The sequence below is a fragment of the Watersipora subatra genome, chromosome 1 (assembly GCF_963576615.1).
Source record: "Watersipora subatra chromosome 1, tzWatSuba1.1, whole genome shotgun sequence".
NCBI classification, from domain to species: domain Eukaryota; kingdom Metazoa; phylum Bryozoa; class Gymnolaemata; order Cheilostomatida; family Watersiporidae; genus Watersipora; species Watersipora subatra.
This window is the reverse complement of record NC_088708.1, coordinates 49,932,760-50,063,884: the sequence shown is the minus strand read 5'-3', so window position 1 is coordinate 50,063,884 and position 131,125 is coordinate 49,932,760. Positions and strand designations below refer to the sequence as shown.

Genomic DNA, 131,125 nt, shown 5'->3' with positions numbered 1-131,125 from the left:
AAACACTCCCCAAAAGTAAGTATACTTCACTACAGTGTTCTGGTCAGGATTCTCTGCCACGAAGATGTTGTAGCGCTGGCGAATGTTGTATTGAAAACTGAGGTACTTTCGGTCAGGTGCACCTAAAAATAGAACAGGGAAAGGTATAATCCATTTCCAGTAAATTCTATACCAGAGGTTCTTTACAAAGCAAAAAACCTTGAAAAATAGAAGGCAAAATTATAACCTATTCACGTTAATTTTACTAACCTTTTCTTCGATAGTATAATGGCTAGCCTGACATGTCAGCTTAGATAAGAAGTTTCCACACCATTGCTTCTGCTCTGCATATTTATGCTCTTGGCGAGCACCTTTTCTTAACTTTGGACTGCTGTGTCCATGTTCGGAGTCATACTTTGTAAGGTTAGTCACTCTATCTTTCTTCACAGCTAAAAGTATGATACAATCGCTACATGGTGGGTTTCTGTGTAGGTAGTCTATGCATCAACAAGCATACAAAAGCAAGATAAGGAAGTTGTAGATTATAGAAAGAAGGGTTATTATTTCTGGATTTGAACATACCTAGTACAGAAAGAAAAGCATCTTTGCATACAGGTACTTTGGTGTTTTCATATTTCCTCCGCAGGTTGAACCTTGTAGAGACTTCTGTTTCTTTTACGTTTATTCTCTGGAGTACAAGAATGTCTCTGCGTTTTGGTTATAGTAAGCAACAATGTTATGTGGTTATCTTAGTCTAATAATTAGGTCGACTTTGTCATTAAACTTGTACAAAAAATTAAAGTTATGCTCTATAACTACCACAGTCAGCTTGCTAGCATGGCATACTCCTGTTGCTTTTGTCTTGTGGGCACATGACAGAGTAGCTACTTTGTCAGCAGCTGAGTCCAGAAATCGTATTTTTCTTGTTTTAGAGTGTTCTACAAAAAAAACATTAGGCTTACCGCTGTATTAAAAGTTTAATTGTCCTTAAGTAGTCTATCTTTCAAGTTTTAAAAACAGCTCTGTCTGTTTTTAAAAACAACTGTCTGCTGACAGCCCGTGTCTACCAGTGCCTTGAGATGTTTGTAAGATTGTTGACTGCATATGTAAATGAATGGGAGCACCTTGTCAACCACTGCTGTTCTGAAAAAGCACCCAGTGCTAAGGATTCCTTTTTCCTTGCACGATATCACCTTTAGGGCGGTCTCTCGCAATGTTATCCAACTCATTACACTTGACATATTGTCAGATGTTTCTGTTGTGAGGCCTACCTCTGTTTGATGGTTTGGGACATTCCTGGCCATAAGAGAGGTCGATCCACTGTTGAAGCATTTCATCTTTGCCCCTGATACTTTATACTTTGCTGATAACATCCTAGCTCTTGATGCACGTGCACTCAGTGTAAGCTTTTCGACAGCAGCCATTGATTTCAACTTGATTGCAGTCTCAGTTGGCCAACCGGCCATAAACATGCAAAAATGGTTCAGTAGAAGTTCGTCCCATGAGGGTGACCAGCCTTCTCAGGTCTGCCAAGTTTATGTCAACAGTTTTCCCATTCTGAAGCTTTCATCTCTAAAGTTGCTCAATTACCACAACAATTCACCCCAAAAGCAGACAGCAGCGCTGCTTTTAATTTCTTTTAATTTTTTAAGATTTTCGTTTTCTTCATCACTGAGCTGTTTATATACTGCAAAGGCTGGCCCCTGGAAGAATAATGGCAGAAATTATGGCAAATCGTTCACCTTTGTGTGTGTACTTCATGTGAGCCTCCTGGAAGGTTTTCACTAGCAACACCCTCTCTGAGGAGGTCTTTAATGTGCACGTCATCACCTCGCAATAGGGGATATAACTCTTTAGCTCTGTGGTAGCTGTTGCAATTTCTCTTCATGCAGGATTTGTAGTTCTGCTCCATTTACTTGACTAGCTCCGTGTCTGAGGCATTCAGTATGAGCATTTTTAGATCAACGGGTATGTCTGATCTTAAACAGTGACCCTGAAGTAGTTCAGCTAGTGAATAATCATTCTGTATAAGGGAGCTGCTCTATGTCAGTATGTAGTGATCTATACAGGTCAGGAAATTTGTATAACAGATTCTTAAAGCACATCAATTACATACATACTTTTATCATATATTTCAGTCCATCAGAGTCTTGGCCTTCGAATGAGCCTATATTCAATATACAAAGAATAATAGAATTATGAAAAACAGGGTGTCAAAAGTATAACCTGCAATAAAAAAACACTTGGTTGTGGTTCCCACAATGTGATGTCATAATTATCATTTAGCCTTAGGTCGTCGATCCCTTTTGCTGTCATTGAGGCTGCGCTTTTCTGTGACAATCGAAGCTCTTAAACCCAGAGAGCGCTAATAATAAACTTGCATTCTAGATAATCAACAATGCTCAGGGATGGTTTTAACGCCCGACCAATACAAACACATGTTCTGGGTTAATAGATTTCGGGTGATTGTTAGAGTTTACTTTTTTATCCTTTTGTTCGTTTTAAACATTTATAGTAATTATTATCACGTCGTTTTATATGATGGCTTGGTTTTTCTCATACAGAAATGATTAATAACTTGATTAATAACTAATTAGTAATCAAATATCAAAAACAAAAAAATATAAAGGTTACAATATTTATATTATATTTGAATAAATTACAGTATATGGAAAATAGATAACAGGTGTATTGGACAGCTATATTAATCACTTTGTGTATTATACCAGCTTATAGGCAGATTAAGTTATTTACAGTAGGCTTCTCTATTTTGAACAATCCCAAAGTGCAGTGAGTCAATCCCAACGATTAATTTAATTCAATTGACTTCTACAACAAAATTAAACAAAAACAGAAATGACTACTAACAACATACCTGGTTGTTAACCATCCATGGTGGTTAAGGTAATGAAATCACATTGATTAAATTGTGACCTGCAGTGGTGTCGCCCTAGGACTTATTGTAAATTGCACTCTTGCGAGATCACGCAATGCTTGAAATTAATTAGCCTTAGTCGTGCCCCTCAACATCACAATAAAAAAAGGGCTAGTGCATAATATCATCGGGAAAATATAGTATGTTGTTTGGAATCTGAGTTATTTATCATAAAAATAATCTGCACATGGAGAGCTAATGACACTGATTCCTTTGTCATCTTCATTGGTTCTCTGTAATTGTCCTACCTTCGCCTGCCACAAGCGTCATTATAGTAGTTGATAAATATAATCGGTAAGCGATAAAAATAAGCGGTAAGAGCACACAACACCGAATATGAAAATTGTGATATAGTTTCCGAGCCTATACCATCGAACATTTCTGCGGTAGAGCTATTGGGAAATCCTATAAACACCAACCAATGTCTGTCTCACTATGTCAAACAATGGCTCATTTGAAAACCAAGATATTGAAGAACCTGAATAAGCTGAAACAGTACTTATGTAGTTGATGTGCTTTAACTGTGTGCACGGTACGCTCCACTTTACCATTAGTTTGTAGAAGTTTAGGTGAGCTGGTTCTTACTGATGAAATTGTATTCTTCAGCAAACTTCTTGTACTGTTGACTGACATAATGCAGGCCTTTGTCAGATATGACAGATTGTGGAATACCATGACGAGTGAATATGGACTTCAGTGTGGTAATCACAGTGTCACTATCAGTTTGATAAAGTTTCATCAGCTCTATATACCTAGAATAATATTCAAAAACTAGTATATCGTTCTTCTTTGTTATTAAAACATGTCTGTGGCTGCACATTGCCATGGGCAGTCAGGAATGTTGATGGTTGAAATGGTTTAGTCGGTTTGCTTGATTATGCTAGGCACATTTTACGTCATTTTACCATTTCAAAATCCCGGAAGAAATGCCTGGTCTCCAGACTGACTGATGGGCTCTTTCTCAGCATTTTTGATGCCTTGATGACCACAATACAATCTAGAAAGGATGTCTGCGCGCATTGAAAGAGGTATTTCTCAACGGCTCACGTATATGAGAACATTGTCCACCAGACTTAGATCACCTTGAACCTCCTAATATGGTTTAAGGTTTGTTTGCAAGTCTGATAAGTAAAACAGCCATCCAGATTGCACGTATTGCCTGGCTTTATTACATGATGTATCCTCCTGTTGTGCATGTTTTATCTCATTAAGCCTGCAGTCTGTTGCTGGTAGTTGCAATAAAGACGATATAGTGTACACTTCGATTTTTTTTTAAAGCTTTTTGTCCTTTACTTCTGGTTTACCTACTGGTTGGCGTGAAAGCAGATCTGCTAAACTGTAACTGCTGTTTGACTTTTCGGGTACAAGTTTAGTCTCAAATGTGTACTTCAATGCACGTAACCTTTGTCTCTTACTTTATCGTGTACTGTCTCTGAATTGAATATGGACACTAGCTGCTTGTGATCAGTTTCGACTGTCACGATTGATGGCCAAAAATGTACTTATCAAACTTAGCTCATGACCATGTATGCTATGCCTAGTGCCTCTTTCTCTGTAGTCAACCAACTTTGTTTGGTTTTAGTTAGAGATTGAGCCTTAGATGCTACAAGCCTTCAGAAGCCATCATATTGCACCGGTAGTAAAACTGCTCCTAGACCCTCATTGGAAGCGTCGCACACTATGATTATCGATTTGTCAATGCTATACCGTGCTAAACACGAAGCTTTAGACAATCCATGCTCAATGTCAGATTTAGCTTGCTTTTTGATAACATCATACACCCGATGTGGCGATTTAAGTACAGTACGATGTGGTATCGTCAATTTAGTGATGCGTGGCGAGAACTTTCCTGACCATTTTACGGTACCTAAAAACGTTTGTACCATGGTTACGTTTGTCAGGTTAGGTAAATTTTTTTATGTTTCCAATTTGATCAGGGTCGGGCTTCACACCTTCTACGAATACTGAATATCTTAAAAACTGGGTGGTCTGTGGTTCGAAGCAATATTTCTTAGCGTTAAGGGTCATACCGGCTGCCCTTAGGTGTTGAAGTATTTTACAAACACGATCATCATGCTTCTGTTTGCTAATAGTGCTGTATACTAGTATGTCATCCATATGACAGACTACACTGTCTATACCTTCGAGGATGTTGTATATACACTATTGAAAGATACCCCCAGTGCTGACGAGTTCAAATGAAACTCTATTATGCCAAAAATAAGTAATGACTGTCGTGAGTAGTCTAGATTAATCAGAGAGCGGAATCTGATATTAGCAAGCAAGCTGTGTTTGCATCAAGCTTGTTCCTAAATTTTGCACCTGATATTTTAGCAAATAAGATATCAACTGATGTACTAGCATGTGTGTCACATCGTACAGCCTTGTACAAGTTTATGAAGTCGGCACAAATTCGAATTTGGTTCTGGTCTGCTTTCAGAACTTATACCTTGCTATTGTTGCCTTGGGCAAGCTTATTAAACTGCACGTTCTACTACTGTATTAGTACGAACTCCAAAGTATGTGTCAAAAGCATTGCTTAGATTGTCATGCATCCTCAGGGATAGCTTTGGCTAATTTATTATCCTCAGCTTGAGGACCTTCGCATGAACAAAAGTGTTAATTTGTTTTTTTGTTCACTTAATCTACTAGCCTCACGATATTTGAGACATCTGGCTTTCTATCTAGTCAACCGACCTGGGTCATTCAAATTGAACTTGTCCAGTGGATTAAGTCTTGGAATAGAGTAATGTCTGTGTACTACAGGAATGGTATCTTCTCCATTACTGTCTCCCATAACATCGTTTAAGACCTCCTTTCGCTGCCACCATGTAGTAGTACTGTTTGAGTGCGGTCAAAATGCCAGAAATCTAAATGTTTAAATTATGGTAACAATCTCGTGAACATTCTTGACAGGAAGCGAAAGACTAATATATTTCCACATAAAACCTAGTATAAGATCGTACTATGTTAAAGCAGAAGGGTGTCAGGGTGGCTTAGTGGTATCATCTTTGATTGTTAATCATGGGGTTGGTGGTTCGAGCCCTGCTAAATGCCAATCTGACAAAAAGCTCTCAGCAAGCTTTCAACCCTAAATTGCTGGGTCTTTTGGATCTAGACCTTAACTTGGAGGCCCTGTGTACCACACTAACAACGTGGGAACGTTAAAGATCCACCTCTGTTCCTCGCACATTGGACAAGTGAAATGGCTACCTGGCTCTGTCAGACTGGGCGTGTTGCAAAAAATGTATCCCTTCAGGTTAATCTGACAGTTCCAGAAAAAGCCCTTGATAAGTGTTAGGACCGCCCAAGGTAGCTTATAAAAAAACCTAGTCCTGGCGGTGTGTTTCTCTACTAGAGAACACTACCAAGCATTGTCACTACATGACAGAAGCATGCCATTATTCATTATTATGTTAAAGCGAATGTAATACAACCAAGGGAAGACAACTACTACAACTGTTGTCACAGTATTTTTGGGTGGCCACCATGGTGACACCTTGAACATTTTGTCGTTCTGCTTAAGTTGTTATGTTGAGCGTCCTGGCAGATTAGTTCAATTTTGTTTAAGCTCATGTATCTACTGAAAGATCAATTCTGTTCCTGAGGGACTCATATATTTTATAATGAAATACCTGATGATGCACAGATTCATCTTCCGACAGACATGAACACATCGGAGCGTACACCATGCCCAGTCGATATCTGTGAAGACCCTGGCGACAGTGTCTAGTGAGCATAAATCTTAACAATCAGATGTGCTTCAGGTTTGCATGGATATTGATTCTGTTTCCATATAGGTGGTCAGGTAATATTAAATGTATCAGACCATCAGAACCAGTGTGCATTTTAGAACAAGTTTCCAGTTTAGAACAATTGTCATTCAGTAGTTTTATAATTTTTCAAGACTTGATGTTTTAAAGTTTTTTGTTAAATCATCTATTTTGTGATTTTTATTTATTAGCTTATTTATATCACATATAAATAACCTTTGTAAGGTTAACTTATGCGTAAAATGTAACTCCTCAGTGCTCACCAGCAGATGTGCGGTAGAATTAATAATTTGGTATCATCTAGACAATCCTTTTTGTAAGAAGGTCACACTTATGACAACTCATTCAACTTGAATACAAGAACAACACCAAATACGTGAAGTCATTCAGAACATTCACAGTAATTGACCAAGGAACTGCTACTACACTAACAAGTCTGAACAAGCCCAATTCACTAACTAACGCGTCCCTGATCTGTAAGATCACAGATAAAACTAACAGAAAACCAGATACTGTAAAACTATTTGAACGCCAAGGCTCTCTACTTTTCAACCCTTACTCTATAGTGGCATTTTGTTAGAGGTGGCATTCAAATAGAGGTATTGCTGTATTTTTTTAATAGCTCATCCATCAGTATTTTGGTAAAATCAATTTAACCCTTTTACCGTTGAAGCGAATGTCGCATATATTTGGAACTCTTCTTCGAACGGAGGGACATTAATCCTTGTAGATTTAACAATTTTGCTATAACTTCTCTTTAATTTGTCGTAGATCTTTAAATAAATATGCATTAGGAAGCTGAGAAATACTCTATCCGTTGATATATATTGCTTGCAATTAACCTATGATGATCTTATAGCATGCGTTGCAATTTTTTGAGGCTTTCAAATTTTTGTTGCATTATTTTTAATTTAAGGCATATTTTTATTTTATAACTATATTGAAAGTGTTGTATAAAAGCTCATTGCACTCATTGATATGTTTGCTACAGTTTGCAGCTAAAACTGGCTTTTTATGTGCACTAGAAGATGAGCCATGACCGTCGATCCAACGATGGAGTCAAGTTTAGATAATGGCAATGATGCTGTCAAATAATATTGCTATAAATCTGCAAATTTATAAGTTATATCATAATAATCTATCAAATGTTACAAATCTATTTAAGAACAAGTTACATGAACAAACCATATTAATAATACATGCAGAAACGAAAATTAACGTGTTTGAAATGAAAATATTTGCTCGGCTAGTTGCATTCAGATTGTTGCTTTCGTTTAGAACCATTTCATCTTCTGTCTGTTCAATACCTTCCACAGTGTCTGCTGACCGCAACTTTTCTGCACTGCTGAACTAGACGATATTAGTATCCAAACAATGTTTTTAGCTGAGCAAAATTTATGAAGAATACGTCAACTTCTAACATGTGCAATCTATGACTATTAGCTGATTGTACACAGTGTTTTAATATAAGCCAACTAGTTTACAAAAAAGTCTGCCAGCCGACACGGTGGTCGTCGATCACACACAAGCACTTCTTGAGCTTTGTTATAGGTAATTGTTATATTGTCATTGTTGAAAATCATACTCGAAACAATTTATTCAACTTGAATGCAAAAACAACACGATATTCGCGAAGTCATTCAGCACATTTACAGTGATTGACCAATTAAATGCTTTTGCACTAACAGGTCATAGCAAGCCCAGTTCACTCACTACACCCTTCGTTATCACGGATAGCAGGCGTGTTCCGTCTTATCATCTCTTGTTGGTGTAGTTACTAATAAGTAACGATCGTTACACCTCAGGGTATTATTGCTCACCAAGAGAGTCACTAGATATTTTAGACTCCATCCCATTCACCTGATCTCTGGTGTTGTTCAGCCCTACATTCAAACAGCTCTCCACACTGATCAATGGGCGCTGTCTTTTGCTGGTCGTAACCACTTCAAAAGCAATGGATCAGTCAATCTCATTAAACCTCACATTTTTTCTTTTTGGTGATAATGCGTCTCCTGAGTATGCACTATGTAGACATCACCACAATGTTTGCTTACAATTAAGGTTTACTGCCAAAAACTCTCTATAACCATAATATATACATAGAACATTCAAAGCTGCAGCTGTATCAAGATGGCATTCTAACCTTGACCCAGCAACTATTTTCAACCTCATGTCTAGTTTGCTCCTCTTTTAACTAGTTTTAGCAAAAGAAAATCTTCATAGCTTTCACTTCCTATGCTGATTTGTTAACATTTTTTTTTCTTTCATCTCTTAGCAGAATAGGTTTTTCCTCTGTAGCTCACGCAATCATTGTCAAAAGTAGGACAGCTTCCCTCGGAGTGATTTTCCTCTCAAATTCTGTAATCTTTCACATACCTAAAGCTACATTTATTCCGCCTAGCTTGCACTTGTGACCCATATGCCACCTTGTGAACAAAGTTATCCTTTCAGGTATCCTTTTGCTGCCTCAAACTTTTTAGCTAGGATCCTATTTGTCTCTCAACTACAAGCTTTCATAAACAACTTGTCCTTTGGTGACCTGTCATAGTTATCTTTGACATCTTCATAGTCATTAATTGATTAGGATACAATGCTATACCTTCCTCTGTGGCTGTTGCTAGAGGGCTGGAGTTAATAATGGCTGTAATTTCATAAGTAGGTTCTAAGACCACTTGTATATAGGTAGACTCCCACCATGACTTTTTAAGAAAACTGAGAGAACATTTCTTGATGTTCTTATCATACGATCATAGGCACCACCCTCGTGGCTAGCTCAAGGATATTTCAGGTTGAACTCACATGTGCTTTTTTCTGTGAGTTTTGGTATAACGCTGGTTTTCCTGATGGGTCCTCTGACAGCAACCAAAATGCGAATAGCAATGATCAATGCTGATGTGGTCATATCTCCTTGTAACTAAATATGCACTCAGTCGACTAGCACAAATAACCATCAAACCATAGTGTTTGATCTCAGTCTGTCTTTATCTAAAAAATTTTTAAAGCAGTCCATCTCACAATAAGCGAATGCAGGTGATTTGCTATACTTTTTGTGGAAGACATGAAATTTGAGAACTGACTGGTTTTACCATGTGTAGCCAGCAGGTGACACATGAATAAGTGAGGTGACAAAGGTTCTTGCTCTAATAATCCAGAAACCAGTAGTGTAATATATTGATGTAGCAGATGTTGGCGGGCTAATATGTTAGAATATTTATTAGGTGTGTTGAAGCCATCTGCCTTAGCCTTAAAAAATCGCCCAAGTAAAAGATATATATATATAATTTAATATATATATATATATCTAGTGTAAGTAACAAATACTACAAATGGAAGCAAGTAGCTTTAATATACTGAACACGTTACAAGAGAATCTCATTTTAGCCAGAGTAAGACATTGACCTTGATGAGCAGATTGCTCATAAAAGTGTCTACATAAGATTTCTGTGAAGTGACCAAACTTGAAGGATTATAAGGTGTTTTTCTGTATAGTTTAGAAAAAAATTATTTCAAGTCAACTCCAACTCTCACGCCTCCATTCTCATTGAGAAATGGATATATCCTTGAAGAGGTCACTCTTTGTATCAATGCTTTTGCCATTTACCAAAGATTATACTTCCGGAAAGTGTTTTTTCTTGTTACACTTTGTATTCTTTCTGGATATACTTTATAAGATTGTGGTGGCAGAGTTTGAGTTTTGTTTAGACTTGTCTAGTTTTTGAGCACAATCAAAAATGCCTTTGCCACTTTGACAACTTGGCTTCAAAAAAGTAAGCAATGAATCTGTTGGTAGGGGTTATGTGGGTCAGGACAGTTTTGAGAAGAGACCAGCGATCATCAGTTCAGTGATCATCTGAACCAATTTGAGATATTTCCTGTTGAGGGATAACTAGCGGTTCATGTCATAGAAAGCCTGGATCACTGAGTCACTTACATGAAAATTCTACACGCTGTCTTACTGACAAACCTCTAGAGGCATAGTCAGCAGGGTTTATGGTATTAGGTACATAAAACCTATTTTCTTCAGTGAGTTTTATGATCTGTTAAATTCCATTGATAATATAAGCATGGAATTTTTTAGAAGTTGTTTTAGATATCACAAAATAACTTGGAAATCTGCCTAAAATACTTCTTTAGCCTTTATAACTAGCTCTGTTTTGATTAGATTGGCTGTCTAAGCTGTTGTTACTGCTTCCTGTGGCTCTAAATAAGGAACAATAGTAGGTTTATGGCTAATAATAGCTACAAGAGATTTGTGAATGAAAAGCGAGCAATAGACCTTGCCAATTGTGTTCATAAGGCGCAGGTAGCTTATTGAGCGGTAGCCAGAAGTACTTCCATCACAGACGTGATGAATTGCATTTTTTATTGCTCTAAAGTTGGCTGGTTTGTGGGTCTAATATTTTTTACAGTTGAGAGGCATGGTAATGAGGACTTTAAATTCTCTCACGGAGTTAGTATTTCATCATTTAAAGGGCTGTCCCATAATGCTGATATCTTGTTTTTGAGAGTGTTCTTTCCATCGAGAATGAATGGTGATGGAAAAACAAAGTAGGTCATAAATAGATGCTATATTAAATAAAACACTCCTACATGTATTGGTATTGGCTTTCAGTTCTGAGCTGAACGCTATCAGCTTTCAGAGGCCATATGAGTCCCAGGGTTCACTCAAAAGGTTAGGTAGATACATCTGTTTTAAGTAACTGAATGTCCTGTATATTTCTCTCAGACTCTGAAAAAGACTGGAGAAAAGTAGCAGAGTTTGAGGTGAACTTGTGCAACCTCAAATTTCCTTCTTTTTCGATCGCTATGGCATCATGTACTATTGACTTGGCCGCTTTCATGGCTGGTGCACTAGCAAGGCCATCATATACATAGAAGTCATTTTTGATGAAGTTTTTAGCTGAGTCATTTGTGGTTAGACTCATATTGCATGAAGCCCTCAGGCCAAATGTGGCACAAGTTGGAAAAGATGTAGTACCGAAGAGATGCATCTTCATTCTGTGAGCTACAACGTCATTTTGAAAATCAAACTACAAAAACCTTTAAAAGTTTCTGTGGCTATCATCTACACTGAACTAATGAATCATTCGACTCTTGTTGCATGCTAATCTTGCATGTTCTTTACGAAACCTCAAGAGAGTGCTCACCAGTCTATTTAGCTGATTAGGTCTTTGAAGTAGACGATCATTTAGACACAGGCTTCCCATTTTGGATGAACCATCAAAACAGTTCACATCTTACCAGGTTTCTTCGAATGATAAACAGCGAATTGAGGAATGTTCCATGACTTATGTTTCTCTACTTCAAATTTAGGAACCAACTCTTCTTGGTTTTGTGCAATGTCGTTTTTATGAAAGCATAATCATGTTTTTGAATATTGGGAATTGTGCACTTCTTTTGAAGTAACTCAAATTGATTGATAGCCATAAATTTTTGAGTTGCTTTGCCCGCTAGGTTAATGGTATGGCATAGTCTTAATTATCTTAGTCTTAGTACCAATTATCTTAATGGTAATGGCATAGTGATGGAGCCATCACTGTTTTTGCGAATTTCTTCTTTCATTGTTTTGTGGAAACTGATATCATCAATTGAGAGTGTTTTAGTTTATTCTGCAATTATGTTATTAAAGTTTTAACATTTAAGTATTCTTTATTTAAGACAGTCATGTGTTTCAGGTTTCACCTTGAATGCAATATTTGATCTGCTCAATGTAGCGGCTGCCACCATTCGTTACAACATCTACATGAGTAGCTAGGACCTTTTGGTTGGTTTCTGATGTGGTATTTGCCCATGAATATCCATCCCAAGTCAGTCAGCCTTTCAAAAGGCTCGTCATCACCCGTTGCAATGTCTTGCCTAAAAATGAACACTTGAAGCAGATTGTTATCAGTCAAAAGCCAAGATACTAACTTTTTGCCTTTTCTACCGATATCAGATCCTTAGCAAAGTGTTGGAAATAAGGCCAGTCTTGAACTAACGTAACTGTAGTGAACTGAAGATATTTTACTGGATTACTGTGCTCAATCGTTATTACTCAAACATTGTAATTTTTCAATTAACCAAATAACTGCCAAAACTGAAATAAACACACGCAAAATATAAAAATGAAAGCCACAAAGGTAATCCTAATTGCAATGACTTCAGATTACAATATATTTTGCGTGTGTATGTAATTAAATTAAAAAAGAAAGAAATAGATAATGTTGTTAAGAAAGAAACAAACCCATTAGCTCTGCAAAAACAATTCATTCATATCCACTGTTTGTGATGTTATGACACTTCATAACCATAACCATTCTTTTTTAATATTTCTCTTGATAGCAGTAAAAGAGTCAAAGCTGTAGTATATGCTCAGACGATAAAACATCGTGTTGAACGCAAGGCCGTCACTGGCAATTTGCTAGCACACGCACGCCATAGCATTTCACTTTGGGCATGGTCACTTGTACCATAGTATTTCACTGCAGTAGCATATATTTTAGATTGACTGATGCCTGTTGGTAACTTAAAAACCTTTAAACTGCAATAACCACGTGCCATGAGCTCAGGTGCAGTGTCTTTTACAAACTTTATTCCTTCTGTGTTTGTTAGTATATTTATGTTCATATTTAGTGTAGCTGTTTTTTATTCAACTTATTGAGAGTGCTTCAAATGATAAAAGTACGGCTAGATCCTAAGTCTAGCAGGGCATTAACTAGGACTTCATCCTGAGGATTATCTGATGTGGAGATTTAAACAGATATCATTCATGAAATGACTTGTGTTGTGCTGCTTTGTGCAGTGCAACAGTGCAATGTCGTGCAGTAGACTTCTTTTCATTCCTAATTTTGCATTGCATTTTTGAATTGCTTTGGTCACTCGAAGCTTGGTTTTTCTTTATGGCACAGATTTAGTTGCATCATTGGTTTTTATGTATTGCTCGTAAAACATTGTGAGGTGTTGCTTTTCACAGTTTTTCTTTTTGCATTTTTCATGTTATGAAAGAATCATAGTAGCCAAGTAGTTGAAAAAAATAGTGGGAGATTGATGGTAAATGTAGTAGGTGGCCCACCCCAAGGCGAGTAGTGCCTTCCCGCGCCGCGTAGCGGCAACAAAAACAGTTGGAGATTTGGGGGCGCTGTAAGCCCCTCAATGGGGTACGGGGTAGAGCTTTAGCCGCCAAAGCCTTCAAGTTATAAGAAGCCGAAAACGACAATAGAAGAGGTCTATTCCTGCAACAATAATACAATGAAATGTGTGAGATTGTCTAAGGATGTAAAATGTTTTGTGTGATGCAATCCAACATCCAAGATCAAATCTGAGAATACCCACATCGACCACGGCCTGCAAAATACAAAATAAGTCATCATTCTAATACATGATCTGCCTGAAAAAATGACAATGTTCCTTATCAGTTAGGGAATCATGAAATAATAGACAATCACAGGTGTTAGCTCACTAAACCAAAAACAGATAAGGTTAGGAAAGAAGATAAATGTGTTATTGCAATTGAAGATATAGTATATTAATCTTTACACTACAGATCTACCCAGACTCTGCTACTACCATCTACCATACTTACATATTGTAATTCACATACAAACCATACTACAAACTGTAAACAGTAAGATTATATTAAGATTGTATCATATATAACTCAATCTACTAAAACCTTTACTTCATTTGAGGCACTAGATGTGGAGCTTGTGTGCTTGTGTGCTTGTCGTTGTACGAAGCAGCTGCTCTTTTTAGCTTTTTAGTGGTGACAGTGTCAAAATTTCTGTTTACGCAACACAACTCATCATTTATCTTTACATGGAGTAGTGCCTTGATACAACTCATCATTTATCTTTATATGGAGTAGTGCCTTGATACAACTCATCATTTGTCTTTACATGGAGTAGTGCCTTGATTGTGTCATGTGCTAGCAGGGACCTGCTAGCAGTAACCATTTTTTTAGCATGGAAAATACTCGCTCACTGCTAGCATTGCTGTGAGGGACACACAAAAGCACTCTCATGAGGGTCGTGAGGCTGGGAAATGCAGCTTTCGTTTTCTCACTGCACCAAAACTCAGTTGGGCTATTTTGGCCTTCTATCTCTTCTAGCTGATATTCCACCCACTCTGAGAAAACTCTGTCAATGAATGACGGCTCATAGGAGAAGGAAGAAGCCAACTCACTGATCTGAGCAGCAGTAAAGTGCTCTCTCAGAGCAGGCTTAGCTGCTAGTGCCAACCTCAATGTCTTAGATGCCAGCGGGAATGTAGCCAACCTCTTCTTCACTTCTGCTTCATAAAAATCCCGCAGAGCTAAAAAATAAATGACTGTACAGCCACAAGCACTTGACCCGCTTAACATCAAAAGTCTCAGTAATTTTTTCACCTCATAAAATGAGAAATCTATCGTGATGTTAGCTCCTCTTCTAGTGATATGAGGGTCAACCGACACTGACTACCAATATTGACCTCCTCATCTGAAAGCTGTGTTTCTCTTTTGTTGTATGTTAGTTTTGTTAGATCATTTGATCACTTTTATTTCACTTATCGGCAGAAAAAAGCCCATAATCTGCTTGATCAGCTGCTCCATAGACTGGCAGAGGTCTACCACTAGCACTTCATCAGACTAAAAAGAAAGTAATGGAGCATTGCTTAGGGTAAAAAATCATTCATTTTTTCTCTCGCAACACTGAGGTGCAGGTGAACATCATAAACTAGCATAATCACCTAATACTTCACATTGAACATGTACATGTAGAATGGCTCAAGTGCAAAGGTGAGAAAGTGTAGCCAAGCTTCTGTAAGTGGGTCGTTAAGCTGGTCAGATATTAGTTTCATTTTCAGTTTCTCCTTCTCCACATCATTATGGAATATATTAAGTATGATTTCAGAGCTGGTAGCTGGCTGTTGAGCCTAGCTATACTCCTAGGACTCAGCCACCTAGTAGGACAGTTTTTAAGAATCTTTTCTTTCTCCGCGCCAGTAAACTTTTGGAATTCTTTCAAAGTCTAACAGCGCTTAGTACTAGAAGATATGAAGATATTAGTTAGTCACTAGCTAGTAACATGTACATGTATGTTATAAAGTGAGTGTCAAATGCCATGCCTTCTTCCTTGTATATTTCTTTAGGATAATTGATGGAAGAGTATACTAAGCAAGGAATTAAAAATGAGGACTTAAATGTTGAGACTACACACCTTAATGAAAAATGATTGAAGATATAGATAAACTCATCAATAGGGAGAGGGATGAATTTCGGCGTTTTACCAACAGCTAGGTTTGCTAGGTGGCATAAACAACCAACATCTATGATGTTTGGTGACACACTTCTCATCTTAGCTATCAAACCAGTCCTCTCGCCTTTCATCACATTGTAGTTGTCGGAGTTGAATGCAAAAACGTTCGTCAATGGTATTTCTTTAGAGCTGCAAATATATATATAGGATCGTTAAAGGTAAAATGCTTTGTTCCATCACTTAAATACAAATTACCATATAAGTATATTGCCATAGCATATCTTTTTTTAAATGAGAGCATTTTTACTGTATTCATAAGCAACATAATTTTCAGTCAAATGTCATGGTTCTGTAATATAAATGACCTGAATGATTGATCAATAGTTGTGAAGATGTCCTCTGCAGTAGAAAGATTACATATTGGCATATCTACAAACATCATCTTAATGTTGTTGTTATCATACACTCTGACCAAGATCACAAGCATCTCGTCAGTATTCCCATCTGTACTTTCATCCACTAGCAATGCAAATTTGGCATTTCTAAGCAAATTGATCACTTTGTCATCCTAGTGTGGACCTAGAACCTTTACAAAATTGTATTGTATTTATCACAAAAGAATTAAATTGTGCGAAATGTATACTACCATCTGTGTTAGGATTGTCATGTCCCTCGTACTATACCATGCCCCACAGTTCATTAAACATAAATCAGGTGAGGTCTGTGATTTGCGACATCCTACCTTTGATCATGGCTGATGATTTGGTTCACCCAGAACCATAGGCTTTGGCTATCTGGCTGTCAGGAAACAAGCGAGGCACCAGCAAAGAGAAATGATCAACAACATTGAATGGGATATTATGCTTTGCTATAAACTTATAGACTTATTTGTCAGGTTTTGCAACTTGACATCATCTGAAACATAACTTGACCCAGCAATAATGGTTCTTGGCGAAAACGGCTTAACTGGCTTAATACTTCTACACTCCTTAACAGGCTCAAGCTTGCTTTTGCATAACACATTTACAATAGCAAATAATTTTAGCTGCTTCCTCTCAGTTATGCCCAAAAAGTTTATTCTCAATCTTTTCACCACATGAATTTCAGCATCCACATGCCTGTGTTTACTTTCCAAATGAACTATTACACTTTCAACCACTTTTAACTCACTACCATCAGCAATTTCTAAAACTGTCGACAGTTTCTTTAACCGTAGGTTCAACTTATTGGCAGTTGCCTCGGTTACTATTGACACCTCGGCCCCAGTATCAAACGTAAACTCCACATTTACTCCATTAACTTCTAAATTCTGCACAATTCTCTGGCCTAGTCATTGATCTTCACCATATTTATCTCTAGAGCCAGCAAATCTTGCATTTCTACTCGTGCTACTGTCACTGTACCTTTTATCATGCCTATCCATATTTCGCTTCTCATACTGACTGTCTCTCATACCTGTTCATACTGTATTCTCTGAGTCGACTCCACTTATCCCTTACATCATGAGGACTTTTTCTGCCCCAACACCTCTCCCTACTGCTATCCCGACTGCCATACCTTACTTCTCTACCCTTATCTCCACAATATTGAAATACATGTCCTCGTCGCCCACAAGAAAAGCATTTAATGGAGGGACAACTCCGAATCTCGTGGCCACTACACCTGCAATTGTAGTAAACTCTATCCCTCAACCCGTTAACTGCCACTATGAGAGCAAACCTTACTCTATCATCATTATTCGCTACCTCGGCATACCTGCTCAAACTCTCTACCCGTTGTAAGTACTCTCTATCACTTTTCCCAAGTGCCTGCCTAGCTGTCAGAAACTTATGTCCTTTTACAAACATACTCTCTTGCCTACCATAGTAACCCTGCAAAATCTCCACTGCCTCTTCATAAGTAGAATTTGCACCATCTGCATCGAACACTGCACCTCTTAGTACTTCTCTACCACTGTGCCCAATAGCTCTCAATAACGGCCTCAACTTAGCTCTACCTCTCATAATAAGACGTCTATTACCACCTTCACTTTCATAACCTCTTCTTTCAACTGCACTCTCAATACACAAATTCATTTCTTCTATAAATTTCTCCCACGAACCATCACCGTGCTCACCAAACAACAGCTTCGGATAGCCGATCTTCAACACGACACAACACAATATAATTGTTTACCGCCACAAATTCACTCTACCCCTCTCGTATAAATTTTTAGTAATTTTCATCTTCTCCGAACACTTAATAAATATCTCTACCTCTCCAACACCGATACTTCAACACCTCACAACCTCACAACTCGTCTGCATGACACTACCCTACCACATGTCACCTCACCTGCACACCCGTTACAGGGTCCTATCAAACGTTAAACTTAGACCAAAACCATAAAATTATCGCTAACAATCCTTCATTTTTTTGGGACGCCATTGTATCGTTGTCGGCCATCTTTATAGACAATTTTATCGTTAGAAACACGAAGCTTTTGCAAGGATAATTTGAAAACGATGGTTTTTTTGCAATTTTTTTATTATAGTATCAAAACAACACTTAAAAGTACTAATAAATCAAAGAAAAACTATCGTTTTCTACAAATATGGCGGCTTTTTCGTGAACGAGCGCATGTGCAAACGACTTGATGACGTCAAAGAAAAACGATAAACAAACACCTTGATTTAAAAGTTACAATGATAAATTTCGATGTTGAATATGTGGATTAAAAGCAAATTTTCTGCTCTGCACAAAAACCTCTTTATTACCCATGCAACGCTGGGTATCTAGCTAGTATACTGTATATATTTATACGTATATAGATATTCGTATATATATATATACGTATATAAATATACGTATATTTATATAAACCTTGCTTCGGTTTGGAGAGTTCTAACTTTTTTAGTTTAATTAATATTTTTATTGCAGAATGTCTGGTAATGTAGTCAAGGTGTTTTATCGGAAAGATCCCAAGTACAATTGTTGGGTTGAAGATAATTTTATGCAAACATGGCCAAGATATCAACAGAAGGAAGAAACAGCAACACAATGACAAAGTGCAAGTGAGTGAAAGCGTATTTTCGTGTATAAGGGATGACGTACTGCACTCATCATAGATATCAACAACATTGCTAATCTTTTACATGTATCAGACTAGTCTGTTTTTACTTACTAAAATTATAATATGCAGTTTGTTTATTTAGGTAATGAATTGGTACGCTTTGTTGTTTCTGCTTGATGTTTGTATCTGCTTCACTCAGAAATGAGAAAATAGCAAGTTTTATTTAATTATCGAAACACCCCCTGACATGTGGTATTTTATTATTCATAGTAAATGGTCAAATCACCGAGAAAATATTTTGATGATGATGAAAGGAATATTTATAAATAATTTGATTTTCATATTTTCTGTTAACAAGCCAACATATGTTCATTTTAGCTATTCTGCACATGTTGAAGGCCTCGCGTTGACATCAATTTGGACTCATCTGGTAGAGAGATGGTGTTGTGTGGCAGTTGCAACGAGTGGTTTTATCGTCGGTGCATCATTATGAAACCTACAGATTTAAACCCTTTCGCTAGTGCTCTGGATCAAAAATGGCAATATAGAAGATGTGATCCTCTAGGTTAGGCTTTTTTTTATTTACATACATGATGCAAGATTTACGTTTGGCAAATTTATAAAAATGTGTATAAGCTTGTTTTATAAGGTCATGATGAAGTTTTTAAATCTGCTTGTACCAACAGGTATTGTTTCTGTTTATGTTTTGTAATGTGTCATTTGTATGATGAGGGAGGTACTTTTTTCTGTTTTCATTATAGTTAATTAGCACCACAAGCCATCAGGGTGGTATGTTTAATATGTCTTTCATGTGTTTCTAGCATATGCATGTGCGTGTACATGTTCAAAGATAGTCGAATACTTGTTTATAGGTATTGTAGTTTATTTTGAGCTTTCCATGAGTGAGGTAGTGAATGAGGCCTTTCTCTTGATATCAAAGACAATGTGATTATAACACAGATCTTGTGTCAGTTAGGCTGGCTGAACATGCATATTATATTTGAAAGCATTTGATTTTGCAGATGTGCAAACAAAAAAGAGACAAAGTTAACTTGTAGATACTGTACAGTAAGAAGATTTGGTTGTTGATAATGATATCATACGTGTCGGTCCCTGGTGCTCACTCAATCTATTATTCGGCTCATGGGCCATAATATCTCATTTGTAACCTTTGAGGAGCACAATTCTGACCCTTCTTTTGATTGTGAATCTAGCAGAGCAATCCATCTTTATAGTGTCCTGAACCATATTTCGCAGGTTTACCAACGATGAGATGATCAGAATTAATCTCTTTCTACAACTCAGTTAAACAGATATTTCGTATGACACAACAAGCATGAATTTACTGAGTGAAGCAAATACAAGGATTACGTTGAAACAACATAAGGAGCAAAAATCTATAAAATTCCATATATATAAATGTCTAGACATCTGTACTTCCATTTGTCGAGCTATAGCGATAAAGTCTAAATAATGAGATATCTGCTGCAAACAGGATTTGAACTCACAACCTCTAGTTATGCGGGCATCCATTTATTCAATACACTACACTGTCCAACTGACTATACCATGGAATAATTTTTGCACATGCTTGGAATACATGAAAATCTTTCATGGCTTCATGTTAACCGCTGCAGCTAACAGGATGCATAGAACCTTACCGGAAGAAAATCCGTAAAGCCTCACCAGAAGAAAAATGCATGACCATAAGTGAAGAAAAATTCTTAAACTCATATAGCCAACAAGACTATTGCAATCAGTATAGATCTGTAGTAGGCACTGCAGCCGGTACGATATGAATGAATGAATGAAACTTTTTTGTTACTCGTGGTACGCCGGGCATCCAGATCATTACCGATATTAACAAAATACATATTGTAATATTGGCAAGGAAAAAGCAGACTAGTCTGATACATATAGAAAAATAGCATCGCTATTGACATCTATCGTGAGTGCAGTACGTCATCCCCTTATACACGAAGATGCCCTGTCACTCACTTCCAATTTGTGTTGCTGTTTCTTACTTCTGTTAAAATCTTGGCCATCTTTGCCTAACATTATCTTCAAACCAACGATCATACTTGGGATTTTTCCGATGAAACGCCTTGACTTTTTTGCAAGACTCTCTGCAATAAAAAGATAAATTAAACAAAAAAAATTAGAGGTTCTCAAACAGAATCGAAGTTTATCCCACGAGCAAACGAGCGGAGCGATGTGTGGGAGTTTTTATGATAAATGCATGTGCACACAACTTACGAAAATTATTCATCAACAATGAGACGAACCCTTGGCTAGAAATTTCATCAAGAAATTTAAGCATTGGAATGTAAAGTCGTTAAAGTATCATAACGATACAGAACACATTTAAACCTATTTAAATATGTTACCAAGTCTTTGTAAATTATCGGTATTATCTTTAAACTTACCCATCTGATCGGATTATACACAAATAGACAGATTTATTTGAACGAAAATTGCCACAAAAAGCTTGAAAAGCTCGGTTTAATAAAAGTTAAGACCGAAAATTGAAACGCCAATAAAGCCGTGCGACCGATTGTAGAACTATTTAGTAGTGCGTATTTCACGAAAAAACCGTGTTCATTTTACCAGTCTATGGTGCTGTTTACTTGTAATCGAATTTATTCGAATGTTTTTGTAATAAACGTAGACCGTTTGAGGCGTAGACCGATTTACAGGTACGAAATTGTGGTACACCGTTTATCAGCCTATGTTTTTTGTCCAATCACCGAAGGTTTCAGTATTTAAAACGTTAGCCGAAATTCTTTACAACTTACGTACAAGCTAAGGCCAAACTTTAACGCCCCTTCATGACGAGAACATTTTTTATTTTGCTACATTTTTATGCGAGTGAATGCTCCTACCCGCTTTTTGTTAAAGATCGCTTATCAAAACCATTCTACATTTAACGCAACCAACTTTCAAACTGTGTATAGTACACAGTAGCTTGCCATTTTACTTCTAATTTTGCATTTCAGAGTTATAATAAACATATTTCTTTATTGTTGTTGAATTACATACATTACAGTAAATTGGGCCTACAGCTTTATAACACTTTTATAACAGCTTTTATTTTGCTGCAGTTTGCAGAAATCTTCGAGACGCAATAACGCTCATAGGTTTTCTATTATTGCTGTATTACTATATTAACAATATTGGTTATTTTAATAATATCAGTGCATTTTACTTATAATATTGGCCAACATTGCATTTCTCCTATTGCAAGGGAGAGATATAAACGTGTAATATTTTCCTTTCATTGTTGTTGTTTGTCATGACCAAACACTTTTTAAATAAATTTTCTAAAAACCTATATAAATACCACAACTTCTCGATATTGCTACCTATGACGTTTTGAAATGTAAACAAAATTGTGTATTGGTTTTCTATTATTACTATATTAATAAAATTGATTATTCTAAGAATATCAGTGCATTTTACTTCTAATATTGGCCAATATTGCATTTCTCCTGTTGCAGGGGGAAAATATAAACATATTTTCCATTCATTATTGCTTATTGTTGTATATAATAACACCCACACCCAGTACATTACAGCTACCATTGCAGTTATCCTATTGCACTGCAGAGCCATTTGATTGCCAATATTGCATTTCTCAACCATTAGTACCCTTTATTTTTTTGCCAATATCTCTGGCCATCTCTTTGGTCGTGGGCTGTATGACAGTGGAATTTCTAGTATATATATATATCTATACTTGGCGTAATCTTTCAAGGGTTCAATGATCCATACACTATTAGAAACTAAACTGAAAATCCTAGTGCAATATCACAGAACAAAAACAGAAAGCTGATCAATTACACTTGCTACACATGCAATAAAATTTGTCACTCACTAGTCACTGCTAGCCCAGGTTGGCCTGATTGAATATATATACATACATGTGTGTATACAAGTTTAAACTTGTAAGTAACCACAATTTCAAAGCATACCGGCATTCAATAGAGCGGTAAAGCTCTTGTCTTGCAGCTTGATCACACATTTTAGGGTGTGTCTCATCTCATATTTTCTTATATGTAGTCTTAGAGATGCCGAATGCTTGTGCAGTATATATGGTGATGGAGTAGCCACCATTTTTAAGCTGCAAACAAACAGCATGGGTACTGTAACAGTAGTTTAGGAACTAAGAAACGTCTAGGCCTACTGCATATGTACTGACTCATGCCATCTTGTTCTAAAGGGTGACGCTGACAAGAAAAAAGGCCCAACTGCAGTAAATTAGTAATGTTGTACAGGGTATAAAAAATTATACATGTATTGATTTTGGCTAGGTTATATTATTCCTTGCTATTGGCTAGGCCTGTCTTGATTATCGATTGATTGAGATTTACGTTAACCTTCAGTTCTAATAAATCTAGGCAGTCTCAATCAACAGTCTGCAATCACAATCAACCTCTCACACAACAAATGATAATATCAACAGAGAGATAAATGGTTGGTGGTTCGGGGTATAAACGCAAATATTTCGTTATATAATAATTCTTGTGATAGACAGGTCTAATAAACAAGAAGAACACCCAGAAAAAACCAGTCCTTTAGGAAGGAGAACACGAAGTTCAATTACAGTTGTTGCTTAACTTTGTGTTCGCTTTTTGATGAACTATCCTGTATGGGGCCTGTATGCAAGCATAGCAAGGTTTTATATACAGGCTAGTGATGCTCTGGTTGTTGGTGTTTCATCAATTTGCAACATGACTCAGCTCGGGCTGGTAGCGAAATGAAGATGATGAACTATTCTAAATAAATCATAATTATATATACTATTTTCTCAACCAAGTACATACACGCAAGATGGGCGTGAGAATGATTAAAGCGGATTGTTGCGAAATGGGAATGGGCCAAGTTTTTTCTCCGATTAGAACGAATGCGGTATTTTCTCTACCGTATATATTATATCGTATACGGTGTCTGCACGACTTCTCTGACCGGGAGTTCGGAACTATATTTTACCGTATTACTCTGCCTGCGAGCGCAGGCAGAGCACTGGACTTCTGGGCGACAGTCACTAGGGCGACAGACATTTAGGCGACACTTTCGGTTGGAAAAGCGACAACTTCAGACAAAAAGGCGACACGGAAGACAAACCGGCGACAATTCCAGACTGAAAGGCAACAAATTGGTTTGCTGTTTTGTTGAAGGCAAGGTAATGTACTGACAAACTATAAGAAGCTGTCGTCGTGTGCAATGCTTACGTATATTTTTGAAACGTAGCCTTGACAGTGTTTTTTTTACCGACGTTTTTATAAATCGAAATAGCAACACGTGTTTTTAAACGCCATTGGTGGGATTTCTCTGATTATGCTAGCCCAGATAATTAACAAAATATTAAAGCTTTTTTTCTAAAAATGCATTTAGCTTATTCAATTAAAACACCAAAAGTTGTTTTTGTATCAGCATGTTTGTTCAAAACTTCGAAAAGTCACGTTCTCGGCTGAATTGTCGACAATCTTGTCTCTGATTGTTGAAACATTAGAGTTATCTTACCTCGAGAAAAAATAGTTGTATGGTTTCGATCGTCGAAATTCACAGTAGCTCGGAGAAGAGTTTGCTCTTTGTGTGAGATGAAAAGACAATTCCCTATTATTATGATTTCTCATTTGTGGAAATAATGATTTCCTCGTTTCTTTACAATTATGATAATAATTCAATGTCATTATAATGCAGACTCAATAGGCTAAATTAAGGTTCACACTGATCTATGTTTGTTGAGATTTTATTTGAATATGAAGAATGAAGGCTTTTTCTGACATAGGTGTCTAAGATATACCCATAGAGTTATCTCCCCCTAGAGTGATAACTGTGCATTCAACAACACGAGCGTTTCCGGTGCCAACAAGGAGCGTTTAGGCCACGCCCCTTTATTGTGCAAGTCAAACGTACTGATCGACAGAACAATAACGTCAGCCATGAGAATGATCATGAATTTCCAGTTAAGATAGTAATTATTGCTCATATTAAAGAAATGATGATTATAGTTTATTACTCTAATATATGCTTATTATTTAAAGCAATTCAATACCTACATAGACTTTTTATTACTTTATTTATTAAATAAAGTAATAAAAATTAGCTATGATTACAATAATTTTTTATTGTTATCGTAGCTAAACAGATTATATTTAGCATTACTTGCTAATTATTTTACATTTAAACACATTTGCAGTTTCATTTTTCTTCTTAATTCATTTTAACAAAAAACTTCTTTCATGATATGAAGTTTAAAAGTGGTAGTTGTTTGAAAAAGCTTGAAAACATTTACAGTTGTTCTTATTTTCTCTCTTTTCATTTATTTCAATTACACAAAACACTTTTCATAATATGTAGTTTGAAAGTTAAAGTGGTAAATGTTGTTAAATGTTAAATAAAAATAAATTATACTTAATTCTACTAACTAAAATTATATAAAAATAACATAGACTTTTTTATTATCTTATTTATTAAATAATTTTTCATTGTAATCATAGCTAAACAGATTATATTTAGCCATTACTTGCTAATCATTTTACATTTAAACACATTTACAGTTTTATTTTTTCCTAATTTATTTCAACAAAACACTTCTTTCATGATATGAAATTTAAAAGTTGTAGTTGTTTGAAAAAGCTTGTAAACCTTTAGAGTTGTTTTCTTTTTCCTCTTAATTCATTTAAAATGCTTAAAAATATTTTCTCATGATATAAAGTTTAAAAGTTAGAATAGTAAATGTTATATAAAAATAAATTTTCTGTCCAAATACTTTTTTATTACTCGGGCAACACCGGGTAGTACAGCTCATAGTTGATGGCAGTTGATTAGCTTCCCATCACACCAATGTAATACAACCCCAGTATGACTATGTATGTTATCTATGAGTAACTGCTTGCGTTACCTTCACTTTCACTCACTATCTATTCAGTGCCTTGGCAAGTCATGTAGGTATCAGGGATTACGTGTATGTCACAATATCCATTTTCATAATTCATTTCCATATTATTTCCATTTCCATAATATTTCCATAATTCATTTCCGTATTATTTCCATTTCCATAAAAGTTCCATAATTCATTTCCATATTAATTCCATTTCCATAAATCATTTCCATATTATTTCCATTTCCATGTTATTTCTATTTCCATAATTCATTTCCATATTAATTCCATTTTCATAATTCATTTCCATATTATTTCCATTTCCATATTATTTCCATTTCCATAATTCATTTCCATATTATTTCCATAATTCATTTCCATATTATTTCCATTTCCATAAAAGTTCCATAATTCATTTTCATATTAATTCCATTTCCATAATTCATTTCCATATTATTTCCATTTCCATAATTCATTTTCATATTATTTCCATTTTCATACCATTTCCATACTTGTAAAATAAAATTTCCGTATCCATTTCCCTAAAATTATGGAAATATTTATGTTTATGGAAATGAAAAAGTAAACATTTCCATAATATGTTTAGCAATCCCTGGTAGGTATTGAATTGCTTTAAATAATAAGCATATATTAGAGTAATAAACTATAATCATCATTTCTTTAATATGAGCATTAATTACTATCTCAACTGGAATTCATGATCCTTGTTTAACCCTTCTCATGGGTGATGTTATTGATCTAGTCAATCACTACGACTGACTAGCACAAAAAAGAGGCGTAGCCTAAACGCTCCTTGTTGGCACCGGAAACGCTCGTGTAGTTATCACTCTAGGGGGAGATAACTCTATGGATATACCCTATCCATATTTTACTAATTTTTGCAGCTTATTGCAAGAAAACTAAACAGCATCACAGAAAGCTTATGGAAAAATGATCCATTCCAAAGCATAGAAATCAACCGATCCTGATGCCATGTTACTTTTAGAGTCACTTGAGATATTTGACCGAATTACCCTTGTCACAGAGCCTGATGGCACACACAATCTGTAGTTTGAGACAATGAGGAGTGATCAACACCTTAAAGACCTTTGTGATATATACTCAGTTGCAGGTTAATGCTGCCACGTGCCACATCATATACTATACTTTGCATTTTAACATGCACTAAGAATTTTTTTATACACGTCTATTTTAACAAATGACAGACTTCAGAAAAGATGGGAAGATATTACATAGACAGCCATCGGCTTGAACTTTAATGGCAACTTTATTAAATAGTGGTGTAGGGAATTTCCTGCAATTATTTTGTGTATGATTGAAAGTGCAAGTGCATTCGAGTACCTGCGAGTCACTGTGTATAATTATACTCCTGTAATTCAAATTATCTTTTCATTTAAGTTTTAGAATTAGCAGAAAGTAATATTCAGTTGCCAACTTATAACCGTGAACCTGATCTCGTCATTCTAGATAGGAAAGAGAAGTTCTATCGCTAGATGGGTTTATCTACATAGTATCAATCAGAAGTGATTGTAAAGTCAATCATAAAGTCATTGTAAAAAAATCAATGCTGCAAACTATTGATATACGTATTTCTGAAAGTTATATATGATAAAAATCAGCTTTACTGTTTGTATAAATATACCAAAAAGCAAATTTATTAAAATGTATCAAGCTAAACTCATATGTATGTATTTATTTTCATACTGCAATCAGAACAAAATATACATTAATTTGTGAGCTACTACTGAGGGTCCTAATACATGATACATGAGCCAAAGATAGTATGATGACTCATCAACAGCGGTATGCTAGTGATTCAAGAATGCATCGCTTCAAAGGGGTTAAAAAAGTTGGTACCTCTATGATGTCATAAATTAGGCGGTAAGGAATCTCAGATTCTTGCCACACTGATAAGCAACTTGCCAGTTTTTCAAGCATTTAAGGAAGGAAGTGAAAAAGAAAATAGTGACTGGCTAAATGACTTCTGAGTGTGTGGAGTTGACAGACTCTAGGGTTAAATTTGTGGACAAGGATGAACAGAAGAATAGTTGGACGATTAAAGACAGATTAATCTCAGCAGTTTTTTAATAATAACCATCTCAATTAAATAAATAATGGGTACATTCATTAATACAATATGAAATTCTACTGTGTGTAAAAGAATAATGTAATCAGATTAATGAAGATATAAGCAGGTAATAGATGCCAAGGAAATAAGGTGGAGCAATGCGTGAAAAATATACTAATGCAAGATTTCCGATCTGGGCATCAATAAAGTAGGCGTATTATTAGTGTTCACTACTAATTCACAACAACATAACAGGCCATAACAGGACTCAATGTTTCGAATTAATCCTGCCCTCAGAATTGTCGCCTCAATGTCCAGAATTGTCGCCTGTTTGTTCGCTGTGTCGCCTTTCCGTCTGGATTTGTCGCCTTTCGAACCGAAAGTGTCGCCTAAGTGTCTGTCGCCCTATTGACTGTCGCCCAACCGTCCATAATTCGTTGCTAATTAACCTTCACTTACGATTGGCCTTCAAGTCCGAGATCATTCAAAGTGCACACGTAAGTTTGGGTTATACATAACGTACACGCACTTCGAAGCATAACTCCTTACGGGTCTCAGGTTATTTTTCATTCAGGTGGTGCAACAGTTCGTTATTTGCTTCCCTAAGTTTATGGACGATATTATTTCTAAATGAATATTGAATACCGACCACGTTATTGACAGTTATATTTAAACATTGTATACCATTTAGCAGTGCTTTTGAGAAATATTCAGATTGTCGTTTCAAACGTCAACACAACGCTCAGCGCGAGTCTCGCAAAATTCAAGTGCTTTTGTGAGTTTAACTGCTATTTTATGTTTATTTGACAGGCTAAATTCTTTCACATTTTGTTGAAGTATAAATTGATGCTATGCTACCAGTAAATTATATTGCTATCGTGTGCACTGTTAAAATTAAACATAACTATATTAAAAGATTTTGTTTGACATTCAACCAGAGGTCGAAAGCAGCACACAATGTACTTTGGTCTGCTCAAATTATTCTAAAGCTAGAAATGCATAGACAGAAATGTTATAAGGCTAAATTTATAAGTGCCAAAAAGCATAGACTGCTCCATAGCTCTGTTCGCCGATAATACTCTTCTCTATCACGACGTCTCATCCAGCCTAGACGTTACAGTATTCCAGCAAAACCTATCTAAACTTAGAACATAAGCAGTAAAATGGACAGTGGAATTCAATATTAACAGAAGCAAAATCTTAATGTTTAACAGTTCCACCAAGGATTCTATGCTAATATACAAGCTCAATAGCAAAGTACTGCAGCAAGTAGCAGAAAGTCGGTACCTAAGGGTGACACTACAATAGAATTTGTGAGTCAACAAGCATATACAGTCTAAAATTGTAACAGCAAAGAGGCAACTAGGTATGATCAAGCGTGCACTTCACTGGACGCCTCATCAGAGGGCTAAGATCTTAGCATATAAATCTCTTTGCTTCGTCTTGAGTAACAGAGAAAAACATTAACAAGGGAAAATTAGCTACATTAAAGCAGGTTCAAAACCAAGCATTAAGCTTTGTAGCATGATTCAAAGGCACTAGAGAAATTACCCATACCATGGAAAAACTTGATATTATCCCGTTTTAACACCGATGGTATAAAGGGGAAAGTGCCTCATAGGGTATATGATTTGAGACAGTATGAAACAACAGTACAGCACGCTATCGAGGTTATTCTTAAAGATTTGTTTCCCTAATCTTTATATTTCTAACACTGCTTGGGAGAAAGCTGTAATAATACACAAGGTTGGATGCATATATGGAAGTTGGTTCATCCCTTGTTGCTGAATTGGTGGTTGTGCTGTTTTTGTCTTTACCAGTTCTTCATATGCTAAGGAGAGAGTGTTATGTCTATCTTCATCAGAAAGTATTCTCATCAGTAAGGCTGTTCGGTGTGATTTACATTTATCACTTAGTGATGACAGCTGTAGTTGAGCTTGCGCTTCTGTCAGACTGTGATGACCTTTGATGTGTTTGATAAAATGAACAGCTTTGTTTTGCACGGATTCTAGCAATTCAGCAGTGGTTTGGTCTGCAGGGTCCCTTAGAGTGTCTCCTTTTTTTAAGAGTAGATCTGCATAGACTGGTGTATGCTAACCGCTTGTACTTTTTGGTACTTCGTGGAGGAACTATTTGATACAACCTAAAATTTTTGATATATAGCCAATCTTCTTTTCTATGTGTTTGTCAAATCTCAGATTTGGTTGCATTTGAATACCAAGATATCTGGCCTCTGTTACCACACAGGGTGCCGACCTCTCCTAAGTATAAGCTGGCCTACCGGTTGGGTCTGTGCAAAAAACTTAACTTCACATTTACCAATATTGAAGTGCATTTTTCATCTGACGAACCGTTCATAGAGCTGATCAATGTAATTTTGAAAGTGTTGCGATTCTCTGTCATTGTTGACTTCAAAATATAAAAATATCATGTGCATACAGACTGACTTTATACGACACAGCGTTTGGGAGTTCATTTATGTATATGAGAAACCATGTTGGCCCCAGGAACTTCAGAAGTCTCTGCCGTGCTATGAAAAAGTGCCCCTTTAATAGCCACTTTTTGACTTTTATCTGTAAGAAAACTCTATCCATTTGCACATGTTCTGGTCTATACCATCAATTTGTCTAATTTCTTGGATGAGAAGGCTATGTGGGACCTTTTCAAAGGCCTTTTTGAAATCAAGAATTACACTGAAAGGTTGGACCTTTTTTTAATCTTTTTGCTCGATTATATACTAAGTGATGCACAGTTTGGTTTCACAACTAAAACCGCTTCTGGATCCATGTTGCCTGTTATATAGTGCAGCATCTATGGTTTGGTTGAGATAGTGGAGAACAATATGATCTAGCATTTTGCATGGGATACTCGTTAAAGAGATAGGTATATAGTTACACGGATCTTCTCTATTTCCTTTGTGTGTATAGGATTAACGGCAGATTTCCAACGATGAGATAACACCCTGCTGTCCATAGATGCTTGTTCTATATATGCTAAATATTCAGTTTTCTGTGTAGGATCTATTAGGTGTTTGCATTTTCTTTTCCAGTCAGGTTCGAGAGATTGGTTATTTTGGATGTCATGCATGAGTTTGACAATAACATCTGGGTCGATCTCTGAAGAGCTGTTGTCAGTGGAACGTGGCATGTGAAATAAACGTTTTCTTCTGGCTGCTCAATACTTTCCACAATGTCTTCTGACCTCAACTCTATAACCTCAACCGGTACTGCTGAGCGAGTCGATATTAGTGTCCAAACAATTTTTTAGCGGAGCAAAACTTTCAAGTGTTGAATTTCACACAAATGCTGCGTGTAAAAGTTTGCCTCGCTAAGCACAACCTTTAGCTAACATATGGTCGTTCATATACCATTGTAAATATAATCGTTTTTCACATATGTCAAAGTATCAAGACCGCGTTGAACAAAGAACTACTATTAGCCTGATACAGTTATTTGTTATTGCTAAGGTGTTGCTTTCAAAATTTTAATGAAAAGGCCAGAATCTTTGAAGTTGAAAAACGCACTTCGATACAAACAGCAATCACAAAATAATTAATTGTTATTGATGTAATCTAGTCATTATTAGTACTATTTTGTGGACACTTCTACTGATCACTTGCTATTATAGATTCGTAAAGATCAAAGAATGTTAAAGCTCATCGATTACATAATTTTTTTATTATATGTTTCAATACATCAGAGTCTTGGCTTCCGAATGAGCCATTGTTTGACATGGTGAGACAGATGTTGGTTGGTGTTTATAGGACTTCTCCAGAGCTCTACCACTGAAATGTTCACTGACATAGACTCGTAATTGTGACATCACGATTTTCATATGCGGCGTTGTGTGCTCTTACCACTTATTTTATTGCTTACCGCTTATATTTATCAACTACGATAATGATGCTAGTGTCAGGCGAAGGTAGGACAACTCCAGAGAACCAATAAAGATGACAAAGGAATCAGTGTCATTAGTTTTCCATGTACAGATTATTTCTATGATAAATAACTCAAATTCCAAGCACCATACTATGTTTTCCCGATGATATTATGCACTAGCCCTCTCATTTTATTGTGATGTTGAGGGTCGCGACTGAGACTAATTAATTTCAAGCATTGCATGATCTCATGAAAGTGTGATTGACATATAGTCCTAGGGCCACGCAACCCGCAGGTCACAATTTAATCGATGCGGTTTCATCACCTTTATCAATGACAGTATACTTATTGAAGCATAATTAGTTAACCCAGAACATGTGTTCGTATTGGTCAGGCATTAGCATGATCCTCGGGCATTGTTGATTATTTAGAATCCTAGTTTATTATTAGCGCTCTCTGGGTTTAACAGCACCGATTGTCACAGAAAAGTGCAGCCTCAATGGCAGCGAAAGGGATCGACTACCTAAGGCTAAATGATAATTGTGACATCACATTGTGGGAACCGCCACCAAGTGTTTTTTTTATTGCAGGACATACTTTTGACACCCTGTTTTTCATAGTTCTATTATTCTTTGTGTATTGAATATAGGCTCATTCAAAAGCCAAGACTCTGATGTATTGAACTATATAATAAGAAAATTATGCAATTTATGTGCTTTAAAGTAGCGGTCAAATAAAGGTGGCGTTCAATTAAAGGTTGGCGCTCTATTTTTAACCTTTCTCTTATGGTGACAGTCAAATATAGGTTGCGTTCAAATAAAGGTGGCGTTCAATTTGAGGTTTTACCGTACCTTGAATTGTTGCAGCAGTTTAACTTATTTCTTTCGCAATATTTTTAATGGCGAAAAATAATAAATTCTAAAGCACCATGAAAGTTATATAAAGATCAGTAGTTTGAGTAACTCCATTTACAAAAATGATTATTTGTACTATTATTACCAGTATGACTCTCTATACTGGTGGTGATCAGCCCAAGGCTATTCACAAGCTCTGAAGTTTTTACCATGACACGGTTTAACTTTTGTGAACATTTTATTACATTAAGGTAATGCTTAGTAAATGGAAGATCGTATTTGTCAATTTGTAGATACATCATATTGAAAAATTCAAATTGATTTGAATCTGGCAATTATAATACACTTTTAAGACTAGCCAAGGCTGATTGGTTTCTCCGTTGGCTTGTCAGGAAGTATGCTTTATTACATTAGCTCTTGGAGCTGCGGTTTTATGTCTCACCAATCAGAGCCTAAGTTTAATGCCTTTTATTCCCATTTCCAATTTGACTATCAGTTTTCACACGATCCTTTGAAATGTAGGGTTCGAACACTGTTAGTTCATTGTCCAGTTGACCTGAGCAATGTGAAATTTTTTATATGTTGTCAAATGGCTGGTCAAAACCATTGTTTTTAGCCATGGTCAAATACGGATCTGCATTTGAGCCAGTTATAATAAAACTAACATTTCAAATTGCATAGCACTTTCGGATTCTATGTAAAAGGTTAAAGGTTGACTTGCAACAAAATTCACAGTGCAGTTATTTGGTATCAAAAGATTCACCATGTCTTACTATGCTGTGTTGTCGGTGCAAAATATGTGGAAATGCGATTACAAGCTCTTAAAAGCTCAAAAACGAACAGTTATTCGCCGCCATCATGAAACTGCTGTAGATCGGAATCAGTTTATTTCTTTGATGTAGTCATTACATTCGGTTATTGTTTTGTCACGTGATGTTCTCATGTAAATTGAAAGGCCAAGAAAAGGCTCAATATAAAACTTCTCGTAGCACTAGTTTATGACAAACACTTCTGGTTTTACCGAAGACCCGTATCAAATATAGATGCTAGCTACTTTACAGTTTTGTTTTAGCTTGGTCTAATTGTCTAGTCGTAATCTGGTCATGTGATCCATATTTTGTGAATGATTTCTGCAGTATTTTTCGATTATCACAAGTGACCCACAGGCTCGCCGTGTTTATCAGACAATAATATATACTCCTTGAAGCCAAGGTTGAAAAATTAAACAAATTTTTACGGTAGGTTTTGAGATATCAGTGCTGAAAATGACAGCATTACAATGACGATAAAATAGATGTGTAAGAACAATAGACATGGTTTGATTGAATGCGTGAAGTATATTTGTGAAAATATTTCGACGAATGAGATTGCGTGAAAGTGTAAACAGAAGCCATCTTGTACAACTACCCCCCATTTGAGCCATTTTGAAAAGATATTCTAATCTACGGCGGTTTTGTGATGGCTGCAATTAACTATTCCTTTTTAAGCTTTTAAGAGCTTGTAATCACATATTTTGCTCCTACAACACAGCAGAGTAAGACATGGTGAATCTTTTGCTATCAAATAACTGTAATGTGAATTTTGTTGCAAGTCAACCTTTAACAGATAGTTTTGCATGAGCATTGCCCAAGAGGATTTTTGATGGTCTTCCGACAAATGGTTGCATCGGACAAACATTGTCTGGACAATATTAAGTCTGGACAATTGAAAGATTTGAACATCCCTAGTTTTGGAGAAGTGGTCCTAAAAAGTGGGTGTGGACTGTACTGGCTTTCTCACCTTTTAGGATTCACAAATGACCGTGGCACTCCTACATTTTTTGTTTAAAAAGCGCAAAAGACCTGTAATCAGCAGCTGCTGTTTCTTTGCTCATGCCATTTTTTTAGAAAACGTAGATATAGCACATAGTTGGATCAGCAAAATAATAGGACATTATTTTGCTGGGTGGTCTGGCTGGGGCGAAATAGACTATTTTGATGCCTTGGCAGTTGCCCAATTTTTGTCTTACAAACTGCAAATGTTTTAATACAGAGACAGTAGCTTAATTGTTTTGTTAATATTATTTTACTATTTGTCGCTCTGTAAAGAATGCTGTTAGTTTGCTCTGGTTTTAGAATTCTAGTTGGTTGTTTGTCGTTAAATGTGTCTCTTAAATCATCACTCTCTGATTCATTCATATCACATCTTTTCAGAGGTCCTGCTTAAAGAATTATTTATTTGAAGTGGATTATGACATCCACAGAAAAAAGCAACTTTCTTACTGATGGAGCAGCTCATCCCGCTTTGGTAGGCTCTCTCATATACGTTCACTGTATCATATACATTATGGAAATGTTATATGGCAATTTTTACTTCATATGCTCTTCAAGACGATGTTTAATGACTTTTATGTGTTATAGCTGTAGTAATATTATTTGAGTCACATGGTAGATGTGATGTAACCAGTGTCACATCTTATGCGCACCACCTGCCAGCATACTAATCATGGCTAATTATGTTTGCTAGGAGCGGCTACTAGACAGGAAGTTGGTTGGAGACACAGAGTTCCTGCCTTTCCAACCCATCCCTCCAGCAGACATGGAAGAGGCCAGGGTTGACTGGCTCACTTCATCAGAGATAATACTTTACGATGTAGAAGAGCTTCTTCGTCAGCCTTGTCATATTTTCTGGAGTAATCTTATTTTTTCTGATTCACTCAGGGCTAATCTCGACAGCTTCTTGACGTTGTCTCCGCGGTAATTGGCTTTTCACGTACTGTACAGTGCACCCTCAGGATACGATTTTTATTCGTTCCTGAGTTGGCATCGTATGGTGAAAAAATCGTATGTAGGGATATAGAAACCATAGTCATTATATAATGCAAACATCCACTGGTAAAAATTGTCAAAATTTCAAGTGCTGTACATATTAAAAATTAGTAAGAAAATAGTATACCTATTAACTTTAGCAACTATAGTTACCTAGAGTAACTTCAGTTTATTTAGTGGTTATGATCTGCAATAAAATAATAAAATATAAGATTGCAATGTATGTTGGGGAGTTCTTACCTTCACGACAGACATACATAGAACATAAACTTTGAATTCACTTCAAATAAGGCTTTCTAAACACATACACTTGAAGTTGTTTTAGTATGTAGGCATATTTTTAACTATTTTACTGAACTTCAACTTTTTATCACTAAAATTTGATCACTTATCAGTTTTTGTTTTCGCTTTCAATATAACTTTTAGCGGACCTGTTTAAAAACTTTTTCAATCTAGTTCAACAAGAAAGCCTAAGTGATGCTGTTATTGTAATGAAGCAGATTTTTGTTAGCAGGTTAAAAGAAGTTGTCTGACCAACAGACCTTCTGTTGGAAGGGATCACAACTCCAACTGTGTTGCTGGTTTCAAGGAGAAAATATTGCTGTTTTACGCATGAAAATTGCTGAACTGAGAGAAATCGGTCATCATGTCTCTTTCAGGCGTTGTGAAAATATTTTCGGCGAACAGCATTTTGATGTCTTTGTTATTTTGACTTATGTAATACTTCAATTTAAATTAAAGTTAAAATTAAATAAAATTCGAATACGCAAATTTAAGCTCGTGTGAAAATTTTGTTGAATTCGTATTGTGAAATAAGATTTGTATGGTGAAATAAGATTCATATGATGAGGTGAAAAAATCATCATGTTCCCTTATAACAGGGTAATTGTATCCTGAGGGTGCACTGTATTTGGTTTTGCGCCTATAGTTTATGATGTAGATTTACCATATTAGGCTGCGGTCTTGCATATGGGCAACCATCAAGTGAGTTCTCACAAGAACTAAAAAATACTTTTTTAGAGAATTCGATGGATGCCAAGGCGATGAAGAGCTGGTAGATCAGTTGAGAACACTTTACAGAACCTACCTTAGGGTCTTCATGCGCATGACTTCTTGCAAAGAGTCTGTAGAGTATCGTTTCACTGATGGAGTCTATGGCAGTATACTCTACGATAACTACATATTAGATATTCCTAAACTCATAGACATATGTACCCTATTCGGAGGAGCAAACCATGATCTTATAGTTAAAATGATAGCTAATGTGTTTAATTATCAGCCATTATATCTAAAGGATGTGAAGCAAGCCGTTCCTACACTCATCAAGGTAAAACTATACTATGATAATTAGTGTGAGGCTCAATTTTCATAATTAATATGGTTAAATTTTAGTTTATACAAGTCAGCTTTTAAGACAGTCGAATTGACAAAGGTTACATGCCTGGGTTGAGAAGTTTTAGCTGGAGCAGAATTAATTATTAATGCACTTCGTAGACCCTGGCAGTGAGTTGGGAGTCTGTCACGATTCTGCAGTCTAACTCATCCCATCACAATAGCTCAGTTTGCCATTAATCATTTTGTTGATGGTAAAAATATATTCCTATACAATTTAAATTTAAAATCCGAGGTGAGCTCATTTGGCTGCTTGACCAGGGGGATAACTTCACAAAGCTTTATAGATGGCACTTATATGTTGACACGTAGTATTAAAGTCCTATATGTTTACACGTAGTATTAAAGTCTTGTATGTTTACACGTAGTATTAAAGTCTTGTATGTTTACACGTAGTATTAAAGTCTTATATGTTTACACGTAGTATTAGAGTCTTATATGTTTACACGTAGTATTAAAGTCTTATATGTTTACACATAGTATTAAAGTCTTATATGTTTACACGTAGTATTAAAGTCTTATATATGTTTATACGTAGTATTAAAGTCTTATATATGTTGACACGTACTATTAAAGTCTTATATGTTTACACGTAGTATTAGAGTCTTATATGTTTACATGTAGTATTAAAGTCTTATATGTTTACACGTAGTATTAAAGTCTTATATGTTTACACGTAGTATTAAAGTCTTATATATGTTTACACGTAGTATTAAAGTCTTATATGTTTACACGTAGTATTAAAGTCTTATATGTTTACACGTAGTATTAAAGTCTTATATATGTTGACACGTAGTATTAAAGTCATATGTTTGCAGGTAGTATTAGAGTCTTATATGTTTACACGTAGTATTGAAGTCTTATATGTTTATACGTAGTATTAAAGTCTTATATATGTTGACACGTACTATTAAAGTCTTATATGTTTACACATACTATTAAAGTCTTATATGTTTACACGTAGTATTAGAGTCTTATATGTTTACACGTAGTATTAAAGTCTTATATGTTTACACGTAGTATTAAAGTTTTATATGATTACACGTAGTATTAAAGTCTTATATATGTTGACACGTAGTATTAAAGTCTTATATGTTTACATGTAGTATTAAAGTCTTATATGTTTACACGTAGTATTAAAGTCTTATATGTTTACACGTAGTATTCAATAAAATGAGTCATAAAAGCTATGCAAAAACTAAGTTATTTATAAAAAAATTAAGACAATCAATTGATATTCAATAAAAAGAGGTTTATTCGTTACTTAGTGACCTGCTAATGAAAGTTTAGTATATGTAATATGGAGGTTTGTAGGTAGAGATAGTGACAATGATTTGTGGTATAATTTTCTCCCATTTTAATTAACTAAAGTTTTAACTAACATAGTTTTTCTATTATTATTTTGATAATTCATGCATTTCATTTGTAGTTTTCACCTGTGTTGTTGCATTTAAATAGGAAACTGAAATATTTTGGAAAACTTTAAATGTTTGCTGAAATCATTGGAGTAGAGTCTAACATTTCTTCACACTTCACATCATTCTGTAGGCAATTCTTAAGTTGAGGCGATCGAAATAGAGCTTTTGCTGAATTCTTATTGGTTGTTCACTTAATAGCTTGGACGGTGAAGTGCTTTGGATGGGTGAATTTGTGAAAGAAAATCACCCTGCAAGTAAAACACTTTGATTATCACCAACATCTGCGCTAGTAGCTTTCACTGATACCAAGCATCCACCAAAAGGATTATTGAGATGGAGTTGTGAATAAATACGTAGAACTATTATTATTAATATAAGATAGTAAAACTATTTATTAGAGGAGCGACATAGGAGACCTCATTGACTATGCCTCGTTATTTCCAATAGTTATTCAAAGACCTCGTGGAGAAATTATCTGATGACAAATTGATAGAGCCAAGAGATTTATCGATATCAGAACATCGCTCTGCTGATGGTGACTTGTTGGACGTCTCTCTCTACGCATCTGACATGCCCCATAGCCTTAATTCATTCTTACAAGTCTACCCGCCGGCGTGTTTGCCCTTTCACCAGCCCTCCACATATCATGTGTATGTAAAAAATAAACCTAGCGCACGCATGTTATAAGGCTATCCATTACCTTTACTGTTAACCTTACTGTCTCTTACACCAGTCTCAGTGCGCTTCATCTTACAATAGAATCAATTGCGTTTTACAAGTTGTCAGTTGTTTTTTGATATGAAAACACTTGATTTATGGTATTGACTGTGTGACATGGTACCATGGTCACATGGTACCATGTGACCATGGTCACATGGTTCCTGTGCTGTACCGCTAAGCCAGGCTCGGTGTTTGTACAGATGTAACTATAGTGTATTTTGTAAAGTGTTTGTATGTTTATAACTTTTATTGTTACATTCTTTGATTTACTAAAGTGTGTAGAGATGAGGGTGACAACCTTCTAGTATGGGGCAGACAACACCCTTACGTTGGCTTTGCAGTCAACTGGTTGCCTGCTTTATGTACATGTCAGGATCTACGTGTAGGTAATTATAGCTGCGCACTGTTGGTGCTACATCTGCCAGATGGCTCTCTGACAGATAGTTATGCGCTTGTTAATCTATCATGTATACATTCTATGAATTGTTTAGTAATAGAGTTATGTAGAGAGATCTATGAGGTAGTGATATTAGAGAGGTTATTGATGTAGCGATATTTGAGAGGTCAATGATGTTGTGGTAGAAGAGACATTTTTCATGTAGTAACAGAAGGCTTGTGTAGAGCCTCAGTTAGCCCCTATATTCCCTTGTTTACAGCTTATCAGTCTTCTATGAAGATGTACTCTGCAAGCTTTTAGATCAGCTAGACAGTTCTACCCTCAGGTATGCGCATCCATTCCTTTCAGTATACACATCACACAGGTTTCTCTGAATGTTTAATGAAGTCCTATCAGCATTGTATTGTAATCCCACGCTAGTTTGGTAATGATAAACTCAAATCATGGTATTTTTGTATAGTTTGGTGGAATTCTAGCGAGCATTGTTTGCAGTTTCAATCAGGCAGTGAGACTACATCTATGGTTACTTTGATTTAAATCCCTACAGTGACGCGCTAAATGAACTGGACTCCTTTGTTGGAAAATAAATAATTCTCATTTAGAACATTGTTACTCATTGTGAATTTAGTCAATAGCCATAGTTTGTGAATTAAATTAATCTCATTTTGTCCTGATGTTACAGGTGTAAACCAAACATCTACCTATAGAACTATGTTTTGAAATTGACTAAATTTTGAACATTTCATTTCTTTAATGGTTGAAGATAACAATCTGTATATTATCACATCACATACATTTTTCTGCTTATTTCTATTCATATACGTGTCAGACTTAGTATGTTGTATAGTAGTACAAGCCGTACTAGCAGTACTACCCTGTGTTGCCCGGGTAATAAAAAAAGACTTTGGACAGAAAATTTATTTGTATTTAACATATAACAACATTTGCCATTTTAACTTTCAAACTATATATCATGAGAAAAACGTTTTGTATAGTTGAAATAAATTAAGAGAGAAAATAAAAACACCTGTTAAGGTTTTCAAACTTTGTCAAACAACTGTAACCTTCAAACTTCATATCATGAGGAAATGTTTTGTGCAGGTCAAATAAATTTAAAAAAGTAAAACAACTATAAAAAGGTTTAAACGTAAATGTGAAATAATTAGCAACTAATGGCTAAATTAAGCCTGTGTTGCTACGATTACAATGAAAAATTATTTGATATACAGTTATATGATTTTAGTTCATTTTAGTGTTGGCTAGCAAAAATTGGCATGTAGGCTAATAGCGTAGACCATAGGTACAAATCATCATAATTAAAATTAGTACCAATGTACTATGTTAATCTTAGTAACTGTAGGTACCTACAATGACTTTAGTGCATTAGTGCGAAAAAACAAATCTAAATTTGGTCGTGACATAAAACAAAATGTGAAAAAGTTATTTCTGTATAAATTATTGGGAAATACCTGTGTCGCTTTTCAACACTTAACTTGAATACCAACAATCAGTGGAGGATTTCTGGATTACATGAAGCTGTTAAACGAGTTTAAAGTACGCACAAGTTTGTGTTGTTAAAGAAGGGCCGTGTTCACAACGTTCCCACTATGTCATGAGACTGACGATAACAAGTTACTCTGTTGCTGATGCAACAGAGTAACTTGAAATATAAATACTCTACCTACAAGGTTTTGTCAAATGTCAGCTGGGTAATCCAAAAGCTGAACAGATTTAGTGACATTATTTTGCCCGGTTAGGTGCAGCTGCACTTCTGAACATTTCTTTCGATATGATCATTGCTATGATACATTCACTCACTACCTGTTTGTTGAAAATGTAATCGTATAAAGATAAAAGAAAGGCTGTTTCAATGAATTTAACATGAATAATATATGTTCAGTATTGGGTGAAACATGAATAATTTATGTTCAGTACTGGGTGAAACATGAATAATTTATGTTCAGTACTGGGTGAAAGATGAATAATATATGTTCAGTATTGGGTGAAACATGAATAATTCATGTTCAATATTGGGTGAAACATGAATAATATATGTTCAGTATTGGGTGAAACATGAATAATATATGTTCAGTATTGGGTGAAACATGAATAATATATGTTCAGTATTGGGTGAAACATGAATAATTCATGTTCAATATTGGGTGAAACATGAATAATATATGTTCAGCATTGGGTGAAACATGAATAATATATGTTCAGTATTGGGTGAAACATGAATAATATATGTTCAGTATTGGGTGAAACATGAATAATTTATGTTCAGTATTGGGTGAAACATGAATAATATATGTTCAGTATTGGGTGAAACATGAATAATATATGTTCAGTACTGGGTGAAAGATGAATAATATATGTTCAGTATTGGGTGAAACATGAATAATTCATGTTCAATATTGGGTGAAACATGAATAATATGTGTTCAGCATTGGGTGAAACATGAATAATATATGTTCAGTATTGGGTGAAACATGAATAATATATGTTCAGTATTGGGTGAAACATGAATAATTTATGTTCAGTATTGGGTGAAAGATGAATAATATATGTTCAGTATTGGGTGAAACATGAATAATTCATGTTCAATATTGGGTGAAACATGAATAATATATGTTCAGCATTGGGTGAAACATGAATAATATATGTTCAGTATTGGGTGAAACATGAATAATATATGTTCAGTATTGGGTGAAACATGAATAATTTATGTTCAGTATTGGGTGAAACATGAATAATTTATGTTCAGTATTGGGTGAAACATGAATAATATATGTTCAGTATTGGGTGAAACATGAATAATTTATGTTCAGTATTGGGTGAAACATGAATAATTTATGTTCAGTATTGGGTGAAACATGAATAATATATGTTCAGTACTGGGTGAAAGATGAATAATATATGTTCAGTATTGGGTGAAACATGAATAATTCATGTTCAATATTGGGTGAAACATGAATAATATATGTTCAGCATTGGGTGAAACATGAATAATATATGTTCAGTATTGGGTGAAACATGAATAATATATGTTCAGTATTGGGTGAAACATGAATAATTTATGTTCAGTATTGGGTGAAACATGAATAATTTATGTTCAGTATTGGGTGAAACATGAATAATTCATGTTCAATATTGGGTGAAACATGAATAATTTATGTTCAGTATTGGGTGAAACATGAATAATTCATGTTCAATATTGGGTGAAACATGAATAATTCATGTTCAATATTGGGTGAAACATGAATAATTTATGTTCAGTATTGGGTGAAACATGAATAATTCATGTTCAATATTGGGTGAAACATGAATAATATATGTTCAGTATTGGGTGAAACATGAATAATATATGTTCAGTATTGGGTGAAACATGAATAATATATGTTCAGTATTGGGTGAAACATGAATAATATATGTTCAGTATTGGGTGAAAGATGAATAATTTATGTTCAGTATTGGGTGAAACATGAATAATTTATGTTCAGTATTGGGTGAAAGATGAATAATTTATGTTCAGTATTGGGTGAAAGATGAATAATTTATGTTCAGTATTGGGTGAAACATGAATAATTTATGTTCAGTATTGGGTGAAACATGAATAATATATGTTCAGTATTGGGTGAAACATGAATAATATATGTTCAGTATTGGGTGAAACATGAATAATATATGTTCAGTATTGGGTGAAAGATGAATAATTTATGTTCAGTATTGGGTGAAACATGAATAATATATGTTCAGTATTGGGTGAAACATGAATAATATATGTTCAGTATTGGGTGAAACATGAATAATTTATGTTCAGTATTGGGTGAAACATGAATAATTTATGTTCAGTATTGGGTGAAACATGAATAATTCATGTTCAGTATTGGGTGAAACATGAATAGTTTATGTTCAGTATTGGGTGAAACATGAATAATTTATGTTCAGTATTGGGTGAAACATGAATAATTCATGTTCAATATTGGGTGAAACATGAATAATTCATGTTCAATATTGGGTGAAACATGAATACTTTATGTTCAGTATTGGGTGAAACATGAATAATTTATGTTCAGTACTGGGTGAAACATGAATAATTCATGTTCAATATTGGGTGAAACATGAATAATATATGTTCAGTATTGGGTGAAAGATGAATAATTTATGTTCAGTATTGGGTGAAACATGAATAATATATGTTCAGTATTGGGTGAAAGATGAATAATTTATGTTCAGTATTGGGTGAAACATGAATAATTTATGTTCAGTATTGGGTGAAACATGAATAATATATGTTCAGTATTGGGTGAAACATGAATAATATATGTTCAGTATTGGGTGAAACATGAATAATATATGTTCAGTATTGGGTGAAACATGAATAATATATGTTCAGTATTGGGTGAAACATGAATAATATATGTTCAGTATTGGGTGAAAGATGAATAATTTATGTTCAGTATTGGGTGAAACATGAATAATTTATGTTCAGTATTGGGTGAAACATGAATAATTTATGTTCAGTATTGGGTGAAAGATGAATAATTTATGTTCAGTATTGGGTGAAAGATGAATAATTTATGTTCAGTATTGGGTGAAACATGAATAATTTATGTTCAGTATTGGGTGAAACATGAATAATATATGTTCAGTATTGGGTGAAACATGAATAATATATGTTCAGTATTGGGTGAAACATGAATAATATATGTTCAGTATTGGGTGAAAGATGAATAATTTATGTTCAGTATTGGGTGAAACATGAATAATTTATGTTCAGTATTGGGTGAAACATGAATAATTCATGTTCAATATTGGGTGAAACATGAATAGTTTATGTTCAGTATTGGGTGAAACATGAATAATTTATGTTCAGTATTGGGTGAAACATGAATAATTCATGTTCAGTATTGGGTGAAACATGAATAGTTTATGTTCAGTATTGGGTGAAACATGAATAATTTATGTTCAGTATTGGGTGAAACATGAATAATTTATGTTCAGTATTGGGTGAAACATGAATAATTTATGTTCAGTATTGGGTGAAACATGAATAATTTATGTTCAGTATTGGGTGAAACATGAATAATTTATGTTCAGTATTGGGTGAAACATGAATAATTTATGTTCAGTATTGGGTGAAACATGAATAATTCATGTTCAGTATTGGGTGAAACATGAATAGTTTATGTTCAGTATTGGGTGAAACATGAATAATTTATGTTCAGTATTGGGTGAAACATGAATAATTCATGTTCAGTATTGGGTGAAACATGAATAGTTTATGTTCAGTATTGGGTGAAACATGAATAATTTATGTTCAATATTGGGTGAAACATGAATAATTTATGTTCAATATTGGGTGAAACATGAATAATTCATGTTCAATATTGGGTGAAACATGAATACTTTATGTTCAGTATTGGATGAAACATGAATAATTCATGTTCAGTACTTAGGTGAAACATGAATAATAATGGTTACATCCTGTTTCACAGTTGTGTCTTGCCTCAATGGCAATCTTGACTCCTTTTCTCAGCAAACAGCAGCAATTACATTAAAAATTTTATCGATGTGTTAAACAGAGACTCTTCTTCAGGTTGGATTGTCTGATGTTTTCTGACAAGTCCTATAAAATATAAAAACTCAATTTTTTTAATGAAGGCAATTGTTTTTGTCATTGCCATCTCTAAAACTCTCCTATCAGAATGGATTGATACTCGCTGTATAAGTGAACCATGCATAGTGTGTATTGTACAGTTGACCTAGACTGATTGCAGCATTGAATGTCAACAAAAGGCTTATCAGAGGCTCACCATTGCACAAGATGACATCATATCCCTGTTTCGTCTCATCCTCTACACAAGTACCCTTGGTCAAATAATTACAGAGAGGTAAGCCTTTCGGTAAGACTGTGGTAGAGCCAGACACTCAGCTTCCTGTGCAGCTGTTGCAGTGATGTGTTATGGTGGTGGAATAGGTAGAAGAGTCTATCAATTGTTGCAGTTCATCAAATAGATGAAAAATGGGGAAACTAGTACTAATTAGTTATGGATAATGCGCATATAAAGTTGTTGAAAATCGACTTGTTCTGTTCTAGTCTTAGCAGGGAATCGTCCCAGCAACTTGTGCAAGACTATTATGATGTGCTCACTGACTGCCTTGGCAACATCAGGTGAGAAGTATGGTTTGTTCAATTATGGATGTTGATGTGGGATTGTCTCATCTCCGTACAACCAAGTTATCAACTTTAGTGATTCAAATAAAATCGTTTTGCAGGTTCATTGGGCGCTATGCCGGCAAGTTCTCTTATGAAGATGATTTGGAAATTATTAGCAACTTGAATCTACCTAGGTAGGCTATCACTCATTTCCTCTCTAATAGGGTCTATCGTAGTGTATGTAGATCAAGGCTAGAGGTTCAGGTCTTTGCTCATAGAGCTTCTATGTTACACAGTGACACGATGAGACAGTCTTTTATAAGAGATGGTTTGCTAGCAGCCCTCAGTCAAGAAGAAACGGAAAAGGCAAAGTTTTCTAAAGATGAGGAGCCCTCAATAACTTCGTCGGCGCAGCAACCTACTGTAGGTGGCAGCACTTTAATGTTATTTTTAACGTTTAGTAGCAATTCCTCATCAAAACTTGAAAAAGAGGTCTTTTATTAGGGTATTATTTGAAAATTGTCCCTGAGTGATTGTGATTGCTACTCAAATTTTATTATTTGCTTTCCTTGCTATAGTAAACAAAGTTACAGTTTGGGCGCCTGCAATCCACCAAGTAGTTTTATGTTACCAAACTTTACATAGTATGTCAACATTCCTCATTTTCATCAGTTTTTTTTAATTTCAATTGTTATTTAATGCTATGACTACACTTTTAGCAACAGGCTGAAAGGTCATAGGTTAACTCTCTGCTGGAGCTTTTCAGCTGCTCATTTCAGTAATCAGAGATGCCCAATAGAAATTATCAGAGTTGATCCAGAGACTAATCTAATTTACCAGTCATCATTGAAAGCCAACCCGATTCAGATTATAGAAAATATACATTAAATATTTTTTCTATTTATTAGTATAAATACGAGGCAAATTTTTTTTTATTCAATTTCGTGATGCTACCAATTAGAAGTATCACACTTCTTTTTAGCCCAAGTTGAGTTGTAATAATTTCTGTTTTTGCAAATGAAAATGCATCGTTTACGCCCTGATTAAAACGAGAATTTTTTTAATTTATTGTCTACATTACTCAAGTATGACTAAAATTAATTTTTCAGTATCAAAATTCATTAGATATTTATATTTGAGCGATATTAACTTGCAGTTGACGATATTTGTTTGAAGTGATAGCCTTAAATATCATTACTATAATAATTAGTAGGTTTTAAGAAATTTTTGGAACATGTTTAAAGAAGGATTATTCCATACTGATCCAAATACTTTACCTTGATATCATTACCAATACTGATCCAGATACCTGACTTTGATACCAATACAAATACTGATCCAAATACTCGACCTTGATATCATTACCAATACTGATCCAGATACCTGACTTTGATACCAATACAAATACTGATCCAAATACTTGACCTTGATATCATTACCAATACTGATCCAGATACCTGACTTTGATATCAATACAAATACTGATCCAAATACTCGACCTTGATATCATTACCAATACTGATCCAGATACCTGACTTTGATATCAATACAAATACTGATCCAAATACTCGACCTTGATATCATTACCAATACTGATCCAGATACCTGACTTTGATACCAATACAAATACTGATCCAAATACTCGACCTTGATATCATTACCAATATTGATCCAGATACCTGACTTTGATATCAATACAATTACTGATCCAAATACTCGACCTTGATATCATTACCAATACTGATCCAGATACCTGACTTTGATATCAATACAAATACTGATCCAAATACTCGACCTTGATATCATTACCAATACTGATCCAGATACCTGACTTTGATATCAATACAAATACTGATCCAAATACTCGACCTTGATATCATTACCAATACTGATCCAGATACCTGACTTTGATACCAATACAAATACTGATCCAAATACTCGACCTTGATATCATTACCAATATTGATCCAGATACCTGACTTTGATATCAATACAATTACTGATCCAAATACTCGACCTTGATATCATTACCAATACTGATCCAGATACCTGACTTTGATACCAATACAAATACTGATCCAAATACTCGACCTTGATATCATTACCAATACTGATCCAGATACCTGACTTTGATATCAATACAAATACTGATCCAAATACTCGACCTTGATATCATTACCAATACTGATCCAGATACCTGACTTTGATACCAATACAAATACTGATCCAAATACTCGACCTTGATATCATTACCAATACTGATCCAGATACCTGACTTTGATATCAATACAAATACTGATCCAAATACTCGACCTTGATATCATTACCAATACTGATCCAGATACCTGACTTTGATACCAATACAAATACTGATCCAAATACTCGACCTTGATATCATTACCAATACTGATCCAGATACCTGACTTTGATACCAATACAAATACTGATCCAAATACTCGACCTTGATATCATTACCAATACTGATCCAGATACCTGACTTTGATATCAATCCAAATACTGATCCAAATACTCGACCTTGATATCATTACCGATACTGATCCAGATACCTGACTTTGATACCAATACAAATACTGATCCAAATACTCGACCTTGATATCATTACTAATACTGATCCAGATACCTGACTTTGATACCAATACAAATACTGATCCAAATACTCGACCTTGATATCATTACCAATACTGATCCAGATACCTGACTTTGATACCAATACAAATACTGATCCAAATACTCGACCTTGATATCATTACCAATACTGATCCAGATACCTGACTTTGATACCAATACAAATACTGATCCAAATACTCGACCTTGATATCATTACCAATACTGATCCAGATACCTGACTTTGATATCAATACAAATACTGATCCAAATACTCGACCTTGATATCATTACCAATACTGATCCAGATACCTGACTTTGATACCAATACAAATACTGATCCAAATACTCGACCTTGATATCATTACCAATACTGATACAGATACCTGACTTTGATACCAATACAAATACTGATCCAAATACTCGACCTTGATATCATTACCAATACTGATCCAGATACCTGACTTTGATACCAATACAAATACTGATCCAAATACTCGACCTTGATATCATTACCAATACTGATCCAGATACCTGACTTTGATATCAATACAAATACTGATCCAAATACTCGACCTTGATATCATTACCAATACTGATCCAGATACCTGACTTTGATACCAATGCAAATACTGATCCAAATACTCGACCTTGATATCATTACCAATACTGATCCAGATACCTGACTTTGATACCAATACAAATACTGATCCAAATACTCGACCTTGATATCATTACCAATACTGATCCAGATACCTGACTTTGATATCAATCCAAATACTGATCCAAATACTCGACCTTGATATCATTACCAATACTGATCCAGATACCTGACTTTGACACCAATACAAATACTGATCCAAATACTCGACCTTGATATCATTACCAATACTGATCCAGATACCTGACTTTGATACCAATACAAATACTGATCCAAATACTCGACCTTGATATCATTACCAATACTGATCCAGATACCTGACTTTGATACCAATACAAATACTGATCCAAATACTCGACCTTGATATCATTACCAATACTGATCCAGATACCTGACTTTGATATCAATACAAATACTGATCCAAATACTCGACCTTGATATCATTACCAATACTGATCCAGATACCTGACTTTGATACCAATACAAATACTGATCCAAATACTCGACCTTGATATCATTACCAATACTGATCCAGATACCTGACTTTGATATCAATACAAATACTGATTCAAATACTCGACCTTGATATCATTACCAATACTGATCCAGATACCTGACTTTGATACCAATACAAATACTGATCCAAATACTCGACCTTGACATCATTACCAATACTGATCCAGATACCTGACTTTGATACCAATACAAATACTGATCCAAATACTCGACCTTGATATCATTACCAATACTGATCCAGATACCTGACTTTGATATCAATCCAAATACTGATCCAAATACTCGACCTTGATATCATTACCGATACTGATCCAGATACCTGACTTTGATACCAATGCAAATACTGATCCAAATACTCGACCTTGATATCATTACCAATACTGATCCAGATACCTGACTTTGATACCAATACAAATACTGATCCAAATACTCGACCTTGATATCATTACCAATACTGATCCAGATACCTGACTTTGATATCAATACAAATACTGATCCAAATACTCGACCTTGATATCATTACCAATACTGATCCAGATACCTGACTTTGATACCAATACAAATACTGATCCAAATACTCGACCTTGATATCATTACCAATACTGATCCAGATACCTGACTTTGATACCAATACAAATACTGATCCAAATACTCGACCTTGATATCATTACCAATACTGATCCAGATACCTGACTTTGATACCAATACAAATACTGATCCAAATACTCGACCTTGATATCATTACCAATACTGATCCAGATACCTGACTTTGATACCAATACAAATACTGATCCAAATACTCGACCTTGATATCATTACCAATACTGATCCAAATACCTGACTTTGATACCAATACAAATACTGATCCAAATACTCGACCTTGATATCATTACCAATACTGATCCAGATACCTGACTTTGATATCAATACAAATACTGATCCAAATACTCGACCTTGATATCATTACCAATACTGATCCAGATACCTGACTTTGATACCAATACAAATACTGATCCAAATACTCGACCTTGATATCATTACCAATACTGATCCAGATACCTGACTTTGATATCAATACAAATACTGATCCAAATACTCGACCTTGATATCATTACCAATACTGATCCAGATACCTGACTTTGATACCAATACAAATACTGATCCAAATACTCGACCTTGATATCATTACCAATACTGATCCAGATACCTGACTTTGATACCAATACAAATACTGATCCAAATACTCGACCTTGATATCATTACCAATACTGATCCAGATACCTGACTTTGATACCAATACAAATACTGATCCAAATACTCGACCTTGATATCATTACCAATACTGATCCAGATACCTGACTTTGATACCAATACAAATACTGATCCAAATACTCGACCTTGATATCATTACCAATACTGATCCAAATACCTGACTTTGATACCAATACAAATACTGATCCAAATACTCGACCTTGATATCATTACCAATACTGATCCAGATACCTGACTTTGATATCAATACAAATACTGATCCAAATACTCGACCTTGATATCATTACCAATACTGATCCAGATACCTGACTTTGATACCAATACAAATACTGATCCAAGTACTTGACCTTGATATCGATACAGATACTGATCCAAATACTCGACCTTGATATCATTACAGATACTGGTCCAAGTACTTGACCTTGATATCGATACAGATCAGGCTATTTCTATCAGCAATGTATTTGATGTCAGTTTTTTAGGTTCCTACAATGCTTCTTTTATTATGCTCTGTAATGTCCCTCGGGGCATACAGAATCTTTAACTTTTCATCAATTCATCTTTAATAAAAGCTTTTTAGATGGAAAAGTCCTAATGACTTTAAAGTGTAATTGCTCAAGTCTATTGCTGATTTGTATTTTATCAATATGGATGCTATATCACTTTTTACTGGTTAGGTTGCTTATACAACACTCACTTTCTACTGTTTACGTTGATCATACAGCACTCACTTTCTACTGTTTAAGTTGATCATATAACACTAACTTTCTACTGTTTAAGTTGATCATACAACACTCACTTTCTACTGTTTAGCTTGATCATACAACACTCATTTTTTACCGTTTAGGTTGATCATATAACTCTCACTTTCTACCGTTTAAGTTGATCATACAACACTCACTTTCTACTGTTTAGCTTGATCATACAACACTCATTTTCTACCGTTTAGGTTGATCATATAACTCTCACTTTCTACCGTTTAAGTTGATCATACAACACTCACTTTCTCCTGTTTGAGTTGATCATACAACACTCGCTTTCTACTGTTTAAGTTGTTCATACAACACTCACTTTTTGTCTTGTGTTAGACTGCTCATATGACTGATTTGGAGGCCTCGGGCGGGGCGGCAGGTAACCCATCCGCTACTGAGACAACTAGTAGTGGAGCCACTTCATTGATAACAGAACTTTTTCCAGACCTAGGTGCTGGTTTTATCGAGGTATGGATTCACACTTTTTTTAGTTATTTCAGCTGAACTCTAAAAAACTGTTGTACTGACTGTCTCCCACTGATACTGGGGCGTTTATAGTTATCATCGCACGTAGTTTATTAATGAAATTCATGCTATGGGTTTGATTACAACGTTGGTTGCATTGCATAGTGAATTAGTGCATAGTGAATTAGTCTGTTTTGATATTATGTCATATGTTGAGAAGATTGTATGATAAAGCAACTATTTTCACAAGATTCCATTGCATCTTGTTTACTTCATTTCAAAGCAAAAAACAACAATGATTTCTTCGAGTAATGGAATAGCATTAAAATAAATTATACAAAACTAGGTAGAAAACTAAATTTAATTATTTTAAATATATGAAAAAAACTGAATTAATAATGTGATAATTAGTTAAGAGACGTGTTTTTTAATAGGTATGTGAATTGAAGTGTAGGATCTGTAGTTGGGTTTTATAATGCATAATTTACACTTATTGGAAAAGGTCTAAATAAATTTAACGTACACATAGTTTTTTACTTTTGGATATTTCTAACAGTTCTTTTACTTTATTTACAAAACTAGTGTTTTAAAAAAGTTTGGAAATTTGTTGTGATGAATGTTTGCTCAAATTTTGCATCATATGTTGAAAAATTTGCAAGTATAAGTAATCATAAGTTGATGTTTGACTGTACATCCTATTTATAGTCATGAAATACTGTAGATATTGAAAAACTTTAATATGCCTTCAGTCATTCTACCATTTTAAAAACGAGCTGGAAAGTTGAGATGTGAGCTATAAAAATGGGTCTTTATTATTATGCTGTTGGAGAAATAACAAAATACGTTCAAGTATTGTAATAATAATAACAACGGTCGCTTCCCAACAATAATATTAAATTTTCCATCTAGCACGCTAATGAAGGCATTACGCAGACCTTTTACTAAAAGGTTGACTTGCAACAAAATTCACATTACAGGTATTTGGTATCAAAAGATTCACCATGTCTTACTCTGTTGTGTTGTAGGTGCAAAATATGTGGAAATGTGATTACAAGCTCTTAAAAGCTCAAAAACGAACACTTAATCGCAGCCATCACAAAAACGCCGTAAATTGGAATCCTCTCCAAAACGGCTCAAATGTGACGTAGTTAAACACGATGTGCTTCTGTTTACACTTACATGCAACCTCATTCGTCGAAATATTTTCACAAATATACCTCACGCATTCAATAAAACCATGTCTATTGTTCTTACGCATCTGTTTTATCATCATTGTAATGCTGTCACTTTTAGCACTGATATCTTATAACTTACCGTAAAAAATCGTTAAACTTATTAACCTTAGCTCGAAGGAGTACATATCATTGTCTGATAATCATGATGAGCCTGTTGGATACCTGTGATAATCGAAAAGCGCTGCAAAAATTATTTGCGAAGTATTGGGTCACGTGATCAGATTACGACTTGACGATTGAATAATGCTGAAACAAAACTGTAAGGTAGCGAGCATCTATATTTGATACGGGATCTTCGGTAAAACCCGAAGTGTTTGTCATAAACTAGTGCTACGACAAGTTTTATATTGAGCTTTTTATTGGCCTTTCAATTCACGTGAGAGCATCACGTGACAAGACGATAACCAAACTGTAATGACTACGTCAGATAAATAAAGAAATTCCAATCTATGGCGGCTTTTCGTTTTTGAGCTTTTAAGAGCTTGTAATCACATTTCCACGTATTTGGCACCTACAACACAGCATAGTAAGACATGGTGAATCTTTTGATACCAAATAACTGTAATGTGAATTTTGTTGCAAGTCAACCCTTTTTAGGTCTATTAACTTACATGATATACTTTGATAGCTTGAAGCTGAGTACCGTTATGAACATTAGATGATGGATTCTAATGTAGCGCGTTTTGATTCTGTGATATGCCGTTATGAATATAGAGACATAGATTGTTAAAGATTGTGATAGATAGGGAGCAGCGCTTTTATGAGGTGTTGGTTGTAGGAATAATCATTGATACTAAATAGGGGAAGAAACTGGTGATCCTCATTTCAAATCAGGAGAGATGGATGCGGGTCGAGTGAGCCGGTTAAAATAGTTTTACAAAGCTCAAGGTGCTCGCTTTATTTCTTCTCATGGTCAGATTTGATGATTTGTTGACTGCATAGGCATCACAAGTTGATAGCCCAGTACATAGTTGGGGTGATACTGTGTGGAAACATGTGGGTTCCGCTAGGCCAAGTGCAGTAGGCTCTCCTCATTCGGTAGTTGAACAATGTTACACCAGAAGCTGTTAGATATTTGATAGATACGGAGAAGAAATTAACGGAGTGACGTTTTAAATGCGCTTAGATGATAATCCTAGTTAAGATTAGCCAACCAGCAACTGTTTCATGACCCAGAAAGAGAACTAAATTTTTGAGATGGTGGCAATAAAAGGAATGGAGACGGAAGGCGGTCTAAAAAACTAAGGTCCAAGATGTTGTTCATCCTCTGTCGTTACCAAGTGTTCACGTAATTATACTGTTAGCTAGGTTCCCCTGTCGGCATTGCTCTATTTGTTCATAGCAGCCCAATCCAGTCTCATCTCTTCAAGCTGTACATGGTAAAAACAACAGCAAAAGATGACATGTTAAAAGCAAAATTGCATTCATATAGATAAACATGAGTTAAAAGTACTGGCAGCAACACTGATTGTAAGTTTACCAACTCGAATTAGCGAGTCTTACAAAGTAAATTTGGTATATTGGACAGCATCGCTAGCTGATGCACTTTTCTCATCACACTATTGTGATCTGTGTAACTCCAGTGAATACCGTCGGTATTGAAGAATAACAACCTGATTGGTCTGAACTGTGCTCAACTACTGTTAACGATTGTTGATGATATGCCCTGCAATGGTTCCCTTTAGTACTCACCAAGTATATTAACAGCAAATTGTATATAATTTTAGCTTTTGTACTACATAAAATGCTTAGCAAACAACCTACAGCAATATAAGCAGAAACCTTATATAGTTGTTTCAGGGTAGACAGCAGTATTTTACATACGACTCGTTCTAACTTGGAACAACTTCTTAATGATGCCAAGACATCAGTTTAGTTTACAAGAATTTTTTCATGCACCAAGTGGTTTTTTCAGTTGTGTATGAAGTATTATCATTCTACGGAAGAGTTTGTGAGTGCGTTACTCGAGGACAACCTCCCACCATCACTCCAGGAACTGGATAGAAGCTTGCCAGTGTAAGTTGCTTAATAGCCATCGATTGCAGGTTATTGGAGGGACAACCCTCACTTGGCTAATATCGCTTTAGCAAAAAGGTATCAACAATGTAAACAATCCTAGCTAGAAAGGGACTATCATGTTTGTTTTTTATTTTACTTTTATTATATACACATTATTTATTTTATTTATTTACATTAACAATATAATTATGCAATTTTGGAAATTGACTGCCATGTCTTACTCACAGTTTTTCCAAAGGCTGCACTATGATTTAGTACTTTTACATGGTCATTTGTACACCAAAATCTTCTCTACTTGGAGTTAGAAAAATTTGTGATTTTTCGAGAACAAAAATCAGAATTTTTCGATGCTTATGATTTTTTTATTTTAATTTTTTGCTCATGCAAATCATCTGTATTGCACTGCACATCAGAATGCTGGTGAGCCCCCTTCTCAGTATTAGTGACTTACACGCTTCAATTTTTCAAATTCTTATATTTCTTGCATTCAGCAAACAGTCATAGAAGATCATAAAGTGTAAACTATATGTAAATTAGTGGAGTAGAGCTACTAGCAGTGTCACACAAGCTTCAAAAAAAGCTGAAGACACAAAAACGTAGTATGAAATGTTTAAACCTATTCTACCTTGGTGTGTTGTACCTTGGTGTGCTCCTTGCCGGTTCAATACTTGCTGGTTTTTCAGTACCTAGTCAGTTTCTTATTTTGAATCAATGCAGCCAAAGGTGGAAAATACTCTTTCGCAACTTGAACTTGAGCTGATTGTGGTAAAGAAAAGTGTGTGATGTCATGTCATTTATTAAACATAGTAGTGAGGGAAAACTGCACCAGTTACAGTTGCTACCTCACAGTGAATTCCGCTTCCAGATTTCCTGAATAAAGTTATAGGTCCTAACTTCAAAGGATCTATTTTAGCATTGCACTAGACATGCAGTAAATTATCTCCATCACACTTGCTAATTCATGACAGAGGAGTGTTTATAGATTTGTTACACACATCAAAACAAGATTGTTTGTCAAGCGCAATTTTTGCAAAATTGTGAAAAAATAAAGTCGTCTTGTTTTTTCTTTGAGAAAAATCATGTCAATATTTTATTTTTTCGTGCTGCTTTACTTTTACTTATCATTTATCAAATTGGAATACTATTATATGGTACTATAAAATACTGAATGCAATGACAAACTGCTTATATTTTAGCTTTATTAATAGAGCTGTTAGAATTGTATGCCTTCACCAAGTGCATGTATTAATGCTCAAGTGTTATTTGTTGGTTTGCTGTAGAGCTCCTGAAGAGCGTAGTTTAGTTAATTCAAGGAAAAATGTCTTCGACAATGATGAGTTTGATGTCTTTCGGAGAACAACAGTCGATACCTCAAAGATGCACAGAGGAAAACGGTGAGATCTTTTTATCTTGGCGATTAGGTCAGGCACGTATCATCACTGCGGTACAGGTCGAGAAGTGTTGAGTAGAAGCATTAACTTTCCGTGCTACTCCTTTATATATCTAATCGTTATTAGGTTAAGATTACATAAAAAGGGTTTTGAATTTGAAACATAATTCTGAAAATAAATTGTGCTGGGTGTGTTTAATGGCTCATCAATTATTCAGTGTCGAAAGGTTGTCTAATCCTGACACAGCCCAAAAGGATAAGATAAAAGAGTTGGTTATAGCCAGTGAGGAATTGTCACTTCACAAGAATGGAGGTGGCACCACCTTTGACGGGGACATATATGATGATGAGTATGACGATACATACGATGCAAATGAGGTGGGAGCGGATGACGCTGATGAAGTTGTGGAACTTATGGGAAGGTAAGTCACACAAATTGGGAATGTAGCCACATCGCAATGGGGATAATGCATGCGTCATAATTTGTGAGGTTATACCGGTGGTTGAAATCTTTTGAGTGTTACTACATTTTCTCAAATTTAACAACCATAAATAAACTGGATAAATGTGAAATGAACATAACCTAGACCAAGTGAGAGAAAATACAATGTACACCAAAGTAGCGGTGTACAAGTCGACCCAGCATTTATGTCAAGGTCTAAATTTTGGTTTATAACTGGTTTTGACATGTACCTGCTGTATAAGTCGACCCCCTTCTCTAACTCAAATCATTTGATCGCTAATAGTTCAGTCAGTATCAGAAGTTCGCGATGGGTAGCTGAAGAAATGGCATTCAAAAACGCCTTCAGCATGTTTTTGTGCCGTTGGCAATACATACAACAATTAACAAAATAACGAGAGAAGAGAGTTCTAGTAAAGACCACAAGGCACGAAAAACAATACTTCACCATCATATTGCCTCGCCAATAGAACGAAACCGCCACCTTTGATAATATGTACATTTTTAACAGAAAAGCCATGTTACAAGACAGATTTCTGTCAGGAATCGTGATTCATGTACAAGAAAAAAGATGGATGATAATGGATGCGTCAAATGGATTACCGAAGTGTGTATTTGCAGGCAAATACTACAAAAAAAGCATTAAATTCAAAAAAACATGTTATTCCAGAAGATAATCCTAGCTATGACATATTGAATGGTGAAGAATTAGACTATTCAATCCATAGAGTTATCTCCCCCTAGAGTGATAACTACACGAGCGTTTCCGGTGCCAACAAGGAGCGTTTGGGCCACGCCTCTTTTTTGTGCTAGTCAGTCGTAGTGATTGACTAGATCAATAACATCAGCCATGAGAAGGGTTAAACAAGGATCATGAATTCCAGTTGAGATAGTAATTAATGCTCATATTAAAGAAATGATGATTATAGTTTATTACTCTAACATATGCTTATTATTTAAAGCAATTCAATACCTACCAGGGATTGCTAAACACATTATGGAAATGTTTACTTTTTCATTTCCATAAACATAAATACTTCCATAATTTTAGGGAAATGGATATGGAAATTTTATTTTACAAGTATGGAAATGGTATGAAAATAGAAATAATATGGAAATGAATTATGGAAATGCTATGGAAATGGAAATAATATGGAAATGGAAATAATATGGAAATAAATTATGGAAATGGAATTAATATGGAAATGAATTACGGAAATAATATGGAAATGAAGTAGGGAAATGTTATGAAAATAGAAATAATATGGAAATGAATTATGGAAATGTTATGGAAATGGAAATGAATTATGAAAATGGAAATTGTGACATATACGTAATCCCTGATACCTACATGACTTGCCAAGGCACTGAATAGATAGTGAGTGAAAGTGAAGGTAATGCAAGCAGTTACTCATACATGTAGATAACATGCATAGTCATACTGGGGCTGTATTACATTGGTGTGATGGGAAGCTAATCAACTGCCATCAACTATGAGCTGTACTACCCGGTGTTGCCCGAGTAATAAAAAAGTATTTGGACAGAAAATTTATTTTTATATAACATTTACTATTCTAACTTTTAAACTTCATATCATAAGAAAATATTTTTAAGCAGTTTAAATGAATTAAGAGGAAAAAGAAAACAACTCTAAAGGTTTGCAAGCTTTTTCAAACAACTACAACTTTTAAATTTCACATCATGAATGAAGTGTTTTGTTGAAATAAATTAGGAAAAAAATAAAACTGTAAATGTGTTTAAATGTAAAATAATTAGCAAGTAATGGCTAAATATAATCTGTTTAGCTATGATTACAATGAAAAATTATTTAATAAATAAGGTAATAAAAAAGAATATTTTATTTTTATATAGTTATAGTTAGTAGAATTAAGTATAATTTATTTTTATTTAATATATAACAACATTTGCCACTTTAACACAGCATATTATGAAAAGTGTTTTGTGTAATTGAAATAAATGAAAAGAGAGAAAATAAAAACAGCTGTAAATGTTTTCAAGCTTATTCAAACAACTACCACTTTTAAATTTCATATCATGAAAGAAGCTTTTTGTTGAAATGAATTAGGAAGAAAAATAAAACTGCAAATGCGTTTAAATGTAAATTAATTAGCAAGTAATGCTAAATATAATCTGTTTAGCTACGATAACAATAAAAAATTATTGTAATCATAGCTAATTTTTATTACTTTATTTAATAAATAAAGTAATAAAAAGTCTATTTTATTTTTAAATAATTATAATTTAGTATAATTTATTTTTATCTAACATATAACAACATTTGCCACTCTAACTTTCAAACTTTTTGCTTGCTTACATCAAGCAAAGATGTTCACTAACTAGTGGACATCTTTGCTTCAAGCTAGTCTATGTATTTGATTGATATGTATTGAAATCTAAGATTACACGCAAGGGCTGTTTGTGAACTGAGGTGACAATGGATCACTCTATCACCATACAATGTCAATACTTTCAGTTGATGGCAGTCGATTAGCTTCCCATCACACCAATGTAATACAACCCCAGTATGACTGTCTATCTTATCTATGAATAACCAATGATATACAGCCCCTCATGTGTGGGGGCTGTATATCATTGGAGTAACTGATTGCATTAACTCACTTACTTAACACCATCTATTCAGTGCCTTTGCAATGCATGTAGGTATTGAATTGCTTTAAATAATAAGCATATATTAGAGTAATAAACTATAATCATCATTTCTTTAATATGAGCAATAATTACTATCTTAACTGGAAATTCATGATCATTCTCATGGCTGACGTTATTGTTCTGTCGATCACTACGATTGACTAGCACAAAAAAGGGGCGTGGCCTAAACGCTCCTTGTTGGCACCGGAAACGCTCGTGTTGTTGAATGCGCAGTTATCACTCTAGGGGGAGATAACTCTATGATTCAATCTATTTCATGTTGAGTACGATTGCTAGTATTTTATAAATGAGCACCTATATGTCATACCATGTAATTTTGATTTGCGATGGTTTTTAAGCTTGAAATGTGGTGTCAAATTTTCGACATATTTATATTCTGTTTGAGAGCATTACAGTTAACGCCTTTAAAAAAATCACTGCAGGCCACCAAGTTCTTGCGCATTGCATCAAACGAAGTTAGCAAATCATAACAGATAAAATTGAAACTGTTGTGGTAATCCAAAATTCTTATAAAGATGCATTGTGGAAGTGGCAGAATTGACATGCTTCTTAATGGTTGCCATGCTAATGCATTGACTGAGTTTGCTTTGTTGCAGGCGGGTAGTAGTACCTGTTGCTCTCGGTGGGACATTCAAGACAGAGACAGATGATGGAAATGATGCAGATAGTGCAGAAAATAACACGAAGCCCCAAGGCCAAGCAACTGCTTTTGTAGGTGTTTCTATTGCTATCCTCTGATCAGTTTTGGTAAGACAACCCAAGAATAGTTAGTTGTTTTACACATGTGTTATCACAAACTTCATGCGTTGTAGAAGGAAGGGCGACCGAAGTATGATGTAAAGGGTAGAGCGAAAGGCCAAGGTCAGAGTGCAGAGGTGATAAAAAATAGGAATTACAAGACTGCTCACAAAGCAAGAGGAGCAAATCATAACAGAAAAGCAGGAGCAAGAAGTAAAATGTCTAAAGGAATGTTTTAAATTCAACTGTGATACATGTATTTTATTATCAAATTTTCTAAAATATTACATGGATGATTAGTTAAGTTTTACATTTGTTGTCATGGTTGCAGTCGTCAGCTTCTCTGTGATGGTGAGCTGTGTTTTCGTAAGGTTGGCCAGGTATGCAACCATCAGCAGATCCTGCAATCACATGAACCCAACCATGACAAACAAAACATCTCAGGCTGGCTATATATTAGGTTATCTCATGATTATTAGGACCTGGGTAACATGGTCATATCTCCACTCCCTGGCAGTACAGTAATTTACATTGAAAAAACTGGTTAAATTCATGAAGATAGATTTTCATTCGCAAAACATCTCGAGGTCAGGGCCATTATTGACTGGGGAACAGTGGAAAGGGTTTAAATATCAATAATTGCAATGATTGTTCTATCCTGAAACTGTGGAAGCCATTTCAAATACTCCCATAATATTAATACACAAGAAGGTCGTGTTTTAAATTGACCAATGTTGATGTCTCGCTCATCTTGTGATGGTTACTTAAAAATGGGTGTTTGTAGCCCAAGTTTGATTAGTCTCAATAGCATGAAAATAGGCGCAATGAACGGCACAATTTACTTTCGTGGAAAGTAAAAATATGCTGTTAAAAATTTAAATCACATATTGACCATTGTAAGAATAATTCTAAACACAGTTTTCACATGAATGTGCTTGTTCTTTTTTCTGATTGACTAAGTTATTAATCAGTCAATTATATAGTCAATTTGACTAATTTAGTAATTTATATAAATATTGTCAGATTGAAATTTTTATAAATTTTCGAGGTTATGATAAATGCATAATTTTTATAATAAATGTGTCCATGGATAAGACGCACCTGGGTTTTTAGGTCAATTTCTTTAAAAAAAAAGTGTCTTATATGTGGGTATTTACGGTACTTATAATATATGTTATAATCCTTAAAATGGTTTTCGTTATTACTTTAAAACACATGAACAAGGTGTAGTTTCGAGACTAAACTAGACGACGCCACTTGAACTTCCGTAAGTAGAAGCTTGACTGTATAAAAAACGGATAAGAAGACAACAAAGACTATAGGATACTTGGTATTCATTGGTTAGTAATTACCTTAAAATTAGCATTGAGTAATCCCTCAAACTTCTCTGGGTCAATCTTTGGCACTGAACTCACAAGATTCATAAGAAACCTACCCAGTGATGGGTCAGCAGCCTTGTCACCATTCTAATTACACAAAGTAGTTGAATCAGCGGTAATTGCAACTTCCAAGCACATAAAGTGAACACACAGAAAGACAAGGCGAATTTCATGATCATATGTAGTGGATACCAGTCAGCTGTAGAAAACTTGCTTACTCGTCACATGCCGAGATAAATAGCAGACAATTATTACTTAAATTGAGAAGTGAATCATAGTAGACGCTCCTACAACATAAATAATCTGCTCCGGCATGTTTACATTATAGAGCTGTTACATTATACGAACAGTAAAATACATGTAAATTGCCTAATCCGTTTTAAAATCTTTCCAAACACTCCTTGGGCCCTTCCAAAAGGAAGAAACTTCACTTTTTCAATGTAACAACTGTACAGCAACTAGCATTAATGGTTTGTTTTGACAATTTTTTTACTTTTTTTTATCAATTGCATTCGGTTTATGGTTCATGATTGCGGTAATGTTACAATGAGTTATGGGAACGCACACCTTCAATGTCAATTTACATCGGTTCTTTTCATTTTTTTATACACGAAGGTCTATTCTGCCAAAACAATATTGCGAAATATTTTGTATGACTAAAATGAAGTAAAACAAAAATATATCCTTACTACACGTATTATGAGCAGTGTCTGTTGGACCTTTTGTCTATCCGGCCGCTACGGTTCGAGGTTACGATAAAAGCCAGCTTCGACGAGACTAAAACTCGTGACATTCAACTTGGTACATCGACACTCTAACGCCTACAGCAATAGATTGCTTTATTGAAATTGAATTAAAGAATTTGCACCAACTTGACGATTAGCGTCATGTGCAATTGTTTACATTATGTGGAATTTATGTTATAGGAGCGTCTACTGTATTTCCAAAGCAAGAGGCACGTCGGGCACCAAGCATAGGTGAAAATAAAACGTACACATACTACCTACAGTATAACATGCCTAAAATAACAAGAAATTACAAATCCCAACATAATTGGTAGTTCGCAAGCAAGCAGTAGAAGATAAAAGGTTACAACAATAATCAACTATGCTATAATGTAACTATTAAATACTCACCACAACGTCATTCACATACTGCTGGATGACATTTAGCATGGAGAGAAGGGATTCACAAGCACTCTCAACTTGCTCTATTCCTGTGCTTATTTCGACCGTCCTCGACTTGGCCGACTTTCCACGCAGCATCGGGTTCACTACATAAAATATAACATGCAATGCACAACGCTCGTTTTAGTTACGAGTAAGTTTATTACAGCAGTTTATCCGCCTATTAGAACATACATGTACATGTAAATATCAGTAACGCTAAGACAGAGTCTAATATTAGCACAACCACATACGTCTTGAAACAGGTTGTGTAGTGGGCAGAAAAAAGAACAAGCACATTCATGTGGAAACTGTGTTTAGAATTATTCTTACAATGGTCAATATGTGATTTAAATTTTTAACAGCATATTTTTACTTTCCATGATAGTAAATTGTGCCGTTCATTGCGCCTATTTTCATGCTATTGAAACTACTCAAACTTGGGCTACAAACACCCATTTTTAAGCATCCATCACAAGGTGAGCGAGACATCAACACTGGTCAATTTAAAACACGACATTCTTGTGATGACATTTTTCTCTAATTAATTAAATTATTACTGGTTGCCACTAAAACCAATAAATGATGAAGATACTTGTTTGAATGTTTCGCAGACGACCTCTACTCACATCCTATTTGCTCCGTCTCATAACAGGCCAGTTCAACAGGAATTGGGGTAAACATGGACCCCATCGTTCTACCAGGAACTCCAAGAGGTGCGCTACAGAATATAGTGGTACAATCTGTGAGCAATCAATCGACGCTCAGTCAATTGCTTTGCAATTCATATTTGCATATTATATATGAACCTTAGCACGAATGGATGTACATACAATACTTGACCATATTCATTTCAACTCCTTCGCTTGTTTTGACGGAATAAATTTTCGCTGAAAAGTTTTATACTGACATACTCAGTTACTTTAGTGGAAAAGCTAAAGTTTTCATTCTGGAACTTCAAATGAAGTTGTTTAAAATCGAACATTAGCAGTTACCACACGAACTAATGGCAGGCTTACTACTGAGCATGCTGTAGCAAGTACTTGTATCGGAGCAAGAATTAGAGTTGGCTAGCAAAAAGGCAATTACACCAATTGTGGTTGGCTTAGAGAGCTCCTTTGATGGCATTTGTTGACTCTCATTAGGGAGAGTTACAAGAAGCAAAATTAAACTATCCTGTTTGCTAGAAGAGCAACTAGCACTACTACCATAAATATTGAGAGACTTTGTAAGCGCTTTCTTCGATAGAAAAAAAATTCTAAGTTGTCGGAACCGTTTTGAAAATTTAGAATCACTATCGAAGATGTTTTCAGAAACATCCACGGCCCTATGTGGAAAAATTTCCCTAGCCTGGGTTGCAGAAATCCATTACAACCAGAAGTGGACAATTACAAAACATGACAGTTCATTCTTATAAATTTTGAGTCCAAAAATATATCACCTACGATTTTTATTTTATATGTAAATGATAACTTAGCGTCATAAATATACAATAGCAAAACATGGGATGAATATGTTTACTTTATCAACGATAATGAATATTTTTCAAATACCACTACCACTAGCCATTACAACGGTTTTCCATCAGAATGAACCAAATAGCCGTGTATAACCACGAGAGATTGTAACAACTTTCTGTAATAGAAGAGGTAAGCTAGTTTTGCATTATAATTATATATATATATATTGAATATATATATATAATTATATATATCTATCGTTTTTTTTATGTCATCACCCTGGTTGCATATGCGCTCGTCCACGAAAAAGCTGCCATCTTTGTAGAAAACGATCGTCATTCTCCTGAATAATTGTATTTTTCGGTGTTTTGATACTAAAATAAAAAATTTGCAAACAAAAAAATTGTTTGCAATAATCAATTGCAGAAGCTTCGTGTTTTTAACGATAAAAGTTGTCCATAAAGATGGCAGACAACGATAGAATGGCGTCACGAAAAAACGAAGAATAATTATACATGTTATATAATTATTATATATATATAATGAAGATTAAAAAACACCCACTGCAACAAATGCTGGCGATGCAACAAGCTAACAGATTGTGTGCCTGATATGTGATGGTAGGGGTAAACCAAACTTAACAAATACTGAAATCTAACCTTATATATGCTTTCATTCCCATCTCTGCATTTCGCAGTGTTGTGTCAATTGTGATGTGAACTGGATTTTTTGCTTCCCGAGCGTAATACTCGTGTATCAAGACGGAGTGTTCGGTTACATCTGGACCTGTTGAATACCATCCTACTACGACTTCTGAGCTGTTCACCATCTTGTGCAGTTCATACATGTTCTTTGCAAATTCAATGTCAACTGCAACCTGCACAAAAATGTGATTGAAATATAGCAGCTCTACATCATACCTATTAATAGCTCAGTGCACAAGTGAAGGCTTCAACACGAAACTTACAACATAACCTAAATGTTTGGCTAATTGTTTTAACGTCCAGCAATATATATGTATACATACATAGACATGTATACATACATACTTATGCATATATATATGAAAACATATGTAAATATGTATACCTACATATCTTTATACTTATGTTTATGCACATATGTATACAGTGGACCCTCGCCATACGATTTCAATTCGTTCCAATGTTGGCATGGTAATGCAAAAATTTCGTATAAAAGGGTAAAAAACCCACAGTAGATATCTAATGCAAACAGCCCTTGGTAAAAACCATCAAAATTCTATATACATGCTGTACATATATGCACAGTATATTAAAAACTAGTAACGAAATAATGTTAACCTTAGTAACTATAATAGTTACCTACAGTAACTTTAGTGTATCTAGTGGTTATCATCTACAGAACATTACATGACTCTGATCTATATATCAGAGTCAATATATTTTTCCAAGTAAAATTGTGCTTGTTTAGGGTTGTAATGCTAATTACTAATTTCTTTCAATTCCAGTAAACATTCAACATCCAACTACGGAGCCATCAGTTATTCAGCAGCATCACATAGTTCAAACCAAAGAACAACTATGCTTAGCATTATTAAAAATAACTGGTTTGCTTTTCAATAAAGGCGATATCACTCAAAACTGAGAAATGAGCCATGAGCCATGAGAAATGAGAAATGAGCCATGAAAAGTGGTATCTTAACGGCCTTTTCAGTTAATAACTTAAGAACAGCAGACGATCACAGCGAAGAACAAACGTGGGAGTTGTGATGAACTGATTGCCTGGCACAGCAATATTGGCATCCTCAGGAACATTTACAAAATATATATACAGTATATATATAGAGTTGGCTAAAAGCCAGCCCAACAAAGGAATGTATAGTATATGCATTAGCACCAGCCAGTACACTTAATGTAAATGTCAGTTTTAGCATTCATATTCGCGAGTTGACACAGGAAGTTAAGGCTATTTATAACGCACTAAAGATCAGACCTGTTTTTTGTTGTCAGATGATATTCATAGTAAATAGACATTCAGGAATATACTATGAGAAAGATTCATTGAAGGTCAATTACAAAGTGAAATGTTGAGATTTCTCTATGCAAAAAATAATACCCTACAGGATGAAAATACTCGTTGGTTATAAAAATTCGCAATTTCGCGAACAGTCAATTCCGCGAATTATTAAATTCCGTGAATAATTAGTTCTATTTTTAATTACAAAGGAGAATAACTACTGCATCAAATTAAAAACTAGCTGCTAGGCTAGTTTTTAATATATAAATACTAAACGTAGTTGAGTTCCAAAACATTTTTAAAATCATTGCCTGGGCTTTGAGCTAACACCATTGCCAATGCATCACATTTCTTTACAAAATTATTCAAGGTTGTCACAAGATGTGCAGAATGGCGTCATCGCAAAAATTGCCACTAGGCAGAAGTACTAAACGTAGCCGAGTTCAAAAACTTCTTTAAAATCATCGAGTTTATTGCCATTGCATCAAACTTTACAAAATTATTCAAGGTTTTCACAGTCAACCTTTAAAGGTTGCAAACCTTTGAAGGTTGACTTGGAGCAAAATTCACATTACAGTTATTTTGTATCAAAAGATTCACCATGTCTTACTCTGCTGTGTTGTAGGTGCAAAATCTGTGAAAATGTGATTACAAGCTTTTAAAAGTTCAAAAATGAACAGTTAATCGCAGTCATTACGAAAAAGCCGTAGATTGAAATCCCTTTCCAAAACGGCTCTAATGGGACGGAACGTAGTTGAACACGATAGCTTCTGTTTACACTTTCATGCAACCTCAATCATCAAAATATTTTCACAAATATACTTCACGTATTCAATAAAACCACATCTATTGTCCTTACGCTTCTATTTCATCAACATTGTAATGCTGTCACTTTGAGTATTGATATCTCAAAACCCACCGTAAAAATGCGTTTAATTTTTCAACCTTAGATCGAAGGCGTGCATAATCATCATCTGATAAACATGACGAGACTGTTGGTCACCTGTGATAGTCGGAAAAATGCTGCAGAAATTGTTTGTGCTATTTGGCAGGAAGTATGGGTCACATGATCAGATTATGGATAAATTATTAGACCAGGCTGAAACAAAACTTTAAAGTAGCGAGCATTTATATTTGATACGGGTTTCCGGTAGAACCCAAAGTGTTTGTCATAAAATAGTGCTGCAAGACGTTTTATAATGAGCCTTTTATGGACCATTAATTTCACGTGATGTTATCACGTGTCAAAACAATAACCACAATGCTTGAGTACATCGTCGGAATAAAAAGATTCCAGACTACGGCATTTTCGTGATGGCTGGGATTAACTGTTCGTTTTTAGCTTGTAAGAGCTTGTAATCACATTTCTACATATTTTGCACCTACAATACAGCAAAGTAAGACATGGTGAACCTTTTGATACCAAATAACTGTAATGTGAATTTTGTTGCAAGTCAATCTTTAAGACAGTTGAACGCTAACCAGAATGGGAATTAAAAAGCTGTACTTATGGCGCATATGAGAGCTTACCTCATCTTCCACTTCATTATGAGGGACTGTAAAAGAATTTGTAACTTCTACAACTCCAGTTGCATCGACATTTCCTGCAAAGAATAACAAAGGCAATACTATGATTACGAGCAGCTAATTGTGATTTTACAAGAGCATTATATAGGCTACATATTGTGAGATTAGGGGTAAGTGTCTTGACGTATTGCCATGAGACTAAGAGCTCGCTAGTCCATACAAGCCACCCAACTCTAATGTTACAATCACAGTGAATGTGTACTTTGGGTTTGTATTGATGTTGATGCTGCATTTGCAAATGCCGACAAACTACATACATGCATACCTCTACATATGAGTGCCCAACATGCGAGAAACTTTAAACATGAACAGTATTTTGAGCATTATTTTGTCTTGAGATACGAGACAAGTTTGAGATGCAAGTAAAGGAGACAGTTCTCGATGCAGCCGCTAGGTGGCAATGTATGCGAGAGGTTGCTTTCGACAGCAGCAGTTTGAAAAAGACCAGCTAAAAGTGATAGTGACAACGAGAAAAAAGCGTCAAGCTGGAAGATAATAAAAAATAAAACCAAACAGAAAATTAAAATTAAGAGTAAGATTAAAACTTACACTAATTAAGTGTATGAGTTTAGTAATCTAAATTCATTAAAGGTAGACTTGCAACAAAATTCACATTACAGTTATTTGGTATTAAAAGGTTCACCATGTCTTACTCTGTTGTGTGGTAGGTGCAAAATATGTGGAAATGTGATTACAAGCTCTTAAAAGCTCAAAAACGAACAGTTAATCGCAGCCACATAGTTTGGAATCTCTTTCCAAAACAGCTCAAATGTGACGTAGTTGTGGTAGATGGTTTCTGTTTACACTTTCATGCAACCTTATTCGTCGAAATATTTTCACAAATATATTTCACGCATTCAATAAAACATGTCTATTGTTCTTACGCGTCTGTTTTATCGTCATTGTAATGCTGTTACTTTTAGCAGTGATATCCTATAATTTACCGTAAAAATTCATTTAATTTTTTAATCTTACCTCGAAGGAGTACATATCATTGTTTGATAATCAAGATGAACCTCTTGGTCACCTGTGATAATCGAAAAGTGCTGCAAAAGTTATTTGCGAAGTATTGGGTCACATGATCAGATTACGACTTGACGATTAGATCAAGCCGAAACAAAACTTTAAAGTAGTGACCATCTATATTTGATACGGGGTCTTCGGTAAAACCCGAAGTGTTTGTCATAAACTAGTGCTACATTAAGTTTTATATTGAGCTTTTTATTGGCCTTTCAATTCACGTGAGAACATCACGTGACAAGACGATAACCAAATCTCATGGTTACGTCATCGAAATAAAGAGATTCCAATCTACGGCAGCTTTTCGCTTTTGAGCTTTTAAGAGCTTGTAATCACATTTCCACATATTTGGCACTTACAACACAACAGAGTAAGACATGGTGAATCTTTTGATACAAAATAACTGTAATGTGAATTTTGTTGCAAGTCAACCTTTAAAGTTAAATTTATAGTTTACGTTATGGTACTTAGCGACGCAAAAGTGTAGCCTTCACAGCCTTTCCCGTTTGAAGTAGCATTCAAAGTCTCTCACAACGTTCGTCGCTACATCTGCCTCGAAGGTAAGAACTTCATGCCGATGCTAATAATGTTACATCTTATTACAGATCACAATTACTAGATAAGTAATTGTTACCTTGTTGAGCATAGAGGGTGCATTAGAACATTTATAACACGTTTTCCATCATAATATCCTGTTTTTATGTGGGTTTTTTTCCAAGGATGTGAACGGACTAATTTGTATCACATTACTTTATACTTTAAGTAATGTTGCTTTGAGATACGAGAAAATTGACATATGAGCTCATCCCCAGAACACATTAAGCTCGTATGTAGAGGTATGACTGTATTACATGAGTTTTTTCAACTTCGATACTGAACAATTAATAAAATGTTAAGTACTCAGGAAATTGTTGCATAAAAATAATGCATGCTGTTGTGCTAGGTACATGTACTTGTTCCTAAAATTCACTACATCGTACGAAATATATCGATAGAAACCGTCTCCGGCTGTTAGTCAATTAGTGAACTGTAAAGTGTCATCCACAGTGAATCACAATTGTGACCGTTGTCATGTAAATGAGTTTTTACAAGGCTCAAAGAGACATAGCAAGCATTGTGAAAGGCAGATATACTGAAACGCAATTTGAAATCAAAGATAGTCACCGGAATTATAAAATTTACCCTACAGGATGAATTTATTCGCGGAGTTAAGTTTTGCGCAAATTGCATTTTTCAGGCATATTCGCGGATTAATTTATTCACAATCACTCTCTATTAAGAATTAACTCTATTGCGACTAGCAATAGAGTTAATTCTTCCCATGCGCACACTTCGTGTTTCGGTTTTATTTAGCTTACAACTATGAGTCGACCATGCTAAGCTATAAATTTCTTGCTGCGTTCTGAGGTTTTCACGAATAGTCATTGGTTTGGAGGCCTTTGATGAACCAACAACTTGTGGTAAGTAATGAGTTTTTTCAAAACCATTTACTAAATTAATTGAATTTTATTTTTGTTCTTCGGTAAAACGCAATATTTATTTTTTCCATCCCTACCGCTTCGCTATTTGTTTTAGTGTGAGAGATTTTTCATCATACACAGAGGCACAATGACTGCAACGGTGGTGGATGTCATTCCTAGAAGATCACCAATCATTCAGGGAGGTCTTGAAATTGAGATAGAAGTGACCACAGCTGCTAACGAGGAGAATGGATCTGCTTTTAAAAAAGGAACAAAAACGCCTTTACGAGCACAAATTTTTGGCCAACCGGCAGAACTTTGCAATAGTAAGCCACGAGGAGAGTTCTGATGATCAACATAATGATTAACATCTACCCAAGACAGTGACAGCAATATAGAGCTGCTATTACCCGAATAACTAGTCATATAGCACCATTACACGCTAGTATTTACTTATCAAGAGTATCAGTTTAATTTTATTGCCAAACAACCGCCATATGGGCTAAACTGTTTTTATTTACTCCATTCATCATTTGTAAAATTTTATTTGTATTTAAAATATTTTATTTGCACACTTAAGTTTGTAACAAATTATAATATATATACATGAAATATAATATATAATATAATCATGTTTGCTGCAGCGATATCAAGGAGCTGTTGTTGATAAAGGGCTCTAGGTTGACTGGTTGCTTCTCTGGCAATATTCCTGCCTTGGTGAATGTTACTACTTGTCTCTAGTTTTCGTAATCGGAATAGGTTCTGTTTCATTCTCAATCTGCATTAAACACAAAAAAGAAAAAATATTAATAAGTGTAAAAGAAGTACGAAAACAATAGCTGAAGTATTTTATGAAAGCGATCAGTTTTTAAACAAAAGAATTAACTAACGCAGTTAATTATGGAAAAACGTATCTGCACTGCAAATCAAATACATACCATAATGTCCAGATCAGAATCATTATCGTCCTCAACTTCGGTATTAGAGGTTGATGGAGTTGATTTCAATGTAAAAAGACTGTAGAAGAGATTTTTGCGATGATGACACCATGCCGAATAACTTGTGAAAACCTTGAACAATTTTGTAAAGAAGTTTGATGCATTGGCAATGGGGTTAACTCGAAGCTCCGGCGATGATTTTCAAAAGATTTATGAACTCAGCTACGTTTAGTATTTATGCCTAGGGGCTAGTTTTTAATTTGAGGCACTAGTCATTCTTCTTGTGATTAAAAATAGAACTAATTGTTTGCGGAATTAAGTAATTCGTGTAATTGACTGTTCGCGAAATCGCGAATTTTTATATCCATCGAATATTTTCATCCTGTAGAGTAAATGACCTAATTTGACACCTTAATCCTGTTGAGAAAAATTTGCTACTAGAAAACTGACCAGATTGTGCCAGAAACTGCAAATACGCAAATGGTGAGTCAGGCATTGCTGCTGCTGACCTTGAAATACCGTTTGTACCACAGTTCAATTACTACATCAACATTAACTGGCCAAATAAGACATCAGAGATTGGATTGAAAAAAATTGAGTTTATGGAGTGTCATGGACCAACTGACAAATATTACAAATTTACATTTTACAGATACCAATCTCTTAAAAAATTGATCAGATATCGGTAATGGACAGTAGCTGAATAAGAGTTATCAACACATAAACATCATTAAGTAGTTAGATTTGTTGTTTATTTCACTCGCACACAAGAGTTATAAGTATTATTTATTGTAAATAACAAGTCGCAAGATATATTTGCAACAAAGTTAATTTATTTTAAAAGGTAGAAGGAAACGTATGGAGCCTTACATTGCCCCGTGTTCCATGTTCTCAAACCGAGTTGTTGAACTTGGGTTGCTGTTCAAAGAACTCGGGCTGAGTTTTTGATGAATTTGAGCTGTCTTACGCAAAACTAACCCAGGTTTGTGAAAAAACAGCAGAATGAGTAATTGGGGTGTCTCATTTACAGAACCGCATTTGCGCATATTATATAAAATTTAATAATTGAATAATAATGATAATTTAAATATATATTTAAATTATTTATGTTGCGCTATTTGCGCATATTTATTTATATAAATATAAAGAGACAAAAATAATTGTAGAATGTAAAAAGCAAACTAAAAAACAATCTATGTGGAGGCTGGGCCACTTCTTTTTGAAAAAAGAATTTTTAAATTTTTCATTTTGGTGAGAAAAATAGTTCTCTTTCTAGAACCTGACAAGAAACTGAATGAGCACCAGAAGTGAACCAACATAAAACTATATTAAGGACGTTTAATGATGCTAAAAAAATCCCATATAAAAAATATAGCTAGAGAAAATCATTAAAAAAGAAATGACGAGAACAATTAAGTTGTTTAGAGCGAGTTAGATCATCGCCAACTTGGAAACAGTAACTCGAGTTTTTCTTGCTTTCGAGCAGATTTTCCTGGTTTGCAGAAGCCGAGTTCTTCAAAATTGTTTTATAACTAGTGCGTTGCTAACTCGAGTTTTTGGTAAAAGCAATAGGTTTTAGTTTTACAGTATATACATAGTTTAATTTCTATTAGCTAACGGGTGCCTGTCGGTGTACCACTGTTAATATAACCAGATCTACGATTATGCTACCGTAATACCAGTATATTGCACCCTTGAGATAATTGTACTATGAAACCATAACAGATGTATTGCATCAACAAAATAGAATAGTAATATAAATGTAATAAATTAACATTCCCGAAAACTAATCAAATAAGGCAATCGCTTTCTCCAGCTGGTCAGCATCTGTAATTTATGCAGCATCTTGTACAGCAGTTCTTGTAACTTGTCGTATTTAGACTACTGCATCGGATTTAATAACTGGATTTAATTTTTATCGATTTGCACGATTCATAAGGGTTCGTATATGTTCACAATATTTCTTCACATGTATATAAAACACTTTTTCCTAAACACAGGAGCTACGCTCCTTTAAATATGTTATAGATTTAGTTTAGTTATTAGTTTAGAGGTTATATTGTGACTTCCGGTAGACCGTGAGACAACCTCAATGGCGGATGCTGCTTGTGTTATAACTTACATAAATAAATCCTAATAAATACTTGTTTATACCTGACATCTGATCCTGTAATTAATCAAAACTAAAACATGGCGCTGCGAGTAGGGTCAGCAAGCACCCTATGATTGATGTGAACTGTCAGGAGTGAGACATTGTCTCAACAAAGCGTGCCACAGGCAAATCAGTCTATCAATGGAATATTGATCTGACTTTAAACCTCTCAGATAAGTGCAGTATAGTAACCACATAGTATTCTTCAATCTACAGAAATTATGCCAGCAGTAAAACCTCCCAGTGAACTGGATTTCACTAATGCCAGTGAAATGTAGCCTGAGTGGAAAAAGCGTTTTGCCAGATATAGGAGTGCAGATGACATTGATGCCAAAACAGCCCAGAAACAAGTGGACATACTCATTTTTGTAATGGGGGAAGAAGCTGAAAAAATATTCCCTTTGCTAACAGTAGCACCTGATACTAGTGGTACACCTGCGAATACATTGTATGCCAGAACATTAGCTGCGTTTGATGCATATTTTCAACCCAGAGACTGCTCACTACACTACAGTATACTGTTTTCTAACCATGTTCAGGGTAATCATGAATCTAATGAGGAATACATTAGGGCGCTATATGAGTTAGTCACCAAATGTAATTGGGGAGATGAACAACCAGTGTCTATGTTGAGAACAAGAATCTTGGCTGGTATGAAAGATAAAGAGTTATCCAGGGAGTTGCAATTAGATGACCGTGTGACTTTAGATGCAATTAAATCAAAAATGAGGGCCAAAGAAATAATTCTCAAGCATCAGAGAGAGGAAGTAGATGGGCTAAGCAGCTCTAGCAGCTTAGTAGTAAATTCAGTAGGCCTAGGTGCTGAAGGAGGAGTGGCACCAGTGAATGCAATAAACCGAAAATGGAGAGGTCAAACAACACCTCATTCTGACAAAAAACTGGTTTCTGACTGTAAATATTGTGGGGGTAGCCATGCACAAGGCCGGTGTCCCGCGTATGGAAAGCGGTGTAACACATGCAATCTATTCAATCATTTTGCCCGAGCGTGCAAACAAGGCCGAGGATAGAGAAGTGACAATTCTCTAAAAACTCTATCTGTAGAAGTAGATTCTCAATGGGAGGGTAATGCATATGGAAAGCATCGGGCACTGGCGGTGTCTGTAGGAAACCCAGACTCTGAAGAAGAGAGTGACATTGAATTTTCAGTTTTTAGTGTTAACGGGGGTAATGGGGGTTGGTTCTTAGATATTTCTATTGTGAACAAAATTGTAAAATGTCAAGTTGACACGGGGGCCCAGGTAAGCATTATGGACATGTCTACTTTGAAGAGTTTGGGGGTTAGTCGCATCAAGAGCACTAGGATTTCACTACTGGGTTTTGGGGGCCAACAAATTCGGCCACTCGGTAAAGTCTCATTGCGAGTGACAATCAATAAAAGGGCATGCGAAACGATGTTTTATGTAGTTGATGGTTCAGCGCTTCAGGGGACCCTGTTGGGATTACCTGCCATCAAGGATTTGGGGCTCATACCGGGTGTAAATGTAGTAAACGAGCTGTCAATCAGCAATGCCGGTTCTAAAAAATGTGAAGACATTGTGAAAAGTTATGAGAGTGTTTTCCACGGTTTGGGTAAGCTTCAAAACGAAATCAAGTTTCAGTTAAAGCCCTCAGCTGTGCCTAAAGCAGTAGCACCTAGAACAATACCACAGGGTATTAGACAAAAGTTCAAAGATGAATTGAACAAACTGGAAAATGATGGTATCATATGTAGGGATGACGAGCCCTCCGAGTGGCTAAGTCCAACAGTAACTGTTAGAAAACCAAATGATAAGATCAGAATATGCTTGGATCCACAGTACTTAAATACTCAATTGATCAGAACACAGTGTCTCACTAGTACCAGCACAGAGATATTTGCTCGTCTACATGGGGCTAAGTATTTCAGTTGTTTAGATGGGAAGCAAGGCTTCCACCAGTTGCCGTTGACTTATGAGTCTTCGAGGCTCACCTGTTTCGTCACACCATACGGTAAGTTTAGATACCTCAGATGCCCTATGGGTATATGTAACACACCTGAGCTATTTCATGCCAAAATGGTTGACATGTTACAAGGCATTGAGGGAGTAGAGGTATATATCGATGATATTTTGATCCATGCCAAAACGTTAGAGCAGCATAATGATAGGCTACGCCAAGTTTTAGAGAGATGTAAAAGCGCTGGCCTAACCCTAAACAAAAAGAAAAGTGTTTTTGGACAGCAAGTGGTGACTTTTCTAGGTCATGAGTTATCCGAACACGGCGTCCGACCTGGGGCCGACAAGGTAAGTGCTGTGAAGAATATGGTCATACCCACTGATAGCAAAGCAGTTGAGAGGGTACTCGGATTTATAAACTACTTGTCCAAATTCATTCCAGGGCTGTCTGAATTGACTTACCCTTTGAGAGATGTGTGCAAAAAGTTGAAGGAATTTATCTGGGAGATTAAGCAAGCCCAGGCTTTTGAGGCATTGAAAAAGAGTATCCTTGATGCTCCCACTCTTTCTTACTTTGATCCAAACTCTCCAGTCACCCTCTCAGCTGATGCTAGCTCTCATTCTTTGGGAGCCGTACTCCTACAGGATGGTAGGCCCATTGAGTTTGTGGCTAAGTCTCTAACGGAAACCCAACAAAGGTACTCGCAAATCGAGAAGGAGCTGTTGGCTACTGTTTTTGCATGCAAACGATTCCGATATTACTGTTTGGGCAGACATGTCGCCATTGCCACAGACCACAAACCGCTGTTGGGTATCATGGAAAAAGAGATAGCCACGCTTTCCCCTAGGCTGGCCGCCATGTGACTGGAGCTGCAAAGTTACTCATTCACGCTGACTTATGTTCCGGGTAAGGACATGGTAATAGCTGATACTCTCTCCAGAACGTGCCCTGCAGGTACAGGGCTGGTAGAAGATCTGGGACCGGATCCGCTTATGCAGGTTTGCAATGTGGTAATTAGATCTGAAGAGACTATGTGTAAGTATGCCCTGGCTACGAGGAATGATGAAGAACTGGCTGTGGTGCTGCAGTTCATCAGGGAAGGGTGGCCAACTGCCAGACGAGCGTGCCCAAGTCAGGCTTTACCCTACTGGAGTCTGAGAAATAACCTAGTTGAGGTAGGGGGTATTGTATTTTACGGCAGCAGACTAGTAATTCCGGTAACATTGAGAAATGAGGTTTTAGATACATTACATTCTGCTCATCAGGGTATAACTAAAACATTACAACGCGCTCAGACAGCTGTCTTTTGGCCTGGCTTAAGACGGCGGATAGAAGACAAATGCATGGCTTGCGAGCCTTGTCGTACAGTGGAAAGAAAAGGTAAGAAAGAACCACTGATTCCGGTACCAATACCAGATTTCCCATTTCAGAAAGTTGGTGTCGATTTGTTTAGTTTCAAAGGTAAGGAGTACCTTATGGTAGTAGACTATCTTTCCAAATGGCCGGCGATAAAAGAATTAGCGACCACAACCGCTAAAACTGTGGCACAAGCACTATCACAAGTGTTTTCAGATTTTGGGACTCCGCAAGTACTTGTATCAGATAACGGTCCTCAGTTCTCGTCTTCATATTTTAGAGAATACTGTAATTCAAAAGAAATTAATCATGTCACCAGTTCGCCACTTCATCCCTCAGGGAACGGCCAAGTTGAGCGAACTATTAAAACGGTAAAGTCGATGATGGGTCGATGTGTTGACTGGTGGGAAGGGTTGACCACTCTCCGCAACACGCTGGTTGCAGAGTGCTTGCCTACCCCTGCCCAGCTGCTGCAGGGGCGCTCTCTGCGGGATGGTCTGCCCCTCCCAGAAAGTAGGTATCAAGTTCAGACATACGAGTTAGGTGATATCAGATTAGCACTAGGCGAACGCAAAGCAAAGGATAAGTATTACCATGATAGAAAAGCTGGGCCTGAAAAAGAAATGTTTAGATCAAAGCAACAAGTATATTTCAGAACTGCAAAGGATACATGGATACAAGGTGAGATTGTGGATACACATAGTGATAGATCATATTTAGTGAAGACAGCCAACAACATGGTATTCAGACGTAATAGTATAGATATACAAAGGAGTCAAGTCAACAGCTCAGGGCCTCCTAAAGAGTTTCCTATGCCCAACAATGATTCAGAAATTATAAAAATGCAAGTGCTGGGGATACAAACAGAGTCCGCACAAGCGAACCAGGGGGTTCTGATGAACTGTCGACTATCACCGCGAGCGCACCGCAAATTGTCTCAGCATCGAGTCCGGTGGTAACGCGGTCTAGATTTGGCAGAGAACTAAAAAGACCTGCGTATTTAGATCAGTATGAGTGTTCATAAGTGGGTCCTGAGCCGTGGTCGGCTGATACCTCATGCTCTTGGGTGGGGTTTCGGGTGCTTGGGTGGGATCCCGTGTTTTACTTAGAGATTATAGTTTTTCTTGGTAGTTAGTAGTTGTAGTTTACTTGTTTGATATTATATTGTTTGACAATCACATTTACAAGTTTGGGGTCTACCTTTTATCTCTGGAAATGGTTTATGGTTTAAACATTTTGGTAGTGAAGGGAGATGTTATAGATTTAGTTTAGTTATTAGTTTAGAGGTTATATTGTGACTTCCGGTAGGCCGTGAGACAACCTCAATGGCGGGTGCTGCTTGTGTTATAACTTACATAAATAAATCCTAATAAATACTTGTTTATACCTGACATCTTATCCTGTAATTAATCAAAACTAAAACAAAATAAACAAGTGGTTCAAATCAAACCTCAACAAAAACGAAGTAATATTAATGTAAAACCACTACACAAAATGAATGCGTATATGAAATACTCAATAATTATGGCCAGGCCTGCCAACCCAAGAGTGGGGCAATGCATGAGATTTGGTTTTGGGGCAATTGATGTATCAATGACAGTATATATAAAATTGTGGAAATTGGGCAAAAATCTCACGCATTTTTATTTTTTCTTTGGGGTGATTGCGTGAGTCTCACGCAGACCTGCCAACCCAAGAGTGGGGGCAATGCGTGATATTTGGTTTTGGGGCAATTGATGTATCAATGATAGTATATATAAAATTGTGGAAATTGGGGCAAAAATGTCACGCATTTCTCACGCATTTTCTTTTTTTTGGGTGATTGCGTGAGTCTCACGCCCAATGCGTGAGAGTTGGCAGGTATGATTATGGCGCATAATATGACGAATGACTTTATTTGGGTAGTCCAAATAAGTTAATATTTATTGACAGAATTCAACCAGTAAATCCTTCATGAGCAAAAATATAATATGTTACCTAACAACGTTCCGATTACGCGACCAGAGTCTTCTGGACGTCTTTCGAAAGAGTCTACGATACTGAACAAAACTACAGGATGAATATTACACACGCGACGAACGGCAGCCATGTTGTCTTCTTTATGTAGCCTGCCATATGGTTTAGTGATAAGAGGTGGTGATAAACTAACCTATAACAAATGTGAACCATTGCGAGTTGGCTAACCAGAGGCTACGACAAATTGTGTTTATGAGTTTTTACAGTTCATTCTATGGCAAAAAAGATAAGCAGTATTGGAGCTAAAATTTTGAGAAGACAACTCTATATATAATTATATGTAAATCGTTGCCTAGTAAATTGTGTTTCAGTAAATTGTTAGTTTTGCTCTTTTTTAGAACATACTGTGCTAGGTCGTCCAACAAATGAGTTTGTGTACAGCAGATGAATTTATGACTTTAACTGGCTAACAGAACAGTGCGTTTTCATTATAGCTAATTTGCTCTATAAATTATTTACCAGTATGTATAAGTTGCAGTTTATTGTTATGATACTAATGTTAATCTCAGCTTATTTACTATCGCTAGGCAGAACTGTAGCTTCAAATGAATTTTTTACCGTTTCATTAAAAAACCAACTGCCAACCTCTTTAGTTGATTAGTTCATTATATGATGATACTATCGATTTATCATTTCCTTTATGTAATAATGGACTGGTTAGGAGAGAATGTCAAAAGTTTGTTCATTCATTGGTTTAATATTTTGCTTTTTCACATGTGAGTGTTATGCAGACATTTCTAAAGTTAAGATGTAAGTCGATTTGCGTCAAACTCTATAGTTTGTGGGTCATTTAGCAAAGTTTCAATAAGTTTCCATACAGCTACGGCGCATACAACATTGGGTTTATGTAATGCTTTGCATGGGAATGTAAAGCTGTTCCAGTTGTCATTTGAATTGACTTGTAAAAATTTTAAAACAAAATCTTGCCAAATATTAACATCAGTACATTCTCTAGTGTTGTTTTATTCAGAAGACATTCACTAATGCTACTGACCATTGTTGTAATGAATGCACTTATATTATTGTGCTAAGGTTGTGCTCATAGTAATTATTGTTTAACAGTTTAAACAATAATAAAAAATTAGACTTATTAGCAAATAAACCAATGTTACAGTTTAGACCTCTTATGGGATTACTAATACAGCCTAAAATTAGTGCGCAGTCACTCAGTGGCTATCACACACTCAATTGAATGCTGCCTCTTAGACCTCGCTCATTATTCACAGCTCATCTCTAGAAATAATTTGTTCAATTTATCAATTTACATGTAGTACATGGATGAGCTATAATAAAGGCTGTAGCATGGTTTAAGACAATATCGTGAATGTTGTGAATCGCCTTGCCTATATGCTTAACAACATTACCTTATTTTAGTAACTATTAATTAATAAGTCACCCTTTTAACTAATTTGACTTAGTGCCCTTGAGCGTTTTCAATATCACTTAGTTGTAACAGGTTGTGAATCTACTTAAACTCTTACAAGTTAAAAACCTGGGAAGTTTACAAGCAGGTTTTATCAAGAGTTTTGAGAAGTTAGTTGTGAGAAGCAATTACTTTACTTGTGCAGTTGAGGTTCAACATGTGTTTGGCAAATTGCTATCATATTAACCAGTAAAATCATGTTTATAACATTGTTATATAGTAAAGTTTGATGCTATATTAAAATTATTAGGGGTGCATATATGGAAAGGAGTGTATCTATGGGCTACATATGCGTACAAAAAAGTATTGGTTCTCCCAGAACCATCCCTTAATAGCTTACCATTAATTTTATTATATCATCTCATCAAGCTCCAAATTATTGAAGACTACCTAAGACATATTATGCATAAATACTTGAAAAGTCTTTTTATGCATCAAATAGTTATGTGTAAAATCATTTGACGTATTAAAGATGTTGCGCATGGTAAATTGAACAGACAATATTTTGCGAAGAATACAATGGTCATCAAGAATATAACTTACAATGCATGTTGCTACATTAACACAAAACCTCTGATATGAAACTACCGCAGTATCATAGTAAGGGATACTGACAGCGAGTGTGCTTCTCTCTATAGTACACAAAACACAATACGACTGATAGACATCTTGGTCAAGTGTATGTGATGCGGAGGCCGAGAAAGAGAGAGGAAAAAGAGAGAGCCTATTAAGACTAGATAATATGAATCAAGTACCCGAGCTACAGACAATGTGTGAGACCTAAACATCCTTGTATAACTTGAAACTACATAGTTTCTCGAAGCTTAGAAACTTCCACAATTGTATCATCTCCGGTCTGTAAACTGCTCGGCACCTGTTAGTATCTGTAAAATCAACATATGAATTATCTGGTAGTTGAGTAGAACTGTAAATGCTTGATAAAGGCTGGAGCCAAGTAGATATTATATGTGTACACAAGTATTAAGGCAAATGCATTTTACTCTCTCTATATCTCTGTCAAAGCTGCAATTACTGCTTCAAAATAATTTTCCCTAACATGGCTAAACTATACTGCAACTAACAGTAGACACTGGTTCACACATGCATACCAAAGGTTGTAGTCACTTACCGTTTATGCGGTCAAAAATCCATTGATATTTTGTTATACAGTGGTGCTGAAAATTATGGTTGTGGCACTAATATATTTGTAAAAATGAAATATGCCTTTTGCTCACTAGCTTTCTTATGTGCAGTCTCTCTGCAGATCATCGGGTCTAAGCTACTTTATTATGGCACTTTTTATGGCCGTGTTGTTCCTATGCATGCAAAAGGTTTCAGCTTTTCATATAAAGACTAAAGCACCATTGGCTGATGCAGACATGGCGCATATAGGCTGAAGATTATATCCTAATTCAGAATAAATAAAGCAGCTATTATGAAGGGGTTCGCAACACTATATGACAAATGACAGCTAAATAAATATAAGACTGAGCTGGTTAAGGTGAGAGAACAGTACAACAATAGAATAGTACAACAGGTGGTAAACCATTCTCTCAATAAATACCTATATGAAAAAATTGCAAAATTTATTAGAATTTTGTAATCACGAATTTGGTGAAAGTGGAAAGTTTCGGGTATCCGTGATCAGGTCAAGTATGCTTTCAGCCTAATAAGAGCTTACCTGTAGTAATTGGGTTTGAAAGGGCCAATTTTGCTGAGGCCTAAATACTTTGCCTGTTCATCACTTAGCTCAGTGAGGTGAGCATCGAAAACAGGCAAATGGAGACTTGCCACATATTCATCTGAAATCATAAGATCAGGATGTAAGACATCATCAATTCCTAGCTTTCTGATGTATGTATAAGCTGACTGTAGCGCCATGAATATTTACTTCATTCTTTAATTTATTTCAGAGAACTGACCTCTGCACTTGTAACTTCACTAGCCACTTCCTATTGACATCTAACTACTACTAAAACCATTAATAATTTTTGCTTTTCGCTAATTTCACCATTTTCAACTTACGCCAGTGAAAGACGAATCACAAGGTGAAAGCAAGGAAAGATGAATCCCAAGGTGAAAGCAAGGATAGGCATTCTGTGCATTAATAAAATTGAATCACACTTGTACAACAATTCTAGCCATATTCAAAACAGCAGATAACCACGTGTTTTCATCAAAGCGTGTTCTCATTCCAACTAACCCATTTTCTTAGGAAGTAGGTATACATCTTGTTTATAGCGCCCTGGAGGAGCATTGTAGAGTTCGATGAGAGCGAGGGCCTGTGTGGCAGCGGTGATTGAGACAACAAAGGACGGAACACTCGAGCAGCTCAGGTTTACTAATCGTCCCTCTGCTATAAGTATTATGCGTTTTCCATCTGGCCAGATAACGTGATCTACTTGAGATCTCACCTTTTCCCAGGTAAGTTCAGGTGTTCTCAAGCTGCCCTGCAAATCACCCATAAGTATTCTTAGGCATCTATTCAAAAGCAGGTTTGACATGCCTCATAGTAGCACCGCTCACATTAAATTCACGATCTTTCCATGACGCAGTCAATCCGCAAGTTTGCATCATCTTTAAGTCAAGAGAATTTTGTTACTCGCAAATGTTTATCGAATTTTCCTTGCTTGCAAAAGATGGAAACAGCCCTCGCAAATGATGCACAAGAAAATGCTACGCAAGTTATTCCATTTTAAATAGTTTTCATACTTGAGTCATTTCTATTTGTTAAGCTCGATGCTAAGTGTGCTCGAGGCAGGAGTGTGCCAGCTATGACTTCTGAAATAAAATTCCTTATTTTTTTCAACCAAGTACCCATATCAATCCACAACATGCTAATGTCCGTTGAAACACATGGTAAGTGTGATAAATGTACTCATTATTCGACTGCACGCGCGCACAACTCCCAATCCACATCATGCGTCCTATGGAAACATAGCGAGTGCCTGAATGAATGTGAGAACAAGTAGACAAGGTGACCTACCACATCAATCTCTGTATTTGAATGGCCCATGTTACAGACTATACATCCTGTCTTTAGTTTGTCCAGGTGCTCTCTTGTCACTACATTCTTGTTTCCTGTAACATGTTCTCTCTACATTTCATTTAGAACAATTCAGCAATACTTAATAAACGTATTTTACAACAAGCGATATAAGCGTGTTTTAGTGTTAAACAACCATCGTTTTAAACAAGTTTTCAAGTTAAGATGTAAAATGCTGAAAACCAACATGATCATTTACACGCGACATATACCCGTGAGTCACTTGTTGTTTAGGCAAGTGATTTGCTTCATCGATATGTTTAGCCACGGCTTTGCCGTCATTGCTATGGCATAGATCAAACTTCCCTGAAAGATTGCTTATGCTTCACACTAATCTATGAATATCTATGTCATGAACATGAAATGAACACCCATGTCATGAGCATACAATGAATATCTACACCAAGTGCACGCGTGTTATGAGCTCCAGATTGATAATTTTGTAATATCGAAAGTTGAATTTTAGCAAGAATAAAATCACTGTTTTAGAGTGACTGGGAAAGCTAGCAGTCCTTTAGCTACACATTTTAGCAACCTAAACTCAGCTGTATGTAGGATTTCCAGGCACGAGTATACTCACCTGTACAAGTTACAATTATATCTGCAGTTCTGACTGTCTCGCTCATTCTGACCACCTTGAACCCATCCATGCTGAAAGTACAAATGGTAATGCCAGTTAAAGGCCATGCTAAGACGGCCAGGCACGCTTTCATACTGTTGATAATATCTACATGTAGGTGACAGAGGAGTAAATGCCAGAGCAGACAATGAGGCATAGGGGGTGTTAAAAAGGCACCTACCAAGCCTGAAGAGCACAAATAGGATCCACTTCTGTTATGCTGACAATGCAGCCAAGGCCTTTCAAGGCTGAGCAGCATCCTTTACCCACCTGCAAATATATGCGGATAAAGATCAGGGATTTATTAACCTGATAGCAAGCAAAAAGGGTACATTTATTGGCTAGATCATTCAGAAAAGATATATAAAGAGCGTTGATAGAATTAGCAAAAATTGAATAATTAAAATTATTTATAGCTCTAATCAATCAGATCTGATAGGTTCAGCATTCACATTAGACAAGATCAGCATTATCTAGTTATTACCATCAATTCACATAACTTTGTGGCATGAGAAATAAACCAAGGGCTTTTAAGATATAAATTTTAATTTTTGTGAGTTCAACCTGCTATTAAAATATTTTAAATACAATTACAAGCAATTTTTACAACGATGTCAGATCACAAACTGCTGCCAATTTATACGAAAAAGATCAATGGTATTTATTAAAATCATTTAATTATTTATTAGTCTTATGCAAGTTGTCCTCTCCTTATTGGGAAAAGTAACATCAACTCTGCAAGGAGTATTAAAATCTATATAAAATTGTTTTATTTTATAGTATTAAAATTTTAAATATTTCAAAAAACATGTCACCAAGAAACGAGTACCCAGTTTTGCAATATCTTGCTAGTTAGGCTTTGACTCACCTCACCGTAACCACAAACGAGAACCTGTTTACCTCCAAACATCACATCGGTAGTCCGTTTTAGACTAAAATAAAACACTTTGTATGTAAGTTATCATAACAAATTTAAAGAAATGAATAACATGTTTGGTCCTATAGAAACCCGTTGCTATGATAAGTAATGGAGGCTACATGTAAATGCTATACCGACGCTACCCTACTTACAAACATTTGTGTTACGAACAATGTTAGACATGAATGGTGTTGTGCGTATAGACACAACCCTTTCACCTTTTAACCCTTTATAACTATATTTAATAGTTTTGCATTAAAGCTCATTGCACTCTCTTATATGTTTACTATAGTTTGCACCAAATTGGCTTTTAATGCGCAATAAAAAAAGGAGTTATTGCACACTAAAAGGCACAGAGAGAGGTTATTAGCGTCGATCTATTGTAAACCATGTTTAGATCACAGTGATGATGCTATCAAATACATGTAATACGATTTTATTTTCTGGTCGTTCAATACCTTTCAAAGTGTATGCTGACCTTAACCCTTATTCTGCAGTGCTTGAACTAGTTGATTTTAGCGTCAAACTAATATTTTAGCAAGCCAGGGCAAAATTTTTACGCATTGCTATTTGAAAAACTTTTTGCGAAAATCTTGATAAACTTTTCGCCCATGCGCACTACACAATTTATAGTCCGAGACAACTTAGGAACAAATCGCTTAACAAATGACCGTCCGAAAGTATCTCATTCATAACTTGAGGAGCGTCTGTATATGTGCGCAGATGCATGTACTGTGTCACGTTAACATGGCAAGTGGATAAATCCGATTACAATAAGACTGTTCAAGGGAGGTTAGTAGCTTGCGGATTGAGCCAGAGAGACCAACATGTGATCTAAATAATTGTAAGTCAATAACCTTGCTAGTATCTAATATTAATCTCAGCCATTACAATCATTATGAATATGCAGACTATAAGCAAGTAGCACTAATTGATTATACGGTAAACTGTGAAGCCAGTAGAGCCTTCATCATGCATGCATGCCATTAGTAACACTTATGAGAGAAGTTTATATTAAAACAGATTAATAGAAAATCCTAAAAATTTACACATATATGAAATTAATTATTCATAAACTCATATCAAAGGCTTAGGAGGAACGCTGTAAAGAGTAGGTTAAGAACCATAGCGTAAAGCAGCTGCTTCTATTGACATCTCAAGGTAGGTAGCATAGAACTGATTAGACTTCTATTGACATCTCAAGGTAGGTAGAATAGAACTGATTAGAAAGGAATGCAATACAAAGTGAAGACTGCGAATATAAAAAAATTAGCATAATATGCAGCAGATGACTAGTACACAGTAAATATTAATATGGCACGCAATCAGCTTTAACCATTGAAACACACATGACACATGGACACACCGACACACATGACACATGGACACACCGACACACCGACACACATGACACATGGACACACCAACACACATGATCAGAAAGCTCAGCCAGCTGTACAAATAACATTCAGAGAACAATACTTACGCATCCACTACGGATTCTTTACATAAGTAGAGATTATCAAACTTTGTCTACAAAATATGAATATAAAAAGCTACAATTACAAGTGTGTGTTGCATCAAATCAATTTGAAAAATTCTCTCTATATAGGGATTTGTAATAAAAGAACACGAAATAGACATGACACATGCCAATTACCAGGCATATTAGAATACCCTATGTGCGCAAAAAATAAAAATTACAGTCAATAACAAAGTTAGAATGGACTATTAGCATAAGTAAACGGAGTCTATTCTATTCGCTGTACCCGCTGGCGAAAAATACAACTGATTTGCATGCCTTAAAGCGGCTCCAACTTTCAAAATGTATGTAGAGAAAATATTGGTTGTCAACTAGTGACATGTGTCAGCAGGCTGCCAAGAAAACTTTGGCTCATTGATATTCATTCACCCGCTGTAGAACTAATAGAGTAAACCATTGCAATGAACTCGGTCAATAAACAATTATGTGAAGGCAAACTCAAGATGAAGTATCGACCTTTCAATAGGAAACCAGGTTTAATAACACAACTTATGTTACATAAAATATGGACTTGCAGTAATGATACAATTATAGTTCATCGCGAGTCTTTCACGTCAGATAACGCCAATAACTAGGACAATTAACTATAAATTTAGCATTACTAATAAACAGAAATATTCAGGGGTGAAAGCCCCATGAATGTTTTAGAGCGTTAATCATGCAGAAATCTTATATGACAAATGTTCATCATTCAAACCTTGGTGACGGAGTCGTTAATATTCATGGCTGGCACTAAGAGTTTGCCCATTTTAGAGAGCTGGTAGAGTCTGTGTACACCTGTCACGCTTTCCTCTACAATTCCTTTAATTACGGCAAACAGCGTCGGGTGTTTCTTGAGGACATGGTGGGTTGCATCACCTCCATCATCAAGAATCTGTATGAATGCAATATCAAATGTATTGCTGAGGTTTAGTCGCCTGTTAATTTTGTTTATGTTAATTCTATTGACTAAACACGCAGCTGCACAAACTATTACGACATACTAAGATAGTGGTGAGAGGTGCGCAATCAACACCATAACTCTCTGAGACCTTATTAACAGTGTACTCATAACACCGTGATAAGAGACAAGGAGCCTGCAAATTAGTCTACAGCAGTATCTGATCACACAGCATAGGCAATTTCTTTGAAAAAAACTGGCCTACAAGACAGACGAATCTGTTCAATGGCTATCCTTAAGGATGGTTCACACTATATCGCCGTATTCCGGCGTTGATGCCACAATACTTCAGTGATCGTTGATGATAACCATATTCACACTATCATAAACCCATCTGCGAAACCCATTAGCGTTTGCGCCAGCAAATACTCTGTGACGTAGTGTTCTCATTTTTCATTTTAATTTTTCGCCAAGGAACCTCTTTGATTTCGCGTGCTCATTCCAATACTAGTCTCGCAGCAACTATCATATGCTACTATTACGTAAATTACTATCGCCAAAATGGTTTACATTTGGGAAAGTTTGACAGCTGCAAATTTTTCCGACGTATTGGGGTTGCTCCGTTCATGCTATCAGTCCCTGGTGCACATAGTTGACGACAAACACCAAAAGGACAACTCCGACATACGGTGATATAGTGTAAACCAGCCTTTAGTGTAGGAGTTTTTAGTAGAACTTTATCAGTGGAAAACAAATGGGCTAGTTTAGCAGTGGAGGTGCTTCACCTTTTATGACTGGTTCACGGTAATAACTAACACTCATTCAATGTGTACAAATCATAAATGGTTTTTATGGATGAGAAACTGAACTGTCCAGTCTGTTGCAACTGCAACCACTACAGTAACTGATGACATGTACAGTGCAAAATAATCTATCAAATGAGCTCACCGGTGATCATTTATTTGCAGGCACTCTTATTTTTTTCATGTATAATCAATGATCCATGATGAACATCTAGCACCCTTGAGTCAGCAACCTCTCTGATCTTCTAATTTTTCATCATGTTACGACAGCATGAGGCAGCTTAAGTAAATTGAGCACCCATGCTTACCAGTGTCGGCACCCAACCGTCAGAAAAGACTGCTTTTTCAATGCACCACCAGAATTCATCTTCCGTCTCTCCTTTCCAAGCAAATACTGAAGTTCCAGCTTCCGCCACGGCAGCAGCGACCTCATTCTACAGCGATAGCCCTTGTGATCATTTAGCAATTTTTTACTTATTTGACATACATTTTAAAAGCTAACTTGTTTTGAATGTCAACAAAACTGAAGCCTGACAGTTTGGTAATTAGGTCAAAGGTTATTTCCTAAAGCATAGCAATAAGTGGTTTAATTAGTAATTACTGCTTTTTGGAGTCAGTTTGATCATGTGAACTGGTGTGAAAGGCATGCCACCACTTTTTATTCCAGAAAAAATTACCACCAGCATTTACCAGTTGATGTTAACCACAACAAAAGCATGCTTGGATTGACTTCGGTGATCAGACTATTACTTCCAAGTAGCATTATAATTGATGGACATGAAAAACGTGCATTTTTAGGATGACTGCTATTAAAGAATGTCTTCAAGTTTATTACATCAGGAAAGTCGGCCAACCGACCAGTAAAGTCTGTGGAGAGCTTCAACCACTGCACACATAAGATGCTGCTAGCAATTTCGATTTTGGGCAAATGGTCCTAATTGTACAACAGGTCAGACCAGCCCTAGCCTGTCGTATGGAGTAGACTGTATGCCCTCAAAGCAAACAACAATGAGTGGCTTTGCGTTTGCTGATGATATATTTTACATAAGAATTGACAACAAAATACCCACCGGAATCAACTTTACAATTATTAATAACAATCAATAGCAAGTTCAACACATGCTATGAGAATTCCCAATCACGTACACAACTACTTTGTCTCAGACAACCTTGATATATCAGTGTGAGAATTCACCCGATACTTTTTCAATAGCGTCTTCTTAAAATATTTTAACCAGAGTTACTAACATTTGATATCAATCAGCATTTCCAAGGTAAATGTCCAAATCTCTCAAAAAATTAGGTCGCTAGCACTCCTGAAGAACATAGATATTTAAGTCGATGTGGTCTCGGATGGGAATGCAAGTGTCAAATAGTGAGTCTACCAAACTAAAGCCTGTCACCAAAAAGTACATATCCTAGTTCTTTTTGATCAAGAAATGATCATAAACAAATATTCAGATGTCAACTTCATACAAAATTAAGTTCAAACTATGTATTCCACATGAACTACGTTTTCCAGTTAAACAGCCAGGAACACCGAATTATATTCAAATGTCTTTATTCAAAGAAAACCTTGTGTCGCCATCACTTTTTTACTTAGCACTCTGTGACAATCAATCTTTAGCTGCGTATTGATTAAAGATAAAAAGAGATTACATAATAGACAAATGAATAAGTTGCAACTTAACAAGGAGGATGATGCAAACCTTTAAGCCATTACAGCACCTGCTGAGTAAGCTAGAATAATTACCTGTGTTGAGTAGATATTGCATGCTGCCCAGCGAATGTTTGCACCGAGGGAGATGAGCGTCTCCATTAGCACAGCCGTTTGAGCAGTAATGTGAGTACAAGCAACTATTTTGGCACCTTTCAGTGGTTTGTCATCTTCAGCTCGTTGTCTCAATGTCATCAAACCTGACATCTCTAAAATATGCTAATATTTAAATAACACGTTTATGAGTATGCATAATAAATTAATGCACATCTTGACTGGAGATGTATTTAGAATTACATTTGCAGCTTCAATACGCAATCATATGACCTGATCAAACTGATATTACAGTATGGAGCTAAGGTATGATCAGTTTAATTTGCCATAAATAAACACTAGCAAGCTTGTAAACAGATGTTGGTCATAAAATAGTTGAGTTAGCCGTCAGCCAGTAAAGATTTTGATGAGTGGGTGACAAGATGTAATACACAAAATGATGGTACCACAGAAAAGCTAGAATGATTACGCAGCCCACAAAGTTTATGGGCTGGTTGCTGATAAGCAGAAGGCAACGGAGGAGGAAAATTGGCCAATAAAACATGAATGAATCTATATTCTACGATTGCTGATTGTAGATAGTGAGCACATAATACAACAGGACAATAATCAATTACAGACGTTATAGAGAGTTGGCAAACATTTACTAGCAATTATACATGGCAATAGACTGACTAGTAATATGTCCAAAACAGCTCCCGGCAGATTGAAGAGGAATCAGGCATACCTACCTTGCTCAGCTATCTCAATCTCTCGCCGTCCAAAGGCGGCCTGCTTAATGTTGCGAACACAAAAGTCGCTAAAGCCAGAACTGGTAATCTAAAATGTGCAACATTTTTTGTTACTCGACGCATTGTTGAGGAGATTACTCAAAGAGTGCTTTACAAAATGTCTTCAAAACAAAATGAACGACCAAATAAAAATTACCTTCAACTATTTATTTTTTATTATTATTTTAACTAAGCATCATTTTCCTTTTTCATGAAGAATCTGTTTGTGATTTGAATTGTTATGGCGAAGGTACACTACACTAAAAGAAAGTGTTTTCCTTGTCACTTTTATGACAGTTCAGCCTTCATAGCAGATAGTCACAATCAGAAGTGTCATGGACATTATAATGGTAAAGGATGATCATCAGTTAATGTCACCAAAAAAACAAGGCTTACAAAAAAGTTATTCATTGCGCTTATTTTACGTCTTGACTACTGCGAAGATAAAATTGCCTGCCCCACAATCAACAGTGAGGCGTGAAAGACTTTTACCCAGTCACTACTTGGACAACTGAAATTAAAATACAAACACACTTTAGTCCTATCAACAGTATCAATTTTTTTAAAGAAAACTTTTCAAATGATCATTATTAGATTCATTGAGCTTAGCATTCCAGTAAAAGAATTTCTGCTTCTGTAAACGTGAAAAAACTATCGCTTACCAGATATTGGCTGGCAGAGCTTAGTAATTGAACCTGAGAAGCATAAGAAGTTATCAACAGAGTGCACTAGCGCATATAAGAGTCGATATCCGCATGGGATTAGATAAGTGTTTGAGCAACTAGCGTAGGATGCTCATATGTATATTTCCATCAATACCGGTGACAACGTCACTCAGTCAATCATTTTCTGTTTTTATAATAGAGCAGCCGGGCACACTGACTAGCAGATCCTAGCTAAGCCGAATAAATGACACTAATCTACCCTTATTATCCGTGTTAGAAGTTGCTGATCAACAGCCCTAGCTTGTTTTCTATCTCAATAATACTGTCATTAGTTGTAAGATTTTTTAGGCCACCAAAAATCATTTTATTGCGATTAAGAATGGAAACTGGCGCGGGACTATCAAAAAGCTACAATACCTTAGGAGCAACTAATCATGCCACTTCCCATTTTTCTTATAGAGCGGCCCACCGTAGTTCGCTTGTACTTGTGCAGAGCAAGCAAGCTTTTAGAAAAACTATTTAGCCTTTTAGGAAAACTAGCCTTTTAGAAAAGCTATGTAGATCGCTATCAAATGTCGATGTAACAACGCTAATAAGGTTTTTATGCAGTTTGTCCTGACATACTTTCTACTAGAATATACCAAAAAGCTGATTGGGTGCTGCTGAGCCACTTGACCATGCTAATTTGTAGGAATTTTGAAAGTATTCAAATATCCTATCAAAAATAAGGTGCTAAAAGTTCTTTTCCAACCTTCATGGCAATTATTGTTTATTGCAGCAGACAAGATGGCTTGTTTTTTAGCTACCTATTAAAACCGATCAACATAATAGATGAAAATGAAATAGGTCCCTTAATTTCAATCGAACAACATAAACCCACTAATTTATATAAACGGTTTCAAATTTATTTGAATAACAAAAAGGGGAGTGAAGCAAGAAGTTTCGCAAAAACGAGGTGCCTACCTGGTGGTGGTCCCTTGGTGAGTGGTTATCATCGTCATCTGAAGAATCATCTGTATAAGAAGCTGCCAAAAGAATGGCAACACATAAGATACAGTTCATAGCGACAACTGTAGGCCAAATAGCAATATGCATGACATCAAAATTCGGAATTGTACGATTGCGGGAAGGAATATCTGACACCTAACATAGGGTAAAAGCAGGAAGCAGTTTCTTACCTACCATATAAAAGACGGCCTACACTGACTTTTTTTATCAGGTTGATTAAATCAGTAGATCAATTTTAGTTAAAATCTCGGAAATGGTCCGAATTGTCATAGCAAAGAGTAATGATTTTAAATACTTGCGAGCTAATCCTTGTACAATCTAGTCTCATTGACTAATACAGTTCAGCGACTTGGTTATAAACCAAATGTGTGATAAGAGATGTATTTTTGTGTGAACGATTAGTAGCATCTTTAATATTTCAAAAGTATTAAGGTGAATTTAAACTCGGGCAAGTTGCAGATGCAATCTTTTAAAAAGGTTACCCTATTAACACAAATGATTTGTAATGAGCAATTTTACGTTCGACTCTGCCCAAATGGATAAAATTACAGAAAATTCAAGAAACACAAAAAATAATGCTCTGCTTCCTGCTAAATGTGAATCATGAGCTAGCGACACAATTGATGAAGAAAGTGATCATGCAGTACCGCTGATATATGGTAAACGTGTAGTAGATGAAAATATCCAACCTACTCCAAAACATCTAAACTGATTGTAGTAAATCGTTTCAAACCAATAGCAAATAGATTGCTAGCAATTGTCACATGTATAGTAGATATGGATCTTGAATGGTGGTTTATACAAAAAACCTTTGTTACAAATGGAATCCCCGCAATCTTGTCTATCTACACACAACGATTAATGTAACACTCGTCACAATATAGAATACAAGACTGAAGCCTTTTCAACACACCCAAGTTCATTATACAGGTAGTAATGGAGAATGCTTTCATGGCTAATCACCTGGACCATTGAAGAGTCAATAATGTCTATGTATATAAGTGGTCTCGGTAGATTTGATCAAGCTTGTGAAAACAGCGCTGACAAATACGAACAAACACTGTAATGTTCAATCTGAATTGTAGGTTTCAAAGGAAACACTATTAAGACCTTCAATTAAGTGAATCTGTATTACAAAATGAATCTTGTTAGATGAGAACAGGCATTTCTATGAATTTCTTTCCATTGGCTGATATGATCTTTTGCAATAGAAGGGTATTGAAGCTATTTGTGTACGACAAGTTAGCAATTGATCAGATACATCATCAGCCAATGCGCTTGTGGCACCAATACGCCATCAATTGCAAATTTATGTTTTAAAGATTTAATTTAAAAGAAGTCATAAGATATGGAACTTGGCCACAATAGTAGCGATTATCACACTCTTACAGTTTTATAAAAGTTGATAAGAGACTTACAATATTCAGAGCTTTGTTGTCGAATCTTATATTTAGCATTAGTATGTGGAATATTTAGTTTTACAGAAAGTTCTTGCTTGACTCTTTCCGCAGCTATTGGCAAAATGTTGCCTGCGCTTCGACGCCTTTGCCGAGCTTTAAAACTTTCGTTGAACTCTTCTTCGAGTTTATCAGGCGCCTCTTTATGATGGAAAACTTCATCAGAATCATTGCAATGTTGAGTACTACTAATCTTGTTGGTTGCTTGAAATTGAGATCGGCTCTTTAGTATACCTCCAGTTTTACACTTGTGATCACCATTTGCACTCATCGTGATCGTAGCGGATTGCACGGAGCTGGCGAGTTCTTACTTACTGGTGATAGTTACTCTTTTGACCATTATATCTCAACACCATAATCTCTAATATCCACACACAGCGTTCACAATGGCTGCTAGTAGTGCGTGAAAAGGCTTGAACGGCTAATATAAGGAAACCACCTCATTATTAATGATGCAAGAGCCCGCCCATTGTGTCATATTATTATGAAGGATCATAGAAATGTGCATATATATATGTATAGTATTTGCATCATTGTAGCCTATATCACGGTTCTCTTGATCCTCAATATGTTGAACCTGTGTTTTACTTAAACCATCTCCTCAACATTAATCGCTACACAACAAAGCAAATTATTTGGCAGGTATTCATACAGAAATGTTTCAACTCTAAGTTTACAAACGACATTACTAGTGGTAAACAGAGGAAGTGGTTTAATTATTTGAATTATCGTATGTTCTACATAAATTGCTGTCAATGCATGCTAATAGCTTATTATCAGTAAGTAAAACAAATCGGTTACCAATTTGTGCAGTGCTAAGAATTCGAGCAGCAATTGCCATGGTAATTGATTGTGTTTGAGAAGTTGTCTTACGGCTAAAAAGGCTGGGTAGAAAACTCCAACCAACTCTTTTCTGCATGAGGAAAGGACTGTTTTAGGAAACGAAGCGAAATCTCATTTGATGACTGCTGTTTTCTGTTTAGAAGTTCATGGCATTCAATGAGTACGGTATATGACATGAGACTGGCTTGTTAACTAACGAGCTTTACTGCTTAACTTGTCATTTGTATGATTAGGTACTCAACTACTCCCACTAATTTCATTAGTTCTGAGCAGTACACAAGCCTTACTAATTCCTAGACTGAGGGTTATTGACATTTTGATGTTGAACAAGAGCATTTTACAAATGAAAGTTAGTTTATCAACCCAAGTAAAAACTAACATACTTCAGTACAAACTAATAAATGAAGTTGTATTGTGAAATGATAGTTCTACTCTCACTGAGCTGTCAGGCAATTTTGGCATGCGATAATCCCACCCACTTCGCTGAGGTTACATTCCCAACCCAACTGCGAAACGGGAATTTCTACAAAATAGAAACTAGCTGACCATGTACCGCTATACCTATCCAAATCCAGCAGCGAAAACACTCTAAAAACATCTTTTAAACATAAGTTATGATTATTATATAAAAATAATAGAAACTCGAATGGCCATCTGTGATTTTTGAAAACAAGCGGATACAGCGATGGTTGAAGCCTAAAGTATGAGACTACTGTATATGTATTGTTGTAGTGCAATTCATCAGTTCCTGTTTGTCAATAGCTATAACTCTATAAAAATGTATCTATTGTAGTGTGTGCACAAAGGCTATTTACAAGCAACTGCATTGACACAGGTAACTACGGCCTATCAACAGAACAATCAAAATATGACTTAATATCACCTCTACATACAAATTTTTTACTAACGATGTAAAATTTGGACAAATATTTGTCTCAGTATCTTGAAGTAATTTACAATATATGACTTGTAAAATTTTGGTTTATGTATCTATAAGATAGGGTAGCAATTAAAGCTTTTACCTATCGATTATTATAAGGAATTTAGAAATATAATTTAGGTTTATGCATTAGAATTGCTGCATATGTTTAAATAATGTTTATATAAAGTGATTGTGTTGGCAACGCATCGGCAACCCGTTGAGTCAAAACAAATCTATTGGCCAGTGTTGATAGAGATTACAATAATGCATCTAATTGGCAGAAATAAGTTATTTTAACAAACATAATCTCGATTCAATTTTATTGAAATCTAACGTAAACTAGTTTCATCTAAGATTGGCTTTTGAATGACATTGCCATTAAGGTTTGACACAAGCAACTATCTATATGTATATAGATGGAGATATTTCACTTGTCGTAAATACAGTATCTGAAAGCTACTAGCATAAACTGGAACTGTTGATAAAACTTTTTAAATAATTTACGTAATTAATTCTGCTGAAAACCAATGTTTCTAGAGTTTAATTCATGTCACGCATCAAAAGTATTTTTATAATTGCCTCTTTTCGCTGTTAAGGTGTAACGTTTGTTCTTTGAAGCAAAAATGTATACGTAGCTGAACAAGTGTTATTGTTATCGTAAATTGTTCATAATCCCTATTAGATAAATGATGAAGGTAATGACGGTTCATGGTAATGGAAAGGCTCATAAAAATGGTACTGATATATCTAACTCGAATGTTATGGACGTCACACGATTGAGGCTAATTTTCATTAGTCAATTTATTTGGTAACATGACATATTTAATAGCATTGGTGTGTGAAGCTGCAGCAAGTATGTACGCTACGCCAGCCATGCAATTGCACCGCTGTGTGTGACCAAGCCTTTAATGCTATATGTGGCTAAGTGGAGAGTTCATCATTGGTTTTTGTGCCAGGAAAGAATCAAACAAAATACTATGCATGCTTATAAAAATATTTGTAAATAACTTTGCTTCCAACATATAAAGTGAATAACTTAGTATATGTAGGTTTGATTGTACAACTAAATAATAGAATAAAAATTTGGATTGGTCAAGAAATATTAGCTACCGCAAAACTGCGATGCATCACAACAGCAGCTGAACATACCCTTGGAGTTGCTTATTTTTAATAACAGTCGTACTTTTAAAGGCGCTCATGGTTGATAGAAATGTATACGGTTTAAAAATTATTGTTATCACAGCGCATCAAAAAAATCATGCAGAAAACTTGCATTTTATGCATGGTCACACCACCCTGTAATAAAAATCTACCATATAACTGAACTTCTATGTGTTGAGAATGATAAAAGTATTTGGAGTTGTCACAGTAATGTGCAACTTGAAATGACAACTCCAGCTAAATATAACGCAATTTTATAAATAATCAATAATTTGTGACTCGGTGAGTGTGCGCTAAGCTTACCAACAACAGGCAATTCAAAAGGTCAAAGATATTGGACCGTTCGACAGTAAGAAAGCGTTAATGATCAGCCATTGAGGACACAATAATCACTCTACTGACTAAATGCTACCTAGTACATTTTAAGATCCCATGTAAAATACAATATGATTTTGTAGCTGTGAATCCACTGCCTGGCAATATGCAGGTCTGTGGCAGCCATGAATACAACAATTTCATTCCTGAGTCAGATTGGGTGATAGAAGCTGCCAACTGCTTGTCACTAGTAGAAGAGATGTTAATTCCTCAATAAAGCTACGATATATGAGTAATAATACATGCTTATCCTAGTACATTGTAACGTTTATTTATAACTATACGCATGTTATTTTCACTTTTGGAAGTGCGACGAGATAGATTAACGGTCAAATCGAATTTGAGAACTCACCCGACTTAGCACTTTACGTTATATGGAATTTTTTATGTAGTAGGAAGCAAAACCTTCCCAAAAATTTTTTACACTATCTAGAATTTATTTTACGGGAAGTATACGTTATAGGAGCGTCTACTGTATATTGTCATGTTAATCTATAATCAGCTGTAGATTCTTTATTTAGCAAATACAGTATTGATATCACAGTTTACAGTGAAATGTTCATATCTGCAATACGTCCTCTACAGTACAATCACAGCTGTTAGTAAAATGCTCACATTAGCACACCTATTCAATGACATGATCACAGTTAAAGGTTGACTTGCAACAAAATTCACATTACAGTTATTTGGTATCAAAAGATTCACCATGTCTTACTCTGTTGTGTTGTAAGTGCCAAATATGTGGAAATGTGATTACAAGCTCTTAAAAGCTCAAAAATGAAAAGCTGCCGTAGATTGGAATCTCTTTATTTCGATGACGTAACCATGAGATTTGGTTATCGTCTTGTCACGTATGTTCTCCCGTGAATTGAAAGGCCAATAAAAAGCTCAATATAAAACTTATCGTAGCACTAGTTTATGACAAACACTTCAGGTTTTACCGAAGACCCCGTATCAAATATAGATGCTCGCTACTTTACAGTTTTGTTTCGGCCTGGTTTAATCGGCAAGTCGTAATCTGATCATGTGACCCAATACTTCGCAAATAATTTATGCAGCACTTTTTGATTATCACAAGTGACCAACAGGCTCGTCATGATTATCAGACAATGATATGTACTCTTTCAAGCTAAAACTAAAAAATTAAACGAATTTTTACGGTAAGTTATAAGATATCACTGCTAAAAGTGACAGCATTACGATGATGATAAAACAGACGCGTAAGAACAATAGACATAGTTTTATTGAATGTGTGAAGTATATTTGTGAAAATATTTCGACGAATAAGGTTGCAAGAAAGTGTAAACAGAAACCATCTCTCACAACTACATCACATTTGAGCCGTTTTTGAAAGGGAATCCAACCTACGGCGGTCTCGTGTGGCTGCGATTTTTTGTTCGTTTTTGAGCTTTTACGAGCTTGTAATCACCTTTCCACATATTTTGCACCTACAACACAACAGAGTAAGACATGGTGAATCTTTTCATATCAAATAACCGTAATGTGAATTTCGTTGCAAGTCAACCTTTAACAGTTAAATTCATACGTCTCCACCACATCTCCAGTGACATAATAAGAGTCGATAGTGAACTGCTTACATCAGTATCATCTCCTCAGTGATACGACCGACCGTAGTTGATAATGATATGTTCATACTCGTACTATGGTACCTTCATGCTCACTTTGGGAAAGGAAGCTGCTAGAAATAACTACCATATCACCATAACAGCCAGTAATACCACAAAATGGTACAAATAACTCTATCATGCCCCACAGCGATGACTGTCTAATGAAGTGCACAGCATCACACGCTTATTCTTTTTATATCCCGATAATGTAACATGAAACTCCCACACAGGCTAAATGGGAACATAGAGCAAATATATATACCATCCAAGGGCAATCTAATGCGTAGAAGCCGTTGTCATGTATGTAAGGGTCGGAATGTTAGGCTATTGAAAGTTCAAATTGAGGGCAGTTTATTATAACATCTAGCTTTTGTTATGATAAAACTGCCACAATAGCTAAACTAATACTTGCAATGCTTAATAAAACCTAAATATTTTAGTGCAATGTAAATGTAAGCTCACGTAAATCCTTGGTAAATGTGTTACGACAAAAGAGTCGGCTCAAAGGCAATCAATGAGCATGAGAATGAAACAATTAGGCGTGTGGCCAGGAATGAATGTATCCAACTTACAAGCATGCAGGAAATTAGACAACGCAAGAATCGAGCCAAACAACAACCACTACTAATATGTGCAAGATTTCACTCACCTGAGCTGTAACTCTCACTTGATGCAGACTTAACACGAAATGCAGGTTTGTGTCGTCCACTACGCTGGGACCCACCCACAAACTTTATTTCCTGCAACAGATTTAAAAAAGCAATACATTTACATACCGATAGAAAGTTGTCGAAGCAACCAGCTTGGCTCTGCTCGAGATTCAGCACTGGTTCTCCGGAGACAAGAGCTAGGAGAAGTTCCTTGCCACTGGCTAGCGACAATTGATTCCATAGCAGTGCACACCCGAATGAAAACCAGAGCTAACAGAAGACGACTCACGAGATTGCAAGATATAAACGTAATGACTAGGCGATGCGTCGCTGAGCAAACAGACAATAATAATCATTAGCACAGAGAAATTAACACAGGTCATCAATACCTGGGACACTCTATATTCAATACACATATTGCCCAAAGGAAACTATAGCATATATTTCTATAGCTTAGTGAAAGCATCCAATATTTGTGCTCAAAGTTACCAGTGACTTGTAGACCAGCAAGACGACAAACAAATATTTAAATCTACATGTATACATGTAGCCATCAGAAAAAAATTTGTTACTTAGTATAAACAGCTCATCTGAGTCTTCTGAGATCCTTTTGTAGTTTTAGCTATTAGTGCAATGCAGCAACGCGTCAGATATCCTCAGTCTATAGTCAATAATCTAGCTGCTAAGGTTATCTATCATTAGAGAAGAGGTGAATGCCTGAGGCAACTGTGCCATAGCAGCTGCAGCCTTGCTACATAATACAGTACAAGGGTGTGACCTCTTCCCTTCACTATATGGCATAAGTGCAGCAATAGTTTTCTATATCATTGACATATTTGTTCGAAAGCACTCTTGTAAGCCTAAAAATATACTGCATGATATGATGGTAATGTGTAAATCAAGGAGCGATTTAAACCTTCCCAGCATATCAATTTTGGCTGACAAAAATTAAATTTCAAATGATTCCAGTGATTTTACCTGTCTGTTTCAGTGAACACATACAGCCAACATACGCACACTCGGAAAATATTTATGATCGGCTTTTATGTTTGCCTGTAATCGTTGTTGGGAAATAAAGAGAGTTCTGGTATTTAGAATACTTGGAAGGCAGAGCGGCTATGGGTTGTCAGCAGTTGCACAGGCTGGTACGTTTATACCAACTATTTTGAGAAAACAGGCTCTTCGGCGGCAGTGATAACGGCCAGTGAAAGCACTAAATGCAACTGTAATATTAAGTAACATAGAAAATAGGATTGACTATTACCATTAGGTTAGCACCTAACCCCAAGCTATATCAATATTAGCATTTTATGTTACATATTTAAATGATATTGCTTCAGAAAGTAGGCTTACAGAATGTGTGACAGGAGAGTTGTTGATTTTCCGTCCCTTTTTTAAAATTTAGATTTGCTTCGTTTGGCCCGGATGCCATGCAAAACAATGATTACACACTTCTGGCTATGAGTCTTATAGGTGTCTAAGTGAAAGGTGGTAATAGCTTGTTAAATAATAAAATTAATTAAAAAATATTAAAAAATAAAGTTAAACATAATTAAAGGTTTATTTGCAACAAAATTCACATTACGTAGTTATTTGGTATCAAAAGATTCACCATGTCTTACTCTGCTGTGTTGTAGGTGCAAAATACATGGAAATGTGATTACATGCTCTTGAAAGGTCAAAAACGAACAGTTAATTGCAGCTATCACGAAAACACCATAGGTTGGAATCCCTTTCCAAAACGGCTCAAATGGGACGTAGTTGACCACGATGGCTTCTGTTTACACTTTCATGCAACTTCATTCGTCAAAATATTTTCCCAAATATACTTCATGCATTCAATAAAACCATGTCTATTGTCCTTACGCGTCTATTTCATCATCATTGAGAAGAGAATCCAAACTAAGGCGTTTTCGTGATGGCTGCGATTAACTGTTCGTTTTTGAGCTTTTAAGAGCTTGTAATCACATTTCCACATATTCTGTACCTACAACACAACAGAGTAAGACATGGTGAATCTTTTGATACCAAATAGCTGTAATGTGAATTTTGTTGCAAGTCAACTTGTAAGCTTAAATGAAAAATGGTTACTGTGTCCATGTCTAGGTCAGCTAATTTAATACCTTTTATGATGGCTTTCAAATATCAACAAACATAGCTATAGCTACATAACATGATTAGTAATTGAATCAGAAAACTCAATAGACCTAAAATATTTGGCAATACGCAACTGAAGGTGTTCAGCTCAGTAAGAAAGTAGCGCATTTTGTATAGTATTAGCAGTTTGTAAAATTTACTACTCATTGACACGGTTCAACAATAACAGCTGATATGAAAAATGATGTGATTATTAGAGCATATGCATCTCAAATTACTAAAAGATCAGTTCCTCAAGCATATTACTCAGTACTGAAACAAAGTTGTGCTGGTTCCCATCCGTTTTATATATTTTCAGCAGATGAATGTTTTCACTGACATCAAAGTCAGCTAAACACAAAGGTATATTTGCAATACCACCTCTGGTTTAACAATTTTAACAAAATAATGGCCTAATCTAAAAATTAATTAGATATTGTAAATGACCATTCCGATAACAGATACCTTATGCGGTTCTTCTTCGTGGATGTAAAACATGATAAATTGTAGGTCCCAATTATCTACGACCAATGTAAAGGTGTTGTTCAATTAAAATTAAATCGATTGTACTTCCTTCCAGAGCAGTCCCTAAGCAATAATTGCATACTTACAGAGAATGTATCACAGTAACTACTAATCGGGAAGAGCATTGATAACAATGTTGGTTCACAGATTTGCTGCAATCTAGTGGCGAAGAGTTGTTATCAATGTCTAAATATTTCAATGGAATCTTGCCTAATCTATACACCCCACAACCAACCAGAGTTTTGGACCTAAATGAGAAAGTTTGTCTAAGAGATTATTAATGTTGCCTCTTAGGATTGCTCCTGGTGAGCCAGATTGATCTACTGTGTGTGCATAGTGAGAAAGATTTCCTGGACCAAGCAACCATCTGACTAGCTCTAGCCCCTCCTCTTAAAGTCAAGAGTGCCACTGGTGAGGCGCAGCTCAACTGGTATGCCTCAATAGTGGGCTACTCCTTATGGAAACAGGCAAGGTATGCGCAGCTGTTTTTTGTTGGTAAGGAAGTTTTGTTTGTAGTCAGAATCAAATGACTACAAGCAAAACTGACTTGTTTATTGTCATTTTACATGCAGTCATGTAAACTTATACAAAATGCAACATTTGTAGTCATGTTTACAAATGCTTGACTACAAATGTAGTCCCTAAGACTATGCTTAGTAGTTACGCGTGAATACAAATGTAGTCACGCGTTTGTAGTCACAATCAAGAGGCTGAATTGTTGAGAGGGAAATAAATTAGTACAACTATCGACGACGCCTTACTATAAGAAAATATAAGCTAAGGAATATGAATTCGCAATGCCTAATATAACATTTACAATCAGAATAGCTCCATGACCTCGGCGAAGCTGATAAACTATAATAGAGGTGTCATGAACCTTGTAAGATTTTGCTGATTTGTCGCTGGGTAAAAAATCTACTGGTTGGTGGGGAGTTTTCACCTGAATGCTTTGCAGATAATTATAAACCTTGCCAGTCTAACTTAACATGGCAACTAGCAATACAATATTGCATAACTAGAAATTTTCATTCTAAACAAGCTGGTCCCATACTCCTTTTATGAGAATGTAGCCACGATTTAGTTACTGATCACTAGTAGGGGTAAATCAGTATAGCTATGTTGGGCGGCTACTGGAGACTAAAAGAGCAAGTTTTGTACTATCAGTACTAAATAGTACAAATACTACAGAAAGTGTTCAACTCTTAAGGGGTGGTATAGAGACCAGTGTTAAGTTGATATTTCTGATAGCACCCTGCCAAGGTCCGCGAAGTTAGGGCTTGTTGACTCTTATATGCTATTTTAGCAACTAACAAATATTTTTTCAGTTTAAATATTTCCTACCGTTGCGATAGCTCTTTTCATTCATTAACACGGAGTGGCAAAAAAATGTAACTGAACATGGTCTTGAACACATAACTTTATTGTCTCAGACAGTCAGGGCCGGCAATATGGAAATTCGTAAGTGCACAACATCAGCAATAAAGCTAGGGGTGTGTAGCCACTGAAGTGTGAGAATGAGGCTCCACAGTGTTGTACCGCAGCGCAACCCTTACACCTAGCGTTGGTGCAGAAGTATGTACTAACACTAGCACTAGCACTACCAGTCTGTTTTTATAATTGTCTGCGCATTAGTATTATACAGATTACGTTTGTTAAAGCTCTACCATAAAAAGGCCACTAAGCCTAGTAACTATGGAATACCTACTTAGGTTCAGCCATGACATACCATAGATTCATAAAATCATCAAGCATTCTACTCTTTGCTCCCAAAAGAGCAATAAAGATCACTATTGTTTACAAGCCAGGATACATGTACTTGGCATTTTATTAGGCCCGTAAGAGATTTATTTTTATATGCAATAATATGCCATAGGTGATGGCGAGTGCGATCAGAATCATCTGTCAAACTTTGCTTGCTATAAAGACTGTATTGTAACAACCATGTTAGTGTGATTTGGTATATAGACTTACTTTTTTAACACAAATCACTGAAGGTAGACTACCAAAGCAGTCTATGAACAAGGTCTATAAAATAAGAATGGCTTGAAGTCAGTAGTAATTGTTGTGCTCTCCACTCACTAGAACACTAACTATTGACGGACGCATAGTTTCGTTCAAAGATATAATCCTTAAAGGTTGACTTGCAACAAAATTCACATTACAGTTATTTGGTATCAAAAGATTCACCATGTCTTACTCCGCTGTGTTGTATGTGCAAAATATGATTAAAGATATAATCCTTAATAAAACCTTTCATGTCAAAACTGCTTATATTGAAAGATTTTTTGCTTAATTTGTTTTTGGAGTTATATTAATGTGTCTGAAATTTAATACGGTACTCAAATTAAAAAATTCAACTATTACCAAGAGAAGACTTATAAACATACTATTGGGATGTCCTAATAAATGACAGTTTAAAATAATGTATGATTCTGGTGAAATACTAATGCTGAAGATTGCCATTAAATTTAGTTCATGATCTAACTTATACGTTATCATGTAGTCAAAAAGCATGGTAGAATACAGGTGAACAAAACGTGAAGTCATGAACGAGTCAGCATTCAAGTAACACACCATTTATACAGACCCACTAGCTCGGCAGGTTGGAAATTCCATAATTGATTTACTCTTAACAAATTAAGTTCGATGACTTGCGATCATTGTTTACCAGAAGTTATAGCCAGGTTGTGACTTCCGGTAAAGCTACATGAGTGGTGTAAAAGAAAACAAATGCACTAGCTATCATTTCGGCTGAACGATGATTGGCTCTCACAGCAATTCTGTTGCCACAAATGGTCAATGCTATTTCTTGTCAATTAGTTGCAATCTTGATGGTTTTTAAGGTGTTAGCATTTACGTTAGAACAATCTTTTTAACATGTTAAAATCTTTTCATAAAAAAAAACAAGAGTCACCATAATGGAAACATACTTTTAGTGCCTCGTTTAACACTAACAAACTCTTGTTTTGCATTTGAACAAATGAATCTATCTTAATTTTGCTGATGGTTGCCAGGCTTAATGGTCATGATATGGTGATCAGCAATTATCCCACACCTGAATATTTATCACAATAATATCCAATTTCGTAGCAAAATAAGTTCTTCTTAAAGTGAGTATGTGCTCTGTACAAAATTTGGAAGGTGTTTCATACCAACGCATTTGAATTCTCACCTAAAAAACTGAAATGGTGTTAGGCAGAATACCATTGTTTAAACCTATCAACTTGAACTTGAAAAATCAAATAGCTTCAAATGCTTGTCTACCTCTATTCGACTTTTAAACTATAATTGAAAATGTACAACAGCATGGAATGCGCTTCAAAATTATATTATCACAAACTGCTGAAAAGAGCCCGTGCAAACAAGCGCATCACCATCAAGTATTTAAAACTTTTAAAACCGATACATGCAATAGTCAAAAATCAAGCTGGTACAAGCTATAATTTGGTATTTGATTTTTTAGAAAACTGCTCAACTGTCAGGTACTGCCCAAACTTCTCGTTCCTGCCTTCTTCATTCAAAGAGAAAACAGCAGTGATTCAGCATTATCTTTGATGTAGTATTCACACAGCCAATGAATGGGAAAAGCAAATAATGCCACTCCAGCAAAGCTCAGCTCATCCACAACGCAAATAAGCACACTAGATAAATATCGAACAAATATTGAATGCAGGTTTATTCATACTAGCTAGAGTTTAGTTGCGAAACAACAGTTCAGCCATACCTCATGTTTTAGTGCGCTCCGAGGACAAACAGGTGACCTCACAGAGTTACTTAGAACCAGATGATCCATTTGTTCGTATTTCTACTAGCGGCATTAGAATGGCCGATCTATTCACAGGCTCAACAGCTATCAAACTAACTTAACATTTATAATGGCAATAAGTAAATGCTACTATGACTAGGCCCTTGATATCATAATAGCCAAGCGTATTATTGATTGGTATAACCTTATAAAAAGGAAAGCATTTAGGCACCGTATAGTCCGTCAGCTTTGAGCGCAAGTACAAAAGTAATCATAAGACAAAGATAAGACAAAGCATTGAAATGAGTCTTTCAGCAAATTGAAAAAGCAAATTTAGTCACGAGAAGTTGTTACGCGCACAAGGTGATTTTATATGGATGCGGGTCACTAGAATACAAATGGAACTTGAAGCAGCTAAAAAACCTTGTTGATCTTCGGTGTTCCCATTAATGTCTGAGAGAATATGAGATGAATGAAGCTAATGACCTGGGCAGAAATGTGAAATAAAATGAAGGCAGTTGAGTTGACAAGATCTGATAGTGAGAGCCATTATTGCTGAGCTGAAGACTGGAAGAGAACTAATCAGGTTTTTCCCTTTACGGTATATTACAAAACAATCAAGGAGTACGATGAGATGATCATTTTGGATATGCGACAATTTAAATATTAAAATGGTTTGGGAGTAACATTATTAAGTTGATCAGCAAATACATATAAATATATAGCTCAAAAATGAGTAATACATTCTATAAGAGGAATTGCATAAAATATATAGGCCTACTATAGATTAGAGGTATGACAACAATGTTGTGGAAGATGTAATGACATTTTTGTAAATAAAATACAAAACAAAATTCAGGTTTTTCCACTTGTTGTGAGAATACATTCGGTGGTTGTAGAATACACATACCGTAAAACCTCTAATTGAGCGCCGCCTCTATTTGACCGCCACCTCCAATTGACCGCCACCCTGAGAGAAGGGTTGAAAAATAGACCACCACTCTCCAATTGAACGCCACCTCCATTTGACCGCCACTTTGACTTTATTTGATCTTTACGAGCCTATAATATCAACTGATCACTAGAAAAGTGTCCACAAAATCGTATTAATAATCAATCGTTTACCGTATATCAATATTAGTTAATTCTTTTGTTGTCCAATTCCAAAGCTTTTCGTTTTTTTTCGTTAAAACTTTGAAAGCAACACCGTACCAATAAGCAATAACAGTCTCAGGTTAGTAGTAGCGATCTGTTTAACGCAGTCTTTCTACTTCGAAGTGGACTACAATTATATAAAAAAAACCGGCTTAAATTTACGGTGGTAGATGAACTTTCACAGCAACGCTATAGAAATAATTACTGTCTCAGACTAATAGTGGTTCCTTGTTGAATGCGGTCCTGATACTTCGAAGTAACGTTATATAGAGTATAAAAAACGGTTTAAACTTACGATGGTAGATGGAACTTTAAAAGCAACGCCATAAAAATAACTACTGTCTCAGGCTAATAGTAGTTTTTGTTTAACGCGGTCCTAATACATCAAAAGAAATGCATATAAAAACTGGTTCACAAGTTTTTGACCAAAGGTTACATTTATTGTGAGTGAAACTTCTACGCGTTACATTAGCGCTAGATGCAGCGCGTGAAAGTTTTGCTCTCCCAAAAAATTGTTTGGATGCTAATATCGACTAGTTCAGCAGTGCAGAAAAAGATTTGAGGCCAGAAGACATTGTGGAAGGTATTGAATCACTAGAAGATGTTTGTTCCATCGAAAGCAACAATCAGAACGCAGCTATCCGAGCAAACAATTGAAATATTTTTCTGTTTTAAAAACGTTAATTTTTGTTTCTGCATGTAATATAAGTATGGTTCATTTATGACACTTGTTCATAAATATATATTTGTATCATTTGATAGATTATTGTTGTATACCTTTTAAATATGCAGATTTGTAAGGTGTTATTTAATAGCATGCTTGCAGCTATTTTAATAGGGCTTACAATGGATCGATGCTCATAACTCCACTTCTATTGCACATAAAAAGCTAGTTTTGGCTGCAAACTGTAGCAAACATATCAGTGAGTGCAATGAGCTTTGATTCAACAATGTTAAACATATATAAAACAAAAATGTCTTCAAATTTAGAATAAAATAAATTCTGAAAATGCCAACAAATTGCAAAGAAGGACACAGGCTATAATATCATCGCAAGTAAATTGCAAGCAACAGACATCATCTGGTAGATATATTTCTCAGTTTTTGATGCACATTTATCAAGAGATCTTTGAGAAGTTAAAGGTAAGTTAACAGATTTATTGCATTCAAATGTTTAACCCTTCAGCTGGGGAAATGACCAAAATTTCGTTTATCGGTTGCGTGGGGAAACGACATTTATGTCGCTTTCGGTAGACGTTTATAAAGCTGTCGCCTAGTAACGTTAAACAAAGGATATGACCGCTAGTAAGTTTTAAATGTCATCAACAAAATATTAGACGATGATTTACAATATGAAACGATTATCTGAGAGGTGTTGCTTTGTGCTAAAAGCTAAACAAATCGGGCCCCCTTGGAAAAGAATAAAAGTTGGAAAAACCAGCCAACATCGGCTCGACTTTCAAAATGGTAAAATAAAAGATTATTTGATCCTGCTATTGTTAGTGATTTTTTGTCTGATCAGAATAAAAATAATTTAAATGATAGAAGTGATGTTAACTTTTTGGAGTTTTAGTTTACTTGGAATATACAGAGAAAAACCATCGTTATGGTAGCTCGCACGGCTACGTTATAGCGTTTGACTCCACCAAAAGAAATGCTTCCAAGCATTTCATACAGGGACAACTGCACATGGTTGTATTTTTTTGTAGTAGTAGATATGTAAATAAATGTTTATGTAAAAAGGATTTTGTTCATAGAAATAAATTTAAGATTTGAGCTATGCATGTTCATAAAATATCGATTTTATTGAATTTTGAAAAATAAATTACATGACTTTCGGGTGTTTTTGCCGGGCTTTTACCCAGCCAAAGGGTGAAGATAAATAGCCAAATAGCCAAAATAAGCCTAAATAGCCAAAATTGAGCAGTTATTATAGTTTTTATATAGCTAAAGTTGGAATATTTTGTATGTTGTTTTATTTAAGTAAGCAATTATAACTAAAGCCTACAAGAGTTAAAGGTCATATTTATCTTCTGAAAGCTACAGTCGTAACTTTCAGGACTGTTGAATATTCAGTAGACCACCTACTATTCAATACAATCAAATCTCAATCTATAAACCTAATAAAGCAATATATGTTTTGTATCTCAAAACTCTTGCACATTTAAGCCAACAAACTCGAATACATTGTATTCTGTTTAATTAGTTCTAGAGCTCAAAAAGCAATGATAAATACATCAAGTAACTACATATAGCATTAGAACGAAGGCATCATTAAAACCACACAAAATACTAAATATTAAAACCCAAGTTATTTATAAAAAACTAAAGTAATACAGTAGCAAAAAGGTTTTTATTATCATTTTTATCATAGCAACATTTTTAGCAACTTCCATTCACATGTTGATGTGAACGGAAAAGTAGGCTCGATAATGCATAGGTTCAGCAGTAGAGTAATAAATATACTCTGTGTAACTTGCTCTATCTCACACTAAATACAGTTAAAAGTGACATGAATTAAATATTTTTTCTTGCATTTATGTTTTAATTTCAATTTCAACCAAGATTTACTGTTATGTATTAAACTGTAATACTTTGATAAATTCTTGTCCCTGTTTGTTGGAATTTACTTTGCATGTAGATAAAAATATATGCTTAAAAGTTACACCATATATGTCAAAAAAATTAGGATGTCGCAGCAATCATCCTAAGTTTGATACCACATTCGCTTATAACATTAAAACTTTTGTATGTGAAGTGACATTCATGTCGCTGGTAGTTTTGAGCATAACGACATTTATTTCGTTGGGAAATCCCAATAACAGTTTTTTGTCAGATGCTGTTATTGGCTGTTTCATGTCTAGTTCATCGAATTATGTTTTTAGCTTTATATTCAATTTATATTATTCAACATAATGTTATTGGGTTCGCTGTAATAGGTAGTTATACCCAACAAAATAACGAAGTTTTATTGACAACTAATATGGCGTTCAACTACCGCAAATCTGAGATAACAAAATGTTTAGAAACAAAAAATTGCAAGTCAAACGCAGAGACCCTGTTGAAGAAATGCTATCAGAACCAACTACTAGGAAAATATTGCTGACTATGTGGTTGAAATAGATGAATCAGATTCTAGTAGAAGCGATATTGATGCCAATGATTTCCATGTAGGGTCAGAAACAGGTAGTGATAGTGATGAATCAGAACATGATGGTCATGATCCGACTACTACTACTAGTGCTACACCATGAGTGAGGGCAAATGATTTCGATGCTGACTAAGTCACTCTAAATAATTTTACTGAAACAATCGGGCCTGTTTTCAAACCTGTTGAAAACACTGAACCTGTACAATAGTTTGACAAGTTTTTTGCCTTTTTTGCTGAAGATGGACAGTCTTTGTGGGAGCTCATAGTACATGAAACAAATCAATATTACCAGTATTATTTGTCACAAAACCACACAATCAAAGCAAATAGTCAAGTCAAGTTATGGAAAGACATTGATGTAAAAACATGCGGGCTTTTATTGGCATACTTTTGAACATGAGCCTTGTGCGTAAGCACTCATTCCACTCGGACTGGGACACCACTCATTTCTCACAGGACACTCCAGTGTTTAGAAAAACATTCAAACTAGAAACTTTCAAACTCATTCTACGTTTATTTCATGTCTCAGAGCGTAACAAAGAACCAAGACGCGGTTCTCCGGAGTATGACCAAATATACAAATTCTACCCAGTGTTTGACCATCTAAATGCTAAATGGTCACAGCAGTACAAACTGTCATGTACAATATAGATTGATGAATCTATTGTTGGGTTCAAGGGTCGTCATAACTTTGTCAAGTACATACGAATAAAGAAACACAAGAATGGGTCCAAAAGAATATAACCTTTGCGATGCAAAAACAGGCTACTGTATCCAAACCCTCTATCACACCAGTGGAATGCCTACATCAGTTCACGTTCAGCCTCATAAGGTGTGAAACGCTGATGTCTGACCGCTTTGATAAAAATCATCATCTCGTTGTAAACACTTATTATACCAGTGTTTCGCTCTGTGAAGAAATGTTGAAAAAATAATGTACATAACTGGCATAGTTCAGGCCAATCGTAAAGGACTTCCACCGGAAATGAAACAGAGACTGAAACAGAAAGGAGACATTATTGCATGCAGAAAAGTAAGCATGCTAGCAACGAACTGGACGGATCGCAAAGAATGAACAAGTGCAAGTGGTGCGACGACAATTCGGTGACACCCGAACAATCTCCCAGGCAGTACAGGAATACAAGGCAGGAATGGGTGGCGTTGTTTGAGTGATCAGATGAGAGATGCGTTTGCGGGAGGATTTCGAACAGTAAAATGCTGAAAGAAATGAGTGTTTCACTTGATTAACCGAACTCTCACAAATGCATAAATATGTTACAAAGAAAATCCAAATAGGACTGACAAATCACTGACTCATCATCGATTTATTATTGGGTTGTAGAAGTCTTGATTGGCAACTACCAGGAGCCTAGCAGTCAAGTCAGAAGACCTAGTATTGGCACACCTACTAGCAGAAAGACTGAGAGACATTTTTGGAAAGCATTCCAGACAAAAGCGAAAGAAATGTGCGGTATGTGCTAGCAACCGAGGTGATGGCAACTACAAAGGCACCAGAATTACTACATGGTGCAGGGATTGTGGGGTGCGGTTGTGCAAAGACGACTGCTTCAAAAATATTATATGTAGAGACTTCTATGTGTGTGAGTTACATGTATTTCAAATTTTATGTAGTTATCCTTGTAAACAAAAAAGTTATGATGTTTTATGTATCCCTATGTACAAATTATTAGTTGTACAAATATATTCTTCACTCTGTACACAAAGTTTCTATTAACTGATATACTCGCGAAAGGGTATATACTTACATATACATGTATATGATATATATAAGTATATATACATAATTACATATATACTTACTATATATTTACTATATATATTGTATATACTGCGTAATAAACTATACATTATTAACTACTAGCAGTATGCCAGGTGATGACTGGGATCTCCTTCATTTTCAATTAAATTGCCTGCAGGCTGGTTCTCAGGAACCAGACAGAGTTTTGAAATCAAATAATTTTAGCAACCTGGCGGGAGGCACAGAGCATATGCGCACGATGTTTGGATAAAATCGGCTAAAAATAATGAAAACATGTAGCATTTACAATGACAAAGTGAAATTTTAATAGTGCAGATTAACTGTAAATGGTAGCAACTACACAGTCACCACAAACCAATTATTACCGTAACTGACAATTACAAGTGCATTTACAATATTTTCTCATATGGAAATCTCTCCATGCCGAACAATTTCATAGAGTTGTCTTATCTCACTATAGTCAATACAATATTTTTACATCAACTTCAACTCGGACTATGTAAACTGATTTCATACTTCTGGATTCTACTTGCGCTATTGTGTTTTAGTCACTTTATAAAATTTTAAAGTTGCGTTTCTTATAACATTCTAATTTAAGTAATTTTTTATCACATGGATGTGATTACCAGTTCAATATTTTGTTTGATTTTATTATTAATTCAATTTACATGATGCGCTGGCTTGCTAAATAAAGATGTATTCTTTACCAAAATTATCAGTTATATACTGAAATTAAAATATGTAGCGAAAGCTTAGAATATACTGCTTAGATTGACATCTATTTCCAGAAGTGCAACACATTGTTACTTCAACTATTACATGTGAACTAGCGCAGTGTAGAGCTAATGATACTGGACTCCTCATGGTCATGCTAAACTATATAGAGCATTTATACTTGAGTAAAAATTAAATGCCATGTCCTGTACCACATTTGCTAGGTAGCTGAAACTAAACACAACAGTTACAGTAGCTTCAAAATATTTTTTATAAACAGATAAATATGTACCTCAAAGGAAGTTTCCTTAATAATTACAAATACAAGTAGTAAAACAATCTTATTTTGTTTGGCAAAAGAAGATTTCCCAGCTATTATAGTAATTCAAATTGTGACAACTCATATTTTACTTCCTTCTACATGCCAGTGTTAGCTTGTTGTTGCAGCCAAAATTTCAATAGATACAAAGTTAAGCCGCCAAAAATTGTTTTTGTGTGCAAAAACTGACATGTTGAGGTATCTTTAAAAGTATAGACTCTTATTTCATTTGATCCATAGCTCAAAACCTTAACAAAAGATAGTTTTCAGGTAATGATACATAGCACTAGCCAAAATAGATGGTATTGCAGCAGTGAATTTTGCCATAAACTTATTTTCTTCCTAGATCTATTACTTTCTATGTGCCTACCTTCCAATCTATCTCAAATGATGTATGATGCCCACGTTGTCTGGAGATCTTCTTTCCCAGACTATGTCTATTATACTATCTATATTATATTACATATATACAGTAAAACCTCTATTTAAACACCATGGCGCGCTATTTTTCAATCCTTCCAATATAGTGGCGTTATATTAAAGGTTACGTTCAAATAAAGGGCGGCGTCGTATTCTTTAAATACAGTAGCTCCTAAGAATATTGGGATTTTAAATCTAATAACTTTACGGGTGAAGCGAATGTTGCTTATATTTTGCACTCGCCTTCGAGCAAAGGGACATGAGGGCGCTATGAGCATCGATCCATTGTAAGCCAAGTTTACATAATCACAATGATGCTATCAAATAATATGCCATAAATCTGAAAATTTATAAGTTATATAATAATAATCTATTAAAGAATACAAATATATATTAAAAAACAAGTGACATAAACAAATCATATTTATAATATGCCTACATGCAGAAACAAAAATTAACATTTTTAAAACAAAAATATCTATTTTATCTAATATTCTAGTTGTGGCTTTCATATGAAACCATTTCATTTTTTTCTTGGTTGTAAAAAACCTTCCAAAGTGTCTGCCGACCTCAACTCTTTTTCCACACTGCTAAACTAGTCGATATTAGCGTCCAAACATTTTTTTTAGCAGAGCGAAAATTTTACGAAAAATTTATAGTTTTTATTTGGAAAGCTTTTCGCGAAAATAATGATAAACTTTTATAAAAGTTATGCATGCGCACTAAGCACAACTTTTATAGCCTGAAAGTAGTATAACAGATTCCATCATGATTGAAAACTCTTTTGTTACATACGTCGAAGTCTCAAGACCGCGTTAAACAAGAAACCACTGTTAGCCTGATACCAGGGCAGTATCCACCTGTTTGAAAATGGTACTGCGGGAAGAGTACAAAAGGGGTACCGAACGTCCTCTCGATGGGGGGAGGGGGTCCGGGGGTTCTCCCCCGGGAAAATTTTTAGTATTACTAGTCAAAATGGTGCAAATCTAGCGCACTTGGCTCCTGATGGGGGCGCATGTTCTAACAGCAAATTTGACATTATAATCCAGTTTTCTAAATATAAAACTGTTTATTGAGATTGTCTTTAACAACGCTTATTAAAAATATAATGTGAATAAGAGCTGCTAAAGGGGTTGGCCGCAGCTAGCATGAGGTAGAATTATCACCGGGTACAATGCTTAATGGTGTAGGAGACGAGTAGTCTCCTATGAAATAATTTAATTAAACAATATTGTGGAGTTAAAAAGTAAAATTAATAGAGCACCATGTTAAAAATAATGCACTTATACTATAGTCTATAATACTGAGCAAGTAGTAGTAGATTGAAGTTTGAGCTATGCATGTTACATGCATAGCTTAAACTTAAATTTATTTCTATGAACAAAATCTTTTGTACATAAGCATTCATTTACATATCTACTACTACAAAAAATACAACCATGTACAATTGTCTCTGTATGAAATGCTTGGAAGCATTCCTTTCGGTAGAGTCCAACACTATAACGTTGCCGTGCAAGCTACCATAACGATTGTTTTCCTCTGTATATTCCAAGTATAATAAAAGTCTAAAAAGTTTACATCACTCCTATCATCTGAATTATTGTTATTCTAATCACACCAAAAATCACTTACGATCGGAGGATCACATAATATTTTATTTTACCATTTTGAATGTCGAGCCGATGTTGACTGATATTTCCAGCTTTTATTCTTTTCCAAAAAGGCGCGATTTCTTTAGCACAAAGCCTTTCAGATAAGTAGCCTTTCGGATAATCGTTTCATATTTTAATTTATCGACTAATATCTTGTTGATGATATTTAAAACTTGCTAGCATTCATATCCTTTGTTTAACGTTATGAGACGGCAGCTTTATAAACGACTACCGAAAGCGACATACATGTAAATGCTGTTTCCCCACGCAACCGATAAACGAGATTATGGTCATTTACTCAGCCAAAGTGTTAAAATCAAGCATAAATGACAAGAATTCCGGGATTTTGAGCCTCAAAAAATGGTACTGCCATGGCAGTAGCTGCAGTATAGGAGGATACGGCCCTGCTGATACAGTTATTAACTAATTCTGTGGAGCTGCTCTCAAAGTTTCAAAGAAAAAACTGTAAGCTCTGGATTTAGAAAACGGACTTTGATACAAACAGCAAACACGAAGCACCAATTGTGAATGATGTAATCGAGTCTTTATTAGCACCATTTTGTGGACACTTTTCTACTGATCACTTGATATTATGGGTTCGTAAAGTTCAAAGAATGTCAAAGAAGAGGTCAAATAAATGTGGCGTTCATATAAAGGGTGGCGCTTTATTTTTCAACGCTTCTTCTATAATGGCGATCAAATATAGGTGGCATTCAAATAGAGGTTTCACAGTGTATAAATATACATGTACATCTACATATATCTACATATATATATATACCTATAAATATATACGGGTAATATACACACGCGCATACTTGCACACATACACATGAATACAAAGCTGCACACACGATAGCACAAAATGCAACTGCAACACAAATTATTTTTTAATTAAAAGCTATATTCCAGACAGTTGTAGCTAAAGGAATAACAATTCATGTTCAAGAATAAAACAGAAGGGTTGTAGAAGTTGTGGGTAAACTAAATTATTTTTTTGCTTTTTGGTATAGATATATACCAATTGGCAAAAGTTCACATCCGCGACTAAGCAACATACAGTTGACCAATGAAAAAGCAAGGAAACTAAGTTCAAGCTAGACACCCTCAGAGATTGACCCTGTGCTTTGATGATGGTACTGACAAAGTAAATCTTCACTAGAAATTAAATTCGCTTGAACCCAAAAGGCAAGCCAGTCCTTCCTTCAGCCGCTATCCTTCAAAGAGCATTTTCAATGATTCAAGGGAATTTAGAGAATTCAAAAGAACTTTGTGGAAATTCAAGAATAGCAGCTCATGGAGATTAAAAAGGGATTTAATTGTGGTTAAACTTTTACAACTTTGAAGATTTGCAAAAAAAAATTTTAAAACCTTAACTGAGAAGTCGGTAGTCCACATAAGAATCTTTAAAGCATCTGCGCAGTTGTTAGGCAGTCTATGTGAGCAAAAGATGCAGCTGACGTGCTCACTCACAGGGTATGGCACTCTTTATAGATTAAAACTATTTCAACAAAGCTAAAGCAACAAACTATAGCTTATATACAAGAAACTAACCACAATAAATAATACGGGTTTTACTGTTGCTTCACATTTATTCTAAAGACAGGCATAAGGAAGTGTAGCCGCAGTGATGCAGGAGACAGAAAGTACCCAAGTAGAGGTGGTTGTGCAACCTGTACAACATGAACTTTAAAGTAGCATAAATTATTCATAGTTTTTAATTTTATACTTGTTACATAAGAGTTTTACTTATTGCATCTAAACTCTCCACTTGCATCTAAACTCTCCATTTTTTTACTCATTTCAGTGTTTCTTTCTCTTCTATCAAATAACTACTGTATGGCTCAAGAGATGTTTTAAGAATTGATGCAAAGATGTTTGTCCATGTTTCTTACAACTTCTAGCCTTAATTCTAAGGCATGCATGGTTTTCTTCCTTGTTTCTCACCTAGAACCAAAACTAGTTTACTTGGAATACATATTTTAAAACTATCAATGGAATTCGTGAAGCAATGCCTGGTATTATTCAAACAACATACGGTAGAACCAAACTTAGCGGAAGAAACTGCATTCATGTATACTGATTTACAAAACAGCAATGTTTCGAAAATTTTGGAAGTTCTATGTTAAAATTGCTTCAGATGTTGAGCCAAACATTTCCTTAAGTCTGGTTCGAATGTTACAAAAATTTACTGTTAAGATGATATCAAGTCGAAGTTTGATGGTACAAGCAATAAAATCTCAGTAGGTACCACCAATAGCCACGAGAGATGGCAAAATTTCAAGCAAAGTATTCATGTGTGAAATTTTCAAAAGATATATCTGAAGTACTGTAAATTACTAGCTTGAGGATTTCGCAAACTTCAAGCCGTAGAAGCCCTTTATGAAGGAGTGGCAGAGCAGCAGTTGCGCAGATTAGTGTAAAACATGTATTTGAATGCCACCTTTATTTAAACGTCACCTCTATTTGACTGCCACTATAGGATAAGGGTTGAAATTTAGAGCACCACCCTTTAATTGAACGTCACCTTTGTTAGACAGCCACTTTGACATTCTTTGATCTGTACGAACCCATAATAGCAAGTTATCAGTAGAAAAATATCCACAAAATTACACTAATAATGACTCAGTTACATCAATAAAAATTAATTCTTTTTTTGTTTCTGTTTGTATGAAAGTTTTTTTTATTAAAACTTAGATAGCAACGCCATAGAAATAATTAATGATAATGATGATAGTTTTTCGTTCAACGCAGTTTTGATACTTGGACGTATGTGAAAAGCATTTAGTAATCACAATAGAATCTGTATTGCATACACAGGCTAAAACTTGTGCTTAGACCCTAATATCAACTAGTTCAACAGTGCAGAAAAAGAGTTGACGCCAGAAGACACTGTGGAAGGTATTGGACACCTAGAAGAAAATGAACTAGTTTCAAACGAAAGCAACAATCAGAACGCAACTGACTGAACAAGCGGTGCAAATATTTTTGTTTCAAAATCGTTAACTTTTGTTTTTGCCTGAAATATAAAAATGGTTTACGTCACTTGTTCTTGAATATATATTTGTCGCATTCAATAGATTATTATTACATAACATATAAATTTGCAGATTTATAGCATAACTATTATTTGATAGCATCATTGCGGTTATCTAAACTCGACTTGCAATGGGTCAATGCCCGTAACTCCTTTTCTATTGCACATAAAAAGCTATTATTGGCTGCAAACTAGCAAACGTATCAATGAGTGCAATGAGTTTTTATTCAATATTGTTAAATATAGTTATAGAGTAAAAATACGCAGTAAAATTCTGAATGAAATAACAAATTGAAAGCTTTGAAATTGCAAAGCAGGCTAAAGATCATTGCAGGTTAATTACAAGCAATAGGTATCAACTGATGAGATAGTTCTCAGCTTCACAATGCATATTTATTTAGAGATGTATGTCAAGTTGGAGGTAAGTTACAGCAGATTTCTTGCATCCAAAATGGTTAAGGTCGCTTCGCCCAAAGGAAAGTGCAAAGAACAGTATAAGTGACATTTGCTTCGTCCATGAAGAGGTAAAATTTATCTTCCAAAAATTTTGATAAGCCATTTGAAAAAAAACACCACCTTCTTCATTTGAACGCCACCCTTTATTTGAACGTCACCTGTAATAAAACACCATGGGTTTTATTAGGTGACGTTCAAATAAAAAAGTTGAAAATAAAATACCATGGCTTTGAAACATAGGTTTTACGGGGAATGAGGGCAGGGTGAAGTTAGGGTTGCAATCGTTGCAAACCTTTTCAGAATTTTTTTATAAACGTATAATCGTAAGAATTCAATAATCGATATAATAGTTTATTTCAATAAAGTAACACAGGCCTAATCATTTTAGAAACATAACCTATGAAAATTGTAGCATTCGGCTCACGTTTCGATTGATTGAACTCAAAAAACCAGGACCTACCTAAAAGACTAGAGCGATGGGCTCAGTATTCATGACGCTAGAGCTACTTATCACACTTGTTATGCCAAATCGGAATGAGAGGAGAGCATGCCAAAAAGATTAAAAAAGGTGATAGAAAGTGTGCAAACAGCTTTTGAATGTACATGTAAATATCTCCATAAAAGTGAAAGAGAAAATAGCGAAAGGATAAGTAGCCTATGAGGGCTTTCGAATCCCTTATGCATATGTAGTATTCATTGGATAAATACATGTGAGGCATTCAGATTCTGACTATGTACCGCTCACAACTTTAGGGAAAATTTGTTGTTTTGTTTGGGTTACATGAGTTGGGGTATTGTTTGAGTTTTGTTCGGATAACTGAGTCAGGTGAGATTCATTGACACAGGACAAATGCATACACGGTGATGCATCAGCAAAAGCTGTGGTGCAAAAGCTGGTTTATAAAAATGTGTTTTAAGGCTACGATAAACTGAATTTTGCTTTAGGCCCATAGCAAACGCACCCAGTTTACGATGAAAATGTTTTGTTGGGGTCATTAGAGGGTCTTAGAGCAATTACTGTATCGATCACATATTGGTGAAAAGGGCATGCAGAAGATAATTTGAGGTTTATAAATTTATGTCAGACTAATTAATGGTAATCCCATACCCCACTCCACAATATATATTATTTCGACACTTTGCCGTGCATTGTAGTTTAGGGTATGTAGACGGCATGCTATGATGTTTGGTCACAATTGTTGCAAAGAAAATTAAAGCTAGTCAAAGGCCTAGCCTATGAATTTATAGATTTTACATTTATTAGAAAAACAACATATTTTTGTAGACACCATTGGCACATTAACCCAAAAATGCAAAAACCAAAGAAGCGAGCTTAGAATGAACAGTATTTGGATTTTTGATTCGCATATCTCATGAAACAAGAAGTTCAAGTTCCGCAATGTGTTATTTGTCGGACAACTCTGATCAACAAGTCCATGAAACACCATCAACTGAGACAACATTTAAACATGTTGTCTCAGTTGATCCAGAGCATGCTGGGAGAGAATGAGCTTCTTTGATAATAAGGAAAGACAATTAAAGCGGGAGAGATAAATAGCAGCGGTATTGTCAAACAGCATGCATTCTCAACCTTACAAAGATCATATGCCGTCTCTTAACTTAGGCTAATGACAATAAGTCACACACTATTGGCATATCGTTAATTAAACCATGCATGCTAGAATGTGCACTGATCGCTCTAGAATTGATGACATGTCTTATGATATACTAGTCTTATGATATACATATGATTTTCTCAGCCACTGAGAAAATTCAAGTTTTCCTGTTTCGCCAATCAGCTTGATGAAACAACTGGTGCAAGCCTTTATCTGTTAGGGCCTAATGGTATTTGCTACGATACATTAAGAAAAATTCTATTGAAGAAGAATTTCTCTTTTGTCAACAAATACAAACAAAAACTACTGCCACTGATGTAGGTGTCACAAAGAATATCTGAGTAATTTGAAAAGGAAGAGTTAGCATGGCAAAAGCACGTGGGAGTCTGCAGAGATAGAGCTGCTGCCATGCTAGGTTCCCATTCTGGAATTGTTCAGAAGGTAAACCAAAAGCCTCTGGTACAAAACGTTCTTGTACACAGAGAATTCCTCGCATCAAAACACTTCCAAAATCGCTTCATGACCATCTGAAAACTGCAATTAAAACGGTCAATTATTACCAAAGGGTCTGCATTGAACACAAGACCATGTATTTAGAAAGCTCTGTACAGATTTGGATGCCACAAACTCCACAATACTGTTCCATACAGAGTTAAGATAACTCTCAAAAGGTAATATGCTGGTAAAGTTCTTGAACTGAAGGATAAAGTTATGGAGTTTTTAGCTTTTCAAAAAAGGAGGAAATTATGGCTGCAATGTCACAAGATGAATTTGAAAAAAGTATTGCATATTTAGGTGAAATTTTCAACGCTGTGAATGAGACCAATCTCAAGCGTCAGGGTCGAACTAAAACATGCTGACAGCACGTAACAACATCAGCGCTTTTAATGACAAGTTGAAGTTATAACAGAATCGCTTACAATCTAGAAATGTGTACTTATTTTCATGTTTGAAGGAACTACATAACGAAGCAGAGAATGCAGTCTCAAGTTTTTTGCAAAAAGAATAGCAACTCATTTAGCTGTTTTGCAAGAGGAGTTTAATAGATACTTTCTCCAAGTAACCAGTGGCCATAAAGCTTTGATTAAATTAACCAGCTATTAATTCAGGAAGTCTGCAAAAAGGGTTTCTTGAACTAATCAATGATTTTGCCATGAAATATGAGTTTGGAAACCAGTCTAATGATGAACTTTGAAACAAGTGATGCTGCATTACAGGTTTTAATGCCATTTTCAACAACTTATCTCTATGAATCAGCCTTTGCAACCTTGCTGGCTATTAAAACAAAAACACGAAACAGACTTGATGCAGCCACAGATCTAAGATGTGACTTGTCCAGCAACATCACACCAAGTATTTCGGAGTTAGTAAAATCAAACAGCAGTAAATCTCTTTAACATTGAATTGTCTCGTAAGTTGTATCCATGTTCATGGGGGACATCACACTTTAGGTAGCTATTTTTGTGTTTTATTACATGTGGTGTTTTATACTAGTATATCAAAATAAACATTATTAAAGAATTACACATACATCTTTCTGTGATAACAGGGAGCCAAAATGCACTCGGTTAAAGTGAGATATTGCATGTCAGGTACAAAATACAAGAGGCAATGGCTTGAGGGCACTGTTGAAAAAGGGGACCCAGTAGAAAAGGTTAAGAACCATTGTTGTAGAGAGTCCAAAAGCGTTCTTACTACATTGAATATAACACGCGCCTAGAGAGGTAAGCAGTTAGTCAGTTAAGTCAGTTAATCAGTTAGTCGTGTTGTAGGGTCATGAGTGGACGCTGCACTGAACCTAATTAGTGCCTGTCTTTGTCTACACAGCTTGACTTGCAGCCTGTTTGATGATATGAATTGGATTACAAACATCAGATTAAGTATGACAAGCCCAGCAATCCTAGTAATTTTTATTTAAGTTCACGCAGCGATGTATAGCAAAGATATATTAATGGGATAGTTATCAGGTCAAACTGATTTGACTGAAACGAGACAATCACCTAAAACATGGCCAAATTTTGTTGTTTCAGTGGTAGTTTTTCAATAAAAACAGGAACAGCTTGGTGCGAAGAATGAACTTGGTTCAAAATCTATAACAACACAAAATGAACCAGACTTCAGTACTTCGGGAATGGAATAATAACAACAAACACAAATTGCCAAGTCTTGGCTAGCGTGCTCATCAGTTCTTCTATCAGCTAAATAGTTTGGATGCTGTCAGACAGAGATGTCAAAGTCACATCATGTTACATAATATTATGTAACACAAGCTGCCAAATATAAATTCTGTACATCATGGTGTAGGCTGATGGAAGATATTGGATTCAATATCTTCATAATAATAGAAGGACTCCGTAACATGCCTCACGCACACACCTGTTTTTAGTTCTACAAATCAAGAATGTTAATTGCGAAACATTGCCTCAAGAGACAATAATAAACATTAAATGTATGTGTAGTTGTGTGACACTCACGGCGGCATTTGTCGTTCCAACTGATTTCATACATAGCAATTTATAATTGTAATTATTTTAGTGATTTCCTCATAGCTAGTTGCACATGATCTGTCACTCGTATTCATGTGAGCCAGCCACGTTGTAAATGATCGGTAGTCCCTAATCCATCAGTGTAGACTGTTGTGTGGTGTTATAATATGAGACTTACCCTAGCATTTGCTGTAGAAACTGTTAAAGCCTTGAGTTCTAAAGACTTGATATCTTCATCTGGACTAGAGGGCTCCTGCTGCCCGAGAAGTGTATAGCTGACATTGTTCGACATGTTGGCTAGGACACTGTCAATACAATCCAAGGTTGTCGATCTCTTTAGTCAATAGTTAGCGAAAGTCTCGTGTCATAAGCAATAGCTCAGATCCAACTCACAAGCTAACAATTCATATGGTGATTCACCTGTATTTCACTATAATAGATAATAGGTGATGCCCACAAACTCTTCAAATAGCGAACAATGAAAGTATTAGCGTCTCTACTGTAGGCACCATAACTCAAGTAGCAGCATGAATGGCTATAATAGTTCCGCTTAATTGCCAAAACTAGGACTTCAACATAAATGTAAAGTACCGAATTAGAGATGTCGAAGGGTAATTAGTTCTAACACTAATAAAACAGGATAGCCTTTGATTATGTTTAGCACATTGATGCCCAAACACAGACATAAAATCACTAGTTACTTTCATATTTCAGCTGCTATACCTCAATGTATATGTAACACAAACAATCTAATACGGATAATGTTGTGCATTGACGAGAACAGTTACATTAAAAAGCTCGTAGTAGTTAGTAGCTATCACTCAGTAAGCACGTACATCTGCAAAACAATCTTATTATCAGTTCATTGCAATGGAATTCACACCACAATATTAAATGTATCAAGCAATGTTGTGACAACTTTGTTTCAATATAAAACTGGATTGTGGGAACTTGGCTTATTTACCAGGTGCAATAGCAGCTAATGCTTACCAGGTGATAAATACATGGTAAATTAAAACTGCGCAACTACTCTGAATATGATACATATAACACCTTTGAAAGGACCTACCTGTAAACGATATAGTATCTTAGTATCTCAGTTTACACATTGACTTCCCGAAAATACAGTATCACGCATGACACATAGAGAGTAAGTGATATGGTGAGGACACATCAATGTGAAGATTTCCTTCAATGACAAGCATGAGTAAGCATAGCCTAAAAAAATCTGATACATCCTCAAATAGCACTATAGGTTAACATAGAAATTCATTTATTGCAACATCCCCATACGTCAATAGCCATTGTCACGCAGTTACTAGGAGAAACCAATGTGGCCATTCATATCACCTACATGGCAAAACCCGGAAGTTTCAGAATAGCTACAGTAGCCAATAGGCAATGACGTTCTATTTCATTTCAACTATCCATTTCATTTCAACTATAAAAGTATTCAAGAATTAGCAATTTATTCAAATTTATGTATCAATCACCCTGATTTTTTCACTGGTCCAAAAATACCACCACAGCTACAATGGACCACAGTTAGCTTAGTCGAATAATATCAGTGCCAAAAAATTAAGTGTTTTGCAACCAGAATAATAGTTCAAATCACATAAGGAAAAGTAAAAATTTACAATATAACATAGGCCTATATATGAAGTGAGACAGACAGATAGCACTATTACTAGCCCACACAAACAATTCACACACGAAAATATCACGAACCTGGATATAGCAGGCTATTTGCATCAACAGCCTGGGGAACACTGAAAATATGCTACAAATACAGTGTGTTTCGATGCTTTGCTGGTCATCATTGTCAAAACAAGTAGCCAAAATGCTGATTGACATGTATGTTTCAAAAGGCGGACCGTTGCATGCCAATAACAAACATTTCCACGAGTTATAATAATTCAAGATGGCAGGAAAGAACAGATGCATCGCCAGCAACTAATCCTATCAGTTTAGGAATGCGACTGACAAATGAGTGATCCTAGTTCTCACAAGCGTGAAGTTCTTACCTTAGATAATAGCTCTCAATATTAGACGTCTAGTTGAATACTGTGAACACAATTGGCATTCACTAGTAATACTGCATTTGAGTAAATACCTGCAAACGCATTACGAAATAGCAATAGGCTGTACAGCAAATATTGTACAACGGAGTTTCTCCAGCAATGATTATTTCTTATGGCCGGCAGCATTATAAGATGCCATAGATATACTAAGTACACAGGGTTGTTGCTCCATGTACCCACAACATTGGATTTCTATTAACATAATGCAATCAATATCAGCCACACAACAAATGATTATGAACGTGTCCAGTCGCAGTGCTTAAAATTGATTTCCGCTATGCAAATTGTGCTATGCTAAAATTTTTATCTAAAAGTGGCACCTAATTAATGACCTTAAGCTAGCTACGATATAACACGGTAAATACATTTATTATTAATTTTTTAAAGCTCAGAAAATCAGGAGCCAGCTGGTCAATGGTACATTAACATGAACCAAAAATGACAATGCTCAGAACTCACCGTTAAAATATTTTAAGCTATTAAAGTGAATTGCTACGTTTAAAAATTAATGCAGTATCCGTTTCATAAAGGGAGAGTAAAAGATCAATTTGGTGGTCATTAACTAAAATCATTTTTTTGACTAAGCTATAAAACTAAAAGTAAACTTTAATTCTTAAGAGTATTTGATAAAAATATGTTCATATCTTAAAGGTTAACTTGCAACAAAATTCACATTACAGTTATTTGGTATCAAAAGATTCACCATGTCTTACTCTGTTGTGTTGTAGGTACAGAATATGTGGAAATGTGATTACAAGATCTTAAAAGCTCAAAAACAAACAGTTAATCGCAGCCATCATGAAAACACCATAGATTGGAATCCCTTTCAGGTGGAGGAAAATCAGGTGGAGGAAACTCGAAAATTACCAAAAACTGAGAAAAGCAGCCATTGAAATTAGTTTGACCATTAAGCAAAACAAAAATGCTTTCTGGTTTTTTCTAAATAATTTACTGCATCCTAATTGCATGCAAATGAATAGCTAGCTTGACAAATAAGCCAAATGGTTCAATCTTCTCTTTTTATTAGGACTGAGTTTTTTAAGTAATGAGTGATTTGAGTTGTACTTATTCACATTAGACACCTTAATAATGCTTTGCATTTTTCTTACCATTGAAATGTTGTTTATAGTGGTGAATTATTTATCTCCAAGATCTGAGGGCTAAATTTTCATGAAGCGTGAAATATTCTTAAACATCAACGTCATCTGACATTTTCTACAAATTGTGAGATAATCACATAGAGAACATATACCGTAAAACTTTTATTTGAATGCAATGGCACTCTATTTTTCAACCCTTCCAATATAGTTGCATTTAAGTAGAGGTGACGATCAAGAGAGAGTGGCGTTGTACTTTTCGAACAGCTCGTCAAAAATTTAAAGATAAATTTAACCTTTTTACGGTCGAAGCGAATATCGTTTATACTTTGCACTCCCCTTCAAGCGGATGGACATTAACCCTTTTAGATGTAAGAAATCAGCTATAAATTGGCTCCAACTTGTCATAGATTTTTAAATAAATAAGCATTGGAAAGCTGAGAAATATCTCTACCAGTTGATTTATATTGTTTGCAATTAAGCTACGATGATATTATAGCCTGCATTGCAGTTTTTTAAAGCATTCAATTTTTTTATTTTATTATTGTAAATTCAAAGCTCATCCTTATTTTATAACTATAATAATAAATGTTGCATAAAAACGCATCGCACTCATTGATGTTTGCTACAGCTTGCAGCCATGACTGGCTTTTTATGTGCGATAGAAGAGGAGTTACGAGCGTCGATCTATCGAAAGTTGAGTTTACATAACGTCAATGACACTATCAAATGATATTGTACAAAGCGGCAAATATATAAGTTGTCTGAAATAATCTATCAGATGCTACAAATATGTATTCAAGAACAAGTGACATAAATAAACCATATTAATAATACATGCAGAAACAAATATTAACATTTGTGAACAATAATATTTGCTTCATTTGCTCGATTAGTCGCCTTCTGATTGCTGCTTTTGTTTGGACATCTTTATCATCTATGCTAAATTTTCCACGTTAAATCTTTGGCGTTAACACCATAATTCAATAAAGATTTTTATCCCTTTTGGAGGTAATACCAATATGACAATTGCAAAATACTACTTAAAGAATAGAGAAAGCATAATATTATTATGCTTTATTATTCATCTGGAAGTGTTGACTGATGTTCTAAAAAAAGAATCAAGGAGATTGACCAACCAGAAGCTGAGATATAGCCAGCCAAACACAGGTCTACCAAAAAACAAAAGTGTTTTGGTAATCATCAATATATGACGTATGAAATCGACTTGTGTGTCATTGGTCAATTAAGTCAACTAATGCGCTCTCCTATAACAATCACGGCGTTTTAATTGGTTTAATCCCTGGAAGTATAGAACAATCAAATTGGGCCTAACAATCATCGCTCCTAGAATTCCGAACCAGTCCCTCTGACGTGTAGATTAGTTTTAGCATAAAATAATTACACGCATCTATTATTTCGCTATCTTGCTAGTTCAGCTCAGTTTTGTTGTTCTCCTACTTAGCTTCCCTATTCAGACTCATCTTTAGCGTTGTTCAGATTTTTCAACTATAGCTAATAAATAGAATCAATTACATCAATCTCGGTTATCATTTGGAATTTTCTACAAATTATATTAGTTACATCATTTATTCTATACGCAATTATATTATTATTTTGTATAATATGCATTATGAATATTATATAAATCATAAAAAATAATCATAGATAAGATAATAGATCAATAGAAAAATCAAAGCAAAAGTTATCGCTTTCTTTTCTTATAGCAAGAGCAGCACGGTCAAGTTAGTCTTTTTAAGATTATGGCTGTAGTGAACTTCCAGTCTGTTAATAGTGACGATAATCATGAAAATCAACTGAATGCTGCAGTAGATACAGAGTAGAAAAATGATGAAGCAACAAAAAGTCCCATTCCTATTTCGTATTCTAAACAAACTGCAATCGCGGATATCGCATATAGACTATACACGCGCCGTTCGTTGAACAGATGATCTTCGGAGCATATCCGTGGAGATCGAGTTAAAATTTGAAGCACAATAGTCAAAATCTGCTCTTCTGCTTTAAAAAATCATGGCGAGGGGTTGTGGGCAAATGCCTTTACCACACAATGTTTGGATGATTTTCCTGAGAAACCAGAGCTAGTATGTAAATTATTTACTATCGCGAGAAGCGTTTCACATCTCGTAGCCAAAACAATCATTATAAGTAACGGCGGTAAGGGTGCGCAACTCCGGCACTTGACCATTAAGTCGATTTTATACGTCATAGTTTTCGGGATTTTCGAAGGGTTTTCCTCCGATTCTTTATTAGGTAGACCTGTGTTTGGCTGTCTATATCTCAGCTTCTAGAGGGTCAATCTCCTTGATTCTTTTTTTAGAACATCAGTCAACACCTCAAGATAACTAATAAAGCATAATAATATTATGCTTTCTCTATTCTTTAAAATACCAAGACACCCATAGCAATTGCTTTTGTAATCAGCGTGTGTACACAGTCGACCTGTTAGTATTAGCTTAGCATTAGAAAGGTATCTATAACCGCATGAGAAATGATAAAAGAAATAAGTCAAAAACTTATCAAATTATTTAAAATTCAATTGCAGCTAATATGCAGCTCTACCATTGCAAATAAATTCTTTTTGAAATATTAGGCAAAACTAACCGAGAAATTCTTGCGATAAGAATAATTTTTCCAAAAACATTTAAATTTTATGTTTGTAAAGTATTCTAAGATTTATTGAAGGCTTATCCCTAACTCTGACAGCATTTTGATAAATCAGAACATTTAAAGGTTACGTTTCTATGATGAAATAAACGAATACCTATTTTAATCGTTTGATGTTATGAACAATAAGTCTTTCAGGAGTATAGATTTTGCTAGCCCGTATAAAAAGTTTGTTTAAAGATACTCAAACATCCAAGGAAAAACCTTAATTTAGCCAAAAGAATATTACTAAGAGCAAGCATTGTAAACTTTTGCACAATAAAAATGCACTAAACTATGCATCAATCAACAAACGAATGAGTGTATTTTTATTTATAACAATACTTTCTAGACAGTACTATAATTTTCACAACAGTTGCCAAAAAAATGACATTCCTTTTATAGGAAGTGATTGTGTGACTTTACGACTAAGATAAGTTTTTAATTACATGAGATGAAAAGAAAGGCTCTTCATGAATATTACCCTGTTTGACAATCATTTCTAACAGAAACTGAAAAAGAACAGACTAAAACAGCGACTAGCCAATCAATTCACCAAGTCGTTTGGAAAAGCGAACTCAAGCGACCAACTGTGATCATGGAGAACAAATCAGCAATAAACTGGCAAGGGGCAGAATTGTAGCAAGAGATCAAAATCACAAACTTAGGTAGTAAGTGGTGGACTTTGGCAATCTTAACATGTTAGCATGTGTTAAATCTGCCAAAAAATATGAATTGTGCTACGTATACATTTAAAAAACACTGAGTTGAGTGCCGTAAAATAGGAGGTCAGTAGTAGCGTGCACATCAAAAAGAAAGGTAATAAAACAAACAAGAGGTTAACATGGAAGTCTAAGTGTAGTAACTATGGAAGTAGTAAAAAGAAATGTGTCCTGCGAAGAACAAAAGGTTTTCAAGGGTCAGGAGTTAGCAAACTGTTCTAGAATACATAAGACGCCTAAAACTTCCCTTGAAGTGGTGGCAGATTTGGAGCTGCAACAATGACTTTTTCAAGAACATTCAATGTTAAACCGAGATGATCTGGACACTATAACAAAAATATCAACATTTTGTTATAGTGATGCGAAAAGAAAGGGTCAGAAAACAAGATTCAAGTTTCCAAAGTCCACAGCTAGCAAGCTGACCAATCCAAACCGAATGAATGCATAACTCCGATTAAAAAGAACTACCCATGCAAAGTTGGCTTACAAAGATGCGGATGAAATAATCAGTGATTAAAAACTTATTTCTGTTACTGATGGTAAATACAGCAATGAAGATGTTGTAATTTTTTCAGTTAGCAGAAGAGATCTCGATTGGATCTATTAATTGAGCAGTGCTCTAGCTAACATAATTCAATCATATTTTTAAAAAATAAAGAGTAATTAAAAAATTTTAAGGCTATATTTGAGTAGCCGATGCAAACTAGAAATAACAAATATTGTCCACAAAAGCTTTAGATGCAGCAATCGAGCTAAAAAGAGATACTACGTATCTGTCACCACTGACTAATGAAACTATAGGCAAATTAACAAAAGTTAATGTTTTCAAGAATCCATGTAAACTTTGGATACTGGTAAATTAAGCTACTCAAAATAGCGCAGAAGTTGACTCAGTTCACTGCACTACATGTGTGGTATCAATGCAAGTAATTAATGTTTGAGATCTCCTCACCATCAAAATTTTCGCTTGAAAATTATAGCATTTACATATAGGATATAGTTTATAATAGTTGAGAAGTTGGTCTTGGTGAACGCACTTTAAAGAGCTTTACTTCTCAAGGTTTTTGATGACTGTGTAAGCAAAATAAAGCATTTCTAGATGAAATGAACCAATCTTTGCCAGTTTCTGAAAGGAGACTGACCATGGGTAAATTCAGCATTAGAGACGGCTAAACTCAGACGAAGTCAAGAGCTTCTATTGGTTCAAGGAATATCCTATCAGTGTAGATGGCCTGGCTTTTTTACACTCCAAACTGTATATAAGAGTATATTACTCTCTTGTTAAAAAGCTCAGTGTCATAGATTTCTACATGGGAGCGACTTCATAAACATTCGCTTATGATTTGTTTGAACACTCAGATGAACAGTATATTGTGATTGATGATTATTGCTTACTGCGGTAGATTTATCGATTATTATGATTGGACAAAATTACTACAGATCTATTAACTATATATATAGCACAGTATATATACTGTATAGTGTATATATAGTATATTCTACAGTATATACTATATATACACTAGTACTATCTAGTAGTATATACTATATATACTATCTAGTATATACCACAGTATATACTAGATAGTATATAGATAGTTTGATACAGTATATATACTGCAGCATATTTGTTAGATGTAATCAAACTCAGCAAAATTTAAACAATAGTTGCAAAACTAGTTCTGTGACTTTTTAGGATAGTTGTTATTTAGCCTTTCATGAATTCGATTGGGATAGCCAGTAAGCAAACAGTTAACCCAAAAATATTTTGCAAAAAAAGGTAGGTTAGTCATGGTTGTGCTTTACTAAAAAACACAGGTCAAATAAGCAAGTCAATGTACCCACACTCTGAAGTGTATGTGTAGTAACCAAAAAAAAACAAAACACAAACAAAAAACCAAGCAGAATGATTTTTAAGGTTGAGCCAATGTATGACAACTCCATCGCATTCTCAAAAAGAGCACTTCGTGAGAGTAAAAAAAAATTTAGAAATGTTGGCGCCTCATCAAAATGCTACCATAGCTGATATGGAAGGGAAGTGAC

General features: G+C 35.4%; 3 protein-coding genes across 9 annotated transcripts; 1 reads left to right on the top strand and 2 right to left on the bottom strand.

Annotated features, from left to right (window-relative positions):
• The first annotated feature begins 34,849 nt into the window (after nucleotides 1–34,849).
• On the top strand, nucleotides 34,850–60,615 carry LOC137394790 (activating signal cointegrator 1 complex subunit 2-like). The gene is made up of 15 exons (XM_068081562.1): nucleotides 34,850–34,944; nucleotides 35,164–35,393; nucleotides 36,486–36,792; nucleotides 38,723–38,925; nucleotides 39,652–39,717; nucleotides 45,173–45,286; nucleotides 45,493–45,567; nucleotides 45,672–45,746; nucleotides 45,849–45,975; nucleotides 51,715–51,846; nucleotides 54,994–55,094; nucleotides 56,378–56,491; nucleotides 56,706–56,909; nucleotides 60,235–60,349; nucleotides 60,451–60,615. The coding sequence occupies exons 1-15, from the start codon at nucleotides 34,888–34,890 to the stop codon at nucleotides 60,613–60,615; spliced, it is 2,085 nt and encodes a 694-aa protein (XP_067937663.1). The 5' UTR covers nucleotides 34,850–34,887.
• On the bottom strand, nucleotides 60,599–78,925 carry LOC137394801 (eukaryotic translation initiation factor 3 subunit F-like). Its single transcript, XM_068081572.1, has 7 exons — nucleotides 78,805–78,925; nucleotides 67,910–67,983; nucleotides 65,041–65,258; nucleotides 63,551–63,642; nucleotides 62,892–63,028; nucleotides 61,729–61,842; nucleotides 60,599–60,777 (listed from the first exon to the last, which is right to left on the bottom strand). The coding sequence occupies exons 1-7, from the start codon at nucleotides 78,914–78,916 to the stop codon at nucleotides 60,673–60,675; spliced, it is 852 nt and encodes a 283-aa protein (XP_067937673.1). The 5' UTR covers nucleotides 78,917–78,925; the 3' UTR covers nucleotides 60,599–60,672.
• A 1,673-nt stretch (nucleotides 78,926–80,598) lies between these two features.
• LOC137407875 (S-adenosylhomocysteine hydrolase-like protein 1) lies at nucleotides 80,599–123,689 on the bottom strand. 7 transcript variants are annotated; one of them, XM_068094274.1, is made up of 16 exons: nucleotides 123,588–123,689; nucleotides 122,697–122,823; nucleotides 99,326–99,416; nucleotides 92,246–92,307; nucleotides 90,579–90,666; nucleotides 89,830–90,002; nucleotides 88,385–88,510; nucleotides 87,091–87,267; nucleotides 86,337–86,383; nucleotides 84,800–84,863; nucleotides 84,113–84,201; nucleotides 83,893–83,963; nucleotides 83,253–83,347; nucleotides 82,470–82,716; nucleotides 81,948–82,068; nucleotides 80,599–81,150 (listed from the first exon to the last, which is right to left on the bottom strand). In XM_068094274.1, the coding sequence occupies exons 2-16, from the start codon at nucleotides 122,808–122,810 to the stop codon at nucleotides 81,144–81,146; spliced, it is 1,572 nt and encodes a 523-aa protein (XP_067950375.1). In that variant the 5' UTR covers nucleotides 122,811–122,823; nucleotides 123,588–123,689; the 3' UTR covers nucleotides 80,599–81,143. The 7 variants fall into 7 exon arrangements, with proteins under 7 accessions (XP_067950375.1, XP_067950369.1, XP_067950380.1 ...); XM_068094268.1 differs by having other exon boundaries at nucleotides 122,697–122,948; nucleotides 123,588–123,665; XM_068094279.1 differs by having other exon boundaries at nucleotides 92,246–92,295; nucleotides 122,697–122,948; nucleotides 123,588–123,665.
• Nucleotides 123,690–131,125: the final 7,436 nt, after the last annotated feature.

What these genes read in the sequence shown, in the direction of transcription:
- LOC137394790 (XM_068081562.1), top strand. Translation starts at nt 34,888, where the DNA reads ATGACATCCACAGAAAAAAGCAACTTTCTTACTGATGGAGCAGCTCAT. An exon ending in GACTGCCTTGGCAACATCAG is followed by an intron (nt 45,568 to 45,671) that starts GTGAGAAGTATG and finishes ATCGTTTTGCAG; the next exon opens with GTTCATTGGGCGCTATGCCG. An exon ending in AGCAACTTGAATCTACCTAG is followed by an intron (nt 45,747 to 45,848) that starts GTAGGCTATCAC and finishes TATGTTACACAG; the next exon opens with TGACACGATGAGACAGTCTT.
- LOC137394801 (XM_068081572.1), bottom strand. Translation starts at nt 78,916, where the DNA reads ATGGCTGCCGTTCGTCGCGTGTGTAATATTCATCCTGTAGTTTTGTTC. An exon ending in CGTAATCGGAACGTTGTTAG is followed by an intron (nt 67,984 to 78,804) that starts GTAACATATTAT and finishes TATTCTTTGCAG; the next exon opens with GAAATGTCGATGCAACTGGA. An exon ending in TACTCAATGCTAATTTTAAG is followed by an intron (nt 60,778 to 61,728) that starts GTAATTACTAAC and finishes ATGTGATTGCAG; the next exon opens with GATCTGCTGATGGTTGCATA.
- LOC137407875 (XM_068094257.1), bottom strand. Translation starts at nt 94,018, where the DNA reads ATGAGTGCAAATGGTGATCACAAGTGTAAAACTGGAGGTATACTAAAG. An exon ending in ACAACAAAGCTCTGAATATT is followed by an intron (nt 92,308 to 93,708) that starts GTAAGTCTCTTA and finishes TTCTTTTGGCAG; the next exon opens with CTTCTTATACAGATGATTCT. An exon ending in TCGTTTGTGGTTACGGTGAG is followed by an intron (nt 84,202 to 84,799) that starts GTGAGTCAAAGC and finishes ATATATTTGCAG; the next exon opens with GTGGGTAAAGGATGCTGCTC.